General features: G+C 54.4%; 7 protein-coding genes and 1 non-coding gene across 19 annotated transcripts; 3 read left to right on the top strand and 5 right to left on the bottom strand.

Annotated features, from left to right (window-relative positions):
- Positions 1 to 494: 494 nt before the first annotated feature.
- On the top strand, positions 495 to 30,068 carry LOC122389070 (muscleblind-like protein 3). Of its 6 annotated transcripts, none has more exons than XM_043380747.1 (11): positions 495 to 592; positions 1,222 to 1,762; positions 15,268 to 15,426; positions 16,910 to 16,963; positions 18,315 to 18,470; positions 21,606 to 21,677; positions 22,308 to 22,343; positions 23,025 to 23,166; positions 26,839 to 26,882; positions 28,044 to 28,128; positions 28,727 to 30,068. In XM_043380747.1, the coding sequence occupies exons 2-11, from the start codon at positions 1,571 to 1,573 to the stop codon at positions 28,888 to 28,890; spliced, it is 1,104 nt and encodes a 367-aa protein (XP_043236682.1). In that variant the 5' UTR covers positions 495 to 592; positions 1,222 to 1,570; the 3' UTR covers positions 28,891 to 30,068. The 6 variants fall into 6 exon arrangements, with proteins under 6 accessions (XP_043236682.1, XP_043236680.1, XP_043236683.1 ...); XM_043380745.1 differs by lacking the exon at positions 21,606 to 21,677 and adding an exon at positions 19,195 to 19,410; XM_043380748.1 differs by lacking the exon at positions 16,910 to 16,963.
- Positions 30,069 to 30,723: 655 nt separating this feature from the next.
- On the bottom strand, positions 30,724 to 37,338 carry LOC122389069 (polypeptide N-acetylgalactosaminyltransferase 1-like). 3 transcript variants are annotated; one of them, XM_043380742.1, is made up of 11 exons: positions 37,096 to 37,292; positions 35,817 to 36,073; positions 35,345 to 35,442; positions 34,803 to 34,983; positions 34,144 to 34,481; positions 33,622 to 33,832; positions 33,157 to 33,274; positions 32,688 to 32,874; positions 32,322 to 32,464; positions 31,709 to 32,095; positions 30,724 to 31,663 (listed from the first exon to the last, which is right to left on the bottom strand). In XM_043380742.1, exons 2-11 carry the CDS (start codon positions 35,957 to 35,959, stop codon positions 31,649 to 31,651), a joined length of 1,821 nt encoding a protein of 606 aa, XP_043236677.1. In that variant the 5' UTR covers positions 35,960 to 36,073; positions 37,096 to 37,292; the 3' UTR covers positions 30,724 to 31,648. The 3 variants fall into 3 exon arrangements, with proteins under 3 accessions (XP_043236677.1, XP_043236678.1, XP_043236679.1); XM_043380743.1 differs by having other exon boundaries at positions 30,724 to 32,095; positions 37,096 to 37,338; XM_043380744.1 differs by lacking the exon at positions 37,096 to 37,292 and having other exon boundaries at positions 30,724 to 32,095; positions 35,817 to 35,981; positions 36,015 to 36,048.
- A 2,509-nt stretch (positions 37,339 to 39,847) lies between these two features.
- LOC122389063 (retinoblastoma-like protein 1) lies at positions 39,848 to 51,821 on the top strand. Of its 2 annotated transcripts, XM_043380736.1 has the most exons (19): positions 39,848 to 40,087; positions 40,391 to 40,533; positions 41,010 to 41,213; positions 41,438 to 41,628; positions 41,981 to 42,141; positions 42,414 to 42,438; positions 42,631 to 42,671; positions 43,102 to 43,286; positions 43,421 to 43,631; positions 43,988 to 44,194; positions 44,526 to 44,642; positions 45,133 to 45,244; positions 45,842 to 45,970; positions 46,626 to 47,191; positions 47,382 to 47,558; positions 47,798 to 48,041; positions 48,271 to 48,440; positions 49,615 to 49,788; positions 50,184 to 51,821. In XM_043380736.1, exons 1-19 carry the CDS (start codon positions 39,908 to 39,910, stop codon positions 50,358 to 50,360), a joined length of 3,414 nt encoding a protein of 1,137 aa, XP_043236671.1. In that variant the 5' UTR covers positions 39,848 to 39,907; the 3' UTR covers positions 50,361 to 51,821. The 2 variants fall into 2 exon arrangements, with proteins under 2 accessions (XP_043236671.1, XP_043236670.1); XM_043380735.1 differs by having other exon boundaries at positions 42,414 to 42,671.
- Positions 51,822 to 52,030: 209 nt separating this feature from the next.
- On the bottom strand, positions 52,031 to 57,463 carry LOC122389062 (guanine nucleotide-binding protein subunit beta-2-like). Its single transcript, XM_043380734.1, has 7 exons — positions 57,360 to 57,463; positions 55,747 to 55,892; positions 54,732 to 54,865; positions 54,013 to 54,178; positions 53,387 to 53,594; positions 52,933 to 53,149; positions 52,031 to 52,633 (listed from the first exon to the last, which is right to left on the bottom strand). Exons 1-7 carry the CDS (start codon positions 57,426 to 57,428, stop codon positions 52,527 to 52,529), a joined length of 1,047 nt encoding a protein of 348 aa, XP_043236669.1. The 5' UTR covers positions 57,429 to 57,463; the 3' UTR covers positions 52,031 to 52,526.
- A 1,362-nt stretch (positions 57,464 to 58,825) lies between these two features.
- Positions 58,826 to 81,138, top strand: LOC122389060 (procollagen-lysine,2-oxoglutarate 5-dioxygenase 1-like). 3 transcript variants are annotated; one of them, XM_043380730.1, is made up of 14 exons: positions 58,826 to 59,155; positions 64,756 to 64,844; positions 65,761 to 66,061; positions 66,332 to 66,508; positions 66,732 to 66,928; positions 67,570 to 67,823; positions 68,275 to 68,376; positions 69,104 to 69,229; positions 73,327 to 73,465; positions 73,668 to 73,850; positions 74,176 to 74,280; positions 76,194 to 76,340; positions 77,516 to 77,644; positions 77,891 to 78,748. In XM_043380730.1, exons 1-14 carry the CDS (start codon positions 59,068 to 59,070, stop codon positions 78,044 to 78,046), a joined length of 2,193 nt encoding a protein of 730 aa, XP_043236665.1. In that variant the 5' UTR covers positions 58,826 to 59,067; the 3' UTR covers positions 78,047 to 78,748. The 3 variants fall into 3 exon arrangements, with proteins under 3 accessions (XP_043236665.1, XP_043236666.1, XP_043236664.1); XM_043380731.1 differs by lacking the exon at positions 76,194 to 76,340 and adding an exon at positions 76,384 to 76,530 and having other exon boundaries at positions 58,835 to 59,155; XM_043380729.1 differs by lacking the exons at positions 76,194 to 76,340; positions 77,516 to 77,644; positions 77,891 to 78,748 and adding exons at positions 79,097 to 79,249; positions 79,598 to 79,726; positions 80,009 to 81,138 and having other exon boundaries at positions 58,866 to 59,155.
- Trnae-uuc lies at positions 68,993 to 69,064 on the bottom strand. The gene has a single exon. It is a non-coding gene; the product is annotated as a tRNA-Glu (tRNA).
- LOC122389061 (immunoglobulin domain-containing protein oig-4-like) lies at positions 70,575 to 72,963 on the bottom strand. Of its 2 annotated transcripts, XM_043380733.1 has the most exons (5): positions 72,706 to 72,963; positions 72,191 to 72,337; positions 71,708 to 71,856; positions 71,472 to 71,525; positions 70,575 to 70,938 (listed from the first exon to the last, which is right to left on the bottom strand). In XM_043380733.1, exons 1-4 carry the CDS (start codon positions 72,949 to 72,951, stop codon positions 71,498 to 71,500), a joined length of 570 nt encoding a protein of 189 aa, XP_043236668.1. In that variant the 5' UTR covers positions 72,952 to 72,963; the 3' UTR covers positions 70,575 to 70,938; positions 71,472 to 71,497. The 2 variants fall into 2 exon arrangements, with proteins under 2 accessions (XP_043236668.1, XP_043236667.1); XM_043380732.1 differs by lacking the exon at positions 71,472 to 71,525.
- Positions 81,054 to 89,850, bottom strand: LOC122389059 (Hermansky-Pudlak syndrome 3 protein-like). Its single transcript, XM_043380727.1, has 14 exons — positions 89,668 to 89,850; positions 88,874 to 88,958; positions 87,811 to 87,986; positions 87,366 to 87,493; positions 86,903 to 87,125; positions 86,442 to 86,688; positions 85,964 to 86,194; positions 84,635 to 84,809; positions 83,981 to 84,217; positions 83,332 to 83,724; positions 83,267 to 83,270; positions 82,794 to 83,234; positions 82,229 to 82,405; positions 81,054 to 81,948 (listed from the first exon to the last, which is right to left on the bottom strand). The coding sequence occupies exons 1-14, from the start codon at positions 89,791 to 89,793 to the stop codon at positions 81,694 to 81,696; spliced, it is 2,898 nt and encodes a 965-aa protein (XP_043236662.1). The 5' UTR covers positions 89,794 to 89,850; the 3' UTR covers positions 81,054 to 81,693.
- Between the last annotated feature and the right edge of the window lie 18,037 nt (positions 89,851 to 107,887).

The raw sequence follows: 107,887 nt of genomic DNA, 5'->3' as shown, positions 1-107,887 counted from the left end.
CCTACATCAAGCCTGAAATGATATGCGATCTATGATTAGGCACGCGTTCGGCGCGTAATCGCTTAGCTGAGCGCTTATTAGGTACATTCAGCATTCAAAGATTCCCTTTGATCGAAGCTGAAATTGAATTTAGTTTCAATGTTTAACTTAACGTGATTATGCTATTTTGGTCTTCTATTTGAAGGCAAATTTTCATAACTCAAGTTGAAATTTTGACAGACCTGTATGGATATATGCTCCGTAGCTACGGATTGTTGATGAAAATCTCAGCGATTGCATCATTGCCAGCTACATTTTATCAACCTTCGCCATTTGTGGTGGCTCACCGCCGCGGCATTTCGCGGTACCATGTGCGGAAGTTTCTGGCGATTTTTCCGGCGGCGGCGGCCGGTCGGTCGGCTGGCGCCGGCCGGCCGGCAGGCGGGGCCGCTCGGCTGCGCGCGCCGCGCCGCGCCGCCGCCGTGTTGCAGCGGCGTCGGCGGCCGCCGGCCCCCACTCGGCCGGCGGTGTTGCACGGTGACGGAGGGGGCGCTGCCGGCTCCGCTGCAGCTGCCATTTTGTTGGCCGGCGCGGCGACGCACAGACGCGGCCGGTAGGTGGGGCGACATGCGCGCTGTCCTCATCCCTCTGCTGTGGGTGTGTGAGAGTGTGAGGGTGTGTGTTGGAGAGTATGGCTGTGTGTGTAGTCCTCTCCCTCTCCGTCTGGTGTCCTTTGTGAGCGGCGCCGCGCTCGGGCGGGGTGGTCGGCGGGCGTGGTCGGCGGCCGGCACGCCGCCGCGCCGGCCGGCTGCGCTCGCCGTGATAGCGTGCCCGGCCGGCGCGGTCGGTGGTCGGGCCGAGTGTGGGATATGGGGACTGGCGGTAGGGCTGGAACCGGGGCGGGTGGCGCGGGCCGACCCAGTCGGCCTGCCCGGCACACCTCACGCCGCCGCCGCTGCAGCCGCGCTCAGTAGCCGCGCCAGCCAGCGCAGGGTAACGGGCCGCCTCGTAGAGATCCGCTGCTAATCTGACGCAACCGTGGCGTGCTTGGCTTAGAGTGGCGCACTGTCAGCGGCGGGGGTGCTGCTTGTGGACGACCGTCCCCTGCACGGCAGCCGGGGGGCGGCGGCGGCGGCCACACCACTCCTCCGCCGCCGCCGCCCGGTGCAGCATCGCTACCTCTATCTCCCAGCTTTGGAATGTGTAGGTTGATGCTTTAACTCCTTTTCTTTCTCATTGCAGCTTGATAACCTTGAGGACGACCGGCCAATCGCCTAGCTTCTTTCGCCGCAGCAGCCAATCAGAGCGCTTATACCAACCAGTCTGCCAATCCTGGCCCCGCTTACAGCGCTACCCAGTAGATAGTCTCCGCAAGCTTGCTGTGGCCGTAGAGGCGGCGTTGCAGACCAAGCTAAGCTTGCGCTGTGCGCGTCGGGTGTGCCTCCGGCGGCGGTGAGGTGAGGGAGCGCAGCAGTGCCGGCCGGAGCGGACCGCTGCCGCCGCCGCTGACCGCGCGGCTGGATGCGCCTCCGCGTCCGGTGACCGCCGCGTCAGCCGCCGACCGCTGCCGCTGCCGCCGTCCTTCGACGTCATGGCCAACTTCCACATGGTGAACGCTCTGAGCATGAATATAAAGGACTCGCGTTGGTTGCAGCTGGAGGTCTGTAGAGAGTACCAGCGCAACAAGTGCAGTCGCAGTGACACCGAGTGCAAGTTTGCCCACCCACTGCCGCACGTGGAGGTGCAGAACGGGAAGGTGACCGCCTGCTTCGACTCCATCAAGGTGAGTGGCACGCCGCCGCTTTTTGGGGCTGACCTGACCTGGGGTCCCAGCACAGCTTTGTAGGGTGGGTCACGGGTGCCAACACCGCTCCACTGTAGGGCTAGCCATGTGAGGCCACCTGCCAATGCAGCTTTAGGGCAGGTCATAGATCACCAGCACTGCAGTAGGGTAGGTCATATGGTGTCGCCATGTGTTCAGCTTAGGCCTTGATGTGACATTGTGTATCCATGGGCCATCTTATAATACTTTCAACCGTTTGTGGTCCCGGAATCCGATGCTATTCGGTCATTGTTGTGTGGTGTGGGTTTTGGGCGTGGATCACTGATGACCGAGTGGCTCGGCCCGTTCCGATGTGCCGCCGTGTGCCGCCGGGCGGGGCCGTGTCCACCGAGGCAGTATGTGAACTGAGGAGCCGGCCGGCCGGTGAGTCATGAGTCATGACGGCCGCCATGCTCGGCTCGGAGCGTTATCGGCACTGGCGCCGGCCCCGCTCGGCCGATTGACTGAGCAAACATCGCGCCTGGCCAACGGACAGCGCCGCCGGCGGCTCTGCGAGCCCGCGGGGCCAATCGTGGCGAGCCGGCAGGGACAGCCGGGCAGCGGAACGGTCATGGGGGCGAGCTCAGGGGCAACGCTGCCAGTCCGAACGTGATGCATATGGACATTTGACAGCTATACGTTGTTATGACCAAATCGATTGGTATTGATTTGATTGGTTACGAGCCGTCCAAACTGGAACCAGACTGCTTAAACCGGTATAAAAATATATTATCAATGATAAGGTAGGGGCCATGTTTTATTTTTTAATTGGTAAGACTTGCGGAATTTTACATTCCAGTTTTGTTTGGATATCTGATAAACTAGGCAAAAACCAGACATTCGGGCATATGCCCCATCCAAACAATGTTGAACTGGTGCAAATGTCCACTATTCGATTGTTTATATACGTGAAAAGAGCAAAGGCCATAAAGTTGTTCGTTATAATAACTGACAGCGATTTTGTCCATCGAGTGAACCGTTTCTGCTGTCCGTTGACTGGTAGCGTTCTATTTTGACCTTATTGATTGAAGGATTGTTGCCATTGATGCTAAATTGCTGACAAATACCGGCATTTCGTCATTGCCCTTATTAGCGTTTTAGTCACACAGCGATCGTTTGCATTGACCTGTATTGAATGTGTTTGTATGCTCCTCGAACCGTTCGATTGGCTCCAGTGTGCTGAATGAATTCAGCCGACCTGCATTCACTGCGGATAACAATGGCCCGCCTGTCGGTTGAGTGAGGTGAGGGCCGCGCCCGCGAGTCTCACGCCTTCAGCCGTTTTGAATGCCCTTTAGATCGGTTTGGCTGTACCGGGGCTGAGAAGCCGTCCCATATCGCTCCAGAGCAGTGGCCGGTCATCCGATATCGCTGGTTTGGTGACGGGTCAGCCGGAAATGCTGGGCCACTGACTGGCCATCCGACACTGCTGGACGCTGGTTCCGTGATAGGTCATTCGACAGTGTAAGTGCAGTGTCCTGCCACTGCTGGTCGATGCTCCAGGACCTTGTCGCCTTGTCCAGTGAGGGATCTGTCGTAAGGGATCAGTAAAGCGATCTGCCGTTACTGCTGGTTTATTGAGGTTTCACGGCGGATACTAAGGTGGTCCTCCTGTCCGTACTCCGTGTCCGTTTCCCGTCCTGTCCGTCCGTGTCCGTGTCCTGTCCGTCTCCGTTTCCACGCCCGCCTCCTTCGTGAGCCCCCGAGTGGCCGGCCTTGACGGCAGCTCAGCGGCGCTCGGCTGTGGCAGCCCCCACGTCCGATGGCGACGTCCACCGGCGCCGCTCTGCACGTGATACTGAGGGTGACAGCGCTGCTGACTGCTATGCGTATCACTGACACCGACTGTATCACCGATATTGAGCGTGCACCGACTCCAATGACACCAAAATTGGTGCTGACATTGGGTGCAACTGATGCCGTGGTGCTGGCACAGTTTCGGGGCGTCTATCTTGCGCGCTATTTGGCACCGAGCGTTCTGGATCTCGTTTTTGGGCAGTTCTTGCAGCGCTTCTGCCCGGACGGCCGTCGTTCTGTACTGTTTTTATCAGTCTCTGCGATTTGCCCTCTAAGTGGGCAGCGCCCGAACGTTCAGGGTTCTGGATCGAACCGCTGTCGAGTAGTTTCGGCGTCGGCCCGGCACCCATTACCTCCCACCGCCCCATTTTGGCACCCATCACCGGTGCACCGGTGTACCATCCATCAGCACCCACCTCCCCAGTTTGGCACCCACCGCTTCCCGGTGCCGGCCGGGCGGGGTGCGACTGTGCCGCTCGGGTTGGGCGCGGTCGACGGGTCAGCCCCGCCACTGCCACGGTCGATGGATGGACGGCCGACCCGCTGCCGTGCTGATCCGATGGCTGATGAAAAATTCACTGGCCGCCGCCACTCATGGACCGGGCACCAGATAATTACTTACGGCCGATGGTAATCCCCGTAATGCGCCCATTTGTTGCTGTCCGTGCGCGGCGCAGTGGTGGCGGGATAAACTGGGGTCTGGTTTGCGCCGCAGTAGGCCCGTCGTGGTGGGTCGGACCCCGGTCTAGGACACGACACATTGGCTTTGACCTGGGTCTGATGGGGGTGGGGCTAGGGCCTGAAGCTCGCCGTGGCGTGGACGGCACCAGGAAGACGTTCGAACAGGTCAGGACAGCTCGGAATGCTTTTGTTTGTACTGGTGCTGCTGGGCTCGCTGCTGTTGATCCCGATCTGCGATGTACTCGTAGGTTTCCTTCCGAGAAATATGTGGCGCTTCCTCAAACGGTTGATTGAGATGGCCTCTATGTTGCCATCTGCGCCTCGTCCCGGCGTCCCCTTCTTGTCTTATCGTTCTCTGCTGGTGCTGGACCGTCCATAACGGTTTGTGTTCCGAGGCCATGAGCACACTGCATGATGCTCATCTGATCGGCATTGCGGACCATCCAGAGGTCGAACGGAGAGACGCCTGCCACCGGGGTCTGACCCCACCACCCGGCGCAGCCCCGTGGGCGCCTCCGGTCGCCCTGCAGCCACCCGGCTCCCCTATTTATTTGTGCTGGGTCTCGTCAGGCGCGGCGGCGGCCCGGCTCCGTGACGGCGGCGATGGGCCGCCGAGCGGCTGCAGGCGCGCCGATGAACGGGGGTTGCGTCAGCGCCGGAGCAGCGGTCCGTCCGCGGCCGCCCTGCCGACTCTGCAGGACGCGGCAGGGTAGGGAGAGGGGTTCAGTGGCGCGCCGCGCCGCCTCAGTCTGCAGACTTAGGGCTGGTCGGCCCATGGAACAGCGCAGCCATCGGAGCAGTGCCGCCGCATAGTGTGGTCTTTTACAATTTCTTATTTCATTTTAAAATTTGATTGAGGTAGCCGTGGCTGGCGGTATCGTTTCTGTTATTTTAGGCATGAAATGAAGCGCCTATCGCGCCCATAACTCATTTGGAGCGCACGAAACGGAGCCGGGCCAGTGACAGGCTACGGACGTCTGACCTGTGGCCAGACACGGAAACCGAACGGGGTATTTGATTTTAAAATGTTTGTTATCTCAGTGGTTTTATCAGCTTTTAAATGCATTCTCCTTTTTTGGCTTCGCTTTCAAGAGTAATGCCGTGTTGATAATGGAGTTTAGCTGAGGGAAATTCGTTATCATGTAACAAATCCGAAAATATCAGCGTGCCTATTGCACTTACTTTCAAGTTCATCGTTTCTCAGAACTGAAGAATGAATATTGCTCCTCTTCTCTACTATTTCAAAGCAATCACTCTTGGAACATCGCTAACTGCGGTGCTTCTGTGCAATATCCACATTGTTTAATGCCCTCTGGCATGAATATCATTAACTAAGTCGAGCAGTTTGTAGCAGGCCGTTAGTTTGAGATTCTTTCCATGCGGTATTAAGCCCGTCCGTAACTTTGCCGTTGCCCACCCGATCTCTGCTTGCGCCAGCGTACTGGCTGCCCGCTGCTGTCCGTTTTCAATGTCCTGTCCGGCGACTGACGCAGCTGTCTGTGTCTTGTCCAGAGACTTGCATCAGACAGCGACTGGTAATCCCAGATAGCGTCCGAAAAAGACAGACAGTGACAGGGCAGCGCCAGAAAATGGCAGAAAATGGCAGACAGCGCCATACAATAGCCAACAGTGGCTGGGGCGGCGACAAATAATGACAGATTGCGTCAGACTGTTAGCGCAGCGCCGGACAATGACAGACAGCGTCATATAATTGCAGACAGCGCCAGACAACGATAGCCTCGCCACCTCTCTTCAGACAGTGACAGATTGCGCCGGGCAGTGGCAGCCAGCGCTGAGGGCGAGTGGCCATCTCTCCGTGACCGCCAGCCCAATAATGACCACTCGCGCCGCCGGCTGATGGCGACAAAACGCTCATCGGCCGCCGCTGACGCCGCGTCCATCTTCATCACTATTATCTGGCGGATGGTCCGGGCGGTGGCCGGAGCGGGGGCGGGGGCGGCTGTCCCAGAGCCGCCCGCCGGCCGTGTATACGCGTCGCCGCCGCCGCCGCCGCCGCCGCCGCCGCCGCGCTGTGTGTTGATGGTATTGATTGGGCCGACGGCCACAGCCAGGCCGCCGCCGGCGCCGGTTTCCAGAATCCGCGCGAGGTGGCGGGGGCGGCGCGTTGGCCGTCGGCCAGCCGGGCTGCCTGTTGATCGCGGGAGGCGGCGGCGGCACCTGTGCTGAGCGATCACTGGTCAGCCCGACACCGGCCGCCGGCCGCTGACGGGCTGTTGCTCGCCGTGCACCGGTGCCAGCGCGGGCCTGGTGCATCAGGCTTATTGGCGCGGCACCAGCGTCTGGTGTCGGCCCGATTGGTGAGGGCCCGGTGGTGTCGGCCGCGGTTGGTGAGGGGCCGTGGTATCGGCCGGCCAGCGGTGCAGCCGGGATGCGGAGGCGGTCGGCCGCACGACGCAGCGAGCCCGTATTTTTGGCCGACACCGACGGAAGTCTGGAAACGGTCGATGGCGGGTCATGTGGCCGCCTGCGCGGCCGCCGCCGCCGCTGATGGTGTGCCGGTGAGCGGCACTGTTTATTTTACACCGGGCAGGTGCCGCGGCGCGCCGCCTCACCTCAGGCCGCCGGCTGCAGAGCGCCAGCCCCGGCGCCCTGTCTGGCCCGCCGGCGCGCCAGTGCAGCGGTCCGCCGCCCGGCCCGTGCACCGGCTCCGTCTGACCTTGTGTCGCGGCGTGCTGCACTCGGTGGCGCGCGAGGAACCGGCTCTCGCCGCCTCCCTCCTCCCCGCGTTCGCTCGAGCGGCGCTGCACGGCGCCATGGCCGGTGCGAAATTCGAATGGATGGCGGCCGCTGGCGCCGGCCGGGCTCAGGGGAGTGCTGCGCGCCGCCGAGCCTGGCCGGCCGGCCGGCGAGCGCTCCGTTCTCGGAAGGGCTGCCGCGGCTGCGGGCTCAGTCCCGGGGAGACAGAGCGGCTCGGGCCCATGAGGGGGGGGGGGGGGAGAAGTAGCGGCTCCGGCCCAGGCTAGGAAAGATACAGCGGCTCGAGCTGTATCTATCAGTCCCAGGGAGATACAACGACTTTGACTCAGTCCCGGGGTAGATATAACGGCTGGGGCTCAGTCCCGGGGTAAATATATCGGCTCGGGTTCAGTTCGGGGTAGATGTAACGGCTGCGGTCCAGCATCGACGAAGAAACGTCCGGCACAGGATTGCGGACTCTCACGTTTCTCACTGCAAAACTGCTCGCTAAATTGCCTACATTTTGGTCTAAAGCGCAAATATTGTGCATGTATCCTATATGCCTATATAGGTATATATAGGCCATAGACCACTATATATAGGTATATAGTGGTCTACGGCATGTGGTATAAAACATATGCCAGCAAATATTCTCATGATTATTCGCGACTGCGAGTCTGCGACTGATGTGTAGTACACTCCAAGTCTTGCATAAGCAAATCCAGTCTGGACAAACTGTTTTCAACTAATGACCTCAGGTCTCCCGTGGCCTGATCCCGTTGGTCCATTCCCTCAGCCTAAGTGCATCTGTGCTGAGCCAGACACCGATCCCGGAAACTGAACCTGGGCACGATCTCAGCAGTGGCGGCCTGTATTTGACACTGTGGCCGTTCACCGTACCCAGGTTCCTTCAGTAGGAAGCGTTCCGGATCACAGGCCCAATGTCGATCGAATTATCTGTGTCGGAAGTGGTTTTTGTGCCATAGTTTGTGGAAATCCGCCAACAAAGAACCCACAGGCCATTCTAGGGGATAGTTCCTAGAAACTAATAAGCTTGCAAGACTGCTGCATTGCCACGTGCCGCTTTTGGAAGGCACCATTTGTCATTTCATCCATCGAGCTTCACGCCACACCATGCACCGCTGACCGTCAATAGTGGAATCCGTAAGACCGGTGGAATACGGTGGAACGGGGACTAGTGAGGTCCGGCGGAGTTGTGCGAATCGTGCAGTATGGGCTATGTAATATGCATGGCCTCTGGAATAGGTTGAACCGAAGTCCGTTGATCCTGCTGAGTCCGGTAAAGTCCGGTGAGCCATGGACCTTGGACCGGTGGAGCCGGGCGGACTGGCTGAGTCCGATGGAACTTTTACCGCTGGAGTCCGATGAAATGTTGACCGATGGAGTCGGGTGGACCTGTGGAGCGGTGGAGCGGTCCGCGGCGCCGGCGGCCGGTGTTTGCCTCCAACCCCGACTGGCCTCTAATGAAGCGCTGTGGCGCAGCGCCGCTGCAATAGCGCCCGCCGCTCTGTTTGATCAAAGTTGCCATGGTTCCGGCCGACTGTTTGCCATGGGGTTACGACTGGCCGGGTGTCGCCGGTCCTGGCGGTCCGTCCGTCTGTCCGTCTGTCTGGCTGTACTGCCCGCTGCCGGCGTGCGCTCCGCTCGGCGGGCGGTCGGCCGCGGCGGCACGTAGCCTCGCGAAACGGCGCGCGCCCGCGCCGCCCGCCGCCGCACACCAGAGCCGGCGCCGTTTTTGTCGGCGTTTTTAGCGCGCTCTGAGATGGGCTCGATGTGTCCGGCTGAGCGAGCGTCTGGTGTATGGGCGGCGCGTGCAGCGGCGCTCCACGGTCCCAGGTCGGTCCCGTTACGGTCCCGGTCTTGTCTAGTATCAGTCAAGTCCCAGCCCTATCTCAGCACCGGCGCACAGCCGTCGTCATGCCGCGCTCATGCGCCGCCTGAGCCTCCAAAGCCTGTCACCATGGCAACGGTGTGTTTACTTAGCCGTCTCTGTTTACCTGGCGAGGAGCGGAGCAGCTGCAGCGCGAAATTGATGGCGTCAGCCCATGCCGCGCCGCTAGCCCGTCTCCGGTGCCAGATCTCGCGCCCCGCCCGTCCCCAGCCGCGTGCGTCAGCGCTGAGCCGGTGGCTCCGCCCGTCCCCAGCCGTGTGTGTCTGCGCCGAGCCGTTGATCGGTGACCGGTTTTTGCGCCGTCATGCCACCGGAGACGGCAGTGGGGCCGACACCTGGGGCCGACACCTCGCGCCGCGCGCCGCTCGGCCTCATTAAGCTGTCGTCTGCGCGAGTGTGGCCGCCAGCGGCGGCGCCCGTCTACCCGCTAATGACGCCCGGTACGGCCGTGTGCCGCCTCTGAATGCAGGCTGATTGTGCGGGTGATCACACGGCCGGCCGGGAGAGAGAAGACGTCGGCCGGGCACCGGCCGTCCGCAGCGCCGCACCGTGCTGTGCCGGTGACCGGACCGCGCGGGTCACCAGGTCGCGGCGGCCCGGGACAGACTCGAGCCGTGCGGAGATCGCTGCCGTATGCACGCTGGGTCGGCGGCGCCGTCGCGTGTCAGCCGTGTGACCGCGGCCGGCCGGCGCTGCCTGCATCAGTAGGCGGCGCCCGTCCGCGGCCGCTGCCGCCGACCATTGGTATGTGCATACGGGCGCGAGCGGTCCGGGCCGCCGCACTGCACTGGGGACCGAGGAGCTGGCTGGGAGAGCGGCCTCAGGACTGGAAACTGGCTGACAGGGAGAGCGACCTCAGGACTGGAAAGGACTGGCACGAGCTGGCTACGTGGCTGGGAAAACAGCCTCAGGAGTAGCCGGTTGAAGTGAGCTTGGACGCGGGCTCTGTGGCTATTGGCTGGCAGAGTGGCTTGGGGAGCGGGATGGGGACGCGTTTCTGGGGTTGCCGTGGGTCTGTGGAGCCCGGGTAGGGGTGTGGCTCAGGGGTCGCCGCGGTCCCGGAGGGCGTTGGCCGGTCCGCGGGCCGACTGACGCGGTGCCCGCCGCCGGCCGGCCGGCGCCATACGGCCGGGCGTTTTGCATTGATCCGGCGGCCGAATCGTCCGCCGACTGTCCGATGGTGCCGTCCGGCGCCCGCCCGCCCGGCCGGCATTACGGGGCCTACGGCACCACCGGGACCCGCCCCGGTCAGTGGCGCGGGGCGGCACACGGCTCGACCTCAGCTCGCACCGTGTGGCTGCCGGTAACAGAGCTCACCGGCGCGACTGGCACTCACACGGCACTAGAGCGTGTAGATGTTGATAAAAACACTGGTACTGGTAATCACTGTAATCAGCTACTACTTGTTTCCACATTGTGATTACGACTTGGAAGCACCGTTATAAGAACATGTGTCAAATTAGCGCTGGGGAACTGAGCTAGCCTGCGTCTTTCATCGCGATCAGGTTCCTTTGGTGGGCGCAAACAATCCGTCCCTTGATGGACAGCGCGTGAATAGACCACACCTAATGCCATTTGCTTTTGTGGTATAATGTATGGTCTGGTACGGCTAATGATGGCCTGCGGAGGGGAGGGCCCCACCGAGCTGTGTTGGCGACGGCCGAGCAGCAACAGTGTGCCGTCCTGGAGCGGCGTCAACTTCCGCCAGCCGGTGTCGGCAGCGTGCCACGGCCGGCTGACCGGCGGTCAGCGCGGCTGGAACGGTGCCCGGGCGGCCACCACCGGCGGCAGCTGGGCCCCGGTACACCTGACACCCCCACCGCGCCGCGGCGCAGTTCCAGACCGCAGCGCTAACCCGGCTCAGCGCCCCGTTCACCGGCAGCCGGCCGCTCCAGTGCCATTGTGCGCACTAATGCTCTTGTTGACGGGATTTGGAAGCAAAAGGTCAACTGGCGGCTGTCAATAGACATTAGCGCGGTGGGCTGGCCTGTCTCCATGTCGTATTCCCGGCCTGCCGCAACAGGGAGACATGGGCCGAGTAATTGGGTGCTGCCGGGCGGTGCTAGGGAGGGAGTGTGCGCGGTAATTAGGGTGGCCGCGCCGGCCGTGTCTCGGGGCGGCCGCGGCTGTCACCCTGTGATGTCCCAGTCCGGGTCGGGGCCGCCCGCTCGCTCCGGTGCCCCTGTCGGCGTCTGTCGGTCCCCTGCAGTGCCCACTGCAGCCGCTGGCACCGGTGCGGGATTCCACCGGCTGCCCCGACCGGCCTCTCCGGCACGAGGCGCCCGGACCGCGGTCACCTCCGGCTCGCCTGAGACGCCATTTATTATGGCGCGCGGCCCCGGACTGCGACAACAATGCACCGGCGTGCAGCGGGCACCGAGAGGGCGGCGGGACGGAATGTGGCCGTCTGCGGCCGGCGCGGCGGCGGTCTGCAGGGAGTGCTCCTGACCGGCGTCTGGCCGTGGGGTGCACTGAGATGACGTGGCAGCGCTACAGACGCTCTAATGCATGTCTGAGCACGAAAGGTGCAAACATTTCCCCTAACCCATCTCCAGCTCAACCCATCTCCAGCTCAGCATTGCAGCAAGAGTTGCACATTGCCCGTTTTCTTTAGTGTCGGAAGACACCAAAATCTCAACGGACCGGGATCTGAACCAGCCGTGGTGCCGGGAACACAGATCTAGCATTACTGATGCACAGTGCACACTACGCTTTGTCGCAGTCATTAGAGTGATGGCGGGGATGCGGCCGGGGCGTCACCGCACTTTGTTCAAGTCCGCCGCACTCTGCAGTGCACGGGTGGCGGTCATGCGGCCACCGTAGCGTCCAATAGTCGGCTCACCGTACCGGTCGGTGACCTCTTGCCCCTCCCTGTCCTGGCGAGCCGAGCCGACCGCCGCAGTGCAGGCCGCGTCGGCGTGCGCCACGTGCCGTTTTACTACTCACTGCCCCGGCGGCAGCTGGGCCGGGAGGAGAGAGGGAGGGAGGGGCCGCCGGAACCATCCGCCACCGCCATCCAGCGGAATCGCCGGCCAGATGGAATTGCGCGCCCGGCCGGCGGCAGCGCAATCGGCCATTGACTGGACAGGCGGCGGCTGCAGTGTGCTAGTCTCTGTGTGCGCGCGCCGGGGCGGCGCCGGCGCCGGCCGGTCTGACCCAGTGCCGCCGACCGGCCGCGGCGGCCGCTCGGCAGCAGGACCGGCGCTCCGATGGCTCCATTGAGACGGCGGCAGGACCGCTCCGTGCGCGTTCCAGCGGCGGCGGCGCTGCCGACTATGCTCTTTCATACCGCTCAGCTCCGGCGCTCTCGCTCGCTTTGTGTGACGCCCGGGTAGGATGGCACCGGGCGGGACCGCGCAGTTGGTCCCGGCAGACCACACAGTGGTCCCGGGCGGGCTGCAAGGACCGCCCGCTGAGACTTTCTGCAGCTCCGGCCGGCGTCCCGGCTGCAGAGCCATGGCTGACAGCGGGCTGTCTGCGGGCTGGGCCCGGGCGGGCGGCGCCTGGCGCCAGTGCAGGGGTGCAGCGCCACACCCACCGCCATCGATAGGAAAGCAATAACGGACACGGCTGGCGACAGCCGGCGCCGGATATTGGCCGCCCAGAGCCGACCCGGGCGACCCCCGCGGTGCAAACACTTACGGGCGCGCACGGACGCAGAGACTCCCCTGCCTCCCACTCTCCCACACACGCACTATCACAGACTGCAGCCTCCCCCTCCGGACACGACCCAGCTATCAGGACCTGACCTGACCCAGTGGCATGTGCCCCGGAACGCCGGCCGATTATATCATGCTAATTGTGTCCGGCGGGCGCTGGCTCGAGAGGGTGCGGGCGGGCGGCGGCGGCCGGCGCCATTGCCTTTGTTCGGCCGCTGTCCGGGATCGATGGGCGTCAGTCGGCCGCCGCCGCCCCGTCGCCGCCGTCGCTGCAGCCGCCGCCGCGTGGCCGCGCGCTGTGCCGGCCGGGCAGTGCGGCTTTTTACGACCGTCCGCGGCTGTGGCGGGCGCGAATCGCGCTGCGGCGCTGAGCGGTGCGCGCGGCCGGCCGACCCCGATTGCGGCATAGAAAAACGATCCTTTTTGCCGGTATGAAGAAGCGGCGACCGAGATTGGTGTCCGGTGTCGCGCGCCGAGCGGCGACGGTCTGTCAGACTCACTTGGCAGGCCAGGGAGGTCTCCGCCCCTGGCTATATAGCCAGTCGCTAGATATGCAATCAAGCCATCGCTAGAAGGCTGGCAGCGACTGGTGTATCAAATAATGTCATTGATCGCCGAGGAAAGAAAGTTTTTTTTTGGGGGGGGGGGGTGTCTGCCTGAGCGGGAGCAGCGTTAATTTGTACATTTGGTAATATTCTCATTATAGATATAGGTATGTTCAGTTGACGTGAGATCACTGAGCTCATTGTATCAAACAAACTGAGTACCATGGTGTACTGCGGAGCCCTGTCCCATGAAAATCGCTGGTGCATGGCCTTGCATCTCCGAGCCGTTCTTTCTAAAAACGTGGTCGGGTCGTCTGTAAGCTCGTCGAACAGTACCTACCTCGCGCTGAACATAACTGCGCGCCGCCATTGCTGACAGCTTTCTGGATGTATCCTATATCTGAGATAACCATTGGTCAATAACAAAGCCGTTCTTTGTTCGTAGATGATGGAGCTCAAAGATTGCGCGTCTTGCCTTCTGTCGTTCACTGAGGCGCATCTGATGGATGTGTTCTGCCCCGGGTACATTGAAACCTTTTGTATTTTTGCCGCTTGTCGCTCTTCTCCGCTATATTGGCTTGTATAATAAGGCATCGCTTACGGACTTCAATAACATGATCAACCATAGACCGGGTAATTAGGATAGATAGTCAATGTAGGAAACACCTGATTCACTAAGCCGGCTGTTTGCCTTTCTTTGAGCGAAGGGCACTAAAAGTCGTAAATTTGAGGTGGAAGTTCGATAAGACTGCTTTGGATTATCCGTCTTCCGAAAGATTGAGGCTGACGGATTGTGTATGACCACAGGGGTGAACCGTATACCTCTCCACGCAAAGTGTACGATGGTTTTGGGTGAGGAATTCCTGCCTTTCCCATGAGTTGTAGCCTTGTGCTCACCCAGGCTTCAACTCATGGGACTGGCTATAACTGACACCACAACCAGTTAGGCATAGCGGTTAGGGCAGTCGGTCGCCGATCCTCGTGCTCTCTGTATCTCTCCCCGAAATCGCAATAGCTAGTCCTCTCCGATCAGTCAGCTGTTCTCGTGCTCTCTCCGTCCTCCCGGCGCCCACCGCCTCACCGGTCGATGCCGCCGCCAGCGCTACCCTCCCGGCCGACTGACGGACGGGACAAAAAACGCCGCCCCACGTGCTGTCACTGTTTTTGTGGTCGGTCACACGCCATGCGCGCCCAGTGTAGTGTGATTGTGTGGGAGGCGGGCGGTCCTGTGTGGGGTGTGGGACGGGGGGGGGAGGTTAGTGGGTGTCGCCCCCGACGGCCGGTCGCTCGCCGCAGCACGTACTCGCCCGACACTCGTATTTGTGCGGGGCGAGGTGGCAGCGACCACCTGTCGCATGCGTTTGGCTCGCTAAGTGGGCCCGGTCGACCGGTCGGGCTTTCCCACGCTGTTTCTGACCGAACGGTCGCACAGAGTGACTGTTGGAGACATGCTCGTTAGGGACGCGGCACAGCGACCTGGAGCTGACCGCCGGCCGAAGTATACCCTACTGCCAGTGGAGATCTAGTAATCAGAGCTTATAATTATCATGGCTGCACCTCGTGCGGTCGGCATTTCGCATTTCCGCCTGCTGGCTGCTCAGCGTCTCCGCCCTGAGCTATGTCAGCATCTCTCTCCTATCTTGGTCCCCGTCTGCCGAGTAAGGTCGAGCCGCGGCGCCGGTCGGCTCCGCGCCGTCCCATCTAGCGAGTTGTTATTCTGGTGGCAAGACGGGAAGCGCCGCCATTTCCGAAGCTCTGCCGGGAGCGTTGCCATTTCCCCGGGACTGCAGCAGCAGCGACCGGCGGCCTCACGCCCCTCGTTAGCTCCAAACCGCTGCCGTCGAACCGGGCCGGCCTACTCAAACATCTGCCGCCGCTTTTCGTCCATCATTCTGTGTCTGTGTACACGCCGTGACGCGCGTGTCACATTATGGATTTGATCACATCTCTAGAGTGGTCGTCGTCAGTCACTAGTGTTTGGTTCAGCAACCATCAGTGATCAATGACTAAGCAGTGGTGACACCAGTGTTCAGTCTAATAACCAGTGTCTGACCATGTGACCGAACCAATGGTTGCTAATGATACGGAGGGAGACGATTAGTGATCAGTGTCCTATGCAGTGAACAGTTTCCGATGCAGTGACTCCTATTGACCAGCTCTTTTCTGCTTTCACAGGGCCGGTGTAACCGCGAGAAGCCACCATGCAAGTACTTCCATCCACCACAACATCTCAAAGAACAACTGCTCATCAACGGCAGGAACAACTTGGCCATCAAGAACGCGCTGATGCAGCAGTTCGCGGCCGGCAGTCTACCGATGGCGGGTACTGTGCCGGTGAGTGGGCCGCCCCCGCCCCCGCCCCCGCCCCCGCCGCCGCTCACTAACGGCCCCGGCCGCCCGCCAGCCCGTCTGCATGTCAGTGGTTTGGTGTTTGTCGTTGTCTTTGTGTTGCTGTGGGCCCACCGCTCGGTATGCCCCGACCTCCTCAGTTTATTTGCCTGTTTCTGTGGGTGTTCCCAGTCCCTTGCTATCCTTCGTGGCTAGTAGGGAGTTCCCCCTGGTTAGTAGGGTTCCCCGTCATGACAGAACTTATTATGGCTCACCCACATCTCTTATAAGGGCAGTGGGAAGCGCGCTCACAGTACGTGACGACGTGACGTGACACCACATCACGACCACGTCACGGTTGTGGCCGCCCGAGTTGCCGTGTCACGGCTGTGGGTGGCGCCAGCAGGGGCGTCACACAGGGATGGGCCGGAAACACGCATTCATTTCCCACCTCACTGCCCTGGCCACGCTCCGTCTCGATACTGTCAAGTCACGTTACCGGCCAGAGGGCTCCCCACACATCCGACGAGCTCGCATCAAGTAGAGTGATGGTTTAAAAACACACGTTTGGCCTGCGCTTCCGTACGTCAGCCGCTTTATCTGAGTGCTGTACGAAGCGCCAGCAGAGGCATATCTGTCTCTGTCGAGCCGCGGTTCCCAGAAATGTGTTTACTGTTTACGTTGGTTAGGGCAGTAATGTGTCGCTGTGCTACTGCACTGGTCGGCCAGTTGGTCATTTGGTCGGGCCATTGGTCAGCTGTTGGACCTGGCAGGTCACTGAGCTCAGAGAAGAGTGGTAGGGCGCCGGCCAGCCCTCTGCAGTCGACTGATGTAACTTTTTGGCCCGGTCGAGGGGAAAAGCACTCGCGTGCCGGATAGGAAATTCCTTTAATAGGGTTACACGTCCCTTCCCGTCTCTGTCTCCCCTTTTGTCTCTATATCACACGCTCAGAAGCACACATTCACACAAAAATGAATACTCAGCGTATTTAGAACACTGCGTAGGTACTGCACAATGCACATCTCTGACGCACGTACGCTAGAAAACACGGAAGGGAACCTAATCCTTTTCGATCCCAGCCCTGCTCCCCTCCGACGCCGCCCGCTTGCTGCTGTGGTTAATTTTGGCTGCCGGGTTGTGGCTTTCTGTTTGCGTGTGTTTTCTACCTGTCCGCACCGATTTAGTTCACTGCTGGTTGGCACCATGGCTCACCGGTCGCCGGGTGTTGGTGCCAGTGCCTGTGCTAGTGCGAGCGTCGGTGCTGGCATCGGTATTGGTGTCTGTATCGCTACTGGTATTGGTGACAGACAGTATTGGTCTCGGTACCAGTATTGATACCAGTTCTGCTGCTGTTACCGGTGCCGGCACCGACACTGGTGCTAGAGCGTGCATTAGCGCCAGTGCCGGCATAAGAGCCCGTGCCGCCTGCCGTTCCCCGCCCGTAACTGCCTTTGCTGAGGCTCCCCTCTCGTCTGTCTCGCCGGCCAGGTCGCCAGCCACGGACAGTTGGTGCTGGCCTATGCCGGCGGTGGTGGTGCAGAGGTAATATACGGACCGTGCATGCCGATAGCTGCGCCCCCTGCCCGCCTCTCTCTCTCTCTCTCTCTCTCTCTCTCTCTCTCTCTCTCTCTCTCTCTCTCTCTCTCTCTCTCTCTCTCTCTCTCTCTCTCTCTCTCTCTCTTCCTCCTCGCTCGCTGGCGGCTCCGCTCGCTCGCCGTTTCCCGCCGCCATGAGACAGCCGGGCAGACCGATAAGATGCGCCTCACAGACTGTCGCCAACTGCCGGTTTTGCCGTCAGTCGGCTGCCTACCGTCTCCTCTCCCTCCAGTTTTGAGCAGCGCTAGCCCGACCGGCCGGAACTGGGCGCTATCTCACCGGAAAGAGGCGGGCGGGTCGGCTCGGCGCCGTTCCACTGCCGCCGCCGTCCGCCGGCATCGATTGCGCGAGCGAGCGGGCGCGGCGCGGCGCAGCGGGCTGCTGCCGGGCGGTCGGCCCGCCCGCCCGACCGGCGCGGCGCCGGGAGGAACCTCCTTCGCGCGCTCTCTGTTGCTCTCTTCTCTCTCTCTCTCTCTCTCTCTCTCTCTCTCTCTCTCTCTCTCTCTCTCTCTCTCTCTCTCTCTCTCTCTCTCTCTCTCTCTCTCTCTCTCTCTCTCTCTCTCTCTCTCTCTCTCTCTCTTTCTCGCTCGCTCTTTCTTGTTCTTTCCGTCTTGCTTACTCGCTTCCCTCTCTCCGACATTCTTCTCCATCGACGTCTCTTTTTCTATTCTCCCAGGAACATATATTTTACTCCTACGAATGTTATGTGGGAACTAACGAAGGATGCGGGCTCCTTGGGAGGGTAGATGCTGGGAAGGGTCCTGCCAGCCGTTCTCTTGCTCAGTATTTTTTGCTAGTCGCTTACTTGAAGCCTGGGGAGACGGGGCCCTGTGGTAGTGTGACTTTGGTGTCCCACAATCACCCTCATTTTCCATGTCGCCTGCCCTGCATGCGACCCTTGCTGCTGTGGTCCCAGCCGCATGCCCCGCCACCGTGCCCTGCATATGGTCTGTGCTCACAAGGCTGGGTCATGTGAGTAGGGCCGACCCGGCCACCGCAGCCTGACCTCGGTAAACGCTATAGCGGAGCCACTTCCGCGTCCCGTGGCGCAGCGCTGATAACTTATATGTGCAATTACATATCATCTACTCATGTATCATTTGATTTATGTCAGCGGCTCACATTACCATTCGCTGCCAAATATTATCGATCAAGTATTTCTCAGCTTTCTGCCAGCACTGTTCGTTTGCAAAATCCAGTCCCTGCCAGCCTATCTCGGCTCTCGGGCGTCAGTGTCCGCCGCCCCAGCGCGCCCGTGGCGGCCGTGCCGACTAACGCCTGCCCGTCCTGCCGATAGATGACGTCTCCGACGGCGCCCATGTACAGCCTGCCGCCGAGCATGTCCCAGTTCTATACGGCGGCGCCGACACAGGCGGTGGGTGACGCCGGCCTGGTGGCACCGCTGGCACTGCCGCAGCTGCAGCAGAAGATGCAGCGCTCGGACCGGCTGGAGGTAAGGTCGCAGCAGCCGCCGCCGGCGCCGCTCCTCCGCCATATACATAGCGCTGCAGTCAGGGCGCCGCCGGCGCCGGACCGCTGTCGGGCCGCCGTCTGTCTGTCTGTCTGTGTGTGAGCGGGCCGTCCCTGCGTCTCTCTGTGTCCGTCCGCCTGTGCGTGTGGGGTCTCGTGTGTGCGTGTGTGTGTGCGTCTCTCGGCGCCGCCGCCAGCTACATCACCGGGCTTCGGGCGGCGCGGACACCGGCACCGGCGCAGCGTAGGGTAGCACACGCTTGTCTCTCTCTGGCCCGTGTGGTCTGGCGCAGCTGACTGTCACATACTCTGCCTCCCGCGCCGCCGCCGCCGCCGCCGCCGCGCTGCTAAGTCGGTGTGCCCTGCAGCTGACCCGGGCGGCTGACGTACCCGTACCGACCCGCCGCCACCCCGCCGCGCCCGCAGCCACCCGCTCAGCCCCACCATCACCCAGGAGCAGCTTGGTTGCTGGATTCACGCCTCCGCCGCACCCTGTGCCCTGCTTCCCCGCCGGCCCCGGCTCCCGTCTCTGTCTCCCTGCCTCCCTCCATCCGTTCAGTCCGACAAGCAGCTCCAATCGCCGGCGGGAGAAGAGCCGCCTCTGCTCCGATCCTTCCGTCCCGCCGTCACCTTCCCCTCGCCACGGGCCGACGGCGCGGGCCCGTGCAGCGCCGCTGAGAGGCCTCTGCCTGGCTCTGTTGTTGCAGGTCTGTCGCGAGTTTCAGCGGGGCGCGTGCAAGCGCGCCGAACAGGAGTGTCGCTACGCCCACCCGCCGGACCAAGTGGCCGTGGACGACGGCCAGGTCACTGTGTGCATGGACGCGGTCAAGGGCCGCTGTGGCCGCGAGCCGTGCCGCTACTTCCATCCCCCCTCGCACCTGCAGGCCCAGCTCCGGGCTCCGCGAGCTTCCCCCGCCGCACTGGTAGGCACCGCCGTACCCCGTACCCCCCGGCCCCCCGCCCCGTACCCTGACCCTCGGCCTGGCCTCACCCGGCCGACCTCACTGCATGGGCTCGGCCAGTCCGACGCTCCTAGGCTCTGTCCTTCACATCTCTCTCTCTCTCTCTCTCTCTCTCTCTCTCTCTCTCTCTCTCTCTCTCTCTCTCTCTCTCTCTCTCTCTCTCTCTCTCTCTCTATCACTCTCTCTCTCTCTCGCTCGCTCTCCTCTCTCGAAATCGCCAATATCTATAGTTATTTCAATATTTTTTATCTATATTTCATTCAGTCAATCAATCGATCGATCAGTCTATCTATCCATCTTTATTTCTATCTTTTTCATTTATCTTTTTAACTCTATCTTTCTTATCTATAAGTTCTATAAATTCATATCTCCTGTTTTCTTACCTTTCAATCATTTTCGCTCGGACTGGCCGATTGCACGGATTCAAGCTCCATCCACCTTTGTCATTGATGTGAAGTTTTGTCTATTGATATGGGTTTTGGGACAAAATCAACTTCCTAACTCTTTGGTTAATATACACTTTATGGTATGCGCGGACATTTTTACAATACATTTTATAGCATGCCTAATGAGTGCATGGCTAACAAATAATTTATCATTATGTTTGCCGTTCAATTGATGCTGAACTCAAGCTGCTTTGTCTAATCGGACATGCATCCATTTTCTTTTTGAATTCTTTTTTAACCTTTTTGGACACATGTTGCCGCATGTGTTTGGTGACACAACACGATCATTTTTGTAGCAGTTTGGTGTCATTTTCTTTTAACTATGCTAGTTTGTCATACAACTCTCCAGCTTGAAGTTGTCATGCATATCGTCAAAACGTTTAAGCATGTCAATATTCAATTGCTCACTGTGTTAAGCTCGATATCCATTAACGTTTCTGAGTCTTTCAATTGTTGCCCAATGCTCAAAGCCTAAGATAAGACCAAAGTAATTCAACATATAGTTTCAAAGTTGAAACGCGAGATTTTAACGTTAAATGCTGATTATCTTTAGATGTTGGACAATAAAATTGCTTTATTGTCTCCTTTTCCTCTCTGTCACCAGTGTCTCACCCTCTCTGACCGTTTCATTGCCTCCCCGCCTATGTGGCTTTGCTGCCTGCCCCGCCTCCCCGCCTCCTCCACTCCGCCGCCTCCCGAGGGCATGTGACGTCACACATCTGCCAGCATGCCGCCGCCCAGCCTGGCCCGGACGCTTTCCATGTGCTGGTGCCGTCCACCGAAGTCGGCGGGTGCCCTCCGCCGCCTCACACACGCGCTGACCGGCGCCGGTGGCAGGGACAACAGGGAGCTTGGGCCGGCTGGCGTGACGCGCGCCCTGTGAATATGCGCCGCCGGCTGCGGGTTTGTGCTTGAACTGACCATTTTCAGCGCTGACGGCTCCGCGGCTCTGTCGATTGGCATGTGTGGCGCCGCTTGATCGGTGTTTACATTGACAATGGACACACTCACATACATGCTCTGTTACAGTGAATGGGTTACAACATTTGGCTGACGTACATTACATATTGACCTGGCTGTGACTGCGCCTGAGATTGGATATCGGTGTTGTGTAAATCTGTGCACGATTGTGGGAGGGGAACAAGCAGATGAATGGTGAAGGTGTGACGAACAGTGGCCATGCCGGAATTATGCTCTGAGAGGTGCTGCTGAGTTTTCAACAACCGTCCATCAATCTGGATGTGTCATCTGGGGTATTTCCTTTTTATTTGTCGCTGAGAAGTATGCCGTCATTACTGGCGGTTTTGAGCAGATCAGATGATCCGTTTGCCGACGTGGCCAGGGTTCGTCTCCCCTTCCCGTGTGCGGGGCCGTGCTGCTGACGGTCGCTGGGCCGCTCTGCTGACGGCTGGCGGGGCCGCTCGGTAGCTGTTCCTCGTGCGCTGTACATACGCGGCGCATGTGGGCCGCTGCCTGTCCCACCGCCCGTTCCCAGTCCTGGTCGGCGCCGCTGGACCGCCCGCCGAGCTGATGAGTTTCTCTCTCTCTGTCTCTCTCTGTTCTGCGTCTCCCTGCTCTGCCCGCCGCTGCCGCTGTCTGGTCTCCGGCCGCCGCCCGTGCTGTGCCCTGCCGTGTCCGCCGCCCACCTCGGCACACCCACCTGCTTGGCTTGGCGACGCTTGCACGCCGCTCGCCCACTAACGGCTCAAGGTGGAGCAGCCGCTGACGGCCGCTGCTCTCGACGGAAGCCGCAAGCGTCCCAGAGACGCCGCCGATGAGCTGGTTAGCATTGGGAGCGGTGGCGAGACACCAGCGCGGCTCGCCCGTCCGCCCGCCCGCCCGCTGACGCCTGTACATACTGCAGTCACTGCCAGCGCACCCTCCACCGCCGCCGCCGCCAGAGCACATACTGTAATACCTAATACAGTGTCAAAATTTCTTCCTTCTTCGGACATGCCTTTGCTAGCTCCGTGCTTATTTTCTGGCGTGCTTGCGTCATGTGTGTCGTTGTGGCCGGGTGCGCTGGCCGTGTGCGGTAGACGGGCGGGTCGAGACGCCTGCTCAACTGCAGCTCCCCTGTACAAATCGAGTCAATAACTCAATAATCGAATGCCGCTCACTCACGTTTATTTCTTCCGTCTGTTTTCTTTTGCTCATGTGTGCACTCGAGAATGTTGAATTGAGAGCGCTTGTGCCATTGAATTGAACATTGCATGGCTGCCCTTGTACTCTGGGCCCATAAATGTTTTTGACGTTCCTCTGCCTTTTAAATCAGAGTTCCGAATCTGTTCAGTTTCCGTCTGCGTCAACTTATCCTTCTCCATTCTCCAGTACTGACTCTACCTTCCAGCTCTGTGTGTGGGTGCCGCCCTCCATGGATCCACTTCTGACGCTCTCTGCTCTCGGTTTCAGGGCGAGCCTGCCTACGACGCTCAAGTATACTTTGGTGTAAGTTGCGGCCACCGGTCGGCGCACTGAGTGCATGTTCTGCCGTCTGCGGCAGTCCCTCCCCTTCCGCCGTCACCCCCTGTCTGTCCGTGGCTGCAGCGTGTATATCTGTGCGCCCGCCCCGCCGCTGCCCCCACCACCGCGCCGGCCGGCCGGCCGCCCACCGCTCACCCACGGCCGAGCACCCGCGCCACCCGCGCCACCGTCCGACTGCACGGCTCACAGGGCACCGGTGGGGTAGGACCCTGTCAGTGACTCCACTCAGTGGTCTCATTTCTAGCGAATCTATGGTGCGGTAATGGAACTATAGGTTGCTCACAAACGATGATGGTGCTTATCAAGAGGCCAAAGGTTATTTCTCCGCAAACCGCTGAGGTTTTTGTTGCCTGTGGTATGTGCCCAGTTCAGCTCGAATCGTCGTTAGTGTACCGTTATGCAGGCGCCCTTGTTCGCGACCTGCTTTCAAATCTCGTGAACGGCAGATAAATTTTGTGTAAATTGTGCTATTTTTGAAACATTTATTTGCCTGCCATGGGTCGCAGCTTGACTGACGCGCGCCTGCCCTGTGCGCGTGTAACGTGTGTCGTGGTCCGCCGGCGGCCGTCCCGCCGTCCCGTCTCAGCCGGCTGACCTGTGACCCGTGTGACCCGTGTGTCTGTGTGTGTGTCTACCTGTCGCCAGGCCTTCCCCGGTATGGGCGTGGCCTACAAGCGTTCGGCCGGTGACAAGGCGGGCATACCGTGTTACCCGGCACCCGGCGCCGCCAGCTACCAGCAACTGATGCTGCAGCAACAGCAGCAGAGCTATCTGCACCAAACGCCATGTGAGTACACGGCCGACCACGAGCGGCCGGCCAGCGGCCACAGCGCCGCCAGCGCCGGCGCCAGCTCGGCGCACGGCACCGCCACCAACGGACTGGCGGCAGCGGCCGGCGCCGCCTCGCCACCGCCCCAGTCGGCCGCGTCAGCCAGTGACAGCGGCGCCTCGGGCGCGGACGCCGGCTCGGCCGGCCCGCAGCCGGTGACGGTCAGCGCCGGCCTGTCCACGGCGCTGACCACGTCCACGGCCCTGTCGGCCGGCTCCCTGCCACCCGTCATCAACCCGGCGCTCTATACAGGCTACGCCATCAGCAAGGCGGCGCTGCCGGCCGCCGGGGTGCGCCCCGTCGGCTACCCAGTGGCGGCGGCCGGCCTGACCGCCGGCGCCGGCGCCCCTGTGGCGCTGTCCGCCGACCAGCTGCTCCTGCAGCAGCAGCAACAGCAGCAGCAGCAGTACCAGCTGCAGGTGGCGCTGCAGCAGCAGCAGCAGCAGCAGACGCAGCAGAGACTGCTGATGCAGCAGCGGCTGCTGTTACAGCAACAGCAGCAGCAGCAGCAGTACGCGGCCAATCCGTACTTGCAGCCGGCGGCGGCACTGTACGCCGCCCAGCCGGCCGCCGCCGCCGCGGCCGCCGTCGCCTATTCCTCTTCCTCTCCTTACCTGGCCATGGGCTCGACGGCCTCGGCGTCTCCCTATTTCGCCATGGCCGGCTACGGCCAGCCGAGCGTCCTGGCCAGTCAGCAGCAGATGCTGGCTGGAGCGGCGCCCGCACAGACCGGGCTGGCGGCAGCCAACGCTGCCGCCGCCGCCGCCTACGCCCAGATCCAGAACGGCGAACCGGCGCTGAAGCGCATGCGCAAAATGTGAGCGGTCCGGCTGTGGTGGACCGAGAGAGAGATTCGTTCTTTCAGCACGCACACGGTCTCAGCCTATCCACTGCGCACATTCTGACCGGTCCGGGGCAGAGCTGGCTGGCTGACGCGCGGCCGGGCGGCGGAGGCTGCGCCGCTCCGGTCGCCATCCTGTGATCGTCATGCTGGTCTCGGTTGTGGGCGGCTGCGAGCGCCGCCGAGTCAGCTGTGATAGTGACGAGTGAGCCGACAGGGCAGACGTAGAATACAGACACAAACAGAGAGCTTAAATTGCAAGTTGTGCCGGTCTCTGGAGGCCGCCGTTTTCGGTATTTTCTTTAACATATCGAACGGATCGGACTGTGTCAAGCCTAGGGTATTTGTTCGATATGAATGAATCGTGCTTTGCATATCACCCTGTCTAGGTGTTAGTTACGGTAAGCTTGGATTTCTTTTTGTGCCATATGATGGCGGTACTGGACAGGTTTGTGCTTGTGTGTTAACGTAGTCGAGCTGGTGATTGTCACTGGTCTGCTCCACAGTCTGACAGTTCAACTGTCTGTAAAAATTCACAGTGACTGCCCATTCGGCACGCGTCCCTGGCCATATTTTTGAGCTGTCCTGTTTCTAAACGTGTAGTGTCGTTCCAGTAGCTGCTCGGACGGTGGCAGCGAGCTGCGTGCCGTCGCGCTGGCTGGGCTGGGGAGAGGGTGGTAGAGCTAGCCGCTGTGCTGGGCCGCGCGCCCGCTGCCTGTGATGCGCCGCGCCGCGACCGGCCGCCGCCATATCCGCTGCGCGCGCGCGCGCGTTCGCTGTTTGTTGGGTCGACTCGCGTCGGCCGCGTACTTAGTATCCGCCGAGAGGTCACAGTTTCGGTGCCAAACTGGAGAGGGAGACCAGACAGAGAGCTTGCGGGCCGTGTGGCTCGGCCGCGCCGACTGTGCTGCCGCCCGCCGTGTGTCGGTCGCTCGCGTGCATTGGCTGTTGTACTGTGTGCGGCGGGAGGGCGGCGCTGCGCGGTCGCGGGCCGCCGCGGCCGAGTCCCGCGGCCCGCCCCGGCGGCCCGCGGCCCGGCGCGCGCCGCTCTGTACTAAGGTGTGGATCTCTGGCGGCTGGCTTCGATTGGGCCGTGCGGTGGCCTGTGTTGTGTCTATCTTTCCGTGTGCGGCCGGCTTGAATGACTGCGGTGACTTGGGGTCGGTCCGGCCGCCTCTGGTGCATGTGAGCGCATCTAAAACGACCGTCCAACGTACGCGCCACCCTCCCCCGATCTAACTAGCACGCTGCGTTCAACGCGCCCGGCCGGCAGTGACTAACGTCCAACCGCTCCACTGACTGACGCGCTTCAGGTATCGCTGACTGGATGGAGTCATCACTTGCTGACTGGGGAATGATTAGATGAATGGCTGGGGAATCACTTGCTGACCATGGGAATTACTGACGTGTCTGGATGTTGGACTGGGATAATTTTTGACTGGATGACTGACAGACGCACAGCCAGTTTTCTGTCCGATTCCGTCACTACCTCTGTCTGTACGATGACGGACAATGTGTGACTGATCAATCCCAGACTCCCTCACTGACAGACCCTAGACCCTTGACTAACAAACCCTGGACTCTGGAGTGACTGATGGACCTTGGACTGACTAATGGACATTGGACTGACTGATACTGGCTCTCTGACTTTGGACCCTGAGCTGACTTTCTAGTTGTTGAACTCCCAGCTGACTTTCTCGCTGCCTGACAGACCTCCGACCCCGCTGACTGGCGGCCGCGCCGCGGACACCGGCCCACCAAAGCGGCCAGCTCACCTGCTCACCGTCCTGACGGACTCTCGGCTCCACCGAGCTCCACCAGCTGCGGTGTGCTGGTGTCCGCGGCGCAGCTGCCGCCGCCGGGCGCGCCACCGGCCGCTCGCCGCCGGCGCCGCTCTCTGCTTGCCGCCTCTCGTTCGCGCGTGGCTCCCAGTGTGTGCACCACGGGCGGCAGACTGCACAACTCGCAGTTAGCGGATTGCCTCGTAGATGGCGTTGTAAGATACGGCTCGTGTCGCTGAGCAATCCGCTTGCTGGCTTGCACGATGAACTGTGTACTTGCTGTTTGTCCACACTCTCAGTGTGTATTTCTATGTTTGTATTAGTCAAAGTCGTGTTATAAATGGTACCGTACCCAATTTTGGGCTCTTCTTTTTTCACTAATATCTTAGAAGCTTGAGGCCACAAGTGATGACGGACGATGGGAAAGGTGCTTTTGTAGTCCGAACCGCTTCCCAGCTTCATATGTGATGTCATTTTACCAACCATTAATTTCTCTCTGTTTTGGCTTTTCCATGTTCTTCCCGTAACACGGACCTGCGTTCCTGCTCTCCTGCTGGCCACGACCGTCCGTCCGTCCGTCCGTCCGTACAATCATCCGTCCGACCGACCGGCCGGACCTGGCTGGTCACTCCGCCTGCACTCTCTCCCCGCCGCTCTGCCGCTCTGCCGCCCCGTCACACCTGCGCTCTGCTCTATCTCCCGCTCTCTCCCCTCTCAACCCCGCTCTGTCTCTTTCTCTCTCTCTCTCTGTTCTCTTTCTCTCTGTTCTTTGTCTTTCTCCTGTCGTCGGAATGACCACGGCTGACTGCTCCGTGGACCGTCGGCCACGGCCTGACTCCACCGACACCTGATCGACACCGCCGGCCGGCCGGCCGCGCGCGCTCGGCCACACTTGGCGCGTCTCTTTGGCTGCGGCGGCCGGACGCCTGTGACCGGGTCGGCGTCTCCCGACCCGTGGCATGGCTTCAACTCCCGTGCATGCTGGCTGGGCTGGCTTGCCGACGCTAGGCAATAACGCACACTCTGTGACATACACGGACTCTCTGGGACAGGTAGTATGGAGCGGCGGTTCGACCTCACGCCGCCGCCGGGCCCGCTTCAGCCCCGCTTGTGCTGCGGAGTACAGGGCGCGGTCGGCCGCCCCCCTCTCCGGCGGCGCCCACTGCTGGCGCCGCGAGTCAGTCAGACCCGTACCGGCCGGACCGCGCCCTGACTCCGCCCGCCCGCCCCGGCGGACCCGCCCGCCGGCCTCCGGCGCCCGCCGCCCGCCTACTCCGTCCCCGCTTCAGCGTCCGTGCCTTCCTCAGCTGCCGGCGTCCTGCCGTGACCTCTGACCTGACCCGTGACCCGGAGGAGCCCGGCCGGCCCCCACCGGCCGCCGCGGCGCAGCCCGCCGAGCTCAGACGGTGGGAGAGCATATTCATGGCTTCAAACGTATTTTACTCTAACGTTCTTCCTCGATTTCAATACTAATTCTTCGTGTTGTCTACTTATCCTAAATCAACTGAGCTGAAATAAAATTCAAGAAGTGACTGACATACCTAATTTGATGCTGCACAGCAGCATGAGTTTCCATATCACAGACCAAGGAGTTGAAAGAGACCTTTTGTGAAAAGGCATTAATTGCATTATGATCAGTACGATTTATTAAATTGTTCCGTCGAAGGAGCAGGTTGCCTACATACTGTATCACATTTCGAAAGTCATTACGGAAGCAAATTTTGTGCGCCATTAACCTCTCCCATCCTTTTTGCCCGACAACCCCGCTGCTTATGGGCCCGGCGGCCGACGTTATACTGCTTTTCGTGTGTTCTTTTCTTTTGCCAGTATTGAATTTTGTTCGCTGCTTATCTCAAAGTCAAAGGTTTTTGAAACTGTGGCTAAATCGAATGCATAGTTGAGCATGTGACAAGTAACGACGCTTATCAACAACAATTGCTGGCCGGTCATATACGATAATACAATGCAGCTGCGCGTTTGAGGCCGATGGCGCGGGCGGCCGTCACATTTGTCCAGTAACGATAACGCCGCCGTAATTGAGAGCCGCGCGCCGCGCCGCGGGCACGCTGTCGGCTCGGTCGGCGGCGCGCGGCCGCCGGCCGGGCCGGCCGCGCCGCCTCCTCTGTCTCTCTTTCTCTCTCTCTCACTTGCAATGTTGACATGCTCTCGGCCGGCGCCGGCGCACCGTCCGCTCACCGGTCTCTGTCTTACAGTTGCTGGACAACCTTCCAGTGTGCCAAGATTTTAGGAAAGGAGCCTGCGTTCGGCCTGCCTGTAAATTTGTCCACTACGTCCCAGGTGCGTGGGCCGTGTTTGGCGTGACTGTGGCTAGAGCGGAGATCAGACGGGGCTCGGGGCAGCCGGCGAGGGTCTCACTAGCAGCTAACGCTTGTGATCGATTGAGCGTAGTAGTTCTTAGTATTTGGACTAATTTTACTTCTTCGTTTCGTGACGGTGCCTCTATATCAAGTGTTGCTTTGATTTACGTGAAGATGCCTTTTTATCGACTATCGAGTGTTGCTCTGATGATGCTCTGTCATTTTAACAAAGAGGAAAGCCCAGCCGGTTAACTGCTTCGCTGTGCATGAGCTGCCCTAAAATTGTCGCTGACCGTTGTGAGTGTGTGCTTCATTTATCTGGAGCAGCGAATCCCTCATTCGGCCGTGCGGTGTCTACTCTCCTCAATGTGTGCCTTATCCCGATTGTCTGAAGCTCCTTCGGTCGTCCTCTTTGTGGTTGGTGTGTGTTCGCTGTACTGACCTCGCCCTCTGACCCCTGCTGACCTCGCTCGCTGACCTCGCCCGCTGACCTCACCCGTTGACCTCACCCGCTGACCTCGCCCGCTGACCTCGCCCGCTGACCTCGCCCGCTGACCTGGCCCTCCCGGTGCCCACAGACCACGTGGAGATCACCAGCAGCAACCAGGTGACGGTGTGCCGGGACTCTGTGCGCGGCAAGTGCGCCCGGCCGCGCTGCAAGTACTACCACCTGCCGGTGCTGCCGGCCGGGCCGGGCGAGCCGGCCGCCTCGGCCGCCGCGCTCGGCCTGCACCTGCTCTGAGCGGCGCCAAATCAAACTACTAACGCTGTGCTGTAGACGAGTCAGCCGGCCGGCCGGACACGGACGGCCAGAAACAAATCAAACTATCCGACACAATCGCTTATGTGGGGCGGGCGCGGGGCGGCGGCCGGCCGTGGCGGCGGCCGCCGCTCCGTCCCGGCCAGCTCGTGCTCTTGCACGAGCCGGATGCCCTCTTTGAACTTTAAGTGATAGTTCATGTTAAAGTGTTCTCATTTTTGTATAGACAAGTACCTTACTGGAAACTCTTCAAAAGAGTGTTAAGCTAGTGAGCGCGGATATTTGGGTATTGGATGGTGGACGAGCGAGGGGCCGGACGGCGCGCGGCCGCGTCGGGCCCGGCCGCTGCCGGAGGCGCCGCGACGCCGGCCGGCCCGCCGCCCAGCGGCCAGCCTGTTTGTACATATTTATAAGGATAGGTCTAGTCAGAGAAGCAGGGTGCGTGGGGCGCGGCGCTGGTGCGCGGCGGCCGGTGCCAACGCCGCGTCCCGGGGCGCGTCTATTCGGCACGGTGGGGAGAATCGCTTCGCTTTGTGACGCGTCCGCCGCGCGCATCCGCCCTGGCCGCGGCCGGCCGGCCGGCCCGGTGGCTCCGCCGCCTCGCCAGTGCCATAGCGGTCGCCGGTCGGCGGCTGGCCGCGCCCGCAGGCGCGCTGTCCCAGCGGACGGCGCCGCCGCGGGCAGCCGCCGGGCGGCGGGTCGGCGGCCCAGGTCCAGGCCGAGCCGTTCTAAACGGCGCCGCCTGCGCGCCAGCAGACGGCGCGCGCGATCTGATCGCACCCGGGAGGGCAGCGACCGAGCGCAGGCCGGCCGCCGACCCGTGCGCACCAAACCCAGATATCCTCAGCACGCCGTGAGAGACCTAGGATTAGTTGGCCGCTGCGCGACGCGGCGTCACCCGCACAGGGTGGCGCCGTGCTCGCCACGCTTTCGCTTAGCATTAGACGGGCGTCGGCGTCGGCGGCGGCCCCTGTGGCGGCCGCAGTCGCCGGCGCCCCCGAGGCGCCACCCTTCGGTCGGCCGCTCCGTATGTGTTGCATGCCTCCTCATTGTTTGACGCCGCGGTGCCGGCGCGCGCGTCTCCCCCTCTGACGGCGCCGGTGGGCGGTACAACCGCCGCCGGCGCCGCGCTCGGACAGCCAGCGCTTCTCGAGTAGGTCGCGGACGGCGCCGGGGCCGGCCGCCGCCGCCGCCGCCGTGAGGTCGAGCCGCCGACGCGCGGGCCGGCGCGGCCCTAGGTCGGCGCCGCGCCCCCCGCCGGCGGCACTATACGGGTGCCGCGTGTGCAATAGTGTGAGGGCGGCGGCGGCGGCGGCGGTCGGCGCCGCCTCCTGGACTGTCTCCGCAGCTAGCAGCCGCGTCCCTGCCGCCACTCACCGACCCGCTGGCACTAACGCCGTCCCGGCTGTCCACCCGCCTCCCCTCTCTCCTACTCTCTCCGTCTCTCCACCGCCGTTGATTTGGACGCCGAGCGGCGGCGACGGGCGCGGTGGCGCGGCCCTCAGCTTCATAACCGGACAGTACAAGCGCAGCGGCCCGCCGCCGCACCTGGTCAATACTCGCCGGCCGCGCCGCCGCGCCCCCGCCCCCGGCCGGCCGCCCACGTTGTATAATGTATAGGTTTAATATAGGTGTTACCAATGTTGTGCAGAGTTACTTTTTAACTGTGATGTGCGGAAAAGACCAAAAGCGTAGGAGATATTCACTCCACCGCATTAGAGACTCGTTCTAAGCAAGTGTGGAAACCAGTTTATCACATGTTTTGTAACTTTTCCCTCCAGAATTGTATTTTTCTGTTCATTGATAAACTCTGAATAAAGTTATTTCATATTGATTCAGTCTGTGATACACAATATCGTGCGGTTAGGTATAAATATTTGTCATGACAAAACATCAGCACATTTTCGGTACGAAGAACAAGTATAAAAACAAGACATTAGCTGTAGTAATAAATAGCCTCTGCCACCGAGTCAGCAGCGGCATACTCTTATTGGTCCTTGGACGGAAGACGTTAGGAGGTTAGGAACACTCGCGAATTGAACGCTGGCCCGCCAGGAGACCTGCGCGCGGGCGGCTTTGGTCAGTGTTAAACGTATCGGTAGGTTAGCCGCTGTGGCGGGGCTGGCGCGGTCAGGGCAGCACTTCTATAGAGCCTTGGGCAGCACACGGCCGACAATATGCGGCCGTGGTGCCATCGGGTCCGCCCCGTCCGACCCTTGATCACAAGCGGGTGCCCATCGCTGCCCATCGAGTCACTCCACATAGCAACGATCCGTTCCCTATCGCGCCTTTTCACGTGAAAAGGTGGTTATTGAGTTATCGCAAGTCACCAATCACGGGCTCGCCTGAAACACTCGCACTGAGCATGTTATGAACAGATGAAATGTCGGCACTGACTTGGGAGTGAGAATTCGTCTCCCGGCACCCGAAATCGCTCACTCACGCGTTCACCTTCAGCTCTCCGAGCCGAGTAATGGTTAGTCTCCTGCAGGCACGAGTATCACTATCACAGGGACGGAATGGTCGGAAATGTATCACTGGGTCCGCTGGGCAAATCTCTCCTCAGATAGACGTTCAGCGTCTTGTAACATCCTTGAGATGCAGTTCTCAGTTTGTGATAGACGCTCAGCGTTCTCTCGTCAAATCGTCTAGCCACACAGCTGGTATGATAAACGTCTAACGTTCTCGTCACACCTCTGAGGCATAGTGTTTTGTTCATGACGACCTGAGATTCATCTCCTCACGTCCACGGGACCCTTCGTTATTGATCTCGAATCCCTTCGTCTCACGTCCACGGGACCTCCTCCAGCGTCCACTTCTGACTGGGACCGTCAGAACAGGCCAGCACCACCAGGCTCTCCGGATTCGCCGCCGTCGGCAGGTCCAGACACTTCTGAGAGTCCACGTGTACCAGCTGACTGGTACTGGAGTCGTGGAACCACTTCTGGCGCGACAGCTGACTGCAGCCGTGGATCCGGACCCGCGACTCTGCCGTCTCACGGCCTCCGTCCGGCACGTCCAGGCACACGGACTCGTCCGTCATGATGAAGCCGTCGACGGTCATGACGAACAGCTGGGGGGTGTACCAGTTGGAGGCGCAGTCGGTGGTGGTGGCCGGCCCCGACGGCTGGCCCGTGCCCGTGGCGTACGGTCGCTGCACGCAGTGCTCCAGCTTGTCGTTACGGATCTGGGAACGGAGAAGGGCATGGGTGAGTGACGGAGGCTTGAGATCTGGGCGCGAAATGACCACCGCAGTCAGCGCGCCAAAAGCCCTAATGAACAAACAACGGCTTGAGATCGACAGCCGCTCGTTATCCGGCTAGTAGCAACATATCCTCATCTGACTGCTGCCGAGACCAATGGAATGAACGACATTTATGTACGGATAGGTGATGTGTTGAGTACACACATACCTTGCCGAAGAAGCGGTCATCGTCGGGGAAGAAGTGTTCCGGCCAGATGTTGTCGAGGAACCACTTGAAGTTGTTGCAGTTCATCCTCTTCTTCACCATCATCCGGTGGCTGACCTGAGTGGTGTCCTTCATCTTAGCGGCCTCTGAGGAAGGGAGCCAGGAAATATTATAAATGTGGTCTAATGGAAGCATTGTTGACAAATTACATCGTCATTGGTCACATCAATCTCGTCCATGCAAGCCAGCATCCCAATCACAGACTCTGTCTTCATTGATGCTACAGCTGGGTTTGTTGTGGAGAGCGAATGAGATCGATACACTCACCTCAGTACACGACACACCCCACTAGAACCGTGCGCCACTGACCTGGGTTCACCTTGAAGAAGAAGTCGGCCCACTTCTCCATCCAGACGGTGGCCACGCGGGCCAGGTTGTGGTGCAGCACGCCTCCCACGCCTCCTTTGCGGGGAAACGTGTACGGCGAGTTCTTGCGGAAGATGTGTCCGACGTGCGAGCAGGGGTGTATTTCCACGCTGCCTCCGCACATCCATACCTGTGGGCCATTTATTGGTCACCAACGGCGCTCGGGAGCACGGGGCTTACTACCACCGCTATCCCTGGTAGTGGCCTGAGGACTCTGTCGCTGTAGTGCCATGGTCTAAGGCACGTCCAAAGCCAAATAAAACCCTTTTCTGTTATGAGCGAACGGTTTTACAACTTCCAACCAAAGGTGACATGCATTTAGAGTGTAATACGGACACCCTATTTCACCTCGCCTCAACAGTAGGTACACATTTCAATGGCGAATCGTCATTTGTGAGCTGTAGCAACTCACCCGGAGCGACATCTCGATGTTCTCGCCTCCCCAGATGTCCATGTCCCGGTCGTAGGACCCGGACTGGTAGAAAAAGTCCCGGTTTATCGCGAACAGCCCACCGGCCATTGCCGGTGTCCTGTGGAAAAAAAAAAAACGGATAAACCGTCAGAAAGACTGACAAACGGCACAGACTGATGGACAAATCCTCAGCCAGGCGGATGAACGGTATAAACTGATGGAGAATCCGTCAGCGGCACGGACAAAGTAACAAACTGACTGGATAACGATACAGACTGTTAGAATCTCGAATGACAGACGAGCCGACAGACACGGACGGCCATGCAATGCAAGCTGACTGGCAAGTAGGCTTCGTATGTAAAGTAGCCCAAGCCACCCGAGGGTAGTACCCTTCCCGACACTCCCGATACCAAGTTAAGTCAGCAGACCTTTTTTAGTCAGTGACTCAGTGTCCCCTTTACCAACCTGAACGGCGCGGTGTTGTCCTTCCTTCGGGCCTGGATCTCGCGCTCGCCCAGTGTGAACCAGCGGAAATGCAGCTGCCAGTTGAAGCCGCCCCAGTGCAGCTCGAAGCTGCGTGTGTAGGCGAATGAATCGTCGTTGATGATGTCGATCACGGGACAGACCACGGAGGTGGGGCTCTCGGCGATCCGCGCCAGCAGCGGCTCCAGCCAGCCTGTCGGATTGGACAGTGTTAACTATAGGACAGGCTACCGTAACAGGGCAGCAAAGGCTCCAGCCAGCCTGCCGGCAAGCAGAGTGGCTACTACAAGGCCTGTTGCAGGGTTACAGTACCAGGGCAGTAGCGGGCTCCAGCCAGCCTGTTGAACGTAGCTAAAAGCGCAGCACAAACGGATCGGTGGCAGCTGCAACCCGCGAGCTCAACAATGTTTGAAGGACGGCACGCAAAAGTCACTTCCGTCAACCGGGTCCGACCGCACGGACTCACGGAGCACCGGCTCGTCGTGAGCCTGTTTGGTAACCTACCTTCCGTGCACTCGCAGTGGGCATCCAGAAAGATGATGACATCACCGGACGCCTCCTGAGCTCCCATGAGCCGGGAGCGGATCAGCCCCGTGCGCTCCTCAATGCGCACCACGCGAGTGGGCACGGACAGCTGCGCCACGTACTCGTCCAGGGGCCGTCCCAAGAAGCTGCGCTCGCTGGCATCGTCGACGAGAATGATTTCCTTCAGGAGCTCGCGCGGCGAGCGGTTGATGGCGCTGTGGATGGTCCGCAGCAGCGTCGACCACGCCTCGTTGTGGAAGACGATGATGATGGAGGCAGCCGACATCTTACTTTGGTCGTACTTCTTGTCCTGGCATCTGTGGGAGAAAAGAGTGAAAATGCGTGTTAATTGTTGCTTACGAACAATGCATGGGTACCTTTATCCTGTCGGTCATGGGCCACATTTCATTAGTGTAGAACTTGTAAGTACAGAAAACAAGAGGGCACAGAAAACGCAATAGTTAATATAATAACTCGGAAAGGAAAGAAAACGCAATAGTTAATATAATAACTCGGAAATAATAATTACTGAATGCAAACTCCCGAGTCTCCGTAACTAATAAGCAACTACCGCATACGAACAAGAATCTATACAGAGCATCCAACACGTATGAACTGAGCTCCATAGGACCACTGACCCTGCGCGCCGGACGTCCGGCAGTGAGCGGTTCACCGATATCCGGTCGGAGGCCACCAGGTTGAACTCGTTGATGCGGTAGAGCTTCCGCATCTTGTCCAGCAGGTGGGCCGGCACCACCACCGGCATGCCCTTCTCGCCCTCGCCAGGCACCGGGCGGTAGTCGTTGGTGTTGAGAATAGCTGCTGGTCAGAGACAGAGACGGCGTCAGCATTGCGGTCGTGTACTTTTGAAGTGCCGCTTATCGACATCATGCATTATGCAGGTGCTTGTGAAAGTCGTAACTTGGTCTAAACGTTCATACATTTATTCAAGTTTGCGACATGCCATTGTGCAAAACATTAAACATTTTAATCACGTTACATGGGTTTAAAGTTTAAACGTTATACGTAATATCACGTTATACGGCGGTAATAATATGGCCAGAGCCCAGAACCATACGATCGATGCGAAACGAAAAATAAGTGGCGTACTACGTGCTAACGCTGTTGCATGCGTTCCCGCACGCCTCCCCATGTATGAGCGAGTGCCGAGGAGTCTGACCTTGGGTGAGGTTCTCCGGAGGCGGGTCGCCCTTGTAGTGGCCCACCACGACGTGGATGCCCTTCCGGTTGATGTACTCCTTTTGGTTTTTATTTTGCCTGTGCGAAACAAAGCGATAAGATGAGTCAGATCAGCTAAATGCAGCAGTATACAGGCGACGCACCGAATAGCATGAACAGATCAGTGCCCACCGCCCTGACCTGTGAACCAACCCCTGGGCCTTGACCGAACAAAAGTGATACAGTCGAGTAGACCCATTCGATGTTTTTTCGTAGATGTGACCTAGCCGTGGTTAACTAAAGGACCTGGTAGAGGTGACGTAGCCAATGCAAATAGGGGCAGGTGACTCAGCTAGAGTCCAGGTGACCCAGCCAGTGACCTAGCGTGACCCAGTCAGTGACCAAGCCGAGATGATCTAACCGAGGAGACTATCTGAAGTGACCCATTCAGTGACCTGGCCACGTCGACTCACCTAATAATCCTGACCACGTCCGGGTCGGGGTCGGTCAGCTCCACCTCCTGCTGCATGTAGCGGACGTAGAGCACGGCGGCCACGCCGAGCACGGCCAGCAGAAGGGCCGTGCTCCGGCGTAGCCGACAGCCGCACAGACGCATCGCCTGAGGTTGGTGGTCGGAGTCGGAGGTTGAAGGTCGGCGGTCGGAGGTCGGAGTCGGAGGTCGGTGGTCGGACCCTCGGAGGTTAGTCAGGTGGGAAGGCTGGAGTCTAGTCTGCCGGGCATAGTTCACATATCGGTCATTCATCGATACAGTGCCTGTAGATCGTATGGTGTGAGTTAGTGACGTCAGTCGCGTCTGGCCAGCCGCCTCCTCCCCCGCCGATGGGTTAGTCAGCAACCGGTCGGACGGGCGGACCGCTCCGGCACTTTATCGTAACAGTGCAACACCCACAGTCGAGCAGACGGCCTGCGGGGCGCAGCGACCCGTAGTAAGTATGGTCAACTTGCAATGATCGCTGTCTGGCCGATGTTGTGAGCACTGAAGGGTGACCTGCTGGCTGCTGCAGCCCGCTGCACCCACGGGCGGTGAACTGGGTGGGTCCAGATATGTAGACGGCAGCTCGGTGGGCGTTTTTAGTGGGTATTTGGAATTTAATTCTGTAAGTCCGTTCACATCGAAGTCGAACCCACGCAGCCGACGTCTCATGCAGAGCATGCATAGAATGATATTTACCCAGAGTCCGGACCACGTCTCTGTCGGGTCTCGAGCAGACTGAGACGGCCGCCGTTTACACACCGTGCTGCGCTGGAGGTTCCAGGCGGGTGGTGGAGGACGGAGGTAACAAAAAGGGCCGGGCCGTGGATTGTCTCGCAATAGTGACGCTACACTGTGGAGATGCCAGCCAAAATAAAAATGCACCGTTACGACCGCCCTTTCACCGACGGTCGCCTGAAAACGGTGCCGGGAGTTTTTATTTCGTATTTCGTTCTCAGGACGGGAGGACCGAGGACGGGACGTAATTATAGTTCGCAAGACGTAATTTAAATTCGTGGGACGCTGGGTGCGAGGGAGACGCACCAGTGATCACAGTAAAATGGAATGCACGAGAATGCACTGTGCACATATGCGGTGACGATCTACGCTGGTGGTAACGCACTGCGGTCACATTCCACTATCCGCCGGCGACCGTCCGCAAAAGAAACCAGAACAAAGTGAACGTTATTCACACAATGGCGTCACAGTCGCCGGCGGCCTGAGGGGTGACGGGAAGTTCGCTGACCCCGGCGACTCACCTGCACCTGTCGCTAGCCCATGATGCTGCTGTTTGTCGGTGATGTCCCTGCGGACAATGCCGTGTTCACCGATCACAGGTGGTCGCTGGTGAACGGTGCACCTGTCTGCGAGAGCACACCGCCGCTACCGCAGCCACACCGGCGACTCACAGACGCCAGCACTGAGCACCGCCGCTACCGCCGCCACCGCCCGCTCCGCAAGGTCACTCGACCGGTGTGCGGCATCGCCCGCCGCTGACCGCCAGGTGGTGCAGCGGACGCGGCGCACAGTGGACCGAGACGAGCGACGCGGGGCCAAAATCCAGCATCGTGCCTAACACGGCTAACAGACATGACGTTGTTTGCTGCAAAATGCAGGACTTGTGCTCTTGCTTTACGAGTTATTCTTATTCAGAGTATTTTGCTGCATTAGGTACCGTTTATAATCGTAAAACCCAGCATCGACAAACTAAGCAGGGTTTACCCGTAGACACAACTGAAATAGGTATGCACCGTCAACGAGGAAAATCGGTCCGACCGATGGGCGGTCCGCGCGCCGAACTCCAAAGCCCAAAAAGGCCTCCTCAAGGCCGGGAAAGTAGGCATGCCAACCGTCCGTAATCCGTCATATGGTTGCGGCTAGAGGCAAGGGGAATGCACCGATCCGATGTGCGTAGTTGGCAACCGTCGGAAGGTTCAACCGAACATTTCGGTTTTTTTTTTGTCACGTATGAGTGGATGTGGTTCTTGGGCAGCTGATGAGAAATAGTGTTTTTATTCATGCATGCAATGCAATATTGTTTGACATTTGTTGCCTTACCTTTATATCTTGTTACAGTAATTAAAAATATACCTAATACCTACCAAACAAGATGCGAAATTCCATTCTCCAGGTCACAGGTGAAATGGCTGCATTAGTGCACAACCATATTTGCTAGTTTATGCGTGCATGGCATCCCCTTTCAAAGCAAAAGGCGAGGGCTGAAACGGCTCCTAGCAAGTAGCAGGCTATTGCTACGGCGACCGGCCGACCCGGGGAAACGGACGGACGCTCCCCTAAATCATTGGGATCGTGCCCGTATTCGATTTGAGATATTAGAGCAGGGCTCAAATGGAATGAAAAAGAATGACTTCTTTCTGTCTACTGTCCAGTCTTTTCTTGTTGTCCTTGCAATGTCATCAATTGTCTAGCCCTAAGGTCTAATTTGGGTCTAATTATCTTTCCAGCGACTAAAATCAATTAAATTTGGCGCCACTTCCCACAGTAAAAGACATTTGTTAATGCATTGAATCTTATATTTAAACCTAATATTTACAGATGCATAATTAATCTGATTTTTACATTTGTGTGTGTGACTTTTTGTCAATAATTCAGGGTGAAATTGCCTTATTTGAAGCCCTAATTAACATTGGTTAGCGCGCTGTTAAATTAGTAGTGGCACGTTTCTTACTTTCGCGCGAATTGTGCGCAGGACATGTCACATGTGCGCCATTACTGGATTTCTGTTTATAAATTTGGGGAAGACGCCGCGTTCTTTTTCACACTCGTCAGGTGGTCGGAGGTTAGGGTGAGGAGTTCAGGTTCTCTGTATTTTTCATTTTGATTTTATCATACTCACGAGTTTTGGTCATGATCTTGGCAGGATAAGCGCTGTTGCCATGCTCCTGACATTTGCTGATACCAATTACCTTTTAGCTGTGTAAGCTGGATGAAATAAGCTTCACAATTCACATCCTGATTGTGATCCAAGCTCACAATAATCAAAGCCCAAAAAGCATTCCTTCAGCGCTGTAGGCATTGTATGTTATTGCTATCCGTGTCAGTTAAGTTGGAGCTTTTGACACCAACCATATTTTCATGTCAGGTCAGATGTCACTGACTTATGATGTCAAGTGAACCTCTGCAATTGCATGGTCCTCAAATGTTGCAACTTTGCAATGCCTCAAGTGCCAGGGGAGCTTTTACAGAGAGATGAAAGTTACAGGACCTAGGGTCCTCCAGGGGTCCCACAACTTGTATATCTCGAATTTCTCCTAAAGGTCACATAAGGTCAGGTCGGTTACGTGATTTCATAAATCGATGGATAAATCTGGAAACTGTTATTTCGGCTCTGAGAATGATCCAAAACTATGTCAAGCACACAGAATCATGCTTTCATGCACTCCTTGCAATGTCTGATCCTTCACTTTTGCATTGTTGACCTTGCATGATGCCATTTATGTCACTAGGGTCATCTGAGTTTTTTGTCAGTAACTCGTGATCAAATTGAGCTAGCGCATCGGGAAAGCCACCAATAGATTCAGGACTTGCCAAATTGAATGTTATGTGATATGACCTCCTTTGACCAACTTTGTTACCTGAGGGAGGGGCTCTGATCTGACCATGACCCGAGGTCAAAACCCAAAATTGACATCACCCAAACAAAGCGTTCACCATTTAACGCACCTGGGCTGGGCTAACACAATGATGAAAAATTCATGAGTCTGCAGCCATTTTTGGTGAAGTTTGTTTAAACCCAAAATTGAACCTGTACCTTGGGCCACTTGACCTGACCTTAGAGGTCACTGGTTGACCTGAGACCTTAAAATCGGGCACCAATCGCTGCATCTCGTAACGGCGCATACGCTCGTGTTTTCCGCGAGGTTCTAGCAGTCCTTTACGGATGAAACAGCGAAGGGGTCGTTCCAACCCGCCCTCGGCCGCCCACTGTCTGTAGAAAACCAATATGTCCAACCGCCAACGAGTGTTGAAGTGATATATTTTCTTTGTTGCAGGGAAGCAGCATAGTTATAACCTTATTTTTATGGTTGTTTGATCTCATTAGTGGCAGTCATGCCATTGCCCACTCCACATCCTGTTTTATCAACTGCAAACATGAACGCTGTCGACGAGAAGAGTGACCAGGTCCATGGGCAATTCACTGAAATGTGCTATGATCTCAACATGGATAAGATGACAGCAAGAGAAGCCTGGAACAGCTATTGCCAAGTGAAGCAAAACTACACTCTAGAGGTAATTCATCACAATTTTTACTTAGTATTATGAGCTCTTCATTGAATTTCATTCATTCCATTTAATCAGGCAGGGTAAACCTTTTTAATGAATAGTATCTTTGATGATATTCTGTTGAGTTCATTGCCAAAGTTTTCATAGCAGCTTCAATTGCAATCCCTTCAAATTGTAATCCTCAAATCTGTTTCCAAGTTAATGTTCACCTTAGCTTGTAGAGATGAGCATTGCTAAAGATCTAAAGCCAAAGTAGCGAAGTGTTGTGAATAGCTGTGGTTGTTGATCTCAGTCTGTGCCACTCGCCAGGGTAACAAGCTGCACTGGCTGGCATGCTCGCTATACGTCTCGTGCCGGAAGGGTTCCGTGCCCTCCGTCGGTGGTCACCAGGCGGCGCCCATGCAGGGAAACTTCATCAGCCTCACTCGGCTGCTGCGCTTCTCAAAGTTCAGGTCAGTGACGGGCTTATGAAAGTAGGCGATATGAAGTGCTTGTTTTTCAGATCCCGACCTCCACCCTGCCCGATCGGGAAACTCGGGCTACACGGCAGATTATGCTTAACGTCGCCACGACTCGCGTATCCCAACTGCACGCCCCGCTCACCGACTTCTGGCGCGACCACTGCCTATGACCGACGAGCATCGGGAGCTAAGATCGAGCGCCGTGGCGGCTCGAACCAGGATCTTACTACCAGATAGCTCATGTGACGAATACTGAGCTATTTGGAACAATTTGAAATTATATTCAACACAACTTAGAAGCAGTGCGTGCATGTAGTTGAACGTAAAAGGTCATTTGATAACTTTGCTGGTGCCAGTTTTTCCTGGATGCGCATTAATTGCTTAGTTCTGTGTGACATGTGTTGTTCTTTGTGTTATGTATACCTACTATATTGTGTGACTGTTGCCTGCGTTATGTGCTCCCGCAGTTTACTCGAGTTTTTCGACAAGTCCAAGAAGTGGGCCGAGATGTGCAATCTGCCGCAGCCGTTCCACCGCAACCTGGACGCCCTGGAGCGGAACTTTGCCGTCTCGACGTTTTTATTTAACAACTACTTTGAGCCCATGTTTAAGAGCATCTACACGGACCCCGCCGACGACCCTCCGAGGCCGCCAAAGTCCAGAAAACAGAGGTGGGTGGAGACGAGACGCGCTGATTAATTCGTGAACACTTTATTTTATTAGTAGCTCGTGAACATTATGTATCATAGTTCGTCATTCTTGCTTGTGAGTTACGCCGGATGGCAATGATTAATGAACCTTCTCCACGTGGATATTTATATCCGATGATGTTGAACCGTTCTGTCTCATTTGACACCGTGTGTCGCCTGACGTGTCCTCTGTCCCCCTCCCTCAGACGGAGCGCGTGCACGGCCAGCGACCTGTTCCAGTTCACCTGGTCGCTGTTTGTGCTGGTCAAGTCGACCATCCCGTCTGTGTCGTCCGACCTGGTCAGCACGTACCACTTGCTGCTGGCCTGCGTCGACTACATGTTCGGTGTGACGGTGGCGGCCGACCGGCGGGATCTGCTCAACCGGCAGTCCCCCGGTGAGTGCCAGGAGGCCGGACGTGTCATTCAAGGAGTTCGAGTCCGAGAGCTCTGATTCCTGGCTCGGCCGTAACGGGTTCCGTGATTTCCTCACTATTGAAAACTATTTGGGCGTCATATATTTTCATTGTTGCGCTGCCCTTGTCGGTAGTCAACCTCGGAATTTTCTCACGCTGTAAAGTGTGAGAATCTCGCGCTGATATGTGTTTGGATTCCCTAGGTAATGAGCATGCGCTATCATCTGTAATGAGTTTCGGGAACTGATTGACGAATGATATCGAACATTTTTTGTCCACATCGCGACTTTATTCTAACTTACCCTGACCCGTGCCCCTCGATCTGGCACCGCAGCGCTGCCGGCCAATTTCAACTCTCGCGACTACGAGCCGCCGGCGGTGGTGCCCTCCATTCTGGAGTACCTGTGCAACCAGTTCGACGGCCTCATCGTGGAGGCCAAGGCGATCCGGCAGCACGTCTGGAAGGACAAGATCGCACAGCTCTTCTCCAGCAATGTGAGTGACTGTTGGGCTCTGCTGTCGGTAGTGGCTGATATGTCTGCTGTTTATCTGTCCGTCCATCTGTCTGAATGTAGGATCGATCTGTCTTATGCGTCGACTGCATGCCTTTCTCTGTCAGTCTCTCTGTCGTTTGCACGTCTTTTCCTGTTTTTTTTTTTTTCTGTCGTCCGTGTATCTACTCATTGTCGGTGTCTGCGTGTCCTGCCTCTGCCCACCCTGCCCAGCTCTGACCGCCCGCCGTTCCGCCCGGCCTCTCCCGTCCCCAGGCGCTGTGGGGCGACGCCAGCACCCTGCACGGCATCCTCTCCCTGGAGACGTTCGATGCCAACTGGAAGAGCGTCAACAAGCGCTACGAGGAGTACCTGCTGACCTGCGGCAACTTCGACGAGCGGACGTTCTTAGGCGAGCAGGCCTGTCAGGAGATTGGCACGCCGAGCAAAGCCAACAACTACAGCGTCACTGCTGGAGATCTGGCGGAGCGGATGCACGTGCGGCGCAGCCTGATGCTGTCGCAGGGCGCCCAGGTCAGTGACACGCCCAGCGCGGCCGGAGCGCGAGTGGGGTGCATACGGCCATCTGTGGCTGTTTTAACCAGGAGCCTGTGGATACGTTGATCAGTCTCAGCAACTAAAACTTAAAGTATCTGATCGTGACCTCAGGAAGGTGCTTTCCATGGCTCTGATGGCTACCTATTTTGATTCGCTTGATCCGTTGCAGTGTTTTATTCAAATGTCATTGACGGCAAAGTTTCATACTGATCGATTTTCCGTCATTCCGAACATACGCATTACACAGATAGCATATACGATTGTATTTGAATGGCATATTATAAAACATAAGTGCGGAGCTTATCTCTCCTGCATCACACCGCACTTTGTACCCCTGGAGTCATGCATGAGTGATAAGCCCTGATACTGCAATCCCCTGTGACGGTGTATGTCCGCGCTCCCCCAGAGCCAGTCGGTGCTGATGCCGGCCACTCCTCTGACGGGCCGGAGCTACCTGCGGCCCGTGGACGCAGCGCCGTCCCACCCGGCCGCCACGCCCATCACCGCGTCCATGTACAGCGTCAGCCGGCTGCAGGCGCTGCTGGACGGCCGGGGGCCGCAGCCGAGCGCCCAGCTGGCCGCCCTGCTCAGGTACGGAGCCGGGGAGAGGTGGGGGTGGTAGTTGATGATCATGATGATGACCGTCTCTCGTTTATCAGTCCTTGTCTGTTGTTTCCCTCGTCTGACGAAGCCAGTCGTGCTCACCGCTACCCTCCCCATCCCAGCGGATGCACGCCGGACCCAACCGAGACGATCGCCACTCTGGTGTCCGAGTTCCGGAGCGAGTTCGCCGCCGCCTGCGCGCGCACCATGGCCGAGGATGAGGCTGTCGAGCTGGTGGAGCGACGCTTCAGCATGGCCGCCACCTTCTACTACAAGATGCTGGAGAACGTGGTCACCTCCGAGCGACAGAAGAAGCCCGACGTCAACCTTCTGGTGAGTAGTAGGGCAGGGTGAGGAGGTACTGACCGCCGAATTTTATTGCGGAACACTCTGCGGATGTGTTTAAGTGATGTCAGAGCCAGAGGTGAACTTAACCTAAGTTGATGGTAGTTTGACTCATCCTGCAATCCAGTCGGTCTCCGCAAAATGTGTAAATTAACTACAGGAGTTTTTTAAATCGGTCTCCGTTTTTCGTTCTAAAGAATCTGCCAAAACAAATGTGTGAATAAATGCTAAAGTCATCCACACGAAGTGGCTGCCGACCAGTAAGGCTGTCCTCCGGCCGCCGCTCGTTGACTATTGTGTGTTGCCGCACTGTCTGCTGACTGCCCGATGTTTCCACCTTTCAGGTGCTGCTGGAACAGACGGTGTTCCACCGGTGTCTCCTCGCCTGCAGTCTGGAGATTGTCCTCTTCAGCTACAGCACGGCCACCCTAGAGTTCCCTTGGCTCATCGAGGCGCTCGGCATCGAGCCGTATGATTTCTACAAGTTACTGGAGATCATCATACGGGAGGAGCAGGGCCTCTGCCGGGACGTGGTCAAACACCTCAACAAGGTGGGAGCAGCGCTCCGTCCCGTCCCGTGTGGCTCTGCCGGGATTTGGAATGAAACGCGCAAATGTTCGCGAATTTTGTTGGAAAGTTCTAACATAACGAAGTATTTCAGGCGGCTGTAGATGTTGTTTTATCATTTTGCTTTTGTGGTTGCGTAAAGTCGTAATCGTTCAGTATATTAGTGCTGATTTATTAACCGTTTGTATAAATTTGAGGTTGCTGGACGTTGACCGCTGCCTGGTCTCACTCTGCTGACCAGCCCAAGTAAGACTGCAGCCCTGACGCCGCCAGTCCCAGACGCCACTGACCCCCCGGTCTCCCTCTCCCCATCAGGTGGAGGAGCTGGTACTCGACTCGATGGCGTGGCGGCGCTGCTCGCGACTCTGGGCGGTCATCGACGCGGCGTCCGGCAACATCCCCAGCAGCGAGACGGTGGCGCCCCACCTACAGGTACGGTACAACATTCCCCAGACGGTACCAAAGTCCAAACACACTGTACAGGTACGGTACAACATCAGCGAGACGGTGGCGCCGCACCTACAGGTACGTTACAACATTGCCTAGACGGTACCAAAGTACAAACACACTGTACAGGTACAGTACAACATCCCCAGCAGCGAGACGGTGGCGCCGCACCTACAGGTACGGCCGTGCAGCCCTTCCAAGTATACAACCCACCTATCTTTCCCAACCAGTACCTATCCCACAGCCTGACAGCTGCAGTGATGCCTTGTAGTCATCGTTTCGTACATGAGTGTCGGCCGAGGTAGAAGCATCCCCAGCAGTGCCAGGGCCTTGCCGACAGTACCAGTTACCAACAGTATAATCAACTGCAACAGTCATCATCCCTGGCTGCTGCTTTCTGCTGTGCTTCCTCTATCCATTGCTGTGCTGTGCTGGCAGAGCATGTTGAGCAAAAGCTGTTGCGTTGTTCCGACAGGAGGCGACGGAGCGTACACCGACCGTGGGCGGCGGGCCGGCCAGCGTTCTCATGTCGCCGATCCCGGCCGTCAGGCGGGTATTCGTCACCTACAGCCGACCGTCGCCGAGAAGTGAGTACTGAGAGAGAGTCACATAGTACAGTAGAGAGTCTGTGAGATTATCACCTAAATAACAGCCGAACGTCGCCGAGAAGTGAGTATACTATACTGACGGAGTACTGTGTAATCGGGGGACGGTTTCAATCTGACGGGGACCAGTCGCCCGAGGGGGCGTCGACGGCATGATGTCGTGTTTTGGTGTCTGTGTTTGTCTGTTCGTGTCTGTTCGTGTTTGCCTGTTCGTATCTTTCTGCTCATGTTTGTCTGTTCGTATTCGTCTGTTCGTGTTTGCCTATTCGTATTTTTCTGTTCATGTTTGTCTGTTCGTGTTTAAAACTCCTGCCGTTGGCTCACAGATCCGCACCAGTCTCCGTTGTCGAACAGCTGGCTGTTTTCTGTGTTTCTCTCTGTCTATGTCTGTCTGTGTTTGTATGTGCTTGTAACCGCCGCCATTTGTCCACAGATCCGCAGCAGTCGCCGCTGTTGAGCAGCTGGCTGTTAACGGTGTTTATCTCTGACTCTGTTCGTCTCCTGTCGTCTGTCGTCTGTTCGTCTGTCTATGTTTGTCTGTATTTATCTGTGTCTATAACCCCTGCCGCCTGTTCACAGACCCGCAGCAGTCGCCGCTATCGAGCGCCACCGACCGGTTCATGTCCCCGGTGACACCTTCCACGGCCCGGCGGCGACTGTTCGTCGGCCCGCGCGCCGCCGGCGGACAGCACCGAGTCATCGCGGAGGGTCAGTCAAGGGGCCAGGGCGTCAGCAAGGCCCGCACGCGCTGGCTGAGTTGTCGTCTCATTCATTCATTCATTCATTCATTTACTCATTCATTTTCTATTATGTCAATCATTTTTTCTTTTTCTTTTTTAAATCGTCCATTAAATTTCATTCATTTATTCGTTCGTTCATTCATTCATTCATTCATTCATTCATTCATTCATTCATTCATTCATTCATTCATTCATTCATTCATTCATTCATTCATTTTGTGTACAAATGTTTGTAAGTCCACCGATACGGAATTAAACAGCAAGTAATTTATGGAAGTACAGTGTCTCTTGAAAGTACCGCCACACGGAGCAAGAAGGTACCGGTGAACCAAAATCGGTTCGGCCCCTCCCCCTACCTCCTCGGCATCCTAGCCCATATCTCAGATCAATTGGTTCGGTGAATCTCAACTTAAACAACCCTTCCGCCGTCGGGCGTGGTGGCACCGCCGCACCGATGCGCGGTACTTTCAAGAGAGATTGTACTTACATTTTTCTGATCGTTGATTGGTTGATTGTGTTTGGAGAGTTGTTCTCTTCTCACGTGTCTTTTTCTATCATAGCCATTCTCGTTAGTCGGTGGCCCTGTGTCCGGCGGCATTGTGACCTGCGTTGTGCCCGGGCAGGTTCGGCCGGCCGGGGACAGGGCACCGGGATGCCGCTCCGCACCTACTCCCTGTTCGTGGGCTCACGAGGCGGCGAGGGCCGCTACGCCGCGCCCGTCACGGACGGTGAGCGCACGGTGCGGCCGGTCGGCGCTCCGGCAGCGGGCTCTCCTGCCCCGGCCGTCGTCAAGACGCCCTCTGCGCGGACGGACGCCGCCGCACCGGCCGCGGCCGATAGTCAGCCGGCAGTCAAAACCGACGGCGCAGGAGACGGAGTCCAAAACCGACCGCTGAAGACGGAGGCGGGCGGTGGGTCAGGGATCTTCTCCGAGGTCGCGGGCTCAGGGATATTCTCTGATGTCGCTGACGCCGGCCCGGCGACCTCTGAGACTGAGACCGCAGTCGGCGCGGCGCCGGAGCCGGCGGCGGCCCAGACGCCGCCCCAGAAGCCGCTGGTGACTGTCTCCACGGCCACCCCGACGGCCGCCCCCTCCGCCACCCCCTCGGCAGCCACCCCCGGCGGCGACGGCAGCACTCCGCCAGTCAAACCGCACAAACAAAACTCGCTCGGACTCTTCTTCAGAAAGGTAAGATGGAGCAGAATGCCCGGAATTAAAATTGAAAGTCTTTGTGAATCCGCCAATATCAGTGTCACCCCTTTAGTCATTTTGAGTACACGTCACGCCCTGACCGATTGTTTCAGTGTTTGCGACGATTTGCTTTGTTGATAACCGTTTCAGGTTTTCTCAGCTACCTTTCCACATCCTGTGTCCGCAGTTCTACTACCTGGCGGCGGTGCGGATGCGGGACCTGTGCGAGCGGCTGAAGCTGCTGGATGACGTGCGAGAGACCATCTGGACGGTGTTCGAGTACGTGATCGTGCACCACGTGACGGTGATGCAGGGCCGCCACCTGGATCAGCTCATCATGTCCTCCATCTTCATCGTCTGCAAGGTGAGACCGCCGCCGGGATGGTATGATAGCACTGGGGTAGGCACAGTTAGTCTGCGGCCACTCCTGAGCACCCCAGAGTGCAGCTGGAGGAAGTTACGACCTGTAGCATCTATGCTGGTGGGCTTGGCAAGATTTTAACCCTCTTATCCGCTGTCAGAGAGGGGCAGGACGCGTACGCACGCACGTTTCGCTACTGGGCCGGCAGTACTCAATTGACGCCCCCCCCCCGCGTTCGGCAGGCGTTCGGCATCAACAAGAAGTTCACGGACATCATGGGCATGTACCGGTGCCAGCCGCAGGCCAAGTCACACGTCTATCGCTCGGTGCTACTCGGGGTGGTCCAGAGGCCCGCTGACGGCGCACATAAGGAGCAGAAAGAGAAGGAGGATAAGGAGAAGGAGAAGGAGAAGGAGAAGGAGAAGGATGGGCAGAAGGAAGAGAAAGAACAGCGAGAAACGCCCGCCGACAGCGCACCCATCAAAGGTCAGTCCGGACAAACCGTGGCGACAGACGGGACATATTGTTAGCTTTGTTGATGTCACTGTATTTCGAAGCACCTAGTTTAGGACCTGTGCCTTGTGGTCTACCAGTGACTCACGTATTTTGCCTGTGTGTGATTTATCCTGCATCTACTGATGTGTGCCCTGTGTTCACTGATGTGTGATCTCTGTGGCCACTGATTGTGTAACCCGTGCCCCGTGCCCTCTCACAGCACCCCCGGCCGGCGCGCCGTGCCCGCCAACGCCGTCCCGGATGGCCGGCACGGCGACCAGCTACCAGTTCGAGGACCGGCACGAGGAGCGCGGAGACATCATCCAGTTCTACAACCAGGTGTTCGTCGAGAAGGTCAAGGCGTTCGTCAGCAAATTCTCCAAGGGAGACGTGAGTAACGTGCGTTTGGCAGTCCTAGCCGCGTCTCAAATTGTTATATTCCGACGTAACTGGCTGGCCATTTTCTCTCCACATACCAGCGAACGGTGCCAAGCTAGAAATGATTTTCCGACCAGTAAAAATAATTTCCTCGCGACTGTGGCGGATGTTAAATTTTGTCAACCTCTTGCTTTCTTATCGCTATGCTCACTTTTTCGTTTTCAAAATCCTACATCATACCTCCGGGTGATCATTTGGGAATGAGATAAAGTAAGTGGCACGTGCAGATGTGTATTCAATAGCACACCAGACAAAAGACACGTCATTAGACTCGTCATCGTGGGACATTTTGTACTGCACACTATTATACACCTGCAAGCCACTGTTCATCTACAGCAGGTGCTCAAAGTGGCCACCCCCTTCTGAGCGGCACAGCTCAGCCCGACGGCGTGTGTGACGCGCCATCTTTCGCAGCTGCTCTTCGTCCATGTTGCGGGCGAAGTCCTCAACCAGTTCCTTCAGCTGTTCCAGCGTTTGGGGCTCGCTGCGCACGATCTGAGCCGTCACCAATGACCAGAAACAAAAGTCCAGACAAGACAGGTCGGGACTGTACGGCGGCCATCGGTGTTCACTGTTTCGGGAGATGACGCGGATGGCCAGGATGGACTCCTGTGAATTCTGGCTAACCCATGATGAGGAGTGGTTTGAGCGTGTACTCTGGAGTGACGAAAAGTGGTTTGCTCTGCATCCGTCTCCAAACAAGAAGAACACCGTGTGCTGGTCGCCAGAGAATCCGAACAAGCTCGTGCCATGCAAGAAGGCCCAGGGGTAGAAGGTGATGGCGTGGGTGGGCGTGGTGGATGGGAAGTGCCTGCCAGTTCACTGGTTCACTGGCTCCGTCAACAGCGACGCCTACCTGGAGATGCTGCAGACGGTGGTGTGGCCTGCGGTGAAGGCTCGGGCGACGCGCCACCAGTACTGGTTCCAGCAGGACGGCGCGCCGCCGCACGTCACTGCTCCCGTGATGGACTTCCTCCACTCGAAGTTCGGTGGCCGCGTCATCTCCCGTATATTATGTATTATGTGCAATATTATGTGCAATGGATCCGATGCAGTGACCATTGATCGGCGCACAGTGGCCGATATCTGTCGTGTTTGTTGACTACTATGTCCTCCCCGCCGGCAGGGTAAGCCGCCTCTCTCGCCGCTGCCGTCGCCACGGAACAGCCCCCTGCCGCGCAGTCGGCGCGTCTCCTCGGCGCACTCCATCTACATTAGTCCCCTGAAACAGTCGCCAATGCGACTGGGAGATCGTGCCGCCACCATGCGCTCCTACAGCTTTAACCGGTCCCCGGCGCACGTGAGTGTTACAGCGGGCCCGCGGGGCACACGGGAGAACCAAATGACCTCTTAATCCGGCCGCCGAATTATCAGCAAATGTATTTTCAATGAACAGCGTTTTATATTATATTGTTGAAATTCGGACGAGGCCAATCACTTTTATTACATTCATCCCACTATTTTAAAGCGTCAATGCACTGTTACCAACCGTAGTTAATGTTTCGTTTCATTTTGCGTAATTTTAGTTCTATTTGATGGGGAGGATTGCTACTCCTGAATCTTGATTCATGTCATTTATGCCGTATCTTTTTGTGCATCTGTTCTTTTCCAAAGTGCCTCACCGTGATGTATGTGGTCAGAGCAGCTCTGCTGGCCTCACTACCCCGCACTAACCTAACTCGCTCCGCCGTCCAGGAGCTGCGCTCTATAAACGCCATGGTGAAGCCGTCGGCCGAGAAGCGCGCGCTGGCGGCCGGCGCCCGGCTCCGCTCGGCCCTCCAGCCCACGGAGGACGGGGAGCCGGAGCCCAAACGGTACATGGCCCGGCTGCGCGGCGTACTGGACCAGCGGCAGGCCAACGCCACAGAGTGAGCCGGCCTCCGCTGGGTCAGCTGGGGGTCATAAAGGTCAGCCCGCTGGATATAGGGCCTAGGGGTCAGCTCGCTGGTCATAGGGGTCAGCCCGCCGGATATAGGGGTCAGCCCGCTGGATATAGAGGTCAGCCCGCTGGATATAGAGGTCAGCCCGCCGGTCATAGACGGTCAGCTCGCCTATTGGAGGAGTTAGCCTTTTGGTGGGAAGGGTCAACCCGCCGGTCACAGATGGATCAGCCCTTCGGTCGAGGTGGCTAGCCTGTCGGTTGCAGGGGTCGCCCACCGTTCAGAGAAGACAGCTGGCGGGTTCCATGGGTCAGTGGTAGCGCTCCGTGTGTAGCTGCTGCCATTGACAGTGGCTGGAAATTGTCACCTATCACTGGGTGCGACTCCGACGTCCGGAGATACGTGTGTCTGGCGCGGTCCCCGGGCAAACCCTGTGAGTGTGTGAATTTTATAGACTTTTGCTAGACTCTGGCCGATCATCATTGTTATAGTGAGAAGAGCGGTCAGCGATTGTAAGCCTCTCACTGCCCGCTCCTTTGTCGCCATTGAGGCCATGAAGGCCATGAAGGCTGCGTCTGCAAGTCTGGCTGCCGGAACGGGAGCAGACGCCAGCCAACTGTGTGTTAATATGTGTTCATTTGATGACTTGCAGAGCTCTGCGAGACGGACTAGTAGTAAACCGATACTCAGAGGCGTCGGTTGTAATTTACTCCCCATGTCGTTATCATCGGCTCTCATTCACGACCTCACCGTTTTCGCCGTGGTATGGTGTGTGTTTTTAGTGGTTTCCGGTGGTTTTACTCGTTGTGTGTGTCCGCTGTTGATCATGCTGTGGCTGACAGGCGGCGGTGGCGGCGGATGGATTGCGGCTCTCCTCCTCTCTATCCTCCAGTCCCCCGGTGCGGATATCTCTCCCGCTCTCCTGTCTGAGGCTGACCGCCGGGGCAGTCGGGTCGACTCTGACTCCGAGCGGCACGGCGAAGCTGAGGGCCGCGCTCCGTACTTCTCCCCTCGCCCTGGGTCGCTCCTGACCGTCCGTGCTGGACGGAGACTGGGAGGTGTGTGGTTGCTGGTGCCGTCCGTTTTATCCGTCGCTGCGGACCGCGGTTTGGGGTTTGGGCTGCCGCCGCCGCTGTCACTGCTGTGATTTGTTGGGTTCGCGTGTCTCCAGAGGCCAAATGGGGTTGACCGCCGCCTCACACATCAATCATTAACCTCTAATCTGAGCACATTGACTGGCGATCGGTTCGTACAAGGCGGTGTGTGGTCACGCTGGAGTTGATTCTTATCGGTGGATGTATTACATTCGTCTTCCATAAAACTTCCATTCGCTGACATTGAAGTAATTTGAGTGTCATAACCATTACTGGATTGTCACATTTCCGTTGCTCACTTAATGCATATGCCTATTTGATTTTTTTCTGGTATAATATAAATGATTCTCCACACTGAACACACGCTCGTTTGTGATAGATCTGTGCAAATCTGGTGATTGTCTGGACAGTACAGCTTTGTTTTTAGTTTATACAGACAGCTTTAGTTTATAACTCATGGCTCGCAGTTACACAAATTGGAGCATTAGGGTGTAACAACTTGTAAATGTAAACTACCTAGATTGAGATGTTACGCATTGGGAACACGCTGGAATTCAAACACTGTATCTTTGGTTCTTTGTATTACTGGAACGAGGCACCTGTCGACATGGTGATCAACAGCGTATATAGGGGGGCGTGCACCTTCACCGCCCAGCAGGTTATGTAGGCAGCCGTCCGCCTATCCGTTCCGCAGATTAAAATGGCTGAATGACGCCGATCTCAACAACCAATGTCTTCCGATCCTGCCACAAATCGGCATCCATATGAACATCTGAACCTAGTCTCTGTGGAGACCTGGGGACCGACAGCTGGCTGCTGGCCTCCCTAGAACCACACCGTCCAGTTTACACACAATCGGCAGACGTAATTCAGCCTCTGGCTTCCTTAGCTGCTGACATATGCCGGTAGCATGTGTTAACCAGACTGGTGTGTAAATAGTCGTCTGGCTCCGTGTGTTGTCCAGAACGTTTGTGAAGCAGCGTGATGGGCACGCTCAGCTCCATATGGGCCGATGGCGCCAGTCGCCCGTGTGGACGAAGCGTCACTCCGCTTTAGGAGACTGTTCAGTACCAGACTCGCACTGTCGTGTCCCAGGAGGTGGTACAGAAGCCCACGCCGCTCTCCGCCACGCTCAGGGATGTGATGCGCCCCTCGTGGCCGGCCAGGTTACCTGTCAACAGCACGCGACAGACATTAGTCAGATCACAGATGAGACATAAGATGACGAACTTTACCTAACCGTTGATGACATATGTACCTATTTAGGAAACCTGAGAGCAAGATTTGATAGTTATTGCACCATCATAGGTCCCAGCAATCCTTCAGCTTGTGTAACTAGCTCGAACATTAACGTTTTTTTTTCTGAGTTAAGGTGCGGCCTCGAAGTAACTGAAGAAGCTAAGGAACGTGAAACATTTGACAAGTGGCAAGTGACATTTTTACAAAATTTACGAGAAAAATACACCGTACCGAGGTGCTGTGCCTTGAGCGTGTCCCAGATGTGCACGGTGTTGTCGTCAGATCCGGCCAGCGCCAGCCGGCCGGAGCGCGACAGGCCGCAGCACGTGAACGCCGAGTTGGGCGTGGGCGGCGCGTACTGGGCCAGCTGCTGGTCGGCGCGCAGGTCAAACAGGCGCGTCGTCTTGTCCTCGGAGCACGTGGCGAACGCGTGACCAGATGGGTGGAACTGGAAGGGGGCAGTGGTGGAGGTGTTAGCTGACAGATATTTGCATTTGCAGAATTCTTGAGACAGAATGACGGGGTGGCTGTATGCGATCCGGGGACCAGGCAGGGTGACGAATGGATTTAAAGGAGAGCAAGCATATGACGCTATAACTGGACATCCTTACTGGTTATTACCTTACTTGTCAACTGACTAAGTTGCCGATGTGTGACTTATATTGGCTGTCCGTCATTGACTCACGCAGACCGAGTTGACGTCGCTCTCGTGGCCCCAGAAGGTCTGCTGCGCTGACCAGCCGGGGGTGCGCACGTCCCACAGTTTGGCCGTGCGGTCCACGCTGCCCGTCACGAACAGCGTCGCATCGGCGTTGATGGAGAGCGTCACCACGTCACCCTCGTGGCCGTTGAACTCGCCCAGGTTCTTACCGACCTGCACGTCCCACAGCACACTGCAGCGAGGGGGAGGGGGTTCAGTCAACCACAACTTTTTGCAATCGGAGGAGGCTGGAGGGGGCACTGGTCAAACAGCACACTGCAGAGATGCGCCGCCGCGCACCGGTCAACCACAGCCTATTGCAATGGGATTAGGTGCACTGGTCAAATATAACACAGTGCATGACATCAAATGTTAAATAAATCACGTCTTTTTATGTTTGCTACAATTCACAGAATGCATGTGCGCAGATATTCTCCATTCTCGCAGATTATGTTAATTACCGTGAGTTCCAGAGCTTCAGAAATGAGAGGTGCACAGTGGATTTCAATTTCGGAGGTAGCTGCCGATGTTTCCTACCCGTCGCGGTGTGCCACGGCGGCTGATCAAGCCTGGCCTGCGCTCCACTGCGTCCCCGGTCCCACTACACGTACATTTTCATGTCCGCCGATCCTGTGACGATCTGGCTGTCGCTGAGGAAGCGCGCACAGCTGAGGAAGCCCTCGAACGCGCTGATCTCGCGGATCACCTTGGCCTGGCCGTTGCTGTCGCGGTTGTTGAGGTCATGGATCGTCACCTGGTTGTCCATGCCGCCGCTGGCTGTCGGGCACGGGAAGACGTCACCGTTTGTCGGGCAGTAACATCAGACGGGACGCCGTCATTGGCTGTAGGACACGGAGAGGAGTCGCCAATCCCGCAGGGTTTCCGTAACAATATAACACCCTGCCCTTACTATGATCTCTACTTGCAGGACGCGTGAGCTGAACACATTCGTATTTTAATATTCGCCGCCTTGTCTATCCTGCGACGCATCCTGATCGTTCAGAAGCCGAACAAGCGCTCATTATGCTAAGCACATGTCTACATAGGTCTGAGTCCTTAGCCGAGCACACCGTGACAGTGCCGGCCCGCACACGGCACCGGACCTACCGACCGGAGCTCACGACCTTACCGGGTCGTGCCACCAGTTCCGGGCTGCCGCTCTGCACTCTCAGTGGAAAGCCGGAGACGCGTGATGCCTACAGACCACGCGTAACGGCAAGCCTGACTGAAAGTCGGCCCAGAAAGGGAGCAGAGCTCGGCGGTCCGGCTCGGCGGGGCGGGGGAGCTTCTGTAGAGCGATTGAGCCTGGCCTGTGCTCACAATAACCCACCTATGAAGTTCCCGGACGGCGCGAAGGCGGTGGCCATCACCCAGGCGGACCGCAGCGGAATGATTTGCGTCTTGTTGCCTGTCCATGTGTCCCAGATGATGAGCTTTCCATCCAGTGAACCGCTGACTGCATGTCTGCAACAACGCAAGGGAGAAAGGAAGACGTCAGATGGTCAGGTCACAAGTCACAACAACCTCGGAGTAGGGGTGAGGGTAACGATCGATTAAGTGTACAAGCACACTGATTGTTGGTCGCAGGACGCAGAGGGACTACTAAATGAATCACAGATGCAAATAACGTTAAGTACTTCCTATAACTTATAAGCGATAAATAGCCGAGCATTAAACTTCGGCTCTGCATTACGATGTATCTGATATAGCCATCACAGACGTTTTAAACTAGTTAATTGAGTTTGCATACGTCTTTGTTGTTCTGTCATAATCGTCAGGATATTGATTGTTGCTGTTCGCTTTATCACGAGAGGCGCTCGTTATCAAAAGGTCATGCACGTGAGTGATAAACAATGGTACGGAACACAAAGCGTCAGCCGCTGATCTACAAGCCCCTGAGCCCTGAGCTGATTGCTGTCGCTGTCGCTTTGACATGCTGTTTGCCAGTTGATCTACCGACTGTCATTGATCTGCTGTCATTGCTTACCTTGCCACTTACCTGCCGTTTTTAACTGACCTGCCGCCCATTTTACTAACCTGCCGTCTATACTATAGGTACAGTCTGTCTTAAAAGTACCGCGCAAAGTGACGGTGGATCCATCAAGCCTGACCGATGAAGGACTGCCAAATTTGAGTCACCGAAGCAATGGACATCCTCGTCCATTCCCCAGCTCCATTGGTTCGGTGACTTTCAAATTATAGCAGGCCCTTCCTCGGTCAGGCTTGATGGATCCACCGTCACTTTGCGCGGTACTTTTAAGACAGACTGTACACTGAACTGCCGTCTATTACTGACCTGCCGTCACTACACACACTCTGACCTGCCGTCTATTAGGCGCACTGACCTGCTGTCGCCGCTGTAGTGGACGCCGTTCACTTTGTTGATGTGCCCTTTGAGGACGCGCCGACACGAGGAGTGAATCCGCGGCGCGTCGGCCACGTCAGCACACGTGCCCACGAGGTCAGCGTCGGCGCCCTTCTTCTGAGCCGCCTGAAACGGAGGAGCAGTAAGGAGGAACAGCATGCCCTCCTGGTGAATATACTCACCAATGAATGAATGAATGAATGAATGAATGAATGAATGAATGAATGAATGAATGAATGAATGAATGAATGGATGGATGGATGGATGGATGGATGGATGGATGGATGGATGGATGGATGGATGGATGGATGGATGGATGGATGGATGGATGGATGGATGGATGGATGGATGGATGGATGGATGGATGGATGGATGGATGGATGGATGGATGGATGGATGGATGGATGGATGGATGGATGGATGGATGGATGGATGGATGGATGGATGGATGGATGGATGGATGGATGGATGGATGGATGGATGGATGGATGGATGGATGGATGGATGGATGGATGGATGGATGGATGGATGGATGAATATGACCTTGTTTGTGTTGATGTGTTTTGTGTGATTTTTGATTATCTGCCACACACGATGTACATTTACTGTACAACCTAATGCATTTTTATGTGACAGTCACTGTCATGCGTGTGTCCTCGTGATGCGTCCGTGACGCCACCGTTACACCGTCTCCGTGACGCTCAGTGTCTCCGAGTCTGCGCGTGCAGCGGCGTCACGGAGCGTCCCAAAATCGGTGCGATCGTGACGGGGTCGCGTCGTGACCGTTCCTCGGGCGGCGGTGTGGAGGGCGACCGGTCGGGCCGGACACTCAGTCCGCCACTGTCAGGGCGCCAGCGAGGTTGGAAGGCTGGTGAGGATGGCGGCCCCTCTGCGAGCGATCCTGCTGGTGTGCCTGGGTCTGAGTGGAACCGGCTGGGCCGAGACCGAGTCGTGTCCTCAGACTGCGCCCTGTCCCTCCGCTGCTGGTGGTGAGTACATTGATTTTGTACGACATTGTGTATTTGTCGTCGAATTGGTGTCGACGATCTCAATGATCGACAATTTTGACGATCAATGTATGCGAATGACAAAACAGTTAACGGCATAGAACCAGCGATGAGCTGACTAATGACTAATATCGTACCTATTTTAGAAAACTTTATAATGCATTTGCTCGGTCTGAGCTCACTGATCCTTTTTTGACTCGCTAACTCAATTTGAACGGCAGTTATTGGCCACAAATTAAAATTTCGCGGTCAATGCTCGAGTCGAGTGCAGGGAGGTTCAAGACAGACGCGAGTCCCTCCAGCCGCTCTTGTGCCCCATCACGTCGCAGACATCTCATCGGGGCCGTCTTTTTGTCTCCGACCTGCGGTGGTTATTGGGCATCCTGCCCTATCAGGGCTGTTCTGTGACTCGTCTTCATTCGGATCTCTATCCTTTTCGGGACTGTCCTGTCTCCAGCCAAGACCCTGCCCCCCGGAGGACTGACCTGTCTCTGACGGGACCCTTTAGCCCTCTGAACTGCCCTTCTGGCTCCGACCTACCCCTATCCCTCAGGACTGCCCTTTCCCTGCTCCAGCGGTGACCCACCTTGATGGACTCGATGATGGTGTCCAGCTCCTTCTTGAGCTTATCCAGCTCGGGGTCCTTGGAGCTCATGTCGGCTGCTGGCGGCCGCTGCTCGACGGTCGATCTGGGCCGGCCGCCGCTCGGGCCGCCGCGCTACGGCTGCCCGTAATGGGATCGGACGCGTCACCGGCCGCCGTCCCCGTGTACGGCTTCCCGGCGCCGGCCCGCCCGTCTCTGAGAGGTTCCGCACCGACCGACTGTCGGTACAGGGAGTTCCGGAGCCCCACTGACCCCCTGACCTCTGACCCTCACCTCAGTACCTGCATCAATCCCGGAGGGGTTGTCTTTGAGCAACACTATACGGTCTTTCGCGAATACTGATACGGAAGAGCAAACCTAATAAGATAGTCGAGTGACGTGAAAAGAAGTGAATTTACCATGGATACGACTGCGGAGCTGGAGTCGAAGCATGCTGCCCAAATTCAGCGCTAGCCGTAGCCGCGGTCCAAATGCTTGGCGCATAACCTGATCGCTGAGGTGTGAAACGTAAAAATCAGGGACCCTTCAGCCCTCGAAACTGAAACTGAGGTTTCGGAGCCCGAAATCTTTGGGCTCCGGATCTGAGAGATGCAACATAATTCAGTGTGAAATAAACTTCGTATACCGCCACACGATAGCGGTTCGAATGGCGAACTGATGATGAAATATTGCCTTTTTTTAGGTGAAATAAATGTACGACTTCGGAAATTGCAAACGATTATCATCATTAAAGCTAAAAAACTATTCGCCAGCCATGTTTCAGATCTCAGTTAGGAGTGTTTGGATTGGATACTTACCGTCGGGACTTTATTGTATCCCTTTTTACAAAGGTTTTTTCTTTCCCTGTTAGAAACTAGGGCCTAATCGGGGCAACCATAAATTATCGATATCACTCATTGAACGGTTAGCGGGATGGTAAGTTTCTGCCTTTTTGAGTCTTCGTCCGGGTCGCATGGCCTTGGGCAGGAGCCGGTATCTTCTCTGTCCTGATCCGAAGCCGCTGTGACATTTGTCTCTCAGTGGGAGCCGGAGTTGGAAAATGAATGTCCAAAATCTCTGCGGCGCGCATTCTTTTGACCAACCCCTGCAGGCCTGCAAGCCAAAATGTATGCGACGCTCTACTAGCGAAGTTTACGACTACTTTGGCTATAAGCTGCAAATGGTCAGGTGAAAGGCAAAAAATAATTCGTCGGGAGACATGTCAACATATGACATAACATTCGCGCGAAGCTTGGCGCTCGAGATTAATGCCTTGTAACTAATAATTACCCCAAACTTTATTGCGTCTTCCATACCATGCTATCCATGCTGTCCGGGTTTCATTTCGAAGAAAACTGGCTGCTCTATTTCTTCCGGGATCATCGACCGGAGGCCGAAGTAGTAGTTTGTATACCGGCCGCCTGATGTCGCTAGCTGCTTTGTTTACTATCAGCTGACGCCTGCCTATCGGGTGACCGTTTCTGGCGCAGCGGCTCCGAACTGTGGCTCACTTTTCGGCCGAGTCGCATCGACCATCGACGTCGGCGCGTCGCCAGCGACGGTGAGGTTGTTTTGCAAAGTGGTGCTGTGATTTCTGTCATTTCGGCGGTCGCTGGAGCTTGGCTGGAGCTGAGTGAAACTGGCCCAAGGGCCTTAACCTCGGTCAATTAACAAGACTTTGCCACAGTAGTTCAAGATCGACGGTAGCAAGATGAGACAGAGAGCAACGGAAATACTAGCTGTTACTGTTTTGTGTTTCTTCCTGTCTGCCAGTACTTCAACATCGGCTGATGAGCACGGTAAGTTCTGGGACATTTGATGATATTGCATGCATTTATTTACATTTCTTCATTGGGCGTGGTGTGTTGTTCCGATCACACACAGTCTTGGGTCGCCTGTTGGCGGGACAAGTTCTCAAAAGGCCGCGTGGCTGACAGGCTGTATTGTGACTGCATCTTATGACGATGCTGTAGCCGCATTACCGTGATGGTTATGTGTGGGTGAGTGATGACGGCTGGCTGCTTTATTGTCGGCTCGGAGTGGGCGGCCGGTGGCGGTGCGTCTCCCCTCCCGACCGTCTCCGCGGCAGACCGTTAGGACGTTCCGCCGCGACCGTGCCGGCTCGGCCGGCCGTCTGAAGTTCATCGACCGGGGGCCGGGTCGGGAGGCGCCGAGTCCTCATCAGTCCTTAACATGCACATATTGCACATGCATGATTTATGCTGCTTATTGGGATCCAAAAGGGCCATCTTCCGGGGTAAAAATTCGAAAGCTCAAAGCTCGTCAACAACAGATCGGTGACTACTGACTACTGAGTGACTAGGCTTATAACAATTAGGGCACTAAACATTTGTAATGTGTTGCCTGTCGATATTGATAACTGATGCTTTATGATTCAAAATATAGATGAACTGATTACTGAACTCATATTTCATAGCATTTTGCGCTGTTCGTCATGCTCATAAGCTACGTGGGGTCACGGTCAGTGGGGAGTTAGTTTACTTCATTGAGGCATCCTAGATCGATATCTCATCAATATCTTGCTTCGAAATGCTCCCGTAAACTTTACGTGTCCCCTGTTAACCGTAGTTGTAGTATGGTTATGTCATTCGGGAGCCGTATTAGGAAACCGGTGTCATTATGGTCTTCCGCTGATCTACTATCAAAGTGGCTTTTCTGGTTTTTATGTCATGCTCTATTACAATAAGGAAGGTCGCGTGCGCTTCGATGTTGTGGTAGTAAAGACGTTATAAAAAGAAGGGACACAATCGTAGATCTGTGACATGATCTCGGCCCCTTGTTTGTCTGCCTTTGTCTTCCTTTCGGACATTTGAATCGAGTGCCCGCCCAGTCTGATGATGATGTGTACCGCAGTGCCGACGCCTGTGGCGGCGTGTGGCCGTCCCCGCCGTCTCGACTGGTGTCGTATGACACATGTAAGTGGGTCGCATTTCAACGCCGCGCTACTCGGCAGGAGCACCGGTGCAGTATCGGCTTCATTGCTGGACGTGAGGTACTGATGGGCGGACACCTCACCGTGCCATTGAGGCAGCTGTAGTTCCGTGACACAGCGGTACACCACTGCTGTTGGCATGTGACACGGACACGGAGCGGTACCTACGCCGACCTCCAGCCTTTGACGTTCGGCGGTACACCGGGCACTGACCTATGGCACGGAGCGGTACACTGACCGTCGACCTGTAGCCCGGTGGCATGACTATCCGTTATGTTTGGCCCAAGATGCGTGAAATCGATTCAGCTCGGGGTCCGGCCGTCCAATGTATGACCACTGTCCGGCAGAGGTGAATAAGGGGCTCCTGTGACCGCGGTGACGAGCAGAGGCGCCGGTGACGGCCGGGGCCGGGGCCGACCGGAGCGGCTGCTGATTTGCTGAACCGGTCTGGTGACCACTGACTGACCCCCCCCCCCCCTGAGAGCGGGGACGGGTCCGAGCTGGGCCGTCCGGAGCGACCGGCCGGGACGTGATGAACGGGTTACCGGACTGGAGTGCATGAAGACATGTGGATCAACGGCAGACGGCCGATGAAGGAATTTTGTACGGGTTTTCCACCCTTATTGAACCGAAACAAGCATCGGAACCGGTACCAGTAACTTTCGGTACCCTTACCAGTAGCGGGACCATTTCCGGCTCTGGTACTGTTGGCGGTGGGTGGCAGGTATAGTTGCTGCCTTCGGTGCCTTTTCGGTACTATTGTCGATGTTAGAAATCTACGCAAAACATTGCCTGGCTGACCAGTCACGGCCAATTAACCACGACATAATGCGGCTCGGGTCAATCTACGTTGCAGGATCCAGTGGAAGTCATTTTATCAGTACGTACAGCGCCCGGTTTGAGTCAATTAACCATTCTACTTATAGAGTTCTGGTAAACCCACTACCGCAACAGCGCTCTAACCGGTCGGGTAAATCTACCATCACTGCAGCGCACAATGCATGTTGAATCCAATTGGAATCAATAGACTGTCGGGCACCGGCAATGGTACGGAGTACGAACCACGGACAGCCGGGCATCTCTCGATGTGTCGCTCTGACCAAGGTCTGACACCCGTCTGCTGTCACGGCCGCCTCGTTAGACCCAAACCGGATCGCCGAACCTGCACTTGCTGATGTCATCAGGCTGCAACACTCAAAGCACGGCGCTGGTCCGGTGGGGCGACTCTTCTCCGTCCGTCGGCCGGTGCCGGTATCAGGATCCACCGCCTGATAACTGTCTCTGTGGCGGTGGCTGTTTGCCACGTCTGCTCGGTACGACCGGTCCGGCCCAGCTCCGCTGGGGAACACGTCTGGAGAGCCGCTCAACGTTGGATGACTTCCTCTGCTCGGCTGGGTGACAGGATGCTTGGGTGACTGGCTGGTTGGATGCCAGTGGCCGAAAACGAGCATCGTGGACCGTGGTCCGTCGCGTGGTGGAAATAATTGAGATACAGATAGCAGACTCGGATCCCTGCATCCATCGGCCATCGCCCAACATGAAATCGCCCCTCCGTTTTCACGTTCACGTTTTCCGTCCACCGCCTCTCTACAACCCTGCCCAGTGGCAACATCTACAGCCCAACGTATTCCGTCCACCGCATGTGATTGCGTCAGGCTCAGGCACCTCGAGTCATCGCCCGCCCGCGCGGCTCGGTGACTCCGTGCGAACGACACGCCCCCTCCCCCTCCCCTCCGGCCGGCCATCCCTCCCCTCCAGCCGACCGACTTCTGCGGTGTTTGCCCTGCAGCGGCATACCCTCCCCGACTCTGGACCGACACCCGCCCACGTGCAGGGCCGTGCGGGGCGGCGGGCGCCGCTGCGGCCAGCTGGTGCGTTACGTCAGCCGCCGGCGTCGGTCGGTGACCGCAGGCGCCGCCCGCGGCACAGCCGCCGCCGCTACCACCGCCGCCGCCGTCTCACGTCTCACTGGAGTCACTGCACCGGCGGGACAGACTGGAGCTGCCGGTTTTCCACACTTTTCAAACACGGTCGCTGAGCGCTTGTTGCTGTGTGCACTGTGTAGCTCTGGGATCATGTTGCTGGTCTGAGTTTTGAATGATAAAACACATCAGTATTTGCTTAACCTCGAAACAATAAGCTTTTCATCATTTTTATCAGTGGAAACTGATAAAGACTGAGACGGCGGCGTTCACCTGTTGCTACTCAAACCTACCCATAATCCAGTCAGCATGGGTAAACTTTACCTTTATATTGGTTCGAAGAACTCGCAGAGCGTTAAGCGCAAAACGCTGAATCTGACATGCTTCTGATTTTCACTTCACGTCAGTCGTTTAGAACATCAGGCGTTGGAATTTCAGTTCGAAGTTATTGCAATGCGGTCTTGGTAGCCAGCGAAAGCTGCTCTGTTATGAACTCATCCTGCCGGGGCGGTGTTTATATAATAATCCCGATGACACGGTTTTAGCGGGACGTCCGGCTCTCCACCAGACGTGTTTGAACAGCCGGTGTTCGGAGACGGATACTCTGGCTTCGTGCTGCATGAGCGGGCTTGGTGCTGCGGGATGCCGTGTCCTGAACGCTGGTCCGACAGGGAGAGGGCAGCTGCAGGCACCGAGGCGATGGCCTGGTACGAGTCGGCACCCAAAAAGCGGGCTATGACCCCAAAGTCCACAGAGGAGAGGGCTATAGCAGTCCCACAGGAAACAGGTGGAGATGGAGCGCTGAATGTCGATCGCCGTTCTCACAAACGATTTTTTCCCCAGGAAAATTATTTCATGTCGCCGTCTACTGCAACTGTTTTTTTTTTAGCCTGCTTACACGTTATGTCCAAGCTGGCTGCTTAAGTCGTTTTTATTAAGCCTTTAGCGGGAACATCTATGGAAGAAACATTTATAATGATCACCAACGAAACAATCTCCTCCTTGGAACGCATTTTCCGTGCCTACAAGAGAGCTTCAAAACTGCACCCGAAACTAGTTATGGGGATTATTTTTTTTTTAGCAGTGGAGTCAGCCTGCCGTTAGATAATTGCTCGGCCGAAGCATCCAGCTCATATCTCGCCTCCTGTCTAGTCTGATCACCCGGCTGGCTGCTCTATGTCTGGGATTACTCTAGCTCCCAGCCTTTCCCTGTGATGTGCCGTCCACAACCCGTCCGGCGACATTTCTCAGTTATCAGATCCGTGTTCTGCCTGTGCTAAAATGGTACGGTTTGTTGTATCGTTGATCATCTCGTCCCCACCGCCACATTCTATGTTATTATTTATCTGTACCTTCACATTCTGGTTTGACTGTCGTCCTGTTTCTCCCGCACCACCACTGTTCCGTCACCGCCCAGTGACAATTACTGGTGTTAGGACGCTCCCTGTCCACCGTTCGTAATTACCACGGTGACTATAAAATTACCTCGCCCGACGAGGGGGGGGGGGTGATGCAACCCCCCCTAAGGTTTTTCGCAAATAACGTAAAAACGGCGGCGCTACAATTTGGCATACCCTCTGGGGCAACCTTTTGGCACCTTCCCTGAAACTTTCAGGTCTCTGCCGTTTCAGGTCAGGTCACCAGATCAGAAAAACCGGTACAAGGTCATGGTCAAATTTCAATTTTCTTTATGCACCTGTCCAACTCACAGTTTTTGGCTGATTTCCTTCAAACTTTCAGGATGTCCTAAGTTCACCGAGTTGTATAACATATATTCCGTTTTTTCATGTCACTGACCTGAGGTCAGTTAGAGGTCATTACGTCGTAATGTTAAGCCTATGGGAAAATATTCAATTCGGAAAATACTGGCGATATCCGCTTCGTTCTATCACTTTAGTGCTTTGAAACAACAGACTTAACATTATGTCACTTGGTGCTTCTTTGTTTGGTGTACTTATCCATGGGTCAGGTCAAATGAGGTCAACTGAGGTCAAATGACGTTTGTGCCAATAACTTGTCACACAATAAAGATACAGCTTTCAAAATGGCATCATTCTGTTCTTCTTGAACAGCCGAGTCGAATGATATGCAACATTAAGCATTTCGACCATTCTTAAGACTTAAGATGTACTTAAGATGTGCTTAACTTTTTAAGTACACTTAAGCAAGCAAACAAGTATATCATTCGACGCGCCTTGACGTGCTGAGTTCACTGGTGCTTTTCTTTTTGCTCAATCTTTATTAGATCAAAAGTTATAAGCGAAAAACTTTTGGCCTGTTTTAGCAAAATTTTTACACTTATACCCCCCAAAACCCCCCTAAATATTGACCTAGAGCAACCAAATTTGCACAGGGGCGAGACCTCCCATAGACCCATCTACCCTGTAAATTTGGTGTTTCTAAGTGCCATAGGAGCCAATCGCCAGGGGGGGGGGTCGTACCAACCCCCCCCCCCCGCCGTCCGTGTTATAGAAAAGGCCCTCGTCGGGCGAGGGTTAACGCCGCGTTGTGTCTCTGTCCACAGATTTTCTTGCCATTACGGTCGCCACAGACGAGACGGATGGATTCAAACGCTACGCCCGCTCAGCGAAACAGTACGACATCCCCGTCAAGGTAGGCTGTGAATATGGCTGATTAGCCCGCCGCCTAGCATCTCCGCTGCTGTTATTGAATGAGGGTTATCTGCACTCTGCACTTTACCAACGCGTCTGCGCAATGTTGTCTGCGGAGTTTCTGAACCAAGGGACTGTCTTACGGGACTTTGAGTCATGAGCTGACTCAGCTGACTCACGAAAATGAAGTATGGGCATTGGGCTGGGGCGCGGAGCAAATGATACGTGCTGGCTCACAGACTTGGAGCTGGAGTTCCAGTGGACACTGTAGGTTATGGGCTGGCTCACAGGGCTCTGAGCCACATCTGTGCTGGCTCACGAACCCCGGTTTCGTTATTTTTACGGGCTCACTGGACTCCCAGCAGTTCCGGTATGTCGTGTTTACAGTGCGGCTGCTAGCATGGCGAGACGGACGGTGCGCTGGCGCTGACGTGTTTATTCAGTGACCTGGTCAGGACGCCCCTCCCCCTCCTCCCCTCTTCCCCTCCTCCGGCAGCTGGTATCCGGTCATCCTGTGATCTCACAGCGGTTACGGGTCCGTGTTATCGCCCACAGTGTAATTAATTGACGATTTAATCGTATGAATATGCTCTTTTTACCAGCCTGAAATAGCAAAAAGCTCTTAATTTTAGTGCTCACATCAACCGGGGAGAAGGTGGACTGTGCTGACCAGCTGAGTCCAGAGTTCTGTGCCTCTAACCTCTGCTTATCTAGCCTGTGAAGTGTGGTGCCACTGACCTCTGAATCCACTGATTGATTCCGTCCGCCGCAGGTGCTCGGTTTCATGGGCGAGCAGTGGCGCTACTGACCGCTGTGTCCGCTGAGCTGTTGCCGTATGGCGCTGTTCCTCTCCACTCTGACCTGTGTGTGTGGCGCCACTGACCTCTGAATCCACTGACCTGGACCATCCGCCGCAGGTGCTCGGTATGGGCGAGGAGTGGCGCGGCGGGGACGTGAAGCGGTTCGCCGGCGGCGGACACAAGATCAACATCCTCAAAGCTGCGCTGGCCAAGTACAAGGACGACAAGAACAAGATCATCATGTTCACCGACGCCTACGACGTCGTCATCAACGCGCCGGCCTCTCAGATTGTGGCGGCGTTCTTGGCGCTGAAGGCACGCGTTGTGTTCTCGACCGAGGGATTCTGCTGGCCGGACGCGACGCTAGCCTCTGAGTACCCGGTGCCCGAGAAGGGCAAACCCTACCTCAACTCGGGAGGTACGGCGGGGGCTGCGCCAGGCGCGCTTTGTCTAATGTTGGGTGGGGTGTGAACAGCTGTTAGTGTTGCATTTTGTTGGCTCTGCTGTTTTAATCCACCTTTATGTAAACTTTATCGCATTTGGCAGTGCTTTACTACTTTCCAACGCCAACTTTGTAGTATATTGTGTTCATCATACAGCGTGGTGCTCTAACTATTGGACGCCGATGACCTCCACACTCCGGGCACCCCAAAACCTCAACTCACCGGCCTCTCCGTTCTGCTTCCAGCGTTCATCGGTTACGCTCCGGAGCTGTACGAAATCGTCACTCATAAAGCAATTGAAGATGGTGGCGACGATCAGCTTTACTACACGAAAATATTCCTGGACAAGGCGCTCCGGCAGAAGTTCGACATCAAGCTCGACTACACGGCCACCATTTTCCAGAACCTCAACGGCGCCACCGGTCAGTAGCTATAGGTACTGGGGTAACGGGGTGGAGCTGTGCGAACGTATGTGTTATCAAATGTTGCATGTCGTATTACGAGCTTTAGCTAGCGCAATTTGCGTTGAGTATTTTTTTCTCCGGTCATCACATATATGTTTATATTACCTTGTTCTCCTCCACTGTGTCGGTATCGCTGGAGCCTAACCTGTTACTGACCTCTCACCGACCTGTGTGTCGCCAGCCGACGTGGAGCTGCGTTTCAAGGGCTCCGACGCGTACCTGCAGAACACGGCCTACAACACGGTGCCGCTGGTGATCCACGGTAACGGCGTCTCTAAACTGGTGCTCAACACGCTGGGCAGTTACCTGGCGGGCGCCTACAACCCCGAGACGGGCTGCGTGGCCTGCTGGGAGGACCAGATCGAGCTCGGAGACAAGGTGGGTGCGCACGGCGAGACGAGGTTCTGAGTCGCTGGTCGGTTCACACTCCACAGGATAGTTGGCTTTATAACCCACTGCGCGGTGGGACTCACTAGTTTGCGCTCGACCTAGTAACTCATCGGACAGTGTGTGACTGTTAGCTGGTTGGTCGAACCGTTGCTTTACGGTCTATGCTACCAATAGAAATTATTATGATAACGATTTATCCAGCACCTGATTTATGCACCACTCATGGATGTGCAACATATTTAACGTCATTGCAGGAATGAGGAAAGACGTGATGGCGGCATTAGTCTGTCGCTGTAGTGGCCGATTTATAGTTGCGTGGCGGCGCTGTTAGTATTTATCCGTATGTAGGTGGCGTCGCTCTTCAGCAGTTCTGGTGCTATTACGGAGCGGATTCGATCATCCCGACCACTTTCAATCCCTTCCGTAAACAAGATAGGTGACGACTGTCGAATGATGATGCGTCTGCCCTCCCGTCTCCCGGGGCTTTTTCGTCACATTTTATTTCCGTCCCAGGGTATACAAAGGTCTGTGGTCCCAGAGATCAAAATGACAAAGCCAGGCGTCATATTTCTGTACACTTATTTGTGCCCTAACACTGCCCTGACACCACGTCTCTTTGTGCTTCCCAGATGGACAAGTACCCATCAGTGTTCATGGCCATCTTCCTGGAGCAGGCCACGCCCTTCACCGAGGAGTTCTTCACCAAGATCCTGGCGCTGCACTACCCCAAGGACAAGCTGCACCTGTACATCCACAACGCGGTGGCTTACCACGCCAAGGAGGTGGCAGCGTTTGTCGAAAAGCACGGCCCTGAGTACGCCTCGGTGACCGTGGTCAGTGACGAGCAGAATCTGAAGGAGTGGCACGCCAGGAACCGCGGCATGTGAGTGAACCAACTCGTATCGGGAGTGTGTCAAACTCGGGAATGTGTGTGGGGAATTGTTCGGAATCATGGGTATGTGTGAGTTGTTTTATTTGAATTTATTTGAGTTATGAGTAAACTTTTCATTGACAGAAAGAAGTGAGAGCAATCGTGTGGAATGAGTATTAGGCCAATTCGTGTGAGTAGGTTTGCTCTGTGGCATTATTTGACTAGTTATTCGATAGAATTTGGATCCCTATATAGCTGATTGAATGTACTGTGTGGGGTGTTGATGCTGTCATTCGCTACCCGTTGATGTCCATGATCATGTTTTTTTGTCATTAACACTTGCTATCAGTGATCAGTTTGACGTTATTCGCTCCCAGTAGGTGTATGCATCCATTTTCATGTCTATTTGTGATTGCGGTGATCGTCGCTCGTGCAACTGACCGGTCTCCGCTCGCCGTTTCAGTGAGGAGTTCCTGAAGACCAAGGCCGAGTACTATTTCACCGTGGACGCCAACGCCCACCTGGACAATCCGTACGCCCTCAAACTGCTCATCGAACAAAACAGGTGAGTTGGAGCACGAGCTGGAGAACAAAACAGGTAAGGTGGAACCGAAGTTGGTTGGCCAGGGCCCAGCCACGGGCTGTGTCCAAATTTTATGAAGCCACTTAAATTTTATACAGTGCGGCCTTTCGCGGTTAATCGATAACTTTTAAGAAGTTCACTTCGATAAGAATGAGCATCAAGTGAGTTCCAATATGCCACATTGCCAAGATGTTTCATTCCTGTCTTGCGGTGCAGTATACTTTCGGGCGTAAACACGTGCTGCCACCTATGGACGTAAATGTAACTAAAAGTACGAGGCGTCACCGCTCGATAGCATTGCGGCACAGCCTGCCTCCCAGGCGTTTTACAGCATCCGCTTATCCCATCTCTTCTCGCGCGTCATATGATTATGATAATCCGAGTTGGGCCGCTGCCTGGAGGAGTGGAAATATGTAAATTTAATAATTCTTTATTTGCTGAAGTGTGAAGCTCATTGACGTGGAGATGAATCCGCTGACGCTACGCTGATGGGAGGCTAGGAAATGTTGTTTAGATGCCGTCCATTTGTTTGATAGATTGAGGCTGGCAATGGGGCGTGGGTACCTGATATTTATTTTCAGAATAAACACGAAAAGACCTCCCATGCCGGGAATCGAACCCGGGCCTTCTGGGTGAAAGCCAGATATCCTAGCCACTAGACCACATGGGACCGTGGTACAACTTGAGTCACATTACCGTGTGCCCACAGGGATATCGTGGCGCCGCTGCTGGTCCGGCCCTACAAGGCGTGGAGCAACTTCTGGGGATCGCTGACCTCGGATGGATTCTACGCGCGCTCCATGGACTACATGGATATTGTGGAGGGACGCCGCGCGTGAGTACAAAGCACCGCGCCGGCCGGGGGAGCGTGATGGATCGCATGGAATTGACCATACAGCCCTCAGACCAGGCCTCAGTCCTTGCAGTGCTCACATGCAACCCGCAGCCGATGACGGGGTAGCGAATACCACAGCGCACTTAGGCCGACGTGGTTAGACGTGCGTGTCTGCGCACAGTATCCTGTGCCCCCCCCCCCTTCTGAATCAGAGAGGCCGGTCCCGTCCGGTGCTGTCCGCCTCAGCAGCTCAATTGAGCGCCAATAGCGGCGATTGTCGACTTCCTCGTTCGTTGTGGCGTCACTCGCCGGCCGCGCTGCGGGCTGGCCCGGGCGTACTGGCGGTGGTTTGTGATGACGATCCGGTCTGTTCTGGAGGGTTCTGGCTGTGCCCGGCCAGTTCCTTCCCCGTCCCATTCTGTTTGACCCCATCTTGTTCCATTGCTTTTCATCTAGCTTTATTTCATTCCTTCGGTTTATTTCTTATTTTTGTCCCTCACAACGAGGCTTGCGTTCGTAACGAATTGGGATTTGGATTGCCACGTCCCTGCCATAAAGGTTAGTTACTCCGATTAATGTACGAGCCATCACGGTCATAATCCTACGCGGTGGCACCAGCATATTCATCGAGAGAATCGTTATGTCGAAAACATTGCTCCATCGACAGTTGAACTACGGTTGTCCGCTAACCGAAGGAGTCCGGACATGCGACTAATGTTAAGCCTGAAACAGACTCTTTCCGCAGTCAGGAAATCGCATGCGAGAGCCTATTCAAATACATGGAAGCACGCTCGCATCAATCGCACGCACCTATCGCAAGCGATTGATGCGAGAAGAATTATAATGTATTTGAATAGGCTCTCGCATGGGATTTCCTGAACGCTGAAAGAGTCTGTTTCAGCCTTTACTCTCTGTGATGCCTACATACCGGCTGCCCTCAGAGCACAGTCTCTGTCCTCAGACGATGTCCTAATTTGTAAACAGGATAAGGGCGATGACGTGTAACAACAAGCTGCTCTGACCCAATCCTTATTCAAGTGGCTGGAAATTGAGGGTGACTTTTTGACGGGCTCATTCCGAGCTCTTTGGCGCCGGATGACGAGGCGGGTTAGTGGCGCGGTGGTAGACTGGACAGACTGTTCCAGACTGTAGGGGCAGACTGTTCCAGTCTGAACAGACTGTATTGGTCTGGGTCTTTGCAGCGCATTAAGTACACGGCGAGAGAAGACGTGTCCTTGAACAGTTTGGAAGCTGTTATCGTGTGATCCCGTGAAGTTGTAATTTTGCTTACAAATTGAAATCGATGCTGCGTCTGACAGACCGACCACAAATCGCAACTCATTGCCATTTGTCATACATTTATTGCAACATAGCGTGATCAGTAACAATATTTGCACGAACTGCAGTGCACGTCATTAACTGCAGAATTGATGCACACACTCGTAAGACATTAAATACAGTTGCTGGACCCTTATAGCTGTTGGCTGGTCGGTAAATGTGAGAATATCCAGCCATGAACCATATCCCACCCCTCACACCTTGCTCAATATTAGAGTTAGGACATGTCTGCCCCTCTTCTGCTAGGCCGTGTAACTGACTGTAAGCGCAGCCTAGTTACGCTCGCTCGACTCATGAGTCTGTCTGGAAGCAGCGAGGAGACACGATCCTGTCGCCCCTAGCCTCTCATGTTGTGCTGCTGCACCGCTCGTCTGAAACGGTGAACATACGTCAGTTCAGTAGTTCTAACAATCAAACATGGCAGCTGCACAAATGGTGCGATTTTCTTATGGACAGACAGTATTTTGCGTTTTTTTATAGTTGTCGCAAAAAGTCATTCCTCTGAGGTGAGTGTTTATAACGCTTAAGTTAACGAGCGGCGAACCGAGGACACATTAGCTGTAGACACGCGAAAAAAGAACGTAATCCGTTGAAAAGGAAACAGTCGCCGACGTGAGGGAAACGGAAAACGTTTATTACATTTTGGTCTTCGGAGATAATGTATAAGACCACGTTTGGCGTGTTCCGGCCAACCCTGACGGAGGTGTCAATTGTCATGTATAGAGCGACTCTAACCCGGACTCGATCGCTGGCAGGGGTACTCGTGGGGAACGGTACTCCATAACCTGAGCTACAGGACGGACTAATTTCGGCGAAGTACGGTTACCTGATGGCTCGGTATGAAGAAACACAGCTCCTGTTGGACGTCTAAGTAAGTTATCGTTGACACAATCGGCTTCCTTACCTGTCCTTTTCAAGACGGTGTTCTTGTCAGCCGGCTCGCGACTCCAGTACAATTCTGTGGAGAGATACTCGTTAGTTTTTACCGTGGCACTGTGGCAGTGTCTGGTCTGGACTGAGAGTCCGAACACATCCAGACCAAACTGGAGGCCCGAGACAGGAGGATCACATTTGTAGACAGCTGTGGAAGGGTGAAGTGCGTACTCACGAGGCGGTGAACTCTGTGCGGAATGTACTCACGAGGCGGTGTATTCGGTGCGGAAGCCTCGCACGTCCACAGAGTGGTAGTTGTCGGCGACACACTCGTAAAAGCCCACGTCCATCGGCGTGGCGGGGTCAATCTCCATCTTGGACTTGAACTTACGCTTGCCGATCTGCCATTCGTGTACCTGGTGGAAACGGGCGTGATAGGTATTGCTTGTTTGGTCCGAAAATACGAACACAGGGTAGCAGAGGCAACGTGGAACTCAAACGTATTCCAATTGGCTTAATTTGCTCAGTGGTCTGCTACCCTGTAAAACTGAATCGTTTTTTTTTTTTTGCAAAGTTTATCCCGCATCGTTTTCGAATCGTCTTTGCATCAGAGTTTGCATCATGTTTGTGTCCTTTGTTCATGTTGTAGATATACGTCAGCTTGTCCAGTGTCCAGTTCCACTGTCTGGTCTGTCCACTGTCTGATCATTTGTTTGTACCTCTGTCCACGTATCCGGACATGTTACCCACCTTGAAGAAGTTGTGCGCGTACAGCTCGATGCCGTCCTTGAACCAGGTGATCTGCGGCCGCGGGTTCCCCCGCGCCACGCAGATGAACACTATCTTCCGGCCCAAGGTGTACTTCAGCTCGTAGTGCGACGACTGGGCAATCCGCACCTGGATGTGGCACAATAATGCATGAACACAGGCGTGCTCAAGGACCGCGAGGATGATCGAACATCACGCAGACTTCCGTAAACAACAAACAAACAGGGACCGCCACGGTATTTTGGCGCATTATGCTACCAATAATCCCACTCGAGGGACTCATTTGGGCCGAAGATAATGGAATCTAAATAATGCATATTGCATTTTTATGAGCACATGATTGCCGACTGTTGGTCTCGAATCTTGATGGAAGTTCAGAAGTGAGTTCGAGAGGGGCGACGACTGAAAAACCACAGTTACCCTCACCCCAAGCCCTAACGATCGGTAGTATTCACCGACCACGAACACAGCTCACTTCAACAATCCGCACCACAGACCTTGTGCGGGTTGTGCGGCTTTCTGCGCCGGCTGCCCTCCAGCGGCTTGCCGAGCGTGGTGAACTCATTCCGGTGCTGCGGGTACTCGTGCTGCGTCTGCACCAGCCGCCACACGGAGCTCTTGCGCCACAGGTCCCTGCTGGGCAGGTGGAGGCTGCCGCCGGCCGGCGCTGGTCCGACCAGCAGCGCCGCCAGCACCACCACCAGCACCAGCACCACAGATAGGTGGTGACGCACCGCCTGCATGACCGACACTGAGCCGGCGCCGGCCGGCGGAGATGAGGGGTGAGAGCTGCGGTGCCCCATCACGGCTGAAAACCAGTGGCGCCCCTTTGCGGACCGAGGGGTGTGCTCCTCAGTGGCGCCGCCACTACTGGCTGAAGTGCGCACACAGTCATGGCGCCGCAACGCGGGGCGCTGCGCCAACGAACTGATCAGAAAAACGTATGGTGGAATGAGATAGCAACGAGGAACAAAACAGGTCACTTCAAGAATAGATAGGAATTCCGTCGTTTCGCCGACCCGTCTGTTTGTCCGCTCTGCTCCTCTTTACGGTCTGTCTATGTTATTTCATCCCTATTTACAGCCTGTCTGACTGTTATCTGCCTTTCTTCGCGGCAGGGGCATCTGGAACGTGCCGTACATCTCGGCCTGCTACCTGATCCGGCGCTCTGTGGTCGCCGACCCCAAGACGCGGCCCAACTTCATCAGCGGCCTCCTGGATGCCGACATGGCCTTCTGCGAGAACATGCGCAACGCGGTACGGTAGCACGGCGGTCTGCGCTGTCCCTTTGGTACCCGAGGACGCCGCTGGATTCTTTAGACATTCTCTTCTCACAAATTGTCACTTCTGATGAATCATAATACAAATGCATTGTATGCCAAGTCGTCACAGCGCATTGTGTAGTGATGCCCCCTCCCCTTGACGCACACACGATTTGACCTTAGTTTTGCTATTTCAGGACAAGTTTATGTACGTGTCGAACCGCGCCAACTTCGGCCACCTGGTGTCGGTGGACAGTTTCGAGACGAGTCACCTGTTCAACGAGATGTGGCAGATCACGGAGAACCGGTGGGACTGGGAGCAGCGCTACCTGCACGCCAACTACAGCCAGGCGCTCGACAAGGACTTCCAGAACGAGATGGTCAGTGCCGCCGCCATCACCGTGCGACCGTGCGTTCCACCTCTCCGATAACCCGCTGGTTATGTGTTTTCTCTGCGATAACCCGCTGGTTATGTGTTTTCTCTGCGACAACCCGCTGTTCTATGTTCACCTCTGCGATAACTCGCTGGTTATCTGTTCCAACTCTGGCTGTGTGTTTCCGTCTCCGCTAACCCTCTAGCGGTGTGTTCCTCTTTGATAACCCTCCGGCTGTGTGTTCCAGCCGTGTCCGGACGTGTTCTGGTTCCCGCTGGCCACCCCGCGGTTCCGTGTTCCTCTCCGATAACCCTCTGGTTCTGTGTTCCAGCCGTGCCCGGACGTGTTCTGGTTCCCGCTAGTCACCCCGCGGTTCTGTCAGGAGCTGATTGACACCATGGAAGACTTCGGCGAGTGGTCGTCGGGAACTAACGAGGTGAGTGTGTGACTGGCCTTCCGGGGGACGCGGCTAAACACGCTGTCCTCTGGAGTAAGTAGTAAGTACGGCAGGCCTACTGACCAACTGACGACTGCCGTAGGCACTGGACGTGGACGTGGACGAGCGGGCAGTTGACATTGGCGTGCGCGGATAGTCTGACTGCGGGAGCATGGCTTGCGTATTGCAACTTCGCCTCGATGGCATATTAGGCATGATTGAAAGGTTTTGTTTTCATTTGTGTGGAAATTTTTGACTTAACCACTCGGTAGAACACGGCCGGCTGAAGCTTTTTATTTACTAATGGGGTAGTAGAAGTGCGTTGAAGGCAGTACCTACAAAGTACAAGCAGCCTTAAGCAGTTTTTTTTCAACATTTCAAGTAATGTATTTGTCATGAACTATTTCTTGCATAAATCAACCGTATCAAAACTAATTTATCAAAAATAATGAATATTACTCGTTCCAATTGGAAGGAAATTCGCCGCACCATTTTTATTGTTCCTGATCTTTCATTTTATATTTCGATGGTTAATTAGTAGTGAATATAACACAGGCGTTTCTTAGTCGGCAAAGTCTTTGCCGTTTTTCTCATGCAAGGGCTCTCCATTCTTCTAGGCGCCCCGTTTTGACCCATTGGGAACTTTGTGACATTTTCCGTCCCATTTCATTTCCCTCTTATTCACGAAAATGGTTTTCGAATAAATGGTAACGACTTGCATGTTAATTTCATTTATTGATAAATGCTATCAGTATAATCTTCAGCATGACCTCCTATTCTTAGTTGATCGATGCTATCTACACACAAACTTGGCACATTTAACCTACACCTTATGATTATACATACCTACATATATACAACACGACGCGCGCTTTTTCCGCTTGCAGTACCGTTTGGGCGTCTTGTTTTCTCCGCCTTATTTTCTTGTTTTGTCTGGGACGTTGCTTTCCCCTGGACTGGCATGTTTTGCGACCGCGGCGAACTCACTAACGATTGTGACGAGTGACGTGACGGAACGTGACGCTGACGGAGATCCGAGGTACGTACCGACGTTCCACAGCTCTGGTGACGGACTAAACACTAACGTCACCGCCGAACTAGACTAGCATCTTCACAGACTGGTGACTGGGACTTATCTTCTCCACCGCCTGCTAACGCTTCTTTTCACTCGCTGACTGTTGCTCGTGTTTATAAACCGTTCTATCTGCCACTTTTAGCCGCATTCGTTTGCTCGGAATGAAGTATTTAGCCAGTAATGTAGTTATTGCTCACTGCTTGATATTTCATATTGGCCTCTGTACGTCTAGGCGATCGTAAAACACTTTGAAATAATTATGTCTTCTGATAACTATCACTTATCAACCGATGAACCTTATTTAGACGTATCTTGAATTGAATGTCTCTTGAGCATACTGCTATACGTTCTAATTCCATTGAACCTTGCCTAATTTTTGGTTTAAATGCCCTTAAAGCCAAAGCTGTACAGTGTACACAGGTAGGAAGCTGCTTTCTTACTGAGCTGTCGTTTCTGTGTGGCGCTGTGACAGAGGTCTCGACAAACGCACTGGTTTGAAGGAAATGTGGACCGTTTCATGCTTGGCATTCAAGCAAAGAACAAATTCTGGAAAATCTTATTTTTGAGACGGTTTTGGACGCTTGCGAATTCGATTTTATCATGGCGTTATATCAACCCCTTGATTTAAGCATCTGTTTGAATAATTAAATGCGATTAATTTATTTTCGGCCACATTTTCCATACCCACCAGTCTGAGCACGATGTCCACTGATCAGCGTGAGTCTGGACCTCTGTCGGCGGCGCCGTGGGCCGCTGCGGTGACGGTGCTTCCCTCTGTCTGCTCCCCCTCTCTGTCTCCTCTCTGCCCACCCCCGGTGACAGCTATCTGTGGCCTCAGGACAAGCGGCTGGACGGCGGCTATGAGAACGTGCCCACCCGCGACATCCACATGAAGCAGATCGGCTTCGAGCGCGAGTGGCTGCTCATGCTGAAGGACTACGTGCGCCCGTTCCAAGAGAAGGTGTACGTCGGCTACTTCCATAATGTAGGTGCCTCCCGCCCTGTCTGACCTGACCAGCGTGTTGCAGGACTCGCGACTGGAGGGCGGCTATGAGTCGGTTCCGACGAGGGATATCCATATGAAGCAGATCGGCTTCGAGCAGGAGTGGCTGCTCATGCTGCAGGATTATGTGTCGCCGCTGCAGGCGAAGGTCTTCGAGGGCTATGAGAGCCAGGTGAGGTCTAGTGGGACGGCGGAGACGGAGACGGTGACGGCTGGTGATGGAGGATGGTGTTGGCGGCTCTGGTGACAGCCTGGTGACTTCTGGTGGTGATCCAAGGTGGCGGTAGCGATGGTGATGGCTGGTAGCATCTGGTGATGGTTACAGCAGCTGGCGACGGCTGGTGACGAGTGCAGGTTACAGCTGGCAGCGGCGGGGCTGAACATTCTGACGCCAGGTGCGCAGTCGGGGGGCAATCCGTCTGAGCATCTTATCCATCGGTGACGGTTTGATGTTAGAGACTTGTTCTTTTCAAACCTTTCGTTAACCGCGCATTGATTCGAACTAACATCGCTGACACGCTGATTTGAGGTGGTGGCTACTCTGGCTGGTGTGGACATCTCTGGATGATGAGCTAAATATCCCTACCAACAGGACTCGAAGTAGCTGAGCATGCTTCCTCCATTCTGTATTTCGTTTGCGTAAATGCGCAGCTGTCGAGGTTGGTGCCGCAACGTTGCCGTTCGATCGCATCCAGCAACAGCTGCGGTGGTGGTGGTAAATGCTGCATTGCTCTTGATGTGCTTGACGGTTATGGTGATGGTGGTGATGGTATGATCTAAGCTGTGTTTTTCATTTGCTGATGCATAGACCTCTGTATGCCTCGGTATACAGACCTCGGTAGACAGAGACCTCGGTATATAGAGTTCTATGGCTGATGATAATGTTCATTGTTCACACCGTTGTCTGAAAATGGAATATTAGACCATAATATGTTATGCATAACTTGGTTTTATAGATTTAACTAAGTTGAACCGGTTATACACCGTTCTGTTCTCATGTTCGTTACTTTGCTGCTGAATGAATTTAGAACTAAACATCTCAGTGTGCTAGACATATTTTTCACCTAGTGATCGGACGGCTGGCTTTCTGCAGGGTTAGTGGCTGTGATGGCTGCCACCTTACCCCGTCTAACCCTATCCCTCGTGCCGCCGGACAGCCTCCGCGGGCGCTGATGAATTTCGTGGTGCGCTACCGGCCGGACGAGCAGCCGTCGCTGCGTCCGCACCACGACTCCTCCACCTACACCATCAACGTGGCGCTCAACGAGCCGGGCAAGGACTATGAGGTCAGTGTGGGTAGAATGGTAAGCGATGGGATGGAGCGATGATGGTGGGAACTAAGGCTAGCCACTTGGAGGCACTGCAGGGGAGTCGCTACGAAGATAATACTGGGAGCCCATCATCTCGAATCAGCTCGGGTAGTCCCACTGCACATTTCTTGGTTACTGCCTGTGGTAATGCCTGTCACGCGTTTTCCGTCCTGTCTCCGTGTCTTTCCACGTGCGTGTGACGGTTTTCTGTTGCTCTCACAGGGCGGCGGGTGCCGGTTCCTGCGGTACGACTGCAAGGTGCTCCAGTCGCGGCCCGGATGGATGTTGATGCACCCGGGACGGCTCACCCACTTCCACGAGGGTCTGCCCACCACCAAGGGCACGCGCTACATCATGGTATCGTTCATTGACCCGTGAACGGACAGGGTCTCCGGCCAATGGGAGCTTAAACTGCAGACGGGCGAGCTGAGACTGCAGTTCATAGGCGGCCCGGCGGTCGGTCCAATCACTAGCGTCTTTTGTGCTGCCCGCCAGTCTCTGAAATGCAGAGGACTTTGTCGTTTTCTGCGGCATTGGTAGTTTCGATGGCAAGACACGCTGGGTATCAGTGAACTTTCGGCGGCATTATACACAGTGATTGGCTGGCGCACATAGAAAGCTGTGCAAATGTTGATAATGCGCTCACAATAACTGACGGTCACGTTTTTGATAGAATGATATTGCAATGAAGATTTCCATTGCTGGAGTTGTTAGTAACAATATCGTGTTAGTAACAATATCGTGTGGTTGTAAGTGGAATTTTATATGCATTTGATAGCGCTACGTTTGTAGATTTCCACTCATTTGCCTGTCAGTAAATGTATAGAAATGTCAACGACTGCATTCTTTTTAGCGCTTTTTGCACCTTTCTGTGCTGAGATTATCTCATTTGGCTGAGCTATGACTACGTTTTGTGTCTTTGTCCATGTGGAGTTTTCTGATCCGTTGTTTAGTGACGTGGCTGAGTTGTCCAGCTGTCTGGTTACTGCGGAACTCACAGTGACGGTCCCACTGCCAGTGCGACACTTTGTGGGACTCCAGTCCGCTGCTGCTGTCTTCCAATACATGCGCTCTGAGGTATCGGTTGTTTGGGGCTGTCGAGGTACCAGAGCCACTGCGCCGTGCTGAACTGAGCTGGTGCCATGACGGTAAGTGATGACACTGAGGGGTAATGATGGGCGGAGGAGTCCAATAGCGATTGGAGCATCACCGATTTCCGTGAATATGTGAGTAGGTAGGTGGGGCGAAGAAGTCCAGTCCCTGGTCCATAGACGAGTTGGTAACTGGACGCACCTAGTTGTGTTTTAGACTGTCTTCTGGAAGGCTTGTGCTGATATCCGACCCATCAGACAGTCATGGGCTGACTCGGATGTCGGAAATCCAACCCGTCTCTCTCCGTCTCACCCAGTCTCTTATCCACGTCTGCAGAAGTCCAAGACGAACCGTCTGATCAAGTACGACCCGGTGCCTACCGACGACATTCAGGTGGAGCAGGTGGGCTTCTACGACCAGTGGATGGCCTTCCTCTATCAGTACGTCACGCCGCTGCAGCAGAAGGTCTTCGAGGGTCACGTCAGAGAGGTGAGAGCGCGTTAGTAAGGAGTAGGACCGGGGACGATTGTAATGTTCGTACGACCGGAGGGAGATTCGAATGCTTATTAGACGCCGATATGACTCTTCAAGGGCTTGCCGGTTAACACTCAACAGGAACATGTTCTAGCAATCCTGAGTTGGGGTAGTGAGTCGTTGGCTGTTAGGACACCTTGGTCGATTCGTACTTCGGGTAGACAGGGGAGACGATTCGTGCCGCTTGAATATTTACTGTGTATTAGGATTTATAATATAGATGATGGGACGGAAAAGTCAGTTTTGGCCTGATAAGTGTCAGCCGGCCTTCTCCCGCTACTGACGGCCACCCCCCTCCCTCAGCCGCCGTACGCCGGGGCCAACTTCGTGGTGCGCTACCGCTGGGACGTGCAGGCGGCGCTGCGACCTCACTGCGACAGCTCCACCTACACCATCAACATCGCGCTCAACCAGCCCGGAAAGGACTACGAGGTCAGTGTCTGTCCGATCCTTCCCCATCGCCGCCCCGGTGTGACGTTTATCCGAAGATTGCGTTACAGCGCCAATCGACCGCCACTTGAGGACCAGATAGCTGCTGTTGTGTTTTATTTATGCAGTACCAGCCTATGTATGCAATTTATACGAGTATGTCACCACGCAGCAACCTCAACCGATAGCTCGAAGCGCATAGCGCATGAAGGCCCTATGCAATGTGCAATTGCAAGTCAACAACCCACACTGACCACTTGACTGACCAATACACGCCTTTCCCAGGGCGGCGGCGTGCACTTCACGCGCTACAAGTGCTCGGTGACCGACTCACGGCTCGGCTGGGTGCTGATGCACCCGGGACGACTGACCCACCAGCACCAGGGGCTGCCCACCACCAACGGTACCCGCTACATCATGGTGTCGTTCGTCGACCCGGACGTGTGATCGTCGACGGGAGGATGAAGTGATGGTTCGTCGGGGGATCGGTCGGTCGATCAGTCTAATGATCGGTTGGTTGGATGGCAGCTGCAACCTGTGAAGTCTGTGGGCGGTATAGTGTGATTGCGTGGTATTCGTGCTGTACGTTCGCCATTGGCTGTCCTTCGCAACGAGTTCGTTCCTGGAATACGAGCGGTTCGGATGGGGCCATACGGTGTGATCAATGCACTTTTTAAGGAGACAGGTTTAGGTTCCCACACCATCTTGATATCAGCGTCTTTATCGGAATGCTTGTTTGGACAGATTGTGAAACGCTGTGAAGAGATCTTCATACTTACAAGAGCTTTACATTTTTGAACAGGGTCATCCGACCTGCTGTTTGTGAGGTATGCGTAGTTTTGCGTGGTATGTTCTAATTGGCTTGACACGTAGTGTGGTAGTCGCTTACGAGTATATGTAGCTGCTGTTAGTCGCTTTTGCTGTCGGCAAGGGGTGCTGTGGTTCGGGCGAGACTATGACGGCGGGTGTTGTAAGTTGTAACGCAGACACAAGACTGTACCGTCTTTCTTTTCTAAGACAACTGTGTGTATAGTATGTAAGTTTACTAAGTGCCTTCACAGATCCTTGCTAATGATCTGTATTTTTGGTACGGATCTGATATTTACAACGGTGTGGACATGCATCCACCGCCCGGCCCGGAACACGCGAGCCGTCGTGTGAACTGAATGACGAATCTCAGCAGTCCCTGTTCTGATCGAACCGACTGTTTCAGCGAGAAATGATCGGCGATGTAGGTGATATCGAGGCCATACAGTCCGTGGCCAGGCGGCTTAGGTCTGTAATCGCTGTCGGGCCAATGTGCGCACGAGCTTCTATGGAAGGCAACGGCAGAAAGACAAACATGCTTTATTTACGCCATTGATGCAGTCTGAACAAACTGTCTTTTGTTGTAGCAATACACTCCATATAAAGAGCTCGAGTATCTATACTGGACCAAATACGTCCCCAACCTGTGAGATTCTGCGGCGCTGTGGGCCATACGCGCCCTCCCGAGATGTCGCCATCGGTAGATACAATGTCATCCAATCACAGCGCCAAACAGCTCATGGGCCCCTTCTCCCTACCAGAGCTTGACAAGGAGAAGGCTAAGATTGTCATGTGCGCGCAGTAATAATGAATACATACAAAGCATTACATATTTAAGCGACCATTGCATGACATGCATGTAATTCACTCGCGGTGAATAGTAAGCTCATTGCAGCACCCCGAATACATGTGTCGTATATGGCATGCAAAGGAACTCATCCCGCATTCGACTTACTTCACGCTGACCAGATGCAACAACCAACGTAAGGTGGGATAGGCTATCTCTCAACTGACACAGCCTCGGATCATCACCGACAATAGACCCGGGGGCACTCATGGGACGCCGCACACCGCCGTTCCATACCCTTCTCGCCAAAGGTCCCCGCTGACTGACCGTTGACCTGAGAGGGCCGCTCCGGGGCCGAAGGGAGCCCGCCGGGCCATCAGGCCATGCGCATTACCTCTGCGCGCACCACGTCAGCGCGCTGCACGTTGTGGCAGCGCAGCAGGGCGGCGCCGTGCTGGTCGGCGCGCTCGGCCAGCACCAGCCGCAGCTGGTCGGGTGGCACCGTGCTGGCCAGGTGGTCCAGCAGGGCGGCCAGCGCGCCCTGCTGGCCGCCGTCCGGCTCGGCCGTCTGCTGGGCGGCCGACAGAGCCTGCACGGCCGTCCGCCAGTCGGACGGGCTCCGACACCGCTCCTGGCGAGGGGAGATGGTACACCGTAAGATACGCTGGGTACTCGCATCACAATCAACAGACAAGAATACAGGCTGGGACACGCAACATCCGCACAGGGTGGGTTGATTCATAGACCCGGGGACGCGGCGTGTTCAGAACGCAAAGGACGGTGAAACATAAAGCATTCAACTGTTTGAAAATGTGGAGAAACCATCCAAGTTCCCACACGGCCCTTATTACTCTTACCTTGCCCTCGCCTCTGACCTTATCACATCACCCTTCCCTGATCTCATCCCTCACCTTGGCGTGTTCGAGCGCCGCCTCGGGGTACTTTTCAGCCAGCAGCGCGGCGGCGTCAGCCAGCTCGGAGCAGAGAGCCAGCAGCGCGTCGTGGCCCACCGCCGACGGGTGGGCCGAGAGGAACTCTCGGATGTGGCGCCTGTCCTCGGCAGACGGCAGGTCCGAGCACAGCAGCGACTGGAGGTGCGGGGAGGGGAGGGAGGTCACTGAGAGGGTGGTAAACAGAGGACGGGCGAGTGGGACACTGCTATAACTGATGTACACATTCGCAATACAAATCCGGTGGGAAAAGGATCGCCTTGAAAACATTCGCTTCATACAAGGGGCAACCGCAGTATCCCCGCCTTCAAACGTTGCATTTTCGTTAGGAGCACTACGCGACAAACATTTGGTAACCGAAATTTTAAGTTACAGTTCTATTCATAGCCTTCGTCCATCGACACATCCCTGTTTATTTATTGGGGGAAATTTTGAGCCCATCAGCCTCGGGACATCCATCCCCTGCTCGGTCTGTGCCGGGAGGACCACCAGCCCGTCCCCGCGCTGACCGCACTCCATTCCTCACCTGCAGCATGACGAGGTCGACCAGTCGCGGGTCAGCCTCCATATCTGCCAGGATCTGGGCCGGCGCGCGGCCCGCGAACGGTGGCACCAGGTTCAGCCAGGCGGCGCGCGGCCCGTACAGCGCGCCCAGCCGGTGCCGCTCCAGGGCCGGACCGGTGGCCGGCGCCGCGCCCGCCGGCGGGAACGCGCCCACCGTGCCGCCCAGGTACATCCTGACGAGCAGGGTGACCGCCTGGCCGGCGCGCTGCGGCCGGCCGCCCGCCTGGAGGTGCCGCTCCAGTACGTCCCGCAGGAGGAGCTCGTAGCGGAGCGCGGCGCGCCGGTCGCTGGTGTCCGCCGCCTCCAGCAGCAGGCCGGTCAGCTCGGCCAGCGGCGGCCGACCGGCGGCCGCCAGCGCCGCCAGTCCAGCCGCCAGCAGGTCGGGCCGTCCGTCGGCCAGCAGCTCGGCCAGCTCGGTGAGCCGGCGCCGGCCGCCGCCCTCTGCCACCAGCAGGTGCGGACAGCCGGCCGGCAGCGCCTCCTCCGTGAGCGGCTCCAGCAGCGGCGCGCGCCGCTCGGCCGTGCCTCCGCCGGTGCGCGCCAGCAGCAGCAGCGCCGCCAGCCGGGCCGCCTGCGCGGCCGGCTCGCTCAGCTCCGTCTCCTCCAGCAGCTGCTCGAGCGCCTCGAGCGGCGGCTCGGCGCGGAACTCCACCAGCGGTCCGGCGGCCAGCAGCACACCGGCCAGCGCGTCCGGGGCGCGGAAACTCAGCACCGACAGCGCCTGGTTGGCAGTCTGGTAGGAGAGCGGCGGCCCGTCGGCGGCTGACAGCGCGCTGCTCAGGTAGCTCTCCAGACCGGGCGCCTCGGCACACTGGGTCAGGACGTCCTCGACGGAGGTGGCGGCCAGCTGGAGCCAGGGCGTGGCGCGTGGCCAGTCCTGCTCACTGGACGACCTGTATCGGAGCGACAGGATCCGGCCAGGTCAGAGGGTGATTCACCACAGACATACACACAGACATAGAGACATTTATACACAGACAACCCAGACACAGAACCGATATGGCGGAGAGCGCCATCCCCGTCAACCAGTAGCTAATTATCCACATTCCAAGCAGTACTGACAGATCTCTATCGAATACACTAACCGAATCCCTACCAACCCTGCCATGTTGCCGACCAGACGGATGGATTCGACAACCCCAGTCTTACCTCAGCAGATAGTAGCCGACGTTGGCCGCTGAGCTGTTATACTCAGCAATGAGTCGGTCGGAGGGCGGCCGACCGAGCTGCCACCTCACGGCCGGCCGCAAAACCATGTGCGCCTCCTCCAGCAGCGCCTGACACATGGCCGGGGCGTGGTGGCCGTGTGTGCCGCCCAGCCGCGCACACTCGGCGTACAGCTCCTCCGGCGGCGGCAGGCGCAGTAGGTAGAGAGTGGCAGAGTCACTGCAGAGGACACAGACACAACAGGGGTTATCATTTATCGTACAGCTCCTCCGGCGGCGGAAGGCGCAGTAGGTAGAGAGTGGCAGAGTCACTGTAGGACACAGACACAACAGGAGTTATCGTACAGTTCCTCCGGCGGCGGCAGCCGCAGCAGGTACAACATGACAGAGTCACCGTATGAGACAATACAAATACACATATTCACGGGTTATCGTACAATGCCGCAGTACTTTCCTGGAGTGGCTCGGTTCCTATAGCTCATTCTGGTCCCTTAAATGTCTCCGGTTGGTCCCGAACCGTCCTGTCCCCAGCTCGGTTCGCCATCCATGTCCTATTTAGTCCGTCCTGTCTCTCATTGGTACGGTAAAGTCCTTTCCAGGCACACACCGCACCCGTCTCCCGTGCGGTCCAACTCACCTGTCCTCCGGCCCGGAGGCGGCCAGAACCAGCACGCCATCTCCGACACACATGTGAGTGACATTGACGAACGGCCGAATCCCGAGCAGGAAACCGGCCTCGGCCGGGTCCGGGCACGGCTCCGTCGGCCGCTCCAGACGACTCAGGCGCCGCGTGTCGCGCACAGTGTAGCTCTCTGCAGGGGAGAGAATGGTGCGTTAGTGGGTGGTATCGAGTGGAGGGAGTGCTGGGGTGACCAGACGCGGCGACTACCGATTGTTTAGCACAGGCCGGGCTTCGATGGGAGAATTTAACTAGGTAGTCAGACGAACGGCCAACCAGCTCAGCCGGGACGACCGACAGCACAGGGTAGGGAATGGGTTCAATAAAAGAGAACACAAAATTGCCAGATAGAATTTGGCGCCGCAATGAAGTGACGTTAGAATACTAAATTAAGTCCGAATTTGTTCAGCGGCAATGACAGCCCGAAGGTTAGAGAGAGTATCTATGACTGGCAGCGTCTGTGTTGGGGATGGGGGGGGGGCAGTTATGGACAAGACAAGAAACACGCAGTAACAGACTGCATATCAATTCGTAGAACATTGCCAAACAGCTATGGGAGCATTGGTACAGCGCAACAGCTGCTCCCAGCTGACGACATCGGACCGAGTCGCAGGGCGGTTCCTCTGAACAAATCCCGCGATATGACGCGGCTGATACAAGTATTTACACTGACGAGAGCGTTTCCGTGACAGGAAGACACTGATGATAACAGTCAAACGAGGTCGGGGCTAAACAGCTGGCTGCCGTCAGCCTTAGAATACAAGTGTGAGTAACCTTACCTTATTTTTAGCGGATGTTGGCGATATATTACATTAATTCCAATTTTGTTATTTTACATTACAGAAAAACGAAGGTCAGGTTTTGGGATTCGATGCTACAAGAAGGACCAGTCTATAACGATTGTGATCGTTATACATATTTCATGCTTTCGTTAGGTTAAAAAATTGACACATCATCCGTCCCGTCATTGACGACCTATGCGAGCGCGCGGAACTACGATTTTTGAATTATTTCGATGACAATTTTTTTCTTTTAGCTAGATGGTAGCAGGGCGGGCTTGCGTACCCGATCTATACTTAGGACGGGTGCCCAGTTTCCAGTGCTCAGCTCACCGAGCCCGGTGTGTGGCGGAGGGCACAGCCCACCCACTCACCGATGCCAGTGTGGGTTACGGCACAGCCACAGCCCCACTCACTCACTCACTCACTCACTCACTCACTCACTCACTCACTCACTCACTCACTCACTTACTCACTCACTCACTCACTCACTTACTCACTCACTCACCGAGTCCGGTGTGTGTAACAGCGTGCAGCATATGCGCCTCCCGGGCGGCCAGCAGTAGCGGAGACGTATACGAGTGGCTGCCCACGAGGGCGGCGTAGGCGGGCGGGCCGTCGGCCGGCCGCAGAGGCGCCACCAGGTACAGCCGGCCCTCGTGGGAGGACGAGAAGAACACAGAGACGGCGGAGAGCAGGCCGCGCTCGGCAGAGTGGAGGCCGCCGGCGGCGCCCGACTCTGAGACACAGCAGGGACCACAAGGGTTACAGGGAGTGTAACTAGAGGGCACACTGCACGAGACACGATGCCCGCGTACACATCTAACCACATCATTTATCTATTTATAAAGTTTATTAGAAAGGCGATGTCAATTACTCATTGCAGAGAAAATTTAACAACTGGAACTCTTTCAGCCTTAAATAAGAGATAGGTTCACAGCAAAAAAGCCGTGATAAAAAACCAGTCACCCCTCCCGGCAGCGCACCTCTCTGTCCGTTGGTGAGGCCGGTCTCGGCGCGCTGGTAGAACGGTGTGAGGCACAGCGCGCCGCCCACCAGGCTCTCGCCGTCGGGCTCTCGCCAGTAGAGCAGCGACTCGGCGCTGATCTGGGGCCGGCCGGCGGGTACCAGGAGGCGCGGCGCCGGCCCGGCGTCGGCGGCAGTCGGCAGCGGCCGGTGGAGCGCCGGGAGGGTCAGACGAGCGGCCGGCAGCGCCGGGTCCCACGTCATTATCTGGGGAACAACAGCCACCAGTAGAACATCAAAGCACGGCTAGCTGGATCGAGATCAAGGTAGGGTCATAGCCCAACTCATCACCAACGACAACAGCCACCCAGGCCACATAAAGACTGAAAGTTTGGCCGGTACGTCCGAGCTATTGGATGTAGGATCTCGCTATTTCCTTAATTACAGCGGGGAGGATTGGGGCTGTTCGTTCCCCACCGACCTGCAGATCGTCGTCCTCCTCCAGGTCCTCCTCCCCGTCCTCCTCGGGAGGATCCTCGGTCCTCGGCCGCTCAGAGCCGGAAGCGCCGGCCGCCGGCTCTGCGCGCAGCCTCAGCAGCTGGAGCCGGTCGGCGCCGGCACACAGCAGCAGCTCCTCACACAGCGCGAGCTCGGTGACCTCGAACGGCAGCTCCAGTTGCACCACCTCCTCCAGGTCACCGAACCTGACGCCAATGTCGGAGGAGCGGTCGGATGCATACACCTCAGATACACCTCAGCTCAGACATACCCAGGACACAAACACAGCTCATGCATGCTTATGTGTGTTCTGTCTTATGCATGCTCCAAATAAAACCGGCGGTAATCAATACCAGCTCAAGACTCAAAACGATCAAGAAAACAATTATTCGCTGCACTCGATAAACTGTTCACAATCCACGCGCCCGACCACATCGGCCACTCACTGGAACTTTGAGATGTCGTGTGCCTTGAGTACAAACTGGTGTACGGTGACCAGTGAGCCGCAGGCCACTGCCAGATTCCCCGTGCGCTGGCAGCAGGCGATCGCCGTGGCGTGCTCGTTGATGGGAACCTGGCGGCAGACATACGGACGGTCACAGGCGCCAGTCAAATGGAGACAGAAAGTTGGAAAGTGTACTAAGTCCCAACTCCCAAGACCAACTGGAAGCACCTCTCCCATGCCCATGGACACTTATGTACATTCGCACATCAAGCATAATAAAGGCTTCTTATAACTCTTATCTTTTACAGAGTCCATGATGATATCTGCTCGATAAACGCTGGATATGTGCATGTCGTAACATTATTATTCGAGGGAGGATCGTTTCTCCTCATTATCTCGACAGTCGCCGCCCGTACCTCTATCATCTAAAAAATCATTGCACGTACCTCTATCATCTCTAGGGTGGGATCGGCGCCGGAGCTGGGCGGCGTCACGCGCGCAGCAATGCGCGCCCTCATCGGCTGCGCCCGCTCCTGCTGCGACCAGTGCCGGTAGACGCGAATGTAAGAGAAGTCGGGGCTGTTGCGTGCCTCCTTCGCCTCCAGGGCGGCCACATAGTCGCCTGAGGGGGTAGGGAGAGAGGGTGAGGCAGGCCCAAACGCGGTCAAGTAGTCACCTGAGGGGGTGGGGAGTCCCTCCCCACCCCCTCAGGTGAGGTGGGCAGGCAGACTTAAAGACTGTGAGGTGAGGATGAGGTGTGCCTATGAGAGTTGAGTGACACATTCAGGTGTCCCAGGCAGCGCAGCTACGTAGCATCAACAGCGCAAATCGAACAACGTAGCACGACAAATGCGACACCAAACATAACGCAGTACAAACAACGCAGCGTGAGCCGCGACCGTGACAACGGACACCAGAACAGCACAGGGCAAACCGCGGGATAAGCCCAACCGAATGTGTATCACTGGACGTCGGCCCAGCGCGGCGGAAAAGAGCTACGGGACACACGTAACTGTTAACCGCAGTCGATTCGTACAATGATCGCCTGTAAGGCTTAAAAAGCAGCGTACCTCACACGCAGTTTTTGTGAAATTAGTCCGCGGCCATATTCCGAAAACAAGGTCGACTGGGCGATACACAGCCTATAACACCATTTGACACAGGCGGCGGATCCCGGCACGTCAGGTCAGTGACCCTGAGGCCTGCAGCCGCTGAGAAGAGCCACAGCTGTTGGGCGGTTGCCAGCAGCGCCGGCCGGCTCGCAGATATGGGAGTGACAGCGGTCAGTGACACGGTTCTGAGCTAGCCCTGCCGTCGGGCACCTAATGCCAACACTCAGCTACTGGGACGGGAGCAGTTTATCGGTGACATCTGACATGTGAGACAAGGTTAAATGGCCGGAGAAAACACTGACAATAGTCGAGAATAGGAGCAAAACAGCCCTTCACACAGCAGTTTTATGGAATATTGGTTATCCCAAATGTGACAACAAATGCTACCACCACTCACCATATTGAGAGTAGCATATGCTGACAGCAGCGTCCACAGTGGAGAAAGGCGGCTTCACTGGCTCACCAGTGGTGATATCCAGTATCTGACAGCAATACAACAGTTGTCTGTCACTGGAAACACATCACACTGACAGGATTGAAAATGAACATCACCTAGTAGGTACAATCCCACCATGAGTGGGGACAGGGAATGCAGCCTCTGCAGTCTGATAGTTTTTGTGGAGAGAGAGAGAGAGAGAGAGAGAGAGAGAGAGAGAGAGAGAGAGAGAGAGAGAGAGAGAGAGAGAGAGAGAGAGAGAGAGAGGGAGAGGGAGAGGGAGAGGGAGGGGGAGAGGAGAGAGAGAGGGAGAGGGAGAGGGAGAGGGAGAGGGAGAGGGAGAGGGAGAGGGAGAGGGAGAGGGAGAGGGAGAGGGAGAGGGAGAGGGGGAGGGGGAGAGAGAGAGAGAGGGAGAGGGAGAGGGAGAGGGAGAGGGAGAGGGAGAGGGAGAGGGAGAGGGAGAGGGAGAGGGAGAGGGAGAGGGAGAGGGAGAGGGAGAGGGAGAGGGAGAGGGAGAGGGAGAGGGAGAGGGAGAGGGAGAGGGAGAGGGAGAGGGAGAGGGAGAGGGAGAGGGAGAGGGAGAGGGAGAGGGAGAGGGAGAGGGAGAGGGAGAGGGAGAGGGAGAGGGAGAGGGAGAGAATGAAAGAGAGAGTGAAAGAGGAAGGCAAGAGGGAAAATTGTATCTTTATAGATTTAGTCTGCACCTTTTGAATTAAAGGATGCATTAAATGTGTTCAAAGATGCAGTACACTCACATGAAGGCTGTGATCTGCTGTTGCCACAAACAGAATGTTATCTGGACCAGTTGTGATGGAGAGCGGGTGGTCAATGGTAACCACCTGTTGACCACCAAAATGGTGTGCGTCTATCACATGCACCATCCTAATTCCAGATCACCTGAAATCAGAGCATAAATCATAATCATCATACATTTTTCCAAAAGACATTCATGCAAAATACACTTTTGTGGAATTGTGGACTTAAGTGCTTAAACTTGAGCACATATTTCACTTTGCAGAGTTCAGTTCAGTGTGCAAATGATGGCTATTTTTATTCTGTATTTAAGTAATTGACAGAACCAAAGCAGAGTCGAGAATGTTCAGATCGTTCACAGCGGTTCTGGAGCAGCGCCGTGGTCGCGGATGCTCTCACGCATCTCTGCGAGGAGCGCGGCATATTGCAAATAAAAATAAATTTAGCATTCTGATTCAGAGAAATATAACTACGGATCTAAGTGCAGCCACACAACAGCTCATGCATACTGAAAAAGCTATCTTTAATTTATTACATCCCAAGAGCTCGGTCAGGTCAGTGGGGCTTGGTATGCCTTGAGCTCCGTATGATGCCTTGACTTGTATGTATATCACATCACAGTTAACAATTAAAATCTTAATATCTTTAGGAAAGATTATAGGTACCACATCCTTTGTTGATGTTGACATAATGGCATAATGCTATGTGCTATGTTGATGCTTTAATGCTATGTTGACATAATGCAATGTGAACAATAAAATATATATCAAAGAACCACAATGTGATGTTTAGCAAAATTAGCATAAGTGTAATTATTCTACTCGCAACTACAGCTTGCAATTTGCATACCAATCCAATCTCAATTTGCTAATGGACAAAACATAACAATTAAGTCAGCATAAGAAATAGTTTGATGATCAATGAACTGTTAATTAGAAGTTACCTTAACTAGCACGTGCAATCACAAAAAAATTATTAGATGGCGGATTTAAAAATACCATATATACTAAGGGAGGCTGTTCATTTTTAGGCTTTGACGGATCGATGTGAATTCACGAACGAATCATGCGTCAGTATTTCCCAAACAATTGTCGCTAATACTGCGATTGAACAGATTAGTCGAGAAAAATGAATGAAACATATGCTTTCTGTTTGTCTAGGCTTATCGCTACCATATTGCTAAATTGCTTCCAGATCAGACACAGCCTGTAGGTATTTTTACCTACCACGTTTCCAGCTATTTTAGCGGTCAAGGCTATGCAAATTATCGGTATACAAGTTTGAAGTATCAGCATAGTAATATATGTGACATATTATAGTGCATGTATGGCCTAAACTTTTGAATTCATTTTAAAAGGGGGAAAAACGCAAGAATTGATAATCCTCAACATAGTAATATATGTTGCAACCAGGGGCATCGCCACGGCTCCCCAACTTGTAAGGACACAAGTTCTGTCAGCCGTACCACTCGTCAGAGGCGCGTTAACCCATGCGGGCCCGGGGAGCGTGTTTTTCGTCCTCCCCCCGGACGAATAGTTGCGATAGCCCCCGAATGCCTAGAGGTTTCGAAAAAAAAAAAATACAAACACATTTTTGATCAGAGGCGGATCCAGCTCAGAGTTTTTTTTTTTGGGGGGGGGAGGGGCAAACCAAAACAATTTATCGATTCTTTCCATGCCTCGTCCATAGGCGTAATGTTAAAATTATGCCGTTTGGGAGGGGCAAATGCCCATTTTGCCCCCTGGATCCGCCACTGTTTTTTGATGCCTACAGAGGGCAGAGGGCAGGTCAGCAGGCCCGAGCTGCGGATTTATTTTTATTTTTGGTCAGATTTCTTCAACAAAAAAAGGTCCTAGACCTAATGGAGGGGTACCTATCTGGGTCGATACCAAAGTCCAAAGGCACTTACCTATTTATCCAACATTCCCGCTTGTAACATCAGAAAAGAAACTGTGCGAACAGATAGGTATGGCGAAAAAATAGATGCTCAGAGTCAGTCCCGACGATGTACCATGGTGGCCGCCCAGGCCAATGTTTCCCTTCCTCTGACAAACGTCAAGCGTCATTCTAACCACTCTCAAATACTGAATTACAAGTAGGTAAGTACCTAGCTAATAGATATGGTACAATGAACATGAAAATGGCACTCATGACCCACGTTTATTCTCCTGAGATCATCTCAGGTTCCAAATGGTATCTAGGTAGGGGAAGGAGGGTGAATTGCGCCACCTTAAGGAAAAACGCTAATTGTAAGAAAACCGCTGGAGATATAAGCATGCACTGGTAACCATTTCAAAGAGGAGCTCATTGGCTACGATTTAAGAGCCTCCCGATCAATAAAGAATGTTTCGTTTGCTTCTGACAGCTGCTTTTTCAGAAACATGCAAAAGGGCGCATTTGCCAACAACTGCTGTAAATTGCGCCAGGGGGATGGCGCAATTAGAACCCAATTGCGCCCTATACTTTAACATGGCTAAGTGAATGAGACGGAATGCATACACCCCGGCAGTCTAATGTCATTGCGGCTTACCTAAACATTTTTTATGTTATTCAGGCTGGATAAATAATAAATGTAGATATATATCGCGATGTTTTTTTGTCCAGGTAGATAACTTTACATGTGTCCGTACGCTTGTAAAAGTGCAACGAAAACGTTTACTGTAACCGACTAGATATAGGGTAAGTGGCCCCTATCACGCACACCTAACAGGAAAACTACTCGTGTGGCCTACTGACGCCTATCATGTTGACAAGGTTGGTACCAGTAGTTATCCTAAACATTTCTTTGTTTAGCCCGGCATTTGCTTTTCAGCGGTCTTCTATCATTTATGATATATAAGGCCAAACGTCGACCAACTCCCGGTGTGCGCTTATAGAGCATCAGTGCTGTTATTACGCACATGCACATGCTTCAAATGCGCACAGGAAGAGATAACAGGATGGGGATCAAAATCATCGAAATAAGTATGGACAAATCGCTTTATTTGAAAGTGCCCCAGACTCGGTCTCTCCGGCCGAGACCCTGGGTCCGGTCCTACCGCTCGAGACCCTGGGCCTAGTCCCACCGCCTGAGACCCCGGGCCCGGTCTTACCGCCCGACAGTCCGAGACCCCGGCCCCGGTCTCACACCTGAGGCTCCAGGCCCGATCTCACCACCCGAGACCCTGCACTGTAAAAAAAGTTTAGCATTTAGGGTACTAACGGCTGCTATTCGTAGCACCTTTTAGCGTCAAAAGAACCCTACGACGTATTTACAAAGAAGCATGGTGCTAATACTGTGCTAATGATAGCTAACATTCCCATCAAATATTATAAGTTTAGATCACCTATTCTTCTACTGAGCTTAACGTCTACTTCTGCTAGTACCCAGTCCATCAGTGAGTGCTCTTTCAAGCTGGATTTCTAATTAGAACCATTTTAAGTGTTTTAGAAGTTGGTAATGCTGAATATGGTGCTTACGTTAGCATCACAATAGAACCGGACATGCTTACAGAGGAAACAAATTTGAAATTGGCGCCAAAGAAAGTAGCTAAGCCCTGCTTTACAAATCTCTGGGAGTCTTATCACCAGCCCTTTAGCACGTTTTGACGGCGCAGAGCGATATGCGCATGCGCGTGCCAGCTGTTTCCGGCCACGTGTTGCGCCATTTTAGTGGAGTCATTTGGTCGTGGTGGGAGTGTGTGCACGTGCTCCGGTATATGAAGTGAAATGAAGTGAAGTGAAGTGCTCCGGGCACATGCCACCGAGTGATAGCTCTGGAATGATAGCTTAAATCAGCTATTATCGGTGGAATCCGTCGTGCGTGGCATGGGAGTGCGTGCCCCCATGCTCCGGGAGGTGCAGTGAGGTGGAGGGAAGTGCAGTGCAGCAGTGCAGTGAAGTGAAGTGAAGTGCTCCGGGGCCGGGTGGTACATGAGCATTTGCCACCGACACATGCCACCAACACCGACGTTGATCGACTTTGGTGAGTCTGACACGTTGTATCTTTTGACATTATCTTATATTGTTTAAGTGCTTCATATTCCGACTTTGGCAAATCGCGCTTTTTGGTCTGAAGGAAAGTTGTGTTGCTTGCGAAAATAGCTCCCAACAGAAAAAAAATATTGGAACTGATCCAGTTTTTTTTGCTCCAGGCATGGGGCCTGGTCAGTTCTTCCGTCGACTACCACTTACAATGGAGGACAACTACGACAACAACACAGGGTCTCCGGTTCCGTCTATCACTAAACGCCGTCTGGTCGTGGATGAGGTCGAACTTATGGCCATGAACGGAACGTCGGTTCAACGACCCCCCCCCCCGCATCCCCCAGTCGATCTCGCGTTAATCGTCGGTCACTGCAAGTGTGCAGGTATATGAGCGACCTTTCGTTATTTCCCGTGCGTTTGTTTGTGTATATATTTACATTTGTTTTTCATGCAGATGATATGAAGTGTTAATAAATGTTCCATTGTTATTTTTTAATTTTATAATGTGTTGGATGCTTGAAAGATGCACTTACACGGGAATATTGCAGAATGCAAAACACAATCATTGAGACTTGTAGTTATCACTTATCTAGGATATAACCTTTTTTGCACGTCTTTTCGGCCTTACACAATTTCCTTTTTGGTAATTGATTAGTCCTTTTTGCAGTAACTAGTGAAAGTATGTGCTGCTAAAGAAAGCAGTTTTTGCGAACTTTTCATGCAGCAGCTTTAACTAGTATAGATATTCAACTTTCAGCCCCAATGCTTTCGTTAGCATTATTCTACTTGTCGTGGGGTAACAATAGCGCTAAAACGGTTCATATGTGAGTATGGAAGGTACTAACTGCATGCTATTCTTAGCACCTTTTAAAGTTTAGCACCGCTAGGGTACTGAAAATTGGTCTAGCAGGTGTAGAGTACTACATTTAGTACACGGGTGCTAAACAAATATGGGTACTTATATTAGCACCTTGATACTAAACTAGATCTCAGTTAAGTACGAATAAAATGCTTAGCTTAGCACCGCTAGGGTACTGAAAATTAGTCAATTGAAAAGTACCTCTATGGTGCTAAACTTTTTTTACAGTGTGGGCTCTCCAGCCGAGTCCCCGGGCCCGATCTCGGTGGTCGAGCCCCGGGCCAGGGCGGTGTTTCACGGCCGATAGCAGCACACTGCCAGCGCATTTCGCGAGCTGATGTCACAGTTTGCAGCTGTGTTGGATATACGAGTTTGTTGGTCTCCGTGGAAACCCAATTTGACACGTGTGAAGGCAGCGCGCTGCTAGCGGCCGTGAAACACCGCCCTGGAGTCACCGTCTGAGCCCCCGGGCCTGGTTTTAACCCCTTGGCTTTTTGTCAAAACGCAGGGGATCATCAATCTTCCAGAACTCTGTCAAATGTTAACGTATCACAGTAATGCGATTTAAACCGTTCCCTCTAAAAAGAAACGTTAAAAAATCCATCTGATGTATGTGCATTTATGCAGCATGGCACCTGTGCGTCATTGGAGAACCAGCTGCCCTAAACACGCACGCTTCACATTCAGCCTTTTCCTGTCTTCCTCGACGCATTCCAGGTAATACACGTATGATCAAAGAAAACACTGAGTTATTGGCCACAAATTGATGCCTGATAATCTATCCGGTATATTTATGGTTCCGTGAAAAATTAATGCACACCGATACACGCATTATTATATCAGGCACTTTTTCAGCGTTAAAAATCAGCACTTCCTTTACAAAACATGCTATCATTACTTACCTTTTGATGGGAGAGCGCTGAAACAACTGCCCGCCGCGGCACAAATGTTGCCAGAAATCGTTTTCGGTCGATTTATGCTTTCTACACTTCTGCTTGGGCAGCTATATTAAAAAGAGTCATTGGTGTGCGTGTTTAGGACGTGTGCGTGATAGGAGCCACTTACCCTATGTGAACGTATGCGCCTATTCAGTTAAATTTTCACTCGTTTCTCTCAAAATTAATAATCTTTATCGTTTTGACAACTTAATGGCATCAGTTTTTACTTTTTTTATCATAGCTGTCACTTCTCACGCCTGAGTCCATAATGAAAATGTCGTATTTTGTCAATTACACCACAAGTCGTAGCCTAAATGGCAGCTGCATTATAAGTTTGACGATAGAAATAATTTGCGGACTGACGACAGCGGGCTGCTCCCTTGCCTGACATTAAACTCCTTCTTTATTGCAATAAGTTAATGATGCATTCATACTGTCGTGATACAATGGCTACACCATTATTCTATTTGCGCCCCCCTGGCGCAATTGCCATGGGCGCAATTAAAATTGAGGTACTTTTTTAATAAAAGCATAGAAGTTATCATAAAGATGTTGCAGGAAGTTTACAGTTTCAGTGAAATACAATGTAAAAAGGGTTTTTCTTTCTAAATATCACTCTGAAAATCACACAAATATCGCAAATTTTTATAGCCAACGGTTCAAAATACTGCAAAAAAGTTAAGAAAACGCCATAACATCTTTGATGGCGTAATGAGCCTTGCTGATTGGCTTCATCGGAGTGTTTGGGCCATAAAATGAACAATCCAGTGGTGAAAATAATGTTTTCGAACACAAAATTCTAAACATGCCATTGAATCCGTGGGAATGTTGGTGGGCGCAATTGGTTAGGAGGGCGCAATACACCCACTTTCCCCTAACAGTTTTTCGCGAATAACTTTTGATATTCAGCTCGACTCGACGATACCCACAGATCGACTGATATGCAACATGACCCTTTCCGGTCAGGTCATGTCCTTGACCTGAGGTCAAACTTTCAAGTTGTCCTTTCAAGGTCAAGTTATAGTTCATTCTTGACGAGAGGATACGATGCCGATTAAAGTAAGCTCGAGCCAGGATTGAGTCAAAAGTTATTGCAGAAAACTGTTCCTACGAAAATCGACTATTTTGGCAGTTTTTGCTCCCGGTAAGGCAAAACCGTTGATATTAGACAAATCTGAAAAAAAACTCAGAAAGAGCGTAATAATAGGGCTATCAAATGCGCTTTTCCCGGGCGCTGTATCTCTATTAGTTTCCGAGTTATGCGTCGGCTTGTTAACCCGGCAGGCGGTGGGCCTGCCAGCCACCTTCCGCGCGGTGGGGGGGGGGGGGCATTTTTTTGCCCCCCCCCCCGTATCTCCGAAACTACTGGACAGATCCGGAAAATTCAAACGGCGTTCGATAGCCCTGTCAAATTTGTTGAAGGAAACCAAATTTCATTGACCTCGGGGGTCACCGATGACGTCACAGGTCAGGTCAAAGATAAAATGTTTCACCGTTCACGGGGCTTCTAGGGAAAGCGCTTTAACACCGAGTAAAACGCATTTTGTCGAAAATCAGCGATAAGGCGTCAGTTGTCTAGTACATATGTTGCTATTAGAGGTCACTGGTGATACCAGGTCAGGTCACAGGTCAGGTCACCAAAGGTCACCAAGGGTCACCACATGAACCCAACTTTACTAAGGTTATGCGATGCATGTTTTGTGGCCAGTTTTTCATTTCCAACTCAATGGTGTTGGTTATAAGACCATCAGGTACCGTTTAGGTCACTTTCTGGTGGAGGTCAGGTCAAGGTCAGGTCAAAAAAGGTCAGATTTCAAAGTTGATATTTTTGCATAAAATGGGTATCAATTCGATGCAGCTCGTCACGGGGAGTCTAATGGTGGTCTTTGTTTTGCGCTACGAGGTCCAGAATTGCTAAAAATTGAGTTTGAAAATTTGACGTCATCAATTTTGAACAGTTTTTTTTCGCTATAACTTGGCCAAAAAAGAGGTATCGATCTCAAATTTGGTGTGTAGATAGAAGGCGGTAGGGACTATCACATATATTCCGTTTTTTTTCGAAATTCAAAAAAACTTTTTGGATTTTCTGGCTATTATATTCAAAAAATCTATTTTTTATTTTTGGGGGTCAAAATCCAAAAAATTCGAAAAACCGAAAGACCAGTTTTGTAGCCCTTTTGATTCCACACCTTTTATGTCTGAAACATTTTTCGGTATCTCTAAAGCTGTAGGCCTGACAGCTCTTCCCGCGAAACCTTTTTTTGGGTCGAAAATGGCAAAAAATGACGTCACTTTGACGTCATAAGCGGCCAACCTATCATAGCCTTTGAAAAAATTTTTGGTCACCATGTGCGCTAGCTGCTCCCGGAAGGGTACTGAAAGTTTGGTGATGATCGGCGCAGCGGTTCTCGAGATATATTGAAAAAACTAAAGGGGGGGGGGGCAAAAAATACCCCCCCACCGCCTGGAAGGCTAAGTGTTGTCGACATTCGACCTGAAATGCGGCGAAACTTGGCCTTCTGGTGACCTTACCTACCTTACACATGACCAAAAAAGTGACTAATCTATTTCGTCATTATTTTTGCCGCGCTTTCGAACTCCGCCTTCCCCGTACCGGGGCGCGGGTTAATTCCTAACGAGCTCTCATCCTTATTCCTTCCGTCTCTGTAGTTCTGTAGGGGAAGCGGGGGGAGCACCGCCACCTTAAGCATTTCTGCTCACCGAGCTGATATGCGTAGTAAAAACGAAGCTCTTTTGCATTCCTGTGAAAGTAGGAATGTTTTCCTACATGTTGGCATAGTTTCCAGCGCTCCATTATAAAATTTCGCTACTTTACAGACATTGAAAACAAGTCCCGCATTTTCCGTCCTCCAAAAAAATGTGCGGGTAGCACCGCCACTGATGGCGATGTTATCCACAGATCGGCCTTACGGTGACAGCCACCCTTGGAAGCGTTACTGCTGTCTGAAATAGTAACTCAAACTCATATAAGACACACAAGAGTTGGTTGTTAGTTTGTCACAGATCAGACTGTTTGTTGCGGACAATATGCATACAAAGCATGACAAATTCACGTTTATTTCGAAACATCCAGTGAAGTCAAACGTGAGGTTAAAAAACAGACGACGTTTGCGGCCTAACTAAAGCTCTTCTCCGAGCTGAGTGAATCATCATTGCGGCTTTATCCATTTTGCCACCCCTTGGGGTAGCACCGCCGAGCATGGCGGTGTTACCCCACACACAGTCATGGACCGACAACGCCCCGACGGGAAAACAAGCCGGGACGCGATTCTTCTGTAATTCCTTTCTCAACGAAGAGCACTTCATGCCCTCAAATTTAACGTAAAAATCAAGGCATTTTGACTTGAAATGACCACTTACTTGCTGCTAAAACATGCCAAATGATTACAACGATGGTTTGAAATTCACAAAATGGGCAATTGCGATCTCAAAATCAAATAAATCTTGGCGAAACCTACCTCACGCGGCGTCCCGTTTCCGTTCGGACACCGAAATGGCGGGTGTTTACATTTACAATTCAGAGTTTTGCCGATAGAGAGGATGGCGGTGTTTCCCACATGGCGGTGCTACCCCCGCTTCCCCTAGGTCTCGTGAGGCCGAACGGGCGTTGAACCTACGGCTACAAACAAAACAATATTTATTGCAGCTAGGGGAAGTTGGGGGAACGCCGAATACTTTTTTTCTGACGCCCGTAGCACGCAAGGTAGACAACATAAGCTATTCTTGTTGGCGTCATTCGAGAGGCCAGTCTTTTGCCTTTCAAACATACCAGGCGCATTTGATGAATTCGCATGCCGTTAGGTGCACAAACTAAAAATATCAAAGAAGTGACTTTTTCGGCGTTGCCCCGGAGTCCGGACTGCGGGGAAAGCCGAAAATGGGAGAAATGATCTACGGGAATGCCGAAATTGATGTTTTGCTATTTTATCTCAAATTTTATCCAGAATTCGTCAAAACTGACACGCGTTGGACGCTTGGTGCACACTGGAAGTTATATTTGTGTGATATAATAAGAAAAGGCCAGGTACCTAAATAATTCCTTATGGCAACAGGCCGTTGTGTCGGGTAAAAGTGTAATTTGTGTGACTAAAAATACGCGTTGCTATTCTACAGCGGTAAAGTTCACGTAGCGTGCTTTAACGCGCGTAATTGCACGTTTTCGGCATTACCCCAGCCAGCCATAGGTACTTTCATTTGCAGGCTCATAACTTTTCAACGTGCTGTATAAATTTCAAATAGGCAGCACACTTATGCAAAGACGTGCTGAAGATTACTTGACCGAATTGGCCAGACAAACGGTAGCATAATGAGTAGGAAATGTAGCTTCGAAGACGCATGTAGTACAAAGGAAACGTACCTTGAAAACGCCCTTGGCGCCCTCACAGCCGAAGTATTCCGAATGACGACTGGTAACAAACATGCGATAATTGGTAGTCACTTAAGCTTCAGAGCATCACTGACAGGTGGCATCCATGTCTTACGGTTTTCGAAATATCTCGAATTTCGGCTTTGCCCCAACTCCGGCATTGCCCCAACTTCCCCTACTATTCATAAAGCAGCCTTGGCTGATCCGAAAAGCATTTTAGCCAATGGACATCTTTCTCCCCGGCACCGGGACGGCGATCAGTGACGAGTGACGACTGAAAAACCGAGAGGCCCCTCTCGCCTCTGACGAAGACGCGGCAGTCTTTGTGACAGGCGACAGCCTGACAAGCTGGCAGCAGTCAGCTGCTATTGCCATGAAAACGTTTATCCCAAGCTAGACAATTTACCGGTCGCCGAAGGAGGACTCGAGCCGATGGACGCCTCAGAACATGGGGCGCACCTGCCCGAGTTATGAGAGAGCTGTCAATCGCTCTGGCCTCTGCCCTCCGTGGACCTGCGGCTCCGGGTCCGATATTGTTGCCGGGATTTCTGCCGGGGCGATTTCGGGCGACGAGAGTCCTCGCTGTGTCGGCTGGCTTCGGAGGTATGCGGAAATTTTATACAAACGAGCGACTAATGAACGGTGGACCTGCCCGCTCCGTCTGACCGCTACCCCAAGCCCCAAGGCCGTATAAGAGCGCTACCCATCATGACCGACGGCTGAGACCCCACTAGCTCACGGTCAGTGGGCCGTCGGGGGGGGGGGGGAGGATCTGGGGCTACCGAAACCTGATTGGCTTACTTCACTTCGCACTTCGCGGAGCGTGGGAAATCTGATCCCACTGAGCCGTGATTGGCTAGTTCATGGCTGATCAACGAGAATGTGGGCAAGTCACTGTCAGTGGGCGGAGCAACGTAAAGATGGGGAAATGTGATTGGCTGCCTGGAGAAGTGCAATTCCGGCACTGAAGTGGCGGTGGGAGGAGCAATTGGATATACTAAAATGTGATTGGCTGGTTGGCCGTTGGAGCGGCGGGAGAGGAGGTCCAGCTAGTTAAGATGAATAACTTCTGGTGGATATTGCTCGTGAATATGGCCTGCTTTTCAGAATCGGAGCAGTGTTTAATTATTTACCGTTCATTACTATAATTGTTCTTCTTATCTTTAAAGGGATTATCAGGGTTTAAAAATTGAAAGGAATCGGCATAAATTTCCAATCAATGAACTCCCCAGACTCTGCCGATTCTAAATATATGCATAAAATGTAAATCGGTACCAAAATTTGCGAGATATAGCCGTTTCAAAATTGACAAAATTGTATTTACTCACGCAAAACAAGTACTTGGGCGGCCAAGTTGGCCCATCACTAAAATGTAAACAAAGAGCAGCCTTGGGAAATTTCGCCAAGGCCGCCGCACCGCACTGTCGATTTCCACAAGACGGGCCTTGTCTGTTTTGTTTTTGTCTGTTGTTTTTAGGGCCTTGCAACAAGATTTCAGTGCTTGGCATTGAATTTGGATATGAACAAATTGAAGATTTGCTTTTCAATAAGACAGCAAGAGTTATCAACATTGCCAAAGTTATTATTTTGATTTGGGTGTGATTTGAATAGCTTGAGCTTGTTTGCTGATCATCAAATCTTGATTAATATCATTTAAATGTCAACAATTTTCAAGGGTAAATTTGAGTGTTTTATTTCAATAAATTGAAATGTATGTGCATCAGGCACAAGAGCTAAGTTTCAATCTGATTATTTTGTCAAGAGTGGTCAATCTAATGTAACGTCTTGCGAGAAAGCTTACCTAAGTGACTGAAGAAAGCGCTACCTGCAGTTTTTCAAGATCTATGTTGATCTGTTTTTTCGAACAACAGGTTGTACAACATGATGTTGTGACATGACCTCTGTGTCCTGTACGTCTCCCCTGCTGCTGCAGCAGAGCCCCGCCCAGCTAACAGGAAACGTTACTACAACGTTGTCACAACGTCGTGTTTCGGTAAGTTGCGAAATTACGTTTTAATTACGTTGTAGCAACGTTCTGAACGTTGTGAAGCCATGGTTTGGTCCGAAAGTCGTGGTAAAACGTCGTGACAACGTTTTATTGGTACGTTGTAGCAACCGCGCACTTGCAGCATTATTTTTTGATAATGCATGGTGACATATATGGCCATATAATGCATTTCCTTTGACTTTCAATGCGCATATTCAGTTTTCATCGTTAAATTTGACATATTTTAACTCTTGGACTGTTCACGTTGTCAGCTGGTGGTCGCCAACACGTTGTTAAAACGGTTTTTCACAACCTTGACATTATAGGTACTGAATAATTAGCGGTGTTTTTACAAGTAAATTCTGATACCTTTCTCTCTCTATCTCTCTCCAATATATATATATATATATATATATATATATATATATATATATATATATATATATATATATATATATATATAACATGTGTAAATTGCAAAGCGTCATTGGCATGTTTTGCAACATCACAGGCGTGCATGTTTGCAACTATCAACTATCCCTATGTAAACGCGGCTGTTATCCGCGGCTGCCAGCAAGCCACGCGGGCCGCCACTCAGGCGAACGGTGGCTCGCGCCCTGACCTCGCCTGAGGGGCCGTGACGTCAGTGTCACCGGCCGGCGTTCAGAGCCAGCCGGCCGAGCCGCAGTCTACGCGGTGCGAGCGAGCAGTGAGGGCCGGCGGCGGGCGCGGCTGAGATAGCTGGAAGATGAAAGATAGCGCCAGTTGTCTGCGTTTGATGCGATTATTGCTTTGACTGGTAAGTCAAAGTACCATTTACGAGTAGCATTTGCAAGATTGTGCCTTGTAATATCGTGCGGTCTAGGCTATAGTTCATTGTAGCTCTAGCCTCTAAGGTGTTGACATGTTTGATCTAGCCTGTCACACTGTTACGGAAAGTAGTGCAGGTATTTTTGTGATTTTTTTCATGAATTGAATGGTCTAATTTTCCCCCATGTCTTCCCGCAGATGTCCTGCAACTCGTCAGCGCGCCTTGTGGCAGGCCTACTGTCGGCAATGCAGTAGCGAAGTGGCTGTCTGGAAGCTGCGACCGGAACGGGGGGTGCGCAGACCGTCTAGTCAAGCACTGCCAGCTGCCTAGGGACATCGAGGCCGCAAATGAGCCGGTGCCTAACGGTCCGCCGAGTGATCCTCATCCTCCCAGCGAGGGTTAGTGAAGAAGTGAACTTCCACCAGTTCTGGCGTGCTAGCGGCTAGCGCCAGAGCCGGTAGAACCCAATTCCGTCCCACGCCCCCATGGGGGCGCCCCTGGGCCCCATGCCCCATCACCGATGCCGCCGCCGTCGTTTTTTTTTTTTGTAAATTGACCTGTGTGATATATTGAAATATACACTTCTTACATGCCTTTTTTTACAAGTCTAGAGAACGGGAAGAGAGCGTCGGAAACACATTCTGAGTATGTTGCGGACATGTTGAGAGGGCGTTGCGAAAATGTTTAGGACGTTTACTCGGGGTCGCAGGGACGGCAATACGAAGTAGCGACAGCGTGGTGCGCACGTGATAAAAACGTCGCAGAGACGTTGCCAAAGCGTTCTATACTCCTTGTAGTCACGTTGCGGAAACGTGGTGACAACGTTCCAGGAACACTGTTGGTACGTTACAGAAAACATTTCATAACGTTGGCGGGACGGTGTAAGAACAGTTTTGGGACGTCACGGCCACGTTACAGAAACGTTGTGATGACATTCAAATGCATGGTCGGATGACGTTGTCACGCCGTTGTCTGGAGTCTACAAAATTACGTTGTCACAACGATAAATCGGGACGTTGTGGTAACCATTTGACAACGTTTAAACGACGTTGTAACAACGGCAAATTGTTAGCTGGGCGGCTTCAACTATAGTTTGTTATGGGTGGGCTCTCCGTGAACGTCTTGGTGCGTTTCTACATATTGCTGCTGTGAAAGGACGGTACATGAAAAAATATGTAACTTGTATGTTTTTTATTGCCCTGGTACCTACTTAATGTATATTTTTGTTGTTTATGAGTGATAAATGAATATATTTTGAGGAAAATTGAGGCATTTCAGTTTTAGTTTGTGGAACAGAACAGAAGAAGCTGCTGAGTGCGGATCATGCTTCAATTGAGAGAATCATCCTCAGTTATCTACATATAGGCATGCTTTGTAAGCTCCTTGCATTTTGCCAGCTTCTACTTGCTAGTCAAAGTTGTAAGAAGGGTTAGGGAGAACAATTGGTACACATGCCACCATGTGCAATCACCAAACGAATGAACGTGAGGGCCAAGTCCTTCACACAGCATGGATGCTTATAGGTACTGCACTAATGTATAATGTTCATTATGTTCATATTAGCAACTCACCCAGGCAGCCTGCCTTGTGGTATTTCTGAGTTTAAGATTTTGTAAGACTCACACTAATCATAAGGTAAATTATATTGATATGTATGGATGAACAATGTGCAAAGGGGTCGCACGTGCCTGCTCAGTGCTCAGCCATGGATGCACGTGCCTTCTCAACAATGGGCGTGCTTGCAGACATCTCCATGGACGAACAATGTGCAAAGGGGGGGGGGGGGGCGTGCCTCCGCGGCCGCCTGTTGGCTCAGCCGCTGCTGCTGCTTGGCGCCGCTGCTGAGCGCTGCCGGAGACGCCGCTCGCTGCCGGAGCTGCCGGAACAGTCACCGGAGCTGCCGCCCGCTGCCCGAGCTGCGGGAGCCGGGCCCGCCGCTCATCTGTCAGGACCGCCGACGGCAGCACGCCCGTCTGTCAGGGTCTGTCAGTGCCGGCAGTGGACGCGCGCGGGTGCGGGCCGGGTACGGACGCGCGCGGGTGCGCGCCAGGTACGGGTGCGCGCCGGCTATGGACGCGCGCGCGCTTGCGTGCCGACGATGGGCGCGCGCGCGTGTATGCCGACCATGGCTGCCGCCCGCTGCCGGAGCTGCGGGAGCCGGGCCCGCCGCTCATCTGTCAGGACCGCCGACGGCAGCACGCCCGTCTGTCAGGGTCTGTCAGTGCCGGCAGTGGACGCGCGCGGGTGCGGGCCGGGTACGGACGCGCGCGGGTGCGCGCCAGGTACGGGTGCGCGCCGGCTATGGACGCGCGCGCGCTTGCGTGCCGACGATGGGCGCGCGCGCGTGTATGCCGACCATGGCTGCCGCCTGCTGCCGGAGCTGCGGGAGCCGGGCCCGCCGCTCATCTGTCAGGACCGCCGACGGCAGCACGCCCGTCTGTCAGGGTCTGTCAGTGCCGGCAGTGGACGCGCGCGGGTGCGGACCGGGTACGGACGCGCGCGGGTGCGCGCCGGTACGTGCCGGGTACGAACTCGCTTGGGTGCGCCCCGGCTGTGGACGCGCGCGGGTGCGCGCCGGGTACGGACGCGGCGTGCTCGCCGGGTAAGGACGCGGCGCGCGCTTGCGTGCCGACGATGGGCGCGCGCGCGTGCATGCCGGCCATGGCCGCGCGCGTGCGCCCCAGCCATGGACGCGCGCTAATGCGCGCCGGCGATGGGCACGCACGTGCCTGCTCGGCAATGGATGAGCGACGAGCGTGCCTTCTCGGAAATGAGTATACATGCAGACATTTCATGGATGAACGCTTTCAATATGTTCAATGTGTTGAGACGGATCTGAGTAAACTGGAGAGAAACTAGGATAGTTTTAGTCCTGCTCAACTAGTTCTGCCAATAAGTACAAACACCACCTTGCTGCCAACTGCTTACCAAATACCGCATCTGTTGAACCCTTGCATGATGCATATGTACATACAGAAAAAAATACAGTCTGTTGAAATCTGAAAACATACACTGCTGAGCACTGTGGATGAATCTGTATGAACCCTGTGGCTCAGCGAAACCTTCTGGCCCAGGTTATAACTGACAGTGAATTAGGAATCAATCCTTGCGAAGAGAAAATAGATCATTGTGCTTTAGATGAGCATAATGAAGAAGCGTTCCTGAAGTTGAGTTAGTGGCTTTCCATCATCCATGCCAGATGGCCAAAACACACCATTTCAATACTGTCCCAAAAATATATTTCAAAACACTTATTGCATGGCTATACACACCAGCTTACTCAGTCACCACACTCAAACCAAGGCCATATAAGGGTAGTAGTATAGCAGGCGTCACACTTGTTTTTTTGCAACCATGAACGAACGAAGAGAGGCGCTGTAGGTTAGGTTTGGTTTGGTAAGGTTTGGTGAGAAAGCATCTCTGGGTATAGCGCATCTCCTTGGTTGCAAAAAGAAGTGTGACGCCTGCTTTATGACTACCCATATAAGTAGACTCAAACACAGTCTACTGATACAAACGTCACTGGTCTCAAGTCTGCGCTCAATGCACCAGATGTACACTACTCACAATACGTCAGGACTCAACGTCAGCCACCAATTTTCTACATCAAAATTCACATCAGGTTTTCAAAGTAACAATGTATGTGCCACTTCTGTACTTTGTGCTACAAACACAGAATAAATGATATCAGTCAGCAATGCATTGCTCATTGTCAGCCAAAGTCTGCAAAGTCAGTCCGCAGGCTTTGCAAGTAAGTGCAAAGTCTGCGGAGATCAGTTGCTTTACACACCACCAATATCATGCTGCAATGTGCTCAAAACATGCCTATACACCAACAACAAAGCACAACCATGAAGCACCACTGATAACACTTAACCTCAAAGTACACAACATGATAATTTATTTATTTTGAATACCTACAGAAACAGAATGTCTCAAGGCCACTCGTGCTCACTCCGAAATCTGCCAGTCGCTCAGCCTTGAACATTGACATTATTTCATCTGAAATCTATTTTCTTCACTTGATCAAAGTTGATCTGCGTCATACATCTTACAACGGATGTCTCGAATTATTGGTAACGTTCAGCACTTAGCATTAAAAATGATAGGTAACTTTGATTCAACACTAGTTCCATCCAAGCTTCTTCATTGCTTGAGCTATATCACTTTCAAGTTTAATTACTTGAACTAAGACATTCTTGAATTACACTCGGGATGAGCTTAGTTTGAACGCACACAACACAATTTTTAATTTGAATTATTTTGATAACCCACAGGATATCTAGAATGAGAAGCTGAGAAGAATGAGAAGAAGGTTGTGTTCGTTGTGTTACGGACCTATGCTATATTTCCCTATTTTGTCTTGGGAAAATATAATGGAGCATGTAATCCATTACATTTTCCCTAGATCCATTATATTTTCCCTAGATCCATTATATTTTCCCTAGAAATATTTAGAAAAGTCTCCGCTAGTGTAAACCCTATGGGCGTTTAGAGATGGACCACCAAGTACTCGCAAGTTTACGCGGCTGGCAGCCGCGAAAACTTTGGAGGCCCACCATTGGAAAATTAGGCAATTTTGAGACGAATGACTTTGGATTGGGGCTTCAGTCACCTTCTTCTACACGTTTCACTGAGTAAGTCCGAAATTTTGGAAAAAACCCTGATAATACCTTTAAAGGAAAAGGGCCACCTTCGTGAAATATGAAGATATCGTTGTTTTTCATTTTGACATTATTATTTTTCATTTTCTTTTTAAAACTGGTGCCAGAAGTGCACAATTCGCTAAAAAGTATTTAAAACTATTTAACATATTGGTACTATGTTGATACTCTCTACGGCACCTACTGTATGATGGCATAGCGATGACGTCACACTCAAGCCAATCAGCGTTCAGAAGACAGACTCGTCGGATTGTGTCAGATAAGCTGATTGGTTAAAGCTGAGCTGGTTGGAGCTGATTGGTAAAAAACCAAAGCCTCGCCGCGGGTGGCTGTATTGTCGGATAAGAACGCATTCCTGGGATAAGGACGCATTCCTGGCGTATTTTCTTTTAAAATTGCCGATAACTACGAATGGAGGCCGAAATCGGCCGTAAGGAGGTAGACAGATAGGTTTTCGGACACGGGCTACAAGATGGCTATCTCAGTTTCAATCCCCATGTTAAAGGTGGCCCTTTTCCTTTAAGGGCTCATGCCTCATAACACCTACAGGAGTACAGGCATAATAACCGTTCATGAAACAAATTAATATTGAAAAAAAACTGAGCCTGTG

This window comes from Amphibalanus amphitrite, unplaced genomic scaffold (assembly GCF_019059575.1).
Source record: "Amphibalanus amphitrite isolate SeventyFive unplaced genomic scaffold, NRLGWU_Aamphi_draft 000343F_arrow, whole genome shotgun sequence".
NCBI classification, from domain to species: Eukaryota; Metazoa; Arthropoda; class Thecostraca; order Balanomorpha; family Balanidae; genus Amphibalanus; species Amphibalanus amphitrite.
The sequence above is the reverse complement of the archived record's forward strand: the minus strand, read 5'-3'. Positions and strand labels throughout refer to the sequence as shown.

Coding starts and splice junctions, on each gene's coding strand:
- LOC122389070 (XM_043380745.1), top strand. CDS start 1,571: ATGGCCAACTTCCACATGGTGAACGCTCTGAGCATGAATATAAAGGAC. Junction 1,763..15,267: donor CCTGCTTCGACTCCATCAAG/GTGAGTGGCACG, acceptor CTGCTTTCACAG/GGCCGGTGTAACCGCGAGAA. Junction 23,167..26,838: donor CTATCTGCACCAAACGCCAT/GTGAGTACACGG, acceptor TGCCGACGCTAG/GCAATAACGCACACTCTGTG.
- LOC122389060 (XM_043380729.1), top strand. CDS start 59,068: ATGAGACAGAGAGCAACGGAAATACTAGCTGTTACTGTTTTGTGTTTC. Junction 64,845..65,760: donor AGTACGACATCCCCGTCAAG/GTAGGCTGTGAA, acceptor CATCCGCCGCAG/GTGCTCGGTATGGGCGAGGA. Junction 66,062..66,331: donor ACCCTACCTCAACTCGGGAG/GTACGGCGGGGG, acceptor TTCTGCTTCCAG/CGTTCATCGGTTACGCTCCG.
- LOC122389061 (XM_043380732.1), bottom strand. CDS start 72,951: ATGCAGGCGGTGCGTCACCACCTATCTGTGGTGCTGGTGCTGGTGGTG. Junction 72,338..72,705: donor AGCCGCACAACCCGCACAAG/GTCTGTGGTGCG, acceptor TGCCACATCCAG/GTGCGGATTGCCCAGTCGTC. Junction 70,939..71,707: donor CGCACCGAATACACCGCCTC/GTGAGTACATTC, acceptor TCACCGTTTCAG/ACGAGCGGTGCAGCAGCACA.
- LOC122389069 (XM_043380743.1), bottom strand. CDS start 35,959: ATGCGTCTGTGCGGCTGTCGGCTACGCCGGAGCACGGCCCTTCTGCTG. Junction 34,482..34,802: donor CCGGACGTCCGGCGCGCAGG/GTCAGTGGTCCT, acceptor TTTCTCCCACAG/ATGCCAGGACAAGAAGTACG. Junction 33,833..34,143: donor CCACTGCGAGTGCACGGAAG/GTAGGTTACCAA, acceptor CCAATCCGACAG/GCTGGCTGGAGCCGCTGCTG.
- LOC122389063 (XM_043380735.1), top strand. CDS start 39,908: ATGCCATTGCCCACTCCACATCCTGTTTTATCAACTGCAAACATGAAC. Junction 44,643..45,132: donor CGGTGGCGCCCCACCTACAG/GTACGGTACAAC, acceptor TTGTTCCGACAG/GAGGCGACGGAGCGTACACC. Junction 48,042..48,270: donor CGACAGCGCACCCATCAAAG/GTCAGTCCGGAC, acceptor GCCCTCTCACAG/CACCCCCGGCCGGCGCGCCG.
- LOC122389062 (XM_043380734.1), bottom strand. CDS start 57,428: ATGAGCTCCAAGGACCCCGAGCTGGATAAGCTCAAGAAGGAGCTGGAC. Junction 55,893..57,359: donor CCATCATCGAGTCCATCAAG/GTGGGTCACCGC, acceptor CCTCCGTTTCAG/GCGGCTCAGAAGAAGGGCGC. Junction 53,150..53,386: donor GCGACGTCAACTCGGTCTGC/GTGAGTCAATGA, acceptor GCCCCCTTCCAG/TTCCACCCATCTGGTCACGC.
- LOC122389059 (XM_043380727.1), bottom strand. CDS start 89,793: ATGGTGCATGTGATAGACGCACACCATTTTGGTGGTCAACAGGTGGTT. Junction 87,494..87,810: donor CCACCCTAGAGATGATAGAG/GTACGTGCAATG, acceptor GTCTGCCGCCAG/GTTCCCATCAACGAGCACGC. Junction 86,689..86,902: donor AGGAGGACGACGATCTGCAG/GTCGGTGGGGAA, acceptor GTTGTTCCCCAG/ATAATGACGTGGGACCCGGC.